Source organism: Erpetoichthys calabaricus, chromosome 1, assembly GCF_900747795.2.
Source record: "Erpetoichthys calabaricus chromosome 1, fErpCal1.3, whole genome shotgun sequence".
NCBI lineage: Eukaryota > Metazoa > Chordata > Cladistia > Polypteriformes > Polypteridae > Erpetoichthys > Erpetoichthys calabaricus.
The window spans coordinates 213,656,986-213,778,881 of record NC_041394.2 but is presented as its reverse complement, the minus strand read 5'-3'; the positions used below and the strand labels follow the sequence as shown (position 1 = coordinate 213,778,881).

The 121,896-nt window shown below is 37.4% G+C and overlaps 1 protein-coding gene and 1 long non-coding RNA gene across 2 annotated transcripts; one reads left to right on the top strand and one right to left on the bottom strand.

Annotated features, from left to right (window-relative positions):
• Nucleotides 1–1,486: 1,486 nt before the first annotated feature.
• Nucleotides 1,487–92,366, top strand: ube2h (ubiquitin-conjugating enzyme E2H (UBC8 homolog, yeast)). Its single transcript, XM_028811381.2, has 7 exons — nt 1,487–1,756; nt 66,889–66,965; nt 70,227–70,301; nt 84,240–84,279; nt 84,942–84,994; nt 85,341–85,469; nt 88,339–92,366. Exons 1-7 carry the CDS (start codon nt 1,704–1,706, stop codon nt 88,461–88,463), a joined length of 552 nt encoding a protein of 183 aa, XP_028667214.1. The 5' UTR covers nt 1,487–1,703; the 3' UTR covers nt 88,464–92,366.
• Nucleotides 82,630–84,233, bottom strand: LOC127526867 (uncharacterized). The gene is made up of 3 exons (XR_007934296.1): nt 83,944–84,233; nt 83,683–83,913; nt 82,630–82,756 (listed from the first exon to the last, which is right to left on the bottom strand). It is a non-coding gene; the product is annotated as an uncharacterized LOC127526867 (long non-coding RNA).
• Nucleotides 92,367–121,896: the final 29,530 nt, after the last annotated feature.

Genomic DNA, 121,896 nt, shown 5'->3' with positions numbered 1-121,896 from the left:
AAATTCTCTTTATTAGCTGAAAGGATATTTGCACCATTTTTAACATCATCACCTGAGCAAAGACAGACAGCATTGAAGCAACAACCCTGAATAACCAATTCTGCTGGACAGGCCACTGGATCAAAATACTGCACTCTTACCTAATCAGTTATGACCTCTGCAGAACCACCCTCAAGCCTTGTCTTGAAAAGGATGGATCTACACTACATCACCAGCTGGGAAATGCTTCACATGGAACACGATGTCACATGATTCATCATCAGGAGATGGACAAAGAATGGTAATGAATACATGGGTAATGCATAGGTTGGAGAACCCATGACTTGCAGATACTGTTTCTAAATCGAACCCCTACCCTCTCTTTGTAAATCTGTTTCCTCAAATATTATTCTCCTCAGCTCCTTAAGTTCACGTTCACATAATAACCTTGCCAAGTGTCATTCTTGAATGACTGCCAAATATGACTTTCGATAATACTTTTTATTTCACCATTGTGGATATCTCCATAAGACTAGGGCACTAAGTCACCTCCACATTGCTATGCTTTCTCTTTGGACTATGCATATTCTATATCTACACAAGCTGGCTCCTGCAGTCAAAAGGTATGCAATTAGCAGACTAATACTGAGCTGGTATCTGGGCTGATTGCACTCTGCAGTGAATTATTTCCCTTCCAAAGATGGTTCTTATCAGTACCAGAGAAATATCGTTCTATTATGGAAAATAATGACACTAATGATGGAATAGAGTCCAAGTGTTCTGAAGCACTATACTGGGAATCAATCCCTAATTTAATACACTAATAATCGAAAACTTGACTCAGCTGACAACGTTTGGAATCAGGTTGTTTATTCTCACTAAATATCGTGGAAAACACACATTCTAGTAAGATCCTGTAAACTGTGAGACTTCATTTAATCTTACCTTTATATGTTACATGCTGTGTTGAAGACAACAATAAAAGAAGTTTTTTGGACAACTTCTGCTTATTAGAAATTTTCAGCTTTCTGAAAGGAATATTAGCCACGTATTTGTGGTGTAAATAGGACGAGTGGTTTCGTGAAGAATTCAGCTAAAAAATCTTCCCTTTGTTCGTACCAGTTTATAATCACACCGAAAGGCTTACAGAACAAAGCACGCCTGTAAAAGACTACAACTCCCAGTAACGAGCCTCATGACAGCCACACGCTTGCTTCTGGCGTTGGTGGTCACAGGGTAATGACGTAACAAGGCCACGCTTTAAGGTAGACAGGGGAATATATGTTTTGAGGGAACATTCTGGATAATTTTTAATTTTAGAAAATAATAAATGCATTATATAACACTATATATTTTGATTAATAACTGTAAAAACACAATTTTGAAGAATTATACCTTGTTTATAAAAGACTACAACTCCCAGCAAGCGTCGTGACCTCTTAAATCCCTCCCACCAGTTTACTTTAGTTGTCACCGGGCAATGACGTAATTGGCGGAGGGATAGAAGCTTTAGGACAGGCAGAGAGCGAGAGAGAGCTACAGAGAGGTACCGAGGTGTAGAGGAATAGCTGCGGAGAAAAAGTGGGGAGGGGACTCCATAGATCTAATATAGTCCAGGAAATTATAGAAACAGGTTTAACATAAACGTTACGGTCACTGACAAGCCCCTAGGTTTCTGGCTGAGAGGATTTTTACAGTGTTAACTCTGCAAAGGGATATAAAAAATGTCGTCTCCGAGTCCGGGTAAAAGGCGAATGGATACCGACGTGGTGAAACTGTATCCTTTTCAGAACATAAACAACAGGAGCAGAAGAAAAGATTTACCTTTTTTGTTTTTCCCGTGCAGTATCGTCTTTGACAGCCAGCGGATTCCCTCGAAGACAGATGTTTGGGGGTCTTGTGTTTACAAAGGTCAGCCCGAAAGAGCCTCTTTGGCAGTTCCCAGCTGTCTGTGTGTTTTTCAAGGTAACAACAAAAGTGAGAAATAGAGCTTTAATGATCTGTTGAATTAGCTGAAGGTGGCAGTGTACCCCCCCTCCCCCTAGTGATTGCAGTTTTGTGGAGGTTTATTCAGACAACCTTGCCAGGCTTTCTTTTTTTTTAAGTACCCATATAATTTACTTGTGTACTGGGCATTCTGTTGAAAAGATTAAAATATTGTATCTACCATTGTTGTGTGATCCATGGACCTGGTTTGCCAAGTATGTTTTAAAAGTAACGTTAAAGAAACAGCTCACATATGCAGCTTTAAACAATGGGGGGGAGGGGGTGGGGGTGCATTGAGATTTATGTGTGCTTCACATTAACATCCGTTTTAAAGTGTTTCATGTATAAAAACACTGTTGTGTTCAGGGTTGGCAGTGACAGCACTGTGAAATGTTGAATGTTGTTTTAAACAGATGCGTTTAACAGGCTGCTGTTTGTTTACCAGGAAAAAAATAAACACCTTGTTTATTTGTGTTTTGTAATTTTTACATTCATGTATAGCTAGATTAATTGCTTTTGGGTTGAAAGGAAGTTGTGTATTCTTTTTCAGATATTTTTCTTTCTTTAATCATTTGTATTTACAAATGAATAATAAAATAACCTATCTGTTTAATCAACCGTAGTATTTTTGGTGAAGTGTAGTAGTAAAGGCGAAAGAGCAGGAAATTGCGGAAAGATCATAAGCCCTTGTTTGTTTCATGGCATTTTGAAAACATATTTTTTTGCCCCCTTTGATCTGGGGAAAAATAACCCATATGACAACTCCTTTATTGTCGTTATTACGGATTTCTTCGTGCGTTACTGTACCGAAGTGGCTCAGAGGCCCTGATGATGACTGCATTTTGGAAAGTTTCCTCCTCATTCGGATCACTTTGTTCCGCAAACAAAATTAAAGAGTGTGGCGAGCGGTTAGCTCCGAACATCATGTGATGAGACGTGAAAAGGTTAAAACTTAAGCTGGTGCAGGGGTCCTCAAAAATGGGATTGGGGCACAAAGTTTAGGGGGGGGGGCGGGCAGTTAAAGTCGATTTTAAGAAAATGCACCCCCTCCCCCACCCAAAATCGTACCCCCTCTTCTTAGACCTAACTGTAAAAAATATTTAATTGACAGTATTGTGTCTTTTGACTCTAATATTAAAGAGATAAAGGGGTGACGTGTTGGGCCTGCACTGCGTTAAAGGAGAAATGGGGGTTGGGGGTGATTGATCTGGTTTTATAAGGCATTATCAGCACGGGACACCTTAATGTGTAATACCGGCCAAGTTTATATTCACTGTCAAGTTAATAAACATGCTGGTGTTAACTGTAATTGTACACTTGATCTGGGCCAGAGTTATGCTCGCTTTTCACATTGTATTTCCCACTTAAGTTTTTTCGGTGTCTGTTCATTTTATATATTTTTAAATGCATAACGATCATTCTTGTGGATACTCGCGAGTTTTTATCGAGCCGTTTAAACTTTTAAATGAGTTGGCAGGCTTAGCCGCGTGTCTCTATTTGACTTTGGTCACTTTTTGTGGCAAATGGGGCCTAGACAAGTCCCGAGGCAGCGATTGATGTAGTAAACAAAGATTTTTTTTTTCTTTCTGCTTTCTTTTTTTAAATCGTGATTCACCTCTGTGGTGTTAACAATATTATTTAGGCCATATTGAACTTCAATGTGATTGGTAACCTCCGTTTATTTTTAGCTTGATACTCAATTCACTTGTGAATATATTGCAAGATAAATGTGTAATTGTTTTGTTGCTGTCGCCTTGTATGGAAGGTTTGTTGGCTTTTCATTGGCCGAGTTGTTACTACCCGGAAATATCGAGGGGGCGGGCCTTAGAACAGCTGATGAAGTGACAACAAAAGCGGGCTGAGATCCTACTAGGGGCTGGACATGGCTGATGTTAACTTAGGGTTCCTGTCAGCTGCTGGGTGTCAGTTTGCGAAGTGCAAGACTGTAGCTCAAAATTATATATACATGGTACAGGCTTAAAGAGTTGTTTTAACATTTCCATAACAAAATTATCCTTTTTTTTTTTTATATTGTTGTGTGGATTCATGGCTGTATTCTACTACCCGTTTTAATCAGGGTCTTGTTTACTCTGTTTTTTTGTAAAAGGCAAATAAGAGGTAGGTTTCAGACCTTAAACATCTATTTAAGTACACTAAAGATTAAGTCTGGGGGCAGCTGAATACCTAGTAAATTTTCAAACATCTGCACAGCGAAGTTTGCCTAATAAAAGATGGCCATGCAAAAAGTATGGCTCGTTAACTCTAATTTACCTTTTCTTGTTTTTTTAATCTTTACAGTAATGTTATGTACCTTTCAGTTGTTTGTTTTTTTAATATGATGACATATATTTTCTAGCAATCATCTTGTCATTTTCAATTAAATAAATCTAACCTCAATCACAAACACCATCTGACATGATTTTACTTTGTCATTTCTTTATTCAGCAAAAAAGAAGGAAGTTTGGACAAGCTGTCCGCGAAACCCAAGGATACCTCATAGTTAAGCACAACTAGTGGAACCACTAATAGTTGCAATAACTTTTTAAGTAATCATTTCCTTTACATGTTTATAAGCCTCGTTCATCATTTTGGAGAAATTTTCACCCACTTCTCCGTACAGCACTAGTTCACCTAATTGTTTTTGAAGGCATCTGTTTATGTTTATCTTTGTTAAACCAATGACACATTACACAACTTGTAGTCGTGGACAGTTTCATATTTGCCGACCACAGTTGCTGATTTCCAACGTAGTTGTGCTTGTCCTTTTTTTGACAGCCAACAGTATGCTGCCTGTCATACCCAGCACTGTGTGAAGGGTTAATAGGTATGTTATCCCTTTGAATTGCAGTCTCTGCCCTTTTTTCCTTTCTGTTTTAGTATGTAAAATATGATACATCAGAAAGATGGGCTTATCTTTTGTTTCCAAGGTACACATGCTCCTAATTCCTCATTACTACGTTCTTTGCATTGTACTTCCTGATGAGTATTCATTGGTTGTCCGCTTTCCTGCACACACTGTCTGCCCTTACAACTAAAGAGATAATCAATCTTGTTTGATTTTTATGGGAGCGAGTGGCAGACTAAGTTGTTGGGTCTGTCATATTACATGATCGGCAGAGTTCTCTCAGTTGCTAAGATTATGTAAATGAAGGCTACAAATGAAAATTGCTGGAAAAGTCGTATAATGTGGCATAGCCTTTAGATAACGACTGACCACTGTGTCCTAATGGAGCAGAGGCCTGGACTTTGAATTGTTTGTAGATTTGGTATTGTGCTTAGACATATTGCATGATTGAATTTTGGAATGAACTTTGGCTTCCTTCCTTTTCAAGTCTTTTCCTAGTGGTGGAATAATGAACTTTAACATACTTACCATGTGAACAAAGGCATGTGTATCAATTGATGTACCTGTTGTGTGTGAATTTTTTTTTTTTTTTTGTGTGCATCATACTGTCATATGTTTAGGTACAATTGCTGGAATACCCATTTGTGGGATGATGCGAAACTGCTTTAGGTGTTCTCCATTTGTAAGTAATCCTCAATGTAGAATACTGGATTTCAAATTTTTTGGAAATATCCTTGTGGTCCTCCTTACACAGATGAGCAGCATCAATTGATTTTTCTGAGGTCAATGCAGATGTCTTTTTTTACATTTTCCTCCCCATGGCATGGTGTTAACCACAGAATTTAATGCTCCACAGTGCCTATGGTTCCGATTTTCATATAGAGTTGATCATCATCTAACTGCCTTCTTTTAATTGATACAAAAGCAGTAAATGTGAACTTTTCCTTTCCATACATTGTGTCTACATGCCATTTTATATTTGTACTATGAAATATTGAGAAATACTTTGTAATATTGATAATTGAATACTGCATAGGTACATGAATTTGAAATATTGTTTATGGGCAGTTTACTCATTTTTTTTCCAGATTTCTCTGAAATGTTCACTGGTGGCATTGTGTGTAATGATTCTGTTCAACGTTACTTCCTGGTGCAAACCTGTGTCTCTCTATTGCGTGGGTGTTTACATTGAGCTTTTTTTTTTTATTATGAACATTAGAAAAATTTAGATGAGAACAAGCAATTCAGCCCAACAAAGCTCACCATTTCTATCCACTTAATTCCAAAATAACACCAGCTCAAGTTTTGAAGGTCCCTAATGTTCTTCTGTCTACCACACTACTTGGTAGCTTATTCCTTATGTTTATCATTCTCTGTATGAAGAAAAAGTCCTGCTGTCTGTTCAAAATGTACCCTTAACAAGTTTCTGTTTCCACATGTTCTTGATGAATTCATTTTAAAATAAGTCTTAATCCAATGCAATAATTACCTTCACAATTTTAAAACAGTTCAGTCATATTACCCCTTAATCTCCTTTTTAATCTTTCCTCATAATCTCATCCTTTGTAGTGCTGAAAGCAGTCTAGTCTCTCTTCTCTGGACTTTTTCTAGTGCTGCTATGTTTCTAGAGCTGTGTAGTCCAGAGACCAAAACTTTAATTCTTTTCATAATTTTAAACACCTCTGTCATATTTTATCTTAGTTGCTGCTTAGGCAGTATAAATTTAATTCCTCCAATATCAAACTGTTTTTTTCCCTGCAGTACTGGAATACATGTTGGGTCATCTTTGGATTTCCTATAATGATACATGCAGTTTTTAACATTTGGAGAAAAATACTACACATAATATACCAGATATGGAAGATATATGCAATTTCTGAACTGGCATAGGCTGAGTATCAGTAGGTATGGGTGTATGTTCTTACAACCTAGTAACTGAAAAAAGTGAGCCCAGAATGAGTGAGTTTAGAGTAGTATTGTAGTGAGGCAGTGTGAGCACAATTCATGATTGTTATGTTTGGATAGCTGAAATGAAGACATTCCAGTTTATACTAGTGCCCTCCATAATGTTTGGGACAAATACACATTTTTTTCATTGATTTATCCCTCTGCTACACAGTTTAAAATTACAATTAAAACATGATTAAAGTGAACATTATAGACTAGGGCTTTTGCAGACATTTCGTTCTCGCCATGTAGATATTGTAGCACTTTTTATAAATGTGCCTTCATTTCAGGGCACCATAATGTTTAAGACATTTATGTTTACTCGGGTGTGTTGCATTGCTTCATTAGTGCAGGTATAAGACACGTAGGCTTGCTTCTACTTACAGACTATCTTTGGAGTCTACCATTGTTCAACATGAGAACAGGATCTGTGCCTATGAAAGTCACAGAAACCATCACAAGACTGAAAAACAAGAATAAAACCATTAGAGGCAATGGTTAAACCTTATGATTACCTAAATTATCTGTCTGGAGTATCATTAAGAAGAAAGAACAAACTGGTGAGCTCAGTTATCTCAATGGGATTTGTAGGTCAAGGAAGACCTCCACTACTGATGAAGGAAGAATCCTCACTTTGGTAAAGAAAAAGCCTTAAATGCCTATCCGACAGATCAGAAACAGTCTTCATGAAGCAGATGTGTATCTGTTGGAGACTACTATCCACAGAAGACCTCATGAACAGAAATACAAAGGCTAATATTGCAAGATGTATAACACTAGGACAGATGAGACAAAAATTATCCAGTATCAGAGTGATGGCAAGAGCGAAGTGTGGAGACGAAAGGTGGGGTTGTTATGGATTGGGCATGTATGGCTGCCACAGGTACTTCTCATCATCTGTTCAAGTTTCAGTAAAGGCCTCCAAACTCTTTGGATGGTGCTGTCCTACTAAAGGACAATTATCCCAAACATCCAACTGTGCAACACAAGTGTTTTGCAAAGCTAAAAAATGGAAAATTCTTGAATGGCAAAGCCAGTCACCTGAATTAAATCCAATTGAGCGTGTATTCCATATGCTGAAGAGAAAACTTAAGGAGACAAGCCCCTGAAACAAGCAGGAGCTGATGATAGCTGCAATAAAAACTTGACAGAGCATCACCAGAGAAAATAGTTGGCACCAGGTGATGTCTGTGAATAGCAGACTTTCATTACATGCAAGGGGTATACAGCAACATCCTAAATGTGGCTACTTTAATAAACCTACCATTGCTATGTCCCAAACATTATGGTGCCCTGAAACGGGAGGACCATGTATAAAAAGTGTTGGTGATATCTATATTGTGTAATATGTATGCAAATACCCATAAATGAAAGTCTGCAAAGTTCACTTGAATCATGTCTGAATTGTTTGATTTTCAATTTAACTATGGAACAGTGGGTCAAAGTAAAGAAAAATTTGTGTTTGTTCCTAACATTATGGAGGGTACATTGTACATGCCTGAATTTGAGGGTGATGATATAAAGCATTCTCTGTGTTTCTGGACAAATTTATTTAATTAGTAATAGTTCTTTGACATTTGTTTATTAAACTGCAGTTGCTTTGTTGGCTTCATCAGCAAGAAATTCTTGTTTTTATGCCATTTATTTGTCTCTGTCAATTCAGTGTGACATCAGGAACTAGGGTTTTTGCAATGAAATGGGCACTACTGTGGTCTTGATTTTCTGTGCAATAATCTTGTTTTGCAGGTCCTTTATTGCATGCGTTTACCTTCCCTATTAAGAAAGAGGTATATTTCAGAAAGTTATGTATGGTGTTGATGCAACAATGGACTCTATAAAGGGGCCTTTATAGAGTCATTATTATCATGTATACAAAATAACATATTTAGTTGCGTGTACTAATTAACTTGCTGCACACTGCCACTCTCCAGCATCATGATTAGTGAGTATAACTACCTTACCTTGAAACTTCTGCTATTGTCTGTTTTTGGTAATGGTTAAATGCAAGTGATGTCACTACAGCATAAATAGGTTTAAATCAAAGTTTCTTAATATTCAGTCCTCGGGGTGGGCGCTGGTGACTGCAGGTGTTTGCTTCTACAACTTTCTCAATCAGTCAGTCATTGTTACCTTTATCTGATGCCATTGTTAATTTAGCTCACTCTTTTTTTTACTTTTATTTTGCATTTAGAAAAGTGCAGTGGTGTTTGTCATCTTTATTATATCTGAATGCAGACAATTCGTGATGAGCAGAGCAGACACCAGCATAAACGACCCTGAAAGGAGCAGCTAATTCAGTAATGGTGTCTTAGTTCTACATAGAAAGTGAATTAAAAAAAACCAAGGACAACAACAAAGTAAACATTTAAAGAAACAGATCACACACGTTTTGTAAATCTGACACTACTGTGGTTTTGTAAATGCTAAAAAAAGGAAAAAACAGTTCATCTAATTAAACAATGAGATCAATTGATGGTAGAAATTCCGCTTACTAATTTATTTTGTGAATCTAAACTGTTGAAGCAGATTTATATCGAGCCTTAAATAATATGTGTTATTTCAAGCCTCATGAAGTTTTAAATACTATAACATTATATATTCAAACCTGTTTTAAACAGCAGGCTTTTAACAAATCAGTTTGTACACATAGTTGTTTCTGCTTAAAACCTTTGCAGAAATCTGGTGTGTAAAATTGTCTTTGCTCTCTCTTGCACAAAGCTGGCTTTCCTTTCAATGTAGTAGTACATTATGGGATCATGATGAAAGCCAAAAATTAATATCCAGAAAACATAGTCTGGATAATTTATCATTTTGCATTATAGGTCACCAAGAGTGAGTTTTAATCACCGCCATTTCGTTTGGAATTTGTGTGGATTTTTCTCGAGGTACGATGGTTTTCTTCTGATATCTCAAAGACAGAAGAGAGAGGTCAATTATTGACAAATAATTGCCCTTTTCTTGTGTGTTTTTGTGTGCTCTGCATTGGACTGTTGTCCCATCCAGAGCTGGTTTCTCCCATGTTCTTGATACTATTGGATTAGGCACAAGCCTCCATCTCTCAGATTTCATTGGCAGGTACTAGGCCTGGCTAAAAATAATGATTTTTCAATTAATCATTATTTTTCGTTTAAACATTAAGATAGCGATCCTTAAAGACTCAAGATCGATCTCATGAATCTTTATCCTGCTCAATTACTATATGTAGATTTTTGCTTATCTTTGTTTTTGGCGGCCGATCCAGTAGGTGTTGCTAATGCTTCTCTTAAGGCTTTCTACGGTAAAAGCACTTTATTACCTCAAACAATATGGTGTGTCCTCTAACTGAAATCGGCATCTTTAACACTTAAGATGTGTGGACAGCTGAACATCCAGGGCAGCAGATTTCTATGTGACAATTGTACATTCAAAATAACTGGGCACCTGCAGTGAATATGTTACAGATGAGCGTGCTGCATGCCAATCACACTGGGAGCAACCTCTCTGCCTATATGCAGAGCTGCTGTGATGACTCACTGTTGTTCCAAAAACCTTTCCAGCATTTCCAATGTGCTGCTTTATTGCCTGTACACATCAATCACAAGTTTGTGTGTTGGCAAGTCCAATAAACATTGTTTCTCTTTAAACATGTGGATAGCTAACTGTATATGTACCGTGCAAAAAGTTTGCAACGCGCCTCACCCGGCAAAGCAACTGGGTAATTGTTGGAATTTTCAGAGCAACATGCAATACCAAAGTGAGCATGTGCACAAAGCAGCTGACTAGTAGTAGCAGTGGTGTTATCAGTCACGATGGGTGGTTCTGTTTCTTTTATGGCTAACAGTTTAGTTGAAAGATGTCTACATTAAGATCACACACAAATAGGTTATTCAGTAACATAATTTAAGAAGTAATATTTGATTACTTTAGTGTAATATTTGCAAGATGTGATATAGATGTTTTATAAAGTAGATGCATTGTATTAAAATAAGGAGCTCCTCCATATGATGTTTGGACACCCTTCAAATAAAGTGTTACTGAAATTTGACACATTATATTAATGTTCTCTATGCACTGTCAAGTAATTTCTAAAAAAGCCACCACCTCTCCAAATATATCAGTGCACATTAATTCAGTCAAGATAAAATCAATATCAAATTGAATTGGGGCATTGTGAGTCAGAATCGAATTAAATTAGGACATTAGTGCTGATACCTAGCCCATCAGGTACTATTGCTTTTTATTTATCAGGTCAATAGAATTCAATTATGACATTAAGAGATGCTGTGAGTGATCAGCCTTCCATTTAAATTGGCTGATTTGAATTAGAGGAATCATCCTGTACAATTAGACAAACGTCAAGAAAAGCTTTAAATTAAGATAGACATTACAGTGGTGACTTGGTTTGCGGGCATAATTCGTTCCGGAAACATGCTTGTAATTCAAAGCACTCGTATATCAAAGCGAATTTCCCCATAAGAAATGATGGAAACTCAGATGATTTGTTCCACAACCCAAAAATATTCATATAAAAATGATTAATACAAAATATAAAGTAAAAATACATAAAACAAATTAACCTGCACTTTACCTTTGAAAAGAATCATGGCTGGTGTGAGGGAGACGAGGAGAGGAGCAGGGTTATTGTGTGGGACGACTTTCACTCTAAATAACGGAATCACTGCTATCTGTCAGCTCACTGGAATCTTTCTTTTAAGCGACTTCAACAAGGAACCTATCTAATGACAGTTGCTTTTGCCTGAAGAGTCACTACACTTGGACACAAAATAAAAAAAAATACTTTATGCACTGTAAGGTTTCTAAACTCTTTTGGGATTCCCCCCAACGGGACAACACGTGGAAGAGTGCTCCCAGCGCTATAGCAGTTTGCCGCAAAAGTGAATCCAAAAAGATTGCGGTCATGCTATAAGCGCCTGTCGTTGATGGGTGATGCATGAACATTATAAATGCAAAAGCACAGTATAACTTGGCCATTAACCTGGACCCCCGACCCTGCCTGATTGCTGTTGTCTGGGTATAGGAAAGTGGCAGATCCTGCTACAATAAATAACCGTGCTATTCCTGTTTCACACTGAATAAAGCTGGTTTTTGCTAAAGTACTGAAACTCAGCTTCGTGTTTTGGGATGCAGGACAGGGACTCACGTGTCACAGCACACACACACGTGGTCACAATGCTATAGTACACAGTATATGAATGTTGACTAAATGAATGAGGCACAGCGACTGAGACCGAGCATGGGAGATGATTACCCACAATCCTGCAGACAGAGACAGAGAGAGAACCACCATCGGCTCAGTTGTGATCACGTGACGCTCGGCAGACAAACGTATACATACTTCACAACACGTTTGTGGAAGTGTATCATGGCACGAACAAAGGAGATTTCTGAGGACCTTAGAAAAAGAGTTGCTGAAGCTCATCAGGCTGGAAAAGGTTACAAAACCATCTCTAAAGAGTTTGGACCAATCCACAGTCAGACAGATTGTGTACAAATGGAGGAAATTCAAGACCATTGTTACAATCCCCAGGAGTGGTCGACCAACAAAGATCACTCCAAGAGCAAGGCGTGTAATAGTCGTCGAGGTCACAAAGGACCCCAGGGTAACTTCTAAGCAACTGAAGGCCTCTCTCACATTGGCTAATGTTCATGTTCATGAGTCCACCATCAGGAGAACACTGAACAAGAATGGTGTGCATGGCAGGGTTGCAAGGAGAAAGCCACTGCTCTTCAAAAAAAACTTTGCTTCTCATCTGCAGTTTGCTAAAGATCACGTGGACAAACCAGAAGGCTATTGGAAGAATGTTTTGTGAACGGATGAGACCAAAATAGAACTTTTTGGTTTAAATGAAAAGCTTTATGTTTGGAGAAAGGAAAACACTGCATTCCAGCATAAGAACCTTATCCCATCTGTGAAACATGGTGGTGGTAGTATCATGGTTTGGGCCTGTTTTGCTGTATCTGGGCCAGGACAGCTTGTCTTCATTGATGGAACAATGAATTCTGAATTATATCAGAGAATTCTAAAGGAAAATGTCAGGACATCTGTCCATGAACTGAATCTCGAGAGAAGGTGGGTCATGCAGCAACACAATGACCCTAAGCACACAAGTCGTTCTACCAAAGAATGGTTAAAGAAGAATAAAGTTAATGTTTTGGAATGGCCAAGTCAAAGTTCTGACCTTAATCCAATCGAAATGTTGTGGAAGGGCCTGAAGCGAGCAGTTAATGTGAGGAAACCCACCAACATCCCAGAGTTTAAGCTGTTCTGTATGGAGGAATGGGCTAAAATTCCTCCAAGCCGCTGTGCAGGACTGATCAACAGTTACTGGAAATGTTTAGTTGCAGTTATTGCTGCAAAGGGAGGTCACACCAGATACTGAATGCAAAGGTTCACATACTTTTGCCACTCACAAATATGTAATACAGTAATCCCTCGCTATATCGCGCTTCGACTTTCGCGGCTTCACTCTATCGCGGATTTTATATGTAAGCATATCTAAATATATAACGCGGATTTTTCGCTGCTTTGCGGGTTTCTGCGGACAATGGGTCTTTTTACTTCTGGTACATGCTTCCTCAGTTGGTTTGCCCAGTTGATTTCATACAAGGGACGCTATTGGCGGATGACTGAGAAGCTACCTAATCAGAGCACACAGTTAAGTTCCTGTTTGCTGATTGGCTCAGTGACGGAGTGCTGCATTAACCAGGAAGTCTCATCTCACTCATTCAGCATTAACGTGCTCCTGCTACTGCTGCAGGGGCCGTGTCCAAGCGCCAGCAGAAGATGTAAATGATTGCAGAAAAGGTAAAAGTTTTGGATATGTTGAAGGAAAGGAACAGCTACACCGCTGCAGGACACCATTATGGCATCAATGAGTCCACGATTCTTTTTATTTAAAAAGGAGGAAAAGCATATAAGATCTACGGCCGCAGTGTCCTTTAACCAGGGCGCAAAACGAGTTGCAAGTGGACGTGATAAGGCAGTAGTCTGGATGGAATCTGCTTTAGGGATTTGGATTGAAGATTTGGAAGAAGAACAACGGCGGTGCTACACAGTTGCCTGAAGAGGCTCCTTTAGAAGAGCTGTAACGCTATCCTTTGTTGTCCGATAACGATGAGTTTAATTTTACTGCACAAGTCGTCGTGTCATTGTTGGTGAGTAACCATAATTAATTATCTACGTTCAGTACTTATTACATGTACATAGTTTAGTGTCACTGTACACACATTTTACTGTATACAATTTTTCTTGCATTGTACGTATTTATTGCTGGTGGCCTGTCTGTCGTAATGGCTGTAACATGTGATATCGGAGACGCTCGATATCTTTAAAATAATATTTAGGTTTTACTGTATATAAACTGTGTTTACATTCATAATTTCAACGAATCTTACCTAATATCTAAGAGAATACAAAGGGTTTATGCTGTATAATTGTGCGGGAAATGTTTATAATAGTGTGGGAGAGTTTATAAGGGCTTAAAATATATAAAAAGAACCATATGAACATATGGTTTCTACTTAGCGGATTTTCACCTTTCGCGGGGGGTTCTGGAACGCAACCCCCGCGATAGAGGAGGGATTACTGTATTCGATCATTTTCCTTAATAAATAAATGACCAAGTATAATATTTTTGTGTCATTCGTTTAACTGGTTTCTCTCTATCTACTTTTAGGACTTGAGTGAAAATCTGATGATGTTTTAGGTCATATTTATGCAGAAATAAAGAAAATTCTAAAGGTTTCACAAACTTTCAAGCACAACTGTATATCTATATATGCTATATATCTGTGTGTGTATATAAACTGCTCAAAAAAATTGAAGGAACATTTTGAAAACGCATCAGATCTCAATGGGGAAAAAAATCATTCTAGATATCTATACTGATATGGACTTGGTAATGCGTTAGGAACGAAAGGATGCCACATCGTTTGATGGAAATGAAAATTATCAACCAACAGAGGGCTAAATTCAAAGACCCCCCCCCGAAAATCAAAGTGAAAAAATAATGCAGCAGGCTAATCCATTGTGCCAAAATTTAATTGCAGCAACTCAAAATTGTACTCGGTAGTTTGTATGGCTTCCACATGCTTGTATGCATGCTTGACAATATTGGGCCATTCTCCTAATGAGACGACGGATGGTGTCCTGGGGGTCTCCTCCCAGATCTGGACCAGGGCATCACTGAGCTCCTGCACAGTCTGAGGTGCAACCTGACAGCGTCAGATGGACCGAAACATAATGTCCCAGAGGTGTTCTATTGGATTTAGGTCAGGCAAGCGTGGGGGCCAGTCAATGGTATCGATTCCTTCATCCTCCAGGAACTGCCTGCATACACTCGCCACATGAGGCCGGACATTGTCATGCACCAGGAGAAACCCAGGACCCACTGCACCAGCATAGGGTCTGACAGTGGGTCCAAGGATTTCATCCTGATACCTAATGACAGTCAAGGTGCCGTTGTCTAGCCTGTAGAGGTCTTTGCATCCCTCCATGGATATGTCTCCTCAGACCATCACTGACCCACCACTAAACCGGTCATGCTGAACGATGTTATAGGCAGCATAACGTTCTCCACGGCTTCTCCAGATGGGTTAAGGACCTTCTACGGCCCTGTCCAGCTCTTCTAGAGTAACTACTTGTCTGATGGAATCTCCTTGATTCCTTCTGGTAATGGCACGTATTGATGTGCCATCCTGAAGAAGTTGGACTACCTTTTGGAACCTTTGTAGGGTCCAGGTATGGCCTCATGCTACCAGTAATGACACTGACTGTAGCCAAATACAAAACTAGTGAAAAAACAGTCAGAAAAGATGAGGAGGGAGAAATGTCAGTGGCCTCCACCTGTTAAGCCATTCCTGTTTTGGGGGTTGTCTCATTGTTGCTCCTCTAGTGCACCTGTTGTTAATTTCATTAACACTACAGCAGCTGAAACTGACTAACAACCCCTTCTGTTACTTAACTGTTACCTGTGTGGATAGTGCTTTGAGTACTGAGAAAAGCGCTGTATAAATGTAATGAATTATTATTATTAACTGACCAGATCAATATCCCAGAAGTTGTATTGACTTGATGCTATACAGTGTTCCTTTAATTTTTTTGAGCAGTATATATATATAATAATATATATATATAATATATTATATATATATATATAAATGTGTGTGTGTGTGTGTGTGTATACTGTATATACACATACAGTAGGGGGCTTCGCCCCCTGCTCACTTTGCTCGCCAACCCCTGTGCCTGCTCTACGCGCTTGCCTCTTTGCGATTCCGCTGCTCGTGTACAGTGAACCCTCGTTTCACGGTTAATCCGTTCCAGACGATAAATGAATTTTTACGAAGTAGGATTCTTTATTTATAAATCAAATATTTTCACAGTTAGAGTATAGAAAACCTGTTTACGACCTTCTAAGTACGTTTTTTAACATTATTAGAGCCCTCTAGACATGAAATAAACCCTTTAGTCACCATTACACTTGTATTACCCAATATATTAGACAAAATAAGAGAAAATGACATATTAGACGTTACAAATATATTATTATTATTATTATTATTGTACTGTACATTTAATTACACACACACACACACACACAGTTCTTACACACAACCACTAATCTATGAAGGCACGAGCTCAGTAGGAGAGTCTTCGGGTTATAAGCTGGAGCGCTGATCGCACCCTCAGAGGACACAGACTCCCCTGGGGAAAACCCCTGAAACAGCTGACAGTCTATCTTCACATTGCTCCTTACCCTTCTTACGTGCGATAAACCTCTCACGCGGTACTCCGCTTACTTAAAAGTATTGTGCAGCGCCTCTCAGCTTTGGAATTGGTTGTTTTGTTTCTCTCTCTCTCTCTGTCTCTCAGACATTCTCTGCTCCTGGCGGAACTGTCATCTCTGACTTGTCATGGAGCACGTTTAAACTTTTGAAAAGAGACAAATGTTTGTTTGCAGTGCTTTGAATAAAGTTCTTTTTTTTCTACAACCTCCTGTGTCTCTGTGCAAATCTGTGACCCAAGCGTGACAAGGTGGTGCAGTATCTTCAGCAGGTGCGTCGTTGTCTTCTTTTGCTGAAGGAGTACTAGGAGTAGGCAGTGGGTGTCTGGGTGCGCGGCTGAAGAACATCTTGATAGGCAGTTGCTGGCGCTGTCTTTTCATATGCGTAAGGAGGGTTTTGTAGGGTATTGCCATCTTTGATCATATCCAAGAGTTTCACCTTCTCCTGGATGGTAAGCATTATCCTCCGGCGCTTAGTTTCATTGTCAGAAGGCTTAGAAAAAGCAGCATGTTTAGGAGCCATCGTGGGGCTTAGATAAAAGTTCTCAGAAAGCGCATGCGTAGTGACGTAAGCGTGTATGAGAAAAAATCGCGATAGAGTTAAGCCGAGAAAGTCGAAGCGTGATATAGCAAGGGATCACTGTATTGGGATGCAGATATACGATTTAAACAGATTTTTATTTTCATGGGAATTGTTATATATGCATCAACGCAACATATAACTGCCCATGATTGAATTTCATTTCTTTCTCTCTATTAAATAAAGCAACTTTTTCGAATGTTTGGTTCTGAGATTTGTTGTCTTTGCAAAAGCTATTCTAACCAGAAACTGTTAACGTTTTAGTATGAATGGCAAATTAAGATCTCCTTTGTTGTCTACTGTTAACATTTTAGTATGAATGGCATATTAAGATCTCCTTTGTTGTCTAATGTTATCCGCAGAAGATGTACTACATTACCTTTCTTGGATACATATTTCTTTGTACAGTAATTTGTGAGTTGTAAGACCATACGTTGTTAATGGTTGTAGATATTCTTTGGGATATTGCAAGTTGTTGTTTTCATCTTCCGCATGATCACCACCAACTGTTTCAGCATAGTCTATTGATACACATTTAACCAATTTGCCGTGTAACCGTTCAACATTTTTAGATGCATTTAACCAATGTAATGTGTAACTGATCAACATTTTTGCCGTTAATTCGTTTGACTCTCGTTTCTCAGTGCTAGGATTGCGCGTGTATTCATTTTTTATGTTGATAAGCCTTCGTGATGAAAGTCTTCAATAAGATTTGGACATAATACAGTGCATCCGGAAAGTATTCACAGCGCATCACTTTTTCCACATTTTGTTATGTTACAGCCTTATTCCAAAATGGATTAAATTCATTTTTTTCCTCAGAATTCTACACACAACACCCCATAATGACAATGTGAAAAAAGTTTACGTGAGATTTTTGCAAATTTATTAAAAATAAAAAAATTGAGAAAGCACATGTACATAAGTATTCACAGCCTTTGCTATGAAGCTCAAAATTGAGCTCAGGTACGTCCTGTTTCCCCTGATCATCCTTGAAATGTTTGTGTAGCTTAATTGGAGTCCACCTGTGGTAAATTCCGTTCATTGGACATGATTTGGAAAGGCACACACCTGTCTGTATAAGGTCCCACAGTTGACAGTTCATGTCAGAGCACAAACCAAGCATGAAGTCAAAGGAATTGTCTGTAGACCTCCAAGAGAGGATTGTCTCGAGGCACAAATCTGGGGAAGGTTACAGAAAAATTTCTGCTTCTTTTGAAGGTCCCAATGAGCACAGTTGCCTCCATCATCCATAAGTGGAAGAAGTTCGAAACCACCAGGACTCTTCCTAGAGCTGGCTGGCTATCTAAACTGAGCGATCAGTGAAGAAGGGCCTTAGTCAGGGAGGTGACCAAGAACCTGATGGTCACTGTCAGAGCTCCAGAGGTCCTCTGTGGAGAGAGGAGAACCTTACAGAAGGACAACCATCTCTGCAGCAATCTACCAATGAGGCCTGTATGGTAGAGTGGCCAGACGGAAGCCACTCCTTAGTAAAAGGCACATGGCAGCCCGCCTGGAGTTTGCCAAAAGGCAACTGAAGGACTCTCAGACCATGAGAGAAAATTCTCTGGTCTGATGAGATTGAACTCTTTGGTGTGAATGCCAGGCATCACGTTTGGAGGAAACCAGGCACCGCTCATCACCAGGCCAATACCATCCCTACAGTGAAGCATGGTGGTGGCAACATCATGCTGTGGGGATGTTTTTCAGTGACAGGGACTGGGAGACTAGTCAGGATAAAGGGAAAGATGACTGCAGCAATGTACAGAGACATCCTGGATGAAAACCTGCTCCAGAGCGCTCTTGACCTCAGACTGGGGCGACGGTTCATCTTTCAGTAGGACAATGACCTTAAGCACACAGCCAAAATATCAAAGGAGTGGCTTCAGGACAACTCTGTGAATGTCCTTGAGTGGCCCAGACTTGAATCCGATTGAACATCTCTGGAGAGATCTTAAAATGGTTGTGCACCGACGCTTCCCATCCAACCTGATGGAGCTTGAGAGGTGCTGCAAAGAGGAATGGGCGAAACTGTCCAAGGATAGGTGTGCCAAGCTTGTGGCATCATATTCAAAAAGACTTGAGGCTGTAATTGCTGCCAAAGGTGCATCAACAAAGTATTGAGCAAAGGCTGTGAATACTTAGGTACATGTGACTTCTCAGTTTTTTTATTTTTAATAAATTTGCAAAAACCTCAAGTAAACTTTTTTCACGTTGTCATTATGGGGTGTTGTGTGTAGAATTCTGAGGAAAGAAATGAATTTAATCCATTTTGGAATAAGGCTGTAACATAACAAAATGTGGAAAAAGTGATGCGCTCTGAATACTTTCCGGATGCACTGTATATTGGAATATTTTGAAATAAAAAGAGAAGCTTAGGAAGGATATTCATCTTAACAATGTTAATTCTTCCAGCTAGAGTAAGATGAAGGGTTGACCATCTATGTAAGTCTTATTAAATTTTTTTTATATAGACGGTGAAATTTTGTTGATAAAGAGCTTTATGTTTACTTGTGATATTTACCCCTAGGTATTTAAACTGATCTGTGATGATAAAAGGGAAGGTGTCCAATCTAATATTATATGCTTGCCAGTGCCAATTAACTGTCTGAAAAAATATATAGAGTGTGAAATGGTGAAAATTACTTTTTTTAAATTAAGCTTTGCTTCAGACAGGTACATTACATTAAAATGTTTTTTTTTTTTGACCGTTTATAATCAATGAGAAGTATTTTATTTTCTTTTATGTCATATGCATTATGGATACATATTATTGTACATATTTTAAGGAAAGTTTATTTTAGTAATTAAACTACTATATATATGTGTGTGTGTGTGTGTGTGTGTATGTGTGTATGTATATATGTATATATATGTATATATATACACACACACACACACATATACACTAGGGGGCTTCGCGTCTTTAACACTCGTGTTTTGAAGAGGTTACTGAACGCACCCCAAGGAGACGTGGTCGCTCCTCTGAAAACCCCTCTTAAATGGTGATACAATGGGAAACAAATACATTATTATTATTTATTTTTTTTATATATAAAACACCTCCTCTTTGCTCGATCAGCTGTTGGCTTGCTGCTGCCTTGCCTTGCGATATGCATCTCGCGCGGTGCTTCGAACATTTAGAAGCTGTACAGCAGCTGTCCTTTTGTCTCGCTGCCTTGTCTCTCTTCTCCTCCAGACATCCTCTGCTCCTGTTGGGAGTACCCCTCCTGAGGCACACCCCTATGAAGAGGAAGATTTTCTATTCTTTTTCTTTGAAATACTACTGTCCTGAGTTTTCTTGTCATTCCCTTTAGAGGAGAATTGTTGGGCCTAGAAAGATAATATCCCAATATCCCCTGTAGAATTAGTTTTGGTTGATTGCTGTCTTATTCTTGATTAGGGCTGTCTCTGTTGTTGTGTGATTGACTGTAGGTTGTCATTAAATCTAATCTCTCAATAAATGGTATGTTTGTCTCTAACTAAACATTTTGCTTAATTAAATACATTTATTTTATCTTAGATTTTGAATTACAATTTTTTTTTTTTTTAAAGAAAAGTGTGTGCAGATCTGTATTGCTTTGTTCCTTTTTAACATTTTAATGTTTTGATCCCATATATTTTTTTGAGGTTGATAGGTTTAGATTTTTGTGATGAAGAGCCACAGGTGAAAGTCACTTTTGTGTGTACTGTTACTAATAATAGTATATTGCTATTACATTGAAGTTTTTTGGACAACATAATTCATTTTTAGACAGAAATGAGTGAACACTCTAAAAGTGGTGCGGTAGTATAATTATTAAAATAATGAAAATGAGAAAATGAGTTTCATTGGATCAGTGCTGATCCAAATTAAAAGAATTAAACTGGTATTTTACACTAGAAGGGTATCTAGGGAAAGAGCTAAATTTTTGTAAATAGAGTTTTTCACCAAACAAACTCTGATCGGGCATATTGAAACATCTATCACCAGCTTTACTTTTTTTTTTAAATGCTAAATCGAAAACATTGGCACTTAACGCTAGTTGTCGGCCTGGTCAGTAGCCCTCTTGAAGCTTTTCCCTTACTGAAATGCCACTGACTAGCTGTTGTAGCAATATCTGTGTTTGTAATTTATATATAGAGCAAGAGCACAACAACATGATTCTTCAAAATTTAGAGGGAAAATGTTAAGCACTATAAGTAATTTGGCATGTTCAATCTCATATTAAGGTCCTTTGATAACATGTTGTGAATGTATTCTTTTGTATTATGTAGCTAAACACAGTTACTGCACTTAAGTGCACATTATGATAGTACCAATTTTCCAGTGTGTTTGCTCAGACTGTGTTTGTGTATTTAACACTGCTGTGGCTTTTCTTTAAATATATCATTCAGAATTTCATATAAATTAAAAGTAGGGGTTTTCTGGGCCATAAAGTACTTTTATGGGGATAATGGATTATTTTTTTCTGTGCACTTGTTTATTTATATTCTTATCACAATATTTTGCCATTGTTGACTTTTAATCTAGACCATCCATTTGTTAGTACTGATTGATGTGCTTGTCTCTTTGGTAGCCAATATGAAAAAACACAGGTTGGAGACACCAGTCCTTTCCCGAGCACACTCACGCTAACACACACTCACTGAAACTTTTTATATCATAATTTCACTTAACTACACACAGTAATCTATTATTTGTCTGAATGAAAAAATGTGACATAATGATTTAATTATAGTAGCTTTTATTTTAGGTTTCCCTGTTAAATATATAAACTATATTTTTTAATAGTTAATTAATTTTGTGTATTTGTTATGACCATATTTTTGTCTTATTCTTATCCTAAATGGGAGTGGCATATCACTTTATTGGCCTAGAATCGGGGAGAATGATACACCAGAAAAAAGAAAGACTTATAGGGTATTGAACATGCCCCCTTCAAAGTGGGCTCCTATTTCAGAAAACATGCCTTCTGTATTTCAGAGTTAGGTTTATAGCAACAGAAAGAAATTGAAAGTAATTAATTTTCTACTCTGGGTTTTTGCAGTAACTTTTTCTTTGTTCAAACCAAATAGCAGGTCTGGAGTTTCTATGTAATCATGGGCCTATGTAAGTAAAATTACCAGGCAAATTGGATGTGCAAGTGAAGAAGCTCACAAAGTAAAGCATACATCTCTGCCAATGTAACACAATACTTCTTTTTAGATAAAAAGGTTAAACATATATGTTGTACATGTGCTGTGAATATACAAATGGAAATAATGGAGTTTGGTAAGTTTCCATCAACTCCCTTTCAGTAATATTTAAACTTGTGACTAGCATCTGGGTTGGAAGCATCAGTGCTAAGCAAAAAAAAATTATACACCAACTTTCTGTAGAACCTGTTTTCTGTTTGCTCCTTCTCAGTTCAATCCCATCTATCAATTTAATTTTGGAAAAATGTCTCCAGAATGCTATCGAATGATGAAGACTGGAAAAAACATCAGTAAAAGAGATGAAAACTTTGCATGACAATCTGGACACGTCATCCAGGTTTTCTAGTGGTCTTAGCACCAAGTCCCATTCTCTGCAAAGACATTTGTCTTTAGTAGGAAATATTTTTCATTGTACACACATGCATCATCAGTTTCCAGTTCTCTAGATCCTAACCGTGTAGCTACAGGCCATACTATTTGCACTTTCTCTTCAATACTGGCAAGTCTCAATTTTTTCAATACATATTGTACCAGTGACAGTTTTTTTTTTTTTTTTTTTTTGCATATTACTACAGGCTTCACTTCCTTGTTTTTAATGTCTTCATCTCCTCAGAGTCCTCATCAATATGTAAAATATCTTCTTCAAAGTATTTCTTTTGGCAAGAGCAGTGTACCATATTTGATTCAATGTTGTAAGGAGAATGGATGCTTGAAGTACAAGAGAGTCCGTTTGTTTAGGTGTTTTCTGCTGTAGGTGAATACATGTATTTTATTTTTAAAAATGTATTTATAATAATGCTTCACTTAAATGCACACATTTTGGCAAAATGCTTCCCCTGCTTGTATAAAAATAACAACTTTGACTTCAAAATTCTAAACTTATCCTTAAGTAGTTCTATGAAAATTCCCATGTTGCTGTTAGTATCAAATTCTCCTTAGGGAATCAGATCATTAAAATAGGTGGCATGAGAAAAGCAATAGAAGCATGTAAGAAAGGGAATGAGACTGGAACGTGCAAGTACGCCCTAAGTTGCAATATGCAGCTGTCTCGTAGTTTTAATCTGATACTACTGCGATAAATATTTGTCTTTGAAAGCCATTTTTAATATATCAATGGTTGTAGCCAGTGGCTCCTCTTCACTTGCATTGCTTTCTGATTCTTCTGTAATCTCTGAACTATTCCTGTTTTATGGTTGATTCATTTTACAATACCATTATACAGTATATCGACTAGACATACTCATGCGTTTTTGTCTTTGAAGAACTCTGGGCTGGGGTGCTTTGTTTTTATATTTTATAATTTCAGGAAGACTGATTTTTTTTATGTTTTTTCATGTTCAAGCTCTAGGATGGCAAAAAAATGTTGAGGTGCATTTAATTTTGCCATTGTTAGTCTATTGTTATGCTCCCCAAGGACTGTCATTTGTGCAATTTTTTTTTTTGCTACCACTGTGGATATCGTGGCATTGTCTTTGTTTTTTTTTAGTTGTTGCTGGTGTGCATTGCAGACCACTTTTAACATCAATTAGTGTAGTTGAATTCTACATATCTAAAGCATGTGTTTTATTAATGAATGTGAATTAGGTATCGGTGATATGCTTTGTGATATTTACAGCGGAGTGACTTTTCTCATTGATTTTGATGAAACTTTAAATTGGAATTATTCAGTTATATTTTTACTATAAAAATTCCAATTTCAGATATCTATAATTGATATTACCTGTAAAATTCAGGTATTAGACATCAGATTTTGAAATTGGAGATATTTAAAATGCTTTTTGACTAGTTAAAATAGCATTCTGGATATTACAAATAATTTATAAGGCATCTTTAATTCAAACAGTTAAAATGCAGGTAGTGAATAAAATAGAATTGCTTTTTGGAAAAAAATAGATTGAATTAGAAATAATTAAATCACGATTACTAAATGCATCTGTAAAGGTGAGTCATATTAGAGTGATTAACAGTTAAACACTACTTGTCAGTAATCATGTAATAAGCAAGCAGCAGAGTTCTGCAGAGGCCAAATGGTAGTGCCCAAATTAGAAGTGCACCAGCCATAAAGGCTGCAAATTATTTCATATATTGAATGGAACAGTGACAAAAATTATAACATTTTTAAAACAGACTGTGTCAGCAAAGAGAAACAGGTGTTACAATGCAACGCCTATTGAAAGAGATACCCAGACACACAGAACTGTCGCCAAAAGCCACATACTTCCTCAAAAACTACCACATAATTGAATGTCCACAGTGGTTATTAAGTATCCACAAAAACCATATTTTGTGAGCTTCATAAACCTGGAATTTATAACAGGGATGCTATTTGGTAGCCACTTATGTCCAAAGCACAAATACACATTACCTGGACACTGATGAATGTGGAAAAAAGTAGCTTGATCTGATGAATCATCACTTTGCATTCTGCACCTAGAGGGGATAAATCCAAAGGATGCCTTTAATTTACAGCGTATGTTCCCAGCTGTTAAGCATAATAGGGAAACCGTAATGGAATACGCAGCCATCTTGTTGCAGCCGTTAGATCCAGTGATTGCTCTGCATGGCTGTGTAAAGGCAATAGAATATTAAATCCATTTTACAGGTTTAGGTGTATCAGAACTTGCGTGGCCACTTTCCAAGAAGAACTAAAGCGGTTTTGGGTGGCACATCTTATTATTTTGTCCATCCCTTGTATATATTATTACAAGACATTAAATGTTTAAAACAGCATTCCATGCACAAGTTCAGGTGTGATCAGTTTAAACTTAATTCAGTTCAAGGAATATATCTGGATTTTATTAAATGGCAGCATTGTTAAAGCTGAGCCTATAGCAGATGTGATGCAAGCTACAGAATACGGTTTTTGTTTTTTGATTTGTCCAGTGTATTGTATAGAATGAACTAGCTATTATAGATTTGAAAGGACTAGAACATTTGTGTTACATTCTATCCCTGGACTGGTGTATTAAATTTTCAAGTGTTACCGACCCATCATACCAGAAATTCCATCAAAGTGTGTATGCAGTATGTAGGTACAGACTATATTTGTGCTTGGCATATGTGAATTTTATGAGAGTTAAATGTTTAAATGTGTATTCTTCCATTGAAGCAGAAGCCAAATGCTCATGAGGTTGCAAATTTCTTTGGTCATCCATTGCTTTACCAGCACCCATGTCTACATTACAAGCATTAACTTTTGTGACAGTGTTTTAGAACAATACAGGATTTATTTGTAACGAAGAGTCCATATTCTGTTTAATCAAATGCAGTACTTGCTAATTTCTTTAGTAATCAGCCAAGCTCCTTAACCAGTCTGTATTTATGGTATTCATATTCCCATTTAGAGAAAGTACACATGCTTTTCATTATTTAAACTCTTTCTGACCTGGAGTATGCTGAGGCATAGGTCTTTTGTTTTGGATTGTGTTGAGAGTTTTAATTTTTTTTTTTTTTTTTTTTTTTTTTTTACTGGACTGGGTGGCATTTTTGTAGCTGAACATTAATGTGATGCGAGGGCAAAGTCCACAGAATCTGTTGAATTCATGTTATGCTCCACAGAAATTCATATTTCCCTGCTCGTTTGTGCAGAAATGGCCAGGAATGTAAAAAGCCCCAGAAGGTAGGCTTAGTAAGGGAGTGTCATTTTGTATGCAAGACCTTCAAGAAGGCATAATGTCTTTTGGTATTGGAACAAGCGAAGGTGTGCCTTGAGTATGAATAGAATTTTCTTCTTTTTAGCTTTGTTTTTCATGGTGTTTCTGTTTGATCTCGTTCCCTCATATAGCACAATCCAAATAAGACACCCTGTCGTTCTGGAAATGTCCTCATTGTTTTGTTTATGTTATAGAGAATAATTGTTTTAAAGGGTTGGGATTTAGTCATGGCTGTTTATTTGATATTGGTGTCCAGGGAAAAATAGGCATGTCTTTAGGTTTCAAATTCTGCTCATTGAATGAGAGTTACTTTAAACAAAATATTTTATATTTTTAACATAAATTTCAATTATGTTGTATAACAAAAATGAGGTTGTTGCTTATTTGTAGTTTCTTGAGGTGTTAATATGATTTTTTACCTTTTAGCAATAACCTTTATATGATTATTCTTTATTTGTTTCTTTTGAGAGCGGCACGGTGGCGCAGTGGGTAGCGCTGCTGCCTCGCAGTTGGGAGACCTGAGGACCTGGGTTCGCTTCCCGGGTCCCCCCTGCGTGGAGCTTGCATGTTCTCCCCGTGTCTGCGTGGGTTTCCTCCGGGCGCTCCGGTTTCCTCCCACAGTCCAAAGACATGCAGGTTAGGTGGATTGGAGATTCTAAATTGGCCCTAGTGTGTGCTTGGTGTGTGGGTGTGTTTGTGTGTGTCCTGCGGTGGGTTGACACCCTGCCCGGGATTGGTTCCTGCCTTGTGCCCTGTGTTGGCTGGGATTGGCTCCAGCAGACCCCCGTGACCCTGTGTTCGGATTCAGCGGGTTGGGAAATGGATGGATGGATGTTTCTTTTGAAAATGCAGAAGGATTTTATGATAAAAAATTAGTTTAGGATCATATTGGAGTCTGTTCAAGTGTTTTCCAGGCCCAAAGAGCAATAATGTATTTCCAGTGTCTTGTATATGTTTAGAATTTTATATTTTAAATGACCAGTAAAGCAATTGCTAGTTTGTTCCAGTAAGCACCTATTAGATCCAATTGTGTGCAACATTTTATCTTTTTTTTGCTTTTAAGCTGTTGCTTCCAGTTACCCAAACCAGTTGCAGCCAACTATTAGTAGGAAGCGAACTTAATAAAACATTCAACACAATTTACATAAGAAGAATTTTACTGTAAAATGGAGAGAAATATTGCCAGCTCAGAAAAATTTGAAATCGATTACTTTTCGTTATTGAATATTTTGATATTTTTCCCATGTTTCTGCATAAAGCCCTAGTTTTGTTGGTCTTAAAGGAACTGAAAAGATTATGGAAATGATTATCCTTCTTGTTGTTAACTCTGAGCATCTCTAGGGCTAAGAATTGAATGTACAAATAGGTAAACCTGAGTAGATGTCAGGTTAACCTGTTTTCTCCACAAGTACAGTGTTCAGTTAAGTAATGCTCAGGTTATAGTGCAAAAAAAAAAAAAAAAAAACACAAAAAAAATTATGAATTACCTCTGTGGTAGCTTGTCAATATTCATGAGTGGGATGGGTCTTCAACAAAATAAACACTATGCTGTATAAATGAAAAGCTATTATCCAGTCTTAGAATACACTGAAACTGAGCCATAATTTTAAATGAAGTGTTAGTGATGACGATGTGAACTGCTCATCAGACTTTGACACGTTAAAGGATAGTGTACACGATACATATGGCATTGTGAGCTGTTATTTTTGTATTTTTTGTTTTACCATTCATACTTGTCTTTCTTTGAGACTTGTGATAATAAAAATAATGCAGGTATATATAGTTGGTGAAATTATTAACTAAGCAAGATTGTAAAGATAGCCAGGAAAAATATTTGTACTTTTAAATATGAAACCTGCCTATTGAATAGGTGAAAATTTACACAACATTTGTAATGTATAAAAGGTGCAGGTAATTTTGTTATAGTACTGCTTATTAGAGAACAAGAAGAAGAACATACATAAAATAAGATGCAGAAGAGTTCATTTAAAAAAATCTCCGAGAAATAGATAACAGTGTGAATTTTAAGCAGTGATTGGTGAGCTCCTGGGGATGTACTTTAAACTAAACTACAGGAAATATAGGAGAATGCAAACTAGCACCATTATGCTAACTCTCATTACCCATTTTGCTATAGCAGAAAATATTACCATTTGCAGTGCCTACAAAAAGTATTTACCCCCTAGCAAGTTTTCATATTTTATTGTTATGAAGCATTAAATCACATTGGATTTAATTTGGCTTTCATGATGCTGATCAGCAGAAAAAGACCCTTCAATGTCAAAGTAAAAACAGACCTAACCCACTGAAAATTAAGGATGCCAAAACATATTGCTATACCTAAAATATCCAGATTTGTGTCATTACTTTGAACCATTCCAGACTATGTTTCAAACACCTGAAGGTTACATATGTATTTTCTACCTTAAACTTTCTGGGGAACTTTTCCAGAAACTATCATGCAGATTCAATTAGACAGTTTTAAAAAGAAAAGCACGACGGTGGAGATGTTTGGAAATGTACCCTTTTCGTAATAATTGTTCACCACTTATGGCGCACATGAATTTATACAGAAGGCAGCATAGTTTTTGTAATTTATGTTTCAGTTTTGCTTAAACAAGATTATTTATTTTGTTGCATGTAGAGCTATCCACTTGAGCATTTAAAAAAAAAAAAAAAAAAAAAACTAATTCTCTTCTAAAAAAAGTGTGGAACACTCATGATTTATTGAACAGTTACTTGTGCTTTACTAATGGCATATTTTCATTAATATGGCTACTGTCTATACTAACATGTAAACCTGTGATTGCTCCCACCAGTTTATGTACCCAACTGGGCTTTTGTTTTTATATACCTAATTGTTCTTATGTAACACCCTCTTCATTGCACCAGCTTAGAGAATGGCACATTTTCTGTATTTAGTAAAATATGGCTAGGATTTTTCCCTGCATTGCATTTGTTAAGGTTTTATTTGTTGTTGCAACTATTATACTATAATTGCATCCAATGTGGAGTTTGCATGCTTCATGTGGTTCTGCATGCTTTTTACCAGGGTGCTTTCTTTAATTTTCCCATCTATTTTAGTTTAACTGAAAATAATAGTTTAACTTAAAATTCACCCTTTATGAATGAATACAGGAGTACTGTGTACACTGTGATAGACAGGTGCTCCATTAAGGTTAGTTTCTTTCTTACACAAGATTCTGCTGAGGTAGTGTCGGGCTCCTCAGTATTCATGAACTGGATTAATCAGAACCAGAGACTCGTGCACAGGGATTACTCAAACATGGATGGAATTTGACCCTCTGTATAACACACTTCACTGTTACTGATTGGTGCTGGGTTAGGATTTGGGGGAGAAAAATGAACACATAACACACAAAAAGGAAAATCAGTATAATTATAGGCTTTTTTGTATTATAATTTTCTGTAAATTGTTTTATATATCCTTTTGTCTATAGCTCTTCCAAGATAAATGAAATGACTGAAACAGTTTGAATATATGTGGTTCTAAATTCTCTCTTGTCTGTAATGAAACCTTTTATTCTGCTAAATTATGGTTCATGACTCACACGTAACCAAAACTTGACTCAGTGGAAACATCTGGTCCAAGAGAGTGGCTTGATTTGTTTTTTAGGAAGTTTCCTCTAAAGTTAAGGAACACCCAACACAGTTCTCAAAACACAGACCTTTTTTAATCACACATGGACAGCATCCGTTTAGGGAATGTTTGGTACTAAGCAGACATAGTCATGCAGCTATATATTGTCTTAAATACTACTTCCATTTACTCTTTTAAATGCTACTTTCATTTTCTTTTTGATGTCATTTAATTGTTCTTATTTATTTTCCAAAACCTTTTCTAAATTAGAAAATGTTGTCTTTTCAGAATGCTTATGATTACTTTTTCATTTCCTGTCTATATCTTGTATTGAAGCACTATCTCCTTTTTATTAACTCTGTGTCACCTGACAGCATTTTTCAGCAATTTCTGCCTGAGAGGAGAACACCACAATAAAGCCTTATTATTATACAATACATAAAAGGACAGTCATCTTTTCACTAAAGCTTGACATATAACTTCTCAAATGTGATACAAATTGTGTTTGTGTCATATTTTAAACATTTCTTTACTCAAAAAAACATTGGTGGTCCCTGTAATTTTTCCAAATGTTTGTTACAGGCTAAAGCAATGCCAGATTAGTTTTTTTCACCTCGAGTTGCTCCCAGACGTGTCATCTGTTCTTGTAAAAAATGTAATGTTGATAACACAAAGGAATAAATGGTACAGCATTTGGCACCATGAGCTCCCCCCCACCTCTAGAACCTTTCCAGGCAGGTATGCCAAAAAATAAATAATGTTTATATAAAATAATATGAAATATTTATATAAAACCTAAATAATTTCTCACGTACATGTGTGTGCACACACACACACACACACACACCCATTTATCATATATGTACACGCGCACACACAAAAAGAAAATCTTACATTTGCGTCTATTTTCCTAATATTTGGCATGATCCTTTTTTCAAACGTGGGCATTTTATATATATTGACGGAAACTTCTAAGTCTTCTAAAATGGTATAAAGCTTGTGATGGCACAACCCACTGAGACAGAGCCACCTAACTAGAACCGCCAGATTGCTATTACCAGCTTGTCATACCCACCTGGAGATGTTTCGCTAAAGCTTTCTCGTATGGTGACGAGCTTGGACTTGTTTTATTCAGCAGAGGTTGCTGTCAATTTTGATATATAACATACCTATATCAACTGCTGCTTTCTAAAGTTATATATACGCACAAAAATCACGCTTGAACTTCCAGCTCATTAAGTCATTCTGCAAAGGCAGGGCAAGTCCATATTTGGTGTCACTGGAAATGTCACAGTCTCAGTTACACAATGGTGTGAGTTATACCCACAGTGCATTAAGCTGGTCTGAAAATTAGACTCAAGTGATTTTTTCACATTTGAGAGGTCTGCTGGTCAAACCTTGATACAGTTGCTTGTTTGTTTATAACCTTTTAAAACGCCCTGTGTAGTTATCTAAACATGGAGTAAATTTTGGCAGGCCAAATCAGTTAGAAGTATGCTTTCTGAAAGCCTAAACATGGCAAAGCCAAAGATGCAAAAAATTTTTTCCATTTAAGTCTGTGTCAAATTTGACACCCCTCTCCCCTCACAAAATTGGATGCATCTTGGAAGGTACAGATCTTACATCAAAATAATTGTACAGGTGTCTCTTGGATAACATGGGTATACCTGGTACTTTTTTTCAGAATTTGTTGAGACCGCTGTGTGTGGTTTTTCTGGAAAATTGGTTGATTTGACATGGAATGACCCAAGGGTCCAAAAAAAAAAAAAGGGTAAAGTTGTTATGCAGCTATTGTACAATGATAGGAAAGCTGAGGTAATTGAAGTAGTTTGCAAAGACAGTTTTGCTGGAATACAACATTTTTCAATATTGCATACATATGTAGTCTTGGCTTATTTGTTTTTCATTCTAATATATATTTCCATTTTGTTTTTCTCATAGACAGTGTTATGTGTTGAAGTGTTGTTTTTGCTGTTAAGAAGTTTGCTTTAGATTGCTTATTAGGTCATTAGCTTTTTCGACTACCACCTCTCACTGTTCTATAAATTCAGACTGACCCCCACAACCCCTGCCTCTCTCCTGTTCTCTTTTTTTCTCTCTGTGCCTGTTTAGGCCAAAAGTATGACAGTATCAAGAGATTTGTGGTGCAGTATGCAAACCTAATTAAGAAAATGTCTCATCTGCCTTATTTGAAATGTTTCCTTCTGTTTTGCAGCTTAACTGCCTGGTAATGTTCTTTTATCTTCCTGCTCTTATGTGATTCACTCGTGAAAAAGTTAGCAAGGAGCTGCAACTTCAGATAAGGGTGTGCTAGTGCTTGGGTGTGACTTTCAAAGATAGAAGCTAATTGTTTGTTTAATAATATTTTTGCTACACAGAATATTTAATAACTAATTTCGGATGTTTTTCCTGATGCTGTAGAGGCTACATTTAAAATAAGATTGCATTGGTTGAGAAAATATTAAAAACTACAACTTCTTCTTTCATTCCATTGTTTACTTTAGTTTTTTAAAATGTAACAAGGATTAAAAAAACACATAATTTAACTTAGATCATTGAATGGCATTGACATGTCATTTTGATTTTAATAAAATTTTTGAAATGGTTCTGCCATATAGCACTTGTGTTCAGACCTGGGCTGTGGTACATAGGTCATGGTGAGTGCACTTTTCTGACTTTTGGCAAGTTTCTTTACAAAGTTTAATGATATATTAAGTGTTTGTGGAATCACTACTCTTGAAGGATATTCATTCAGCTGTTTCACTTTGTTGCAATAAAACAAATCACAGATATGACACAACTATTTTATTTAACAGTTAAACATTCTGGTACTGTAAAACATACTTCAAAAAATTAATGAAATTGTTGTAATTAATGGCACATTTTTGTTCAGACCAAGTAGAACGAAAAAATTAAGGAATTTTCTGAAGCTAGGGGTTGTAACAGAATGTGAAATAAAAGAACAAAAGTTGAATATTCTGGCAGCATGGGGTGCAAGACAGATATTGACCCTGAATAGTGTGCAGGTCCATAGCATAAACACTTATTCAACATAGCCCAATTCTGAATCTTTGGCATGTGGGGGGGAAACTTAATTATCTGAAGGAAACCCACACAGGGTCAATGAAAAGTTGCAAACTGCACATAACGATTTTGAACCCAATATTTTGTGCTTGTTATTTGTGCTGTTCTAATCTCTGTACCACCAGGTTACCCTTGTGTATTCTTTTGAAAAATTTTAATTGTCTGGGAGAAATTGTTCACCTTCATGTTTCATTGATATCTCCAGTTTTCCAAGCCATGATTGACAAAGCTGATCTCCACTTGATTAAATTTGTACTAATTAAGATAAAACTATAAATCCTTCAACTTTCAAGTAGGGTATATTTAATAGATGTTTGTTGTGCTTTTTTTTTTTTGCTTTTTTCTTTCTTCAAAGGAAGAAATGAGGTTTTAAATTACATTTTTAGTGTAGTAGTCAGTTTTTATCAAGGTAGACTGCATTATTTGGCTTTAATTTTGGATGATGAAATTTAATTCCACACAAAAGGGTTTTCAGTCTTTTTTATCCATATTTGCTAAGTTGGAATTTGTACTGCAACAATTTAGCATTACAGGCAAACCTTGAAGAGTCTTAAGTGACCAGCGTTTATCAGTTTAAAAGTCTTGGTTTAAATATATATACTGCAAATTATGCAGCTATGGTTTTAGCATTCCTTTAAAGAAAGTGCTGTGGGTGTTTAGGAAATGAAGACATTGCAGCTGAATTTTATTTAGGAGAAGACTTATTTTCCGTGAGCAGAGGTTAGAAATATTTTTAAGCTTTTAGTAAGTTATATTTAATTTGATTCACAAAAATATCTGTTAATTTCAATGTGAAGTTACATGCACTTATTTTAGATACTTAAAGTTGTGGGGGCTATGCTATATAGCTAATTTCTTACTAAATAGCAGATTTGCTGTATTATCACCTGTGGCCAAGCACTACATGAGGTCAGAATTTAGAAGAAGAAAATTCAGAAGCTCATGTTTCTGTACTCTGGGTGCTCAACAGTAGAACTCTTTATTTATTCACTCTACTAGCAGATGTTTTAAAGGACAAAGATTGGTGTGTTCAGGTTCTCTAAGGAGCAAAATAAATGTACAGTATTTTCACTTCCTCTCCACGTTACTAAATTAGTTTGCCATTTGTGGTTCCAGGACAGTGACTCCTTTTCTAGGACCTTATACTGTCTCATAAGACAGGTGGAGACAACATGCTTGTTAATTTGGTATTTGTTTTTAACTGGTATTTCTCATTAAAATATTTTTAGTTCTGTGAATAATTGAAGAATGCTGTCTATATTATTCCATGATGTTATACAAAAAACTTTGGAATTGTTTCCATCCATCCATCCATCCATCCATCCATTTTCCAACCCGCTGAATCCGAACAGGGTCACGGGGGTCTGCTGGAGCCAATCCCAGCCAACACAGGGCACAAGGCAGGAAACAATCCCGGGCAGGGTGCCAACCCACCGCAGGACACACACAAACACACCCACACACCAAGCACACACTAGGGCCAATTTAGAATCGCCAATCCACCTAACCTGCATGTCTTTGGACTGTGGGAGGAAACCGGAGCCCCCGGAGGAAACCCACGCAGACACGGGGAGAACATGCAAACTCCACGCAGGGAGGACCCGGGAATCGAACCCAGGTCCCCAGATCTCCCAACTGCGAGGCAGCAGCGCTACCCACTGCGCCACCGTGCCGCCCGAAGTGTTTCCATCTTATCTATATTGTACTGTGCATTTTTTATGATGAGTAGCTCTTACAAATACAATCAGTAGAATGAGAATGGTGGAATGTGTACATGAATTGTAATGCTATTTATTAAAAAAGTTTGTGTGCATATATCTGTATGTATGTATGTATGTATACTCTTTTTGTGTGTGTGTGTGTGTGTGTGTGTGTATTTAACATGTATGTATGAATTTGTTTGGAAGTAGATTTATCCACTATTCATACAATCCTTTGTTGCAGTCTTCCATCAATATTTCTCTTGTGAGGTTAGCAACTGTGCCATGGGCTGTAAACATCTTAATGATGTTGGACCCAGGAAGCCTTGATATTGTCCTTGCTTTTACAAAAATCCTCAAATAATTCTTTGCTGATATACTTATTCTAAGATTTGATTACATCATGCCATATTTTAAATAAGTTTTAAACATATCCTCTAAGTGAGAATTTAATTTTTTTCAATTTCTGATAGTATATAACATCAGTTACCCACTACTTATAAAAGGCGGGCAGGGATTGTTCCAGTTGAGCAAGATAAGTCTATGTGCTAGTACTTTGGTATGAGCAATTACAATCAGTTTGTCCTTCACTTTAAGCCCATCAGGGAGTACATAAAACACAGCTGTTAATGGGTTAGGAGTGATTGTAACACCGAGGCTGCCTGATGTGAAGTGCAAGGGTGCCAATATTTGTGTGTGTGTGTTTATGTATGTATATTGTGATATTGGTGCTTGGTTGGCGCCGACCTGACACCAGAGGCACGGGCAAAATAAACAAAAAGTCTTTATTTTCTTCAGCAGAGGGATGCGTCTTCCCCGTGTCCCACTGGCCCTACACAGTCCCAAAACACAAATAAAACACCCCAAATCACACTCTTCTTTCCTCCAGTCCTCCCAGGGCAGCTTCGTTCTCCTCCTCCTGACTCTGGCACCCTGAGTAGTGGCTGCAGACTCCCTTTATAGCCCACCCGGAAGTGCAGCTGCGTTGCTGTCCACATGGGCTCAGAAAGCCTTGCAGCTCCTCCTGGTGGTGGCCAAGGAGCCCAACCAGGATGAGCTCTGGTGTTCCATATTATCAGCCCCGATGCAACCCAGGGGGGCTGCCACCAAATGTTCCGGGGGACGTAGCGTGCATCTCATGGCTGCTCCCCCGGATCCAGTGTTGAAGTGGTGTCCCCCACATTTTGTGTATTAGAGATGGTCCGATCAGGTTTTTTAAGACCAATACCCATCACCAATTTCATTTTATTTGATTGACCCGTTCTGATTTTATTTTTATTTTTTCCTGTATCCTTTTGAAAAACTATTTGCACTAAGCTCTTGCATACATAGAGGCATAAAAACCTTGTGTGCTATATTAATGTGTATTTTTATAATTAAACTATAGACCCCAGGTGTTAACTCTTCATTTTTTATTAAATTATTATTATTCAGACAACATAAAATTACTAAAATAAACTTTCCTTAAAATATGTACAATAATATGTATCCATAATGCATATGGCATGAAAGAAGATAAAATACTTCTCATTAATTATAAACTGTCAAAAAAAAAAAACATTTTAATGTAATGTACCTGTCTGAAGCAAAACTTAATTTAAAAAAAAGTCATTTTCACCATTTCACACTTCATATATTTTTTCAGACAGTTAATTGGCATTGGCAAGCATATAATATTAGATTTGACACCTTCCCTTTTATCATCACAGATCAGTTTAAATACCTAGGGGTAAATATCACAAGTAAACATAAAGCTCTTTATCAACAAAATTTCACCGTCTGTATAAAAAAAATTAAGTAAGACTTACATAGATGGTCAACCCTTCATCTTACTCTAGCTGGAAGAATTAACATTGTTAAGATGAATATCCTTCCTGAGCTTCTCTTTTTATTTCAAAACATTCCAATATACAGTGCATCCAGAAAGTATTCACAGCGCATCACTTTTTCCACATTTTGTTATGTTACAGCCTTATTCCAAAATGGATTAAATTCATTTTTTTCCTCAGAATTCTACACACAACACCCCATAATGACAACGTGAAAAAAGTTTACTTGAGGTTTTTGCAAATTTATTAAAAATAAAAAAATTGAGAAGTCACAATTCTTTAAGCAATTAGATTCAACCATAACCTCATTTATTTGGAACCTTAAACATCCACGTATCCAAAGAGTGACTCTACAAAGACCTAAGACAGAAGGTGGCATGGCTCTACTTAACTTTCTGTTTTACTACTGGGCAGCAAACATACAAGCTATAAAAACCTGGACACAAATAGATGAACATACATAGGCTTGGTCCGCAATAGAAATAAAATCCTACAGTACTTCTCTGTATTCCCTGCTTTGTGCCCCTATAAATGCAAGTTATCGCCAATATACTAATAATCCAATTGTGCTTCACTCACTCAGAATATGGAACCAATGTAGAAAGCATTTTAAGATGGAGAATCTTTTATCTGTGGCACCACTGCATGAGAACCACCTTTTTCAACCCTCACAAACATATGCAGTTTTTAATATCTGGAAAACATTTGGGATTAAATTGCTCAGAGATCTTTTATATAGACAACACCTTTGCATCCTATGAATGATTACATTCCAAATTTTATATTCCAGCACCACATTTATTTCACTATCTTCAAATTAGAAACTTTGTCAAACAGAACCTGCCCGATTTTCCCCATCTCCAACCTTCCTCTATGATAGAAAAAATATTGCTCAGTCTCCAGGACTCAGACAGCATTTCTGCAATATATAAAATTTTTTTACAGTCCCTCCCTTTCAAAGATCCAAGAGGACAATGGGAAAAGGATCTCTCACTCAACATAATCAGAAAAGGAGTGGAAGGTAGCAATGCAGAGAATTCATTCGAGTTCCATATGCACAAAGCATACAATTATTCAGCTCAAAATTATATATCGAGCACATCTGTCTGGCTTGAAATTGTCCAAAATGTTTCCAAGGCAAGATCCAACCTGTGAATGCTGCAGTTAAGCTCCAGCCTCACTGGGTCACATGTTCTGGGCCTGCACCAAATTAACGTCATTCTGGACAAAAAGTTTTAAGTGCCTTTCAGACAGCCTTGGTGTCACAATCCCTCCTAATCCACTAACAGCTGTGTTTGGTGTTCTTCCAGATGGGGTTAAAGTGGAGAAGGACAAACAAACTGTGATTGCCTTCACTACACTATTGGCATGCAGACTTATTTTGCTAAACTGGAAGAATCCCAACTCTCCTCTTTTAAGTCAGCGGGTAACTGATGTTTTATATTATTTGAATTTGGAAAAAATCAGATTCTCACTTAGAGGATCTGTGCAGAACTTTTTCAAAACCTGGCAGGATCTAATCAATAATATTTTAGAATAAACTCTTAAAGCACTGAGGAAGTTGATTCTCTCCCCATTTCTTTTTCTTCTCCATTTATCTGTGTCCACCTATTAAACTCATCAATATATTTATTTTTACTATTTTTAAGTTTTAGTCCATTGGCCATGCTCTCTTTCTCAGGGGTGGGGGTTAATTTGTTTTCAATCCTATTTTTTTGTAAAAATTGATCTATTTGTATGGAATGATTACAATAAAATTAAAAAAAAAAAAGATATTGTCAAGTAAAATATACATTTATTATATTTCTAGATGTTTTTTCCTTCAGTGTCTCAGCTTGATATTTGTAATTATTGACGTTATAAATATGGATTTGCATTTTAATTATGTAGTACCTGTTTGTTACTACTACCATAATACCTTGTTTAATGGTGCAAATTAATTACAGTAGAGCTTAGAAAAGCAGGGGCTGAAATGATCTGTTTTTTTGATTAGCCAATTTACTAATAACCAATCGAGTCTCTTTTAGTGAAAAATGGCCAATTTACATAAATGGCCAATCGATCAGAGCATCCATATACATAAAATAAAAAATATAAAGTGTGTGTATATCCATCTGCCTTTTATTAACAATAAATGTCTGTGTGTCTGTCTTTGTTTCTTTCTAGTTGCTATGCTTCTGTCATTCCAAAAGAAGGCACATCATAAAACATTAACACTGCTTTTATGAATTCCATACAAAATGGCATATAACAGAGACGTATGCATTACATGGTGTACTGCAAACGTTAACGCTACATTGATTACTTAGATTTTAACTTGTATATATACACACAGATTTTAACCCATATTTGTGTGTGTGCCTATGTATATAACTTTGTGTTTTGAGGACCCTGTCCTTTTGAAATGTAAATTACTTTTCCCATTTCCAATCTTTTGTAGACTGTACAAGGGCTTGCCCAGTTATTTTACACCATCCGTTTTACACAGTATTTTGACAGGCATACCTGTCTTTGTCAATGACAAGAGCAACTTGTCTTTTTTTGCCACGCATTCCCCTTGGTATTAATGCAAAATACCTCATTTTTTTTCTTACCAGAGTACAGATCTCTTTCACTTTATTTTAGAGATTCTTGCGTGCCTTTTGGCAGTTTCATGAAAGGACATCATGCAGGCATTTTTACTTATGGACTGCTCATTCCCATTCTTTGATACAGTTTAGATTGGTGGAATACCAGAGTAACTGTTGTCTCCCTCACAGTTTCTTCCTTCTAATTTGTGACCTGCTGAAAATCCTTAGAGTTGGTTTTGACCTCTTCACTTTTTCTGTTTTTTGAAAATTTTGGGCAATTGTAATTTGTCCTCCATTTCTTGGTAACTGATATAACAATTCTCCTTGAGATTGTCAGTATATTTAACACTTGTCTCCTTGGGAAGTTTCTTTGAGTTCTGCTGAAATTTTGTAGTGCACAATATTAAATTCCTATCAACAGATTTTTTTAAAATTTGAATGATATTAAGTTGACGCTGTGCTTTTTGATTATAGTAAATGAGAAGGTAAATTTTCAGTTTTGTATGTTTTATTTACCTCTAAGGTATATTGGCCAATCAAAATTTTCAATCAAACATTTTAACCATACCGTTAACTTTCAGTTTTAGCACAGTAAGATATGGTATCAGTTTGGATTAAGTTATAGGTAGTAGAACATTTTTGATTTTGTGCTCAGAGTTGACGTTTTGTGGAGGGTGTCTTTCAAAAATACAATATTCTTTTCAATTTGTGTATAGTACATTCCAGGTCCTGTGTTTTAGTTTGGGAAAATGGTTCCAAGGTTTTAACAGAAAATAAGCAGGCAAGAATCAGAGAGGAAAGGTCCAATACTTCAATTGTTTACTTGTTCAAATATAATATCAGTTACATACAATATAATAGCAATATACATGCAGATATAAGAATTGTACTATTGACTTACAGTAATATAAAGATATATGATTTATACTATTGACTTACAGTAATACAGATATGTGAATTATACTATTGACTTACAGTAATACAGATATGTGAATTATACTATACTTACAGTAATATCAAAAGACCCAGAGCCATCATCCTAGACCAATAGACTGAGGGAGCCCGCGTGTCAGTCTCGTCAGAGGATCAACTCGTGAGCCTGGTCCAATACCGGGCGGTGTGCACGTTCCCCACGGTTGAGCTTCCGAAGAAACTGAGGGCGGAACCTTCCCTTATATACTAATTGAGTGTCCTTACCCAAAATGGCTTACGTGTAAGCAGTGTATACAGAAGTGATCAGTTTCTGCACACCTTCTTCCCACGGGACATCTTATTGTTTTTCTTCTACTTGGCCCTCACTGAGATGGTGCCTAGTATCAGAAGACACACAATAACAAGCGTTGCTTGCAATGAAGCCCCTCGAAGTGAAAAACAAGTACATGGCCTTGACTGTATTCCCATAACATTCTGAAACTCTTTATGAGAAGCAAGTTTTTGCACATTCTTTCGCTATCATCCCAAACATTCCAATCTTTGTAGCTGGTTTTGCACTGAAGCGACCAATCCCCCCCCTCTTACTCCTTTATTTCATCCCTTCTCCTGTTACAGAGAAAACCTTTTTTATTACATCCTGTAAAATATACTAATTTATAAATAACAAAGTTAAAACAGTAAACCCGAAATAACACACAAAGAGTACAATTCAGTTTACAGTATATAGTCTTGATTTTAAACTCTTGAGACTAACATGACATCTGTAACAGGTGAAACGTTCCAGAGTTTGTTGAGCCTATAGCTAACGGCTGTCTCTTCTACTATGTATTTATTTATATAATTTATTTTAATTTATTCTGAAACATGTAACTGCTGTCAGTGCTCCAAAGAATAGGCATTATAATTTCTTTCACAGTCATTGATGGTAAGGAGGAGATGAGAAATTTGTGCCCTTGTATGCTGTATATAAAAAAGAGGATTTTAAAAACCAGTGTTATTTTTCCAACCTCAGGTTATGATTTTTTTGCTCTCATATTTAGAATTAACTTTGGAGTAGTAAGCCAGTAATTTTGATCTTTGTGACAATATAGTAAACACTTAAAACCGTAATTTGTGCTTGTTCCAAATGTATGAGCTAACATTTCATGATCATGCACATTAAGAACCTACGTATACTTTAAAATATTTTAAAGTCAAAGAAAGCAGGAAGTAAATTAGAAAGCAATATAGTTATTTTTTGTTAACTTGATCCATACCCTTGTTTTTTTATTTTCATTCAAACGTCTTAGTATTAAAAGCAGTATCCTATATATACAGTGAAAATAATTTTGTTATTGGAATAAGTTGTCTGTTTTTATCTTTTTTATCATGGGCCTCCATCTCTTGGTTTATTGCATTTTTCTTTAGTATGCCTTTAGTTTTATTTTTGTTGTATATTTTTTTTTATATGCCTTTCTTCTACATAATTGTCACTGGTGAAGGATTGCTGTAGGTGTATCTCCCACTCTCTAGTTGATCTCTCTGAAACAGCAAAGTTGTAACATGAACCTAGATATCTTGAATCAGAGCTTTCTGCTGCTCAAGTTAAGAAAATATCTGTCAGCCAGTTGCAGATCTTTCTGTTGTAGCAGTGAGACGAGGCTTTCTTGTGCAGCATCTCTGTCTGTCTGGCTGCCTGTGGTTTTGGTTAGTTTTGCTGTTGACCTGAGCAATCCCATAACAAGCCCCCAATTGTCACCTGCAAGAGTTGATAAGAGCAGTGTTTCCACTCTGTCCTTCATTGTCCTCCCTGAAATTGTAAAGGGGGAGATAAGAGCACAGAGCACTGGAATCAGAGTCTTCAGATCTAGTACTTAGCTAAAGGAAATCTCCATCAGCCTACAGCAAATTTGGGCACTTAGCCTATGACTCGACACTCCTGTTCAGCTGTTCTGTCCTCTAGTCTGGTGCTGGTAATACTAAATTGTACTTTTTCTGAAAACCTGTGTACTCGCTTTTTAGCTCTTTGTAATTTCTGTCTTCTGCTGTGTCTGGTGGTTTATTAATTATATTTGTCACTGTTCTCAGTATTGATTTACATGTTTATGCATTGCTTTTACAAGTTATCTGTGGTGGAGTCAAGGTATGATTTCTGCATAACATAAAATATAGTCAATCGGTATACTTTATGCCACACAAATCTGTTCATGCATGCCTTAAGAAATAGTGCTGTTCAAAATATTGTGTGTTTTGTAAGGGTGAGAGTTATTGCCAATTACAATTCAGTGCTTCATGAAGTTAAAGGTTCATTATGCTTATAAATTAATATAAGAAATGTCTCGCACAGTTTTTACCTTATAATTCCGAGTTAATTACATGAACAGCATTGTTTTACTACCAAATTTTATGGGGCTACTGATTTTCACAGCTGTACCACCCATTTCGAAATTTGTTTCTCACACAGGTTTATGCTTTAATGCAACAAAATCCTTGTGCTTCATCTGTCACATTATTTATTCATCGCAAATTAAGTAAATAGGCAAATTTTTCTATCAAATTTGCTTTGAACGTTTTGTATTTGTTATGCACAAAATACAGTATATTTACAATGCCTCCAAGAAATAAAACTGTGGTTGTTAGATGCAATAACTGTAAAACAAACAATAGGCACTAATTTATACAAATAAGAGAATATGTCAATATTAGTGAAGTAACCTTATATTGCTTAAGGAATTTGCTTACTTCCCTTAAGTACTTTTTAAAAACAATAAAGAGGCACTTACTAAAAAAGCCACTAAGTAAAAGGCTAAGAAATATTAGCTTTTATTTTTTAATTAAGTCTCTGCCCTTTTTTTTTCTTTTCAAAAACCTCTGGCATAAGTTTTTCTCTTTTTACAGTTGAAAGAAAGTAAATCATTCAGATTAAAAAGCTTCTGGGTTATCATTTATTTTCTATAATCCAATCTTCTGTCAACACAAAGTGCTCAGCTCTGTTACTTCCATAAGTTGATTTTATTGAAATGCAGATACATCATCTATTAACTCTTCTTATGACGGCTTATACAGTCATTGTGCTGTGATTATCATCAGTTTCATAATTTAATAATAATGTACTGGTAATTCATTAATTTTCTTGAAAGAATTATGTTCTGTGACGGTTTTATTATTTGAGTCCTAATTTCTTTTTGTACTCTAGGAGGCTATAGTAACTATAATATACAGTAGTTAATGTAAACTGTTTCTTGATTTACTGGTTTTGACTTTGTCAAAAATGATGCTGACTGGGAAACTAACCTAATCAGTAATTCTACTACCGAAGTAACACAATTAGCTTCTTGTCCAGGTTTGGTTATTGCCTTGTACTTAAGGTTTTAGTTTATATGGCAACTTTAAATTGGCCCAGACTGAGTAAATAAGGCACATGTGCATTAAATGTGTTCCGCAGTGTAGTTGTAGGTACTAGTACCCTTTTCAGGTTTTGTTGTAATCTGCAGTAGGAATGTATCCCTGGGTGGATGGAATAAATGCATGGGTTCGGAATAAATATACAAAGAAACTGCAGGTCACTAGGCTCCCTATTTTTAAGCTGTTCAATCTGTTTAAACTGCTGGTATTATTGTAGTATTATGCAATTTATCTTGGGGTATATCAGATTCACCAAACACAGTTGATCACTGGACCATGTGAATTTATAAAAGTGAAAATCGCTGGCCATGTCACATTTACTGATTGTGAGCTGATTTTCCAGCATAGTGTTGCTCTCTTTTTTTGACAGCCAGTAATCTGCTACCTGATGGAGTTTGCTGTATAAAGGGGTAACAGGTATGGCAAGTTGGGCAGCCACAATCTCAGCCTTTTTTTCTGTTATGGCAAGCAATACACAGAACATCAGATGGACAAGCTAATATTCTGTTTGATTTTGTTGGAGCAAGTCATGAACTATTTTATTGTCATGGGGCATGTCACATTACAATACTGGTGTCACAGGAGCATTGCCTAAGATTATGTAAATGAAGGCTATAACTGAAAATTGCTAGAAAGGTTACATAATGTTACATGGCCTTAATGAACAGTCTATAGTATTTCCAATAATATGCTCAACTGCAGAAATCCTACTGCATTCACAATAAGAATAGGATAGCCCAATTTACTTAAAATATGAGAAAAAAATGAATTGATTGAAGAAAGGAACTGGTAGGTGTTTATTGCTATTTTAGATTTAATTAAGCATACTGAACCTCTACTAACCTTTTTGGATGCCTCAATATATTTGAGCAATATTTCCCAATTAACTCGTGTCTATTTTATTTATTTTATTTTTTTATTTATTTTTCTTGCTTTCTGGATTGGTAAGGGAAGTGTATCCAATCAGATTGAAATAATCTGAAATAATAGAGATGTCTACCATTATATGGCTGACTGATTTATAGCTTGCTCACTTTAATGCAAAGTCAATTAAATTAAAAAGGTAGCAAACTAGTAAAATTACATTTTCATGTATCAACCCAACAATGAACAAAGCCTGATATGTTATGCTAACATTTGTCTTTTAGCTATTTTATTCTTTTGGCTTTGTTCTTGATTAGTGGTTCTCAAAGTGTTGTCATTGGACCACTGATGGTCTGTGGGTTAACCTAGACTTCTACACTACTTCTTGTTGCTTTGATTGTGTACTTTGAACCAGCATGGTAGCAGAGTATCAGTGCAAGAATTAGATTGCAACACAGAAAGAGACTGAGGAGCAGTGCAAGTTCTGTTTGTGACATTTTTTTTTCTTTTTTTCTGTTGCCTTTCTTAGGGTATCTTCCTAGGGCACAATAGTATGAATAACACAGGCACTTAAATTAAGAAGGTGCATTCTAATAAACAGCCCTGTAACTTGGTATTGGATAATGGAATGTGCATAAAAAATGAAACTGCTGCCAAAAAGTTTACCTTCACATCGACATATTCCAACGTCCAATTGATGTTCTCAGTCTTGTGAAAAAGAAAATAATGTTGAAGAAGTTGTCTTTGGAAGAGGCAGACCGTATTTTATACAGAAACATCTTGAAATAATGTTGAAGAGCAAGTAGCTTTCAAGATTAATGGTTGTGTTTTCAGTAGACACTGCTGCAGAATAGGAGCCCTGTGTTTGGTGGTAAAAAATAAATCCAGCTTCTTTCTGCCTGTGTTCCCTCAGAGGGCATTCTTGGCAAGAAGTGGAATTATTTCAGCATTAGCATCAGTGGGAATTTTTGAAGTACATTTTTTAAATTTTAAGTTAATGCATGAGCAAAGTGCATGTTAGATTATTTAAGAGGATGTAGTGTTAGTCAGAAAGGTTTAAGCTTTAACAATAAGGCAGAAGCATAAACCAGATAAGTAGTGTTTTTGTTTTTTATTAAAAAAACATTTAGGAAAATTGCTCATTAGAAGTCAAATTTGTTATATAGTTATATGATCCATCACAGAGTCATATCTGTATTTTCCAGTAATTATTTATTTTCTTCGTTTAAATTTCACTTTAGGAGTCTTCTACTAAACCAACAGACAGATTAAAATTTTTACCTTTCCCTAATAAATATTCTTTGCTAATGAGATTTGTATTATTCTGAGAAACTCTGAATATATAAAATAATTAGAAGGCTTTCTACTTTAGCTTTTTTGAACATACAGTATTTAATGGATATCTGTCAGTGCTGGTGACATTTCTTTCTGTAAAGATGCAAAAGTTTTGTCAACTTCAGAAATCCTCTGTGCTCTATTCAAGTCGACTAAACACAGTACTCTGAGCTTTGGCATTTCTAGTGAGGTAATGTTTAACTTAAAATGCATTTGGATTTGTGGAACATCTTTCAGTAACCCTTAAATTTCTTATTACTGGTTTTATTCTTGCTGAACAATAAATTAATAGCAGTCTATACAGGACAGAGACTACTTTTAAGCCACTACTATTTTGTAACAGATGTGGGACATTTTATTTTGTGCTAAATAAGATGCCTGCAATTATTTTTAAACACTTTTTGAAATTAATTTTGATGTAGGAATGTTACATACTGGAGCAAGATTGTTTTCTTCTCACTTACAATGAAAATCAACATCTGTGTCAGAGTAGCACATTTCAGGTAATTATTAGAATTTTGTTAATTACAATTTGAAAGTGTATTACTTTGGAAAACTTCAGCAGACGCAAATGGCTGATAGTAAGGAATCACAGCATCATCTCACATATGCACATAGTGTTTCACAGTACCAGAAGAGAATAGCTGCGAACATATCTGGATTGAAAAAATAATCAAATCTGTCACTATAGGAAAATAACTGCCGGAGTAAAAAGCAACATCCGAGGAGGAAAAGGAACCAACAATGCTATGTTGATCTCCCTGTGGGTAGTGAAAGCTTGAACACGAGGGTCTACCAGCGAATTGGCTGAACTCAGGAAATCGCCAGAGTTATTGCAGACAAAGATATGCAAATTCCATCTGCTCTCTGGCTGCTGAAGCACATTGATATGTTGCGTGTCCTGTAATATATGTAAAAGGGGGTTTTCCGGCCAACAATACAGACAACTTCACCTGCCAAAATGCATAGTTAATTAAGAGTTGGTTGGTAAAATATGTGCTTTGTAGTGCTGCATTGGAAATCTAATAGTGATTAGGCAAACTGAAAATTGGATTAACACCAGTGTGTTTAGACAATTCAGCTACTTCTGATTCTGCTTCAGTCTTTCCAGGACTTTACCACTTCAACCAAATAGTGAGTGGATAACCGTGAGACCGAGGTCTAAGAAATCAAAATTTAGTCCCTCTGCACCCAGGTCAACAATTTAAACCCAGAAACGTACTTAGCAACGCATTTGTTGAATAAAGTGCTCATAATTGGAGATTACTTAGTGGTACCTGACACCAATCATATCTATTTACAGCAATCTGAGGTATTAAGGAGGATCGTCATATCTTTATTCTTCAAAGCTAAAAGAAAAGGTCAGAATATAGTTGTGTCTGGTCTACCTTACCAAGAATATATAGAGGGAATGTGATTTATGGAAGATTGCATTCCCTTCACTACTGGTTAGACACCTAGGGTGTAAATAACAGGCCTTAAGAACTCAAGGACTGACTCCATTTGGTCCCACAGCTTTTCCTGTTTGTAGCATCCTCAGCTGTCTCCTCACTTGGTCTTCAGTTATGGACAGTCCACACTGATGGTTAGAGGTCGACTTGTCACTGGCCATTCCAGTTGACGTGGTAGGAGTTGTTGACTCAGTAAGAATGGTGTGGTGAGACTGACCATTGGAAGAAAGTGGCAAAGGCAGGGAAAATCTATTTATATAAAAAAAAAAGGTTCAGGGTTTTGTAGAGTCCAGTAATAATGCCCAATCCATTCCAGACATCCTTCTGGATTCTGAGTGATTTTTTTTCTGTTTTAGCTTTTTAAGCATCCTTTCCTTCACTCAGCTTTTTCTGGAGCACACGAGGTATGTCCTTAAGTCACTGGATTTGAATGCTCTTTTTTTTTTTTCATTTGGGAGACTTTTTAGTTTTTAAGTAAACCAGGGCTTGTTGTTTGGAAAGCAACATACTGTCTTTTAGAGTACCACTATGTCAACACAGAAGTTAATTTAGTCTGTAATGCAATGACTGAATCCCTCGATATTGTCCCCATGTTACTTGCACGTCATTTCAGTCTGTCATTTGGAAGCAGGCTCCACTTTCTCACTATTCTGGTGGTAGCAGGATGCTGTCTAAGAACAAGCTTGTAGCTGGGAATAAGATGAATCAGGTTGTGTTCAGATTTGCCTAAAGGTGCCAGTAGTTTATATTTAAAGGCATCTTTAACATTTGAATATGCTTAATTCTAATTATAGACCAATTTCAAATGTATCCTTTCTCTTTAAAATACTGGAAAAAATAGGAAATTCCACAGCATTTATGTTAGATGTATGTGTAGCATTTGACACCACTGACCATTCCATTTTACTACATGGGCTGGAAAATGACATTGGTCTCGCAGGCCTTGCCTAGTTTAGTTCTTATTTGTCAAATCAATTCCAGTATTTACAGAAATGTGCTGCCAGTACTCCATTATATTCTGAAGTTGTATATAATGTCTTGTGTGGCTCAGTAATGGGACCTTTACTGTTTTCTCTTTGTATGCTTTCAGTGGGAATTATTAGAAAACATAACATTAATTTTCACTGTTATACAGACTGTTACTGTACCCACTCGTGTGCAAGCAACAGAAAAATACAAGAAAAGTATGCAAAGAAGCACGCTTATGTTGAAGTTTTGATATTTACATGTTTCTGTTCAGCATATCAGCAGTATTGAATCAAGGCAAAGATTGATACTAGAGACTTACAAAAATCAACAATTTTTTTTTTATGATGCTATACACAAACTCAGTAAAGTCACAAAGCATGCTAAAGTAGGGAACCTTGGTGTACACACTTGAAAGTCATCATAATTTTTTGCATGGATATGTATCCTTATTTATCCATTCAGTATTTTAAATGTGAACTCTTCTGCTGTAACGATATTCAAAAGATATATTTTCCTAAGTATTCAAGCTCCACACTTTGTCGAGGCCCCTTTTGCTACAATAACAGTCTTAATTCTTTTGGGGCAAGTATGTATCCGTTTTGCACATTATTCAGGAGTGATTCTTTCCCATTCTTCTTGGCAGAATTTATAGAGATCCTCTAGCTTGAATGGATGGTGCCTCTGGACCGCAGCTGTCAGATAGTGCTGCAGATTCTCAATATGGTTAACATCAGGGCTTTGACTTGGCCATTCCTAAACATTCACCTTTCTGTTCCTGGGCCATTCCAGTGTCGCTTTGGCCTTATGCTTAGGGTCATTGCCCTGTTGAAAGATGAATCTTCTCCCTAGCCATAGGTTCAAAGTAGAGTGAAACAAGTTCTCCTGCAATATTGTGTGATATTTGTGTCCATCCATTATCCCTTCAACTCTACTAAGATTCCCAGTCCTAGCACATGAAAAGCTTCCGTATAGCATGTTATTGCCACCACCATATTTTACCATAGGTATGGTGTTTCTTGAGGTATGGATAGTGTTAGTTTTATGCCGCACGTACCTCTTTGAAGTCTGACTAAAAAGTTCTATTTTGATCTCGTTGACCATAAACCCTTCTTCTCACATCTTAACTGGGATTTTCTCATGCTATGTAACAAATTCCATACGTGTTTTTTTGTGGACCACCTTAAGGAATGGCTTCTTTCTTTATAACCTCCGTAGAGGCTTTTTTTCTGGACATCTCTTGAAATTGTGGACCCATGCACCATTCACTCTAATTTCAGCCAAAGAGCATTGCAGACTTCTGAGAGTGATGGCTGGATTTTTAGAAGTCTCTTTCAACAGTCAATACAGTGGAACCTCGGGTCACAACCGTAATTCGTTCCAAAACTCTGGTCGCAACCCGATTTGGTCGTGACCCAAAGCAATTTCCCCCCATAGGATTGTACAGTGCATCCGGAAAGTATTCACAGCGCATCACTTTTTCCACATTTTGTTATGTTACAGCCTTATTCCAAAATGGATTAAATTCATTTTTTTCCTCAGAATTCACACAACACCCCATAATGACAATGTGAAAAAAGTTTACTTGAGGTTTTTGCAAATTTATTTTAAAAAATTGAGAAAACACATGTACATAAGTATTCACAGCCTTTGCCATGAAACTCAAAATTGAGCTCAGGTGCATCGTGTTTCCCCTGATCATCCTTGAGATGTTTCTGCAGCTTAATTGGAGTCCACCTGTGGTAAATTCAGTTGATTGGACATGATTTGGAAAGGCACACACCTGTCTATATAAGGTCCCATAGTTGACAGTTCATGTCGGAGCACAAACCAAGCATGAAGTCAAAGGAATTGTCTATAGACCTCCGAGACAGCATTGTCTCGAGGCACAAATCTGGGGAAGGTTACAGAAAAATTTCTGCTGCTTTGAAGGTCCCAATGAGCACAGTGGCCTCCATCATCCGTAAGTGGAAGAAGATCGAAACCACCAGGACTCTTCCTAGAGCTAGCCAGCCATCTAAACTGAGCAATTGGGGGAGAAGGGCCTTAGTCAGGGAGGTGGCCAAGAACCTGATGCTCACTCTGTCAGAGCTCCAGAGGTCCTTCCAGAAGGACAACCATCTCTGCAGCAATCCACCAATGAGGCCTGTATGGTAGAGTGGCCAGACGGAAGCCACTCCTTAGTAAAAGGCACATGGCAGCCCGCCTGGAGTTTGCCAAAAGGCAACTGAAGGACTCTCAGACCATGAGAAAGAAAATTCTCTGGTCTGATGAGACAAAGATTGAACTCTTTGGTGTGAATGCCAGGCGTCACCTTTGGAGGAAACCAGGCACCGCTCATCACCAGGCCAATACCATCCCTACAGTGAAGCATGGTGGTGGCAGCATCATGCTGTGGGGATGTTTTTCAGTGACAGGGACTGGGAGACTAGTCAGGATAAAGGGAAAGATGACTGCAGCAATGTACAGAGACATCCTGGATGAAAACCTGCTCCAGAGCGCTCTTGACCTCAGACTGGGGCGATGGTTCATCTTTCAGCAGGACAACGACCCTAAGCACACAGCCAAGATATCAAAGGAGTGGCTTCAGGACAACTCTGTGAATGTCCTTGAGTGGCCCAGCCAGAGCCCAGACTTGAATCTGATTGAACATCTCTGGAGAGATCTTAAAATGGCTGTGCACCGACGCTTCCCATCCAACCTGATGGAGCTTGAGAGGTGCTGCAAAGAGAAATAGGCGAAACTGGCTAAGGATAGGTGTGCCAAGCTTGTGGCATCATATTCAAAAAGACTTGAGGCTGTAATTGCTGCCAAAGGTGCATCGACAAAGTATTGAGGAAAGGCTGTGAATACTTACGTACATATGTGATTTCTCAGTTTTTTTATTTTTAATTTGCAAAAACCTCAAACTTTTTTCATGTTGTCATTAATGGGGTGTTGTGTGTAGAATTCTGAGGAAAGAAATGAATTTAATCCATTTTGGAATAAGGCTGTAAAATGTGGAAAAAGTGATGCGCTGTGAATACTTTCCGGATGCACTGTATGTAAATACAATTAATCCGTTCCGGACCGTACGAGCTGAATGTAAATATATTTTTTTAAAGATTTTTAAGCACAAAAATAGTTAATTATACCATAGAATGCACAGTGTAATAGTAAACTAAATGTAAAAACATTCAGTAACACTAAGAAAACCTTTAACAGAGAAAACTAACATTTCCAGAGTTCACACTAATAGCCTTACGAACTGATCGCTGTAAACACTTTTTTTTTTAATGAGTTTTAAACACAGGGAAAAAAAACGAACATTTGAACAAATCCAAACTTTGTTAAAAAGCAACCATAAACAACCAAGAAAGTAACATTGCAGGAGTTCACGCTAATAGCCTTACGAACCGATCACTGTAAACACTTTTTTTAATGAGTTTTAAGCACAGGGAAAAAAAATTAACATTTGAAAAATTCGTAATTTATACAAAAACTAACCTTGCATGAGTCGAGTTCTGGCATGAAGGAAGTGAGGAGGAACTGGGTGGAGAGGAGATTACAGTTTTGAGGTAAAGTCCCTCTGCGCGATGCACGTCTGACAATGTACTGTACAGGTACAGGGAAAGACTGAACACGTGCATAAATCACCGGTGCGTACGAACCGGAAGAGAAACGAAGTAGAGCACAAAGAGTTCACAGCGAATGCACAGGGAGAGACTGAACATCATCGGCACATAAGAACCGGAAGGGAAACTGGCTTATTCATCACCCAAGTGTGTGGTCGTGAACAGATGCAAAAGTTTGGTGAAATTTTTGGTTGTAACCCGATTTGTATGTGTTCAGAGACGTTCGTGACCCAAGGTTCCACTGTATATTGCTCTGATGTTTAGTTTTGAGGTATGGCCTGTTCTAGTAAGAGTCTGAGTACTGTGATGAACCTTTCAGTTTCCTTTGACGGATCCAACTCTGCTCAACAGGACTTTCAAACTCTTCTATCTTTTTTTGTAGCCATTTTCCTGCCTTATGCATTTCAATGACTTTGTTTCCCACATCAGATGAATGCTCCTTTGTCTTCATTTTTAAAGTTGTTTTCTAACAGAGACTATGGCCTTTACAAAGGGTGCTTAGTAGTACCTAACTATGTTTAATTATGGTCAAATGACAGTCACATTGTGCCATTTGTGATTAATTTGCCCTTTGTGTAAACCTGGAGCTTCCAAAGCACAGTGGTTTAAATGCTTATGCAAATACTAACTTTTGTGTTTTTCTTTAGTTAAATATCTACAGAAATTAGTTTATTTTGACTTTGGAAATGTATGGTTACAGCATAAGAGTTCACATTAAAAATACTAAATTGCTAAATATGTGTGCAGATCTTTTGTCATGCAGAAAATTATGATGACTTTCAAGGGGATTGAATACTTTTGCACCTCACTTTATACATTTTTTCTGTTTACAAATGTGAAATTTTGGAGCTAAAAATAATTTACTGGAAATGATTGGTCTGTAGCATTTGCATTTACACTTGGTCCAACCAGTGATTAGGTTTTACAAGCAAAAAACATACAATGAATAGTATTCACAATAAAGCATTGTGCAGAATAATCCTTGTTTGACACAAACAAATAAGAAACAGCAAGCATTGCACTTTTTTTTTTTGCTCTGGGAGAACTGAAACCTAACGCTAGCACTTGCTTATTCAATTCATTACTGCAGATCTGTTAAATAAAATAACCCAAGTAAAATGCAAAATCCTGACCAGTGTTGTTGCAGTACACAAAAATGATTTGCTTTTTTCATTTGTCTCTACTCCTTTCTAATTTGATTCTTGGAATAACAAGTGCATTCTCACAAATACATTTATCTTATAATGTATACTGTACATACTGTATATGTGAATGTTGTGGTGGAAGCAGAGAACATTCTTCTCCATATTTGTCTTACTTCAATAGCTAACCATTAAAAGTGTTTTTAGGAAAAAATAAAGTAGTTGTGTGCCTCAAAAATGCATCACATTAACATTTCATTAAAAATCTCTTTATAAGAACTTCTAATACTTAAAAAATTTTCTTCTGTCTTCCACGATCACACTCAGTTTTGTATAAGACTTCTTTAGCAAACGATTTATTGAGTACTGTTAAGGGATAAACTGAGACTTTTTACAGCCCAGCCATTTAAAAAAAAAAAAAAAAAAAGCATTCAGAAAATTGAAAAAAAGTCTTTTTCACTGTGTTTTCATATATATATATATATATATATATATATATATACAGTGTATATATTTATATATATATATATATAATATAAATAAAATCTCATGTTTTCTCAGTTGGATTTGTATTACTGTCTTTGTTTTCTTAGTATTTATAACTTTCTCTTTCCCAACGTCTGTATTTAGTGTTTTAAACAATTACATTTTGTAGAATATTTGTAGATTAAGGAATTTGTACACAAATGTTTTTTAAACAAATACATTAATTTGCTAATGTAAAAAATATCATTTTTTGCCTTATATTTAAACATTGACATGATAGTTTATTGCACTGTATTAGCATTGCAGCATTCCCTCCTCTTTGACTACTTTTACACTTAACACTGCTGCCTGGCTCTGGGTCAAGCTAAATTTGCTTTCTTATTCTGAAAACCTGTAGAAACTCCATCATGTATCAGGGTAACCAAGTTGATTGCTGTTTACATGAATATAATAACTTTTCTGCCAATCCTGGAAATGTCCTTTAATATTGACTGCTTAATGTGTCAACTATTTTGCTGTCGCAGCAAGGGGGTCCCAGGTGTTCCCTGCCTTGAATTTGCATGTTTTTCTGGTGGGTTTACTCGACGTGTTTGTTTTTTTCAGTCATGTAGGATGTGGGGTTTTGTTATGCTATATTGACCCTGCTAGTGTATGTGTTGCTCGTATTCACCCTGCGATGTGCTGGCGCCCTCTTCAGGATTTGCTTCTGCCTCGCACATAATGCTTGCTGGGATGGGTACAACCTTGAATGGATGGCATAATTAAACATGAATAACAAAGCTTTTTTTAAAGTTCTGAACACTCAATGGTCTAAGTTTATAACTAGTTTTAATTTCACAAAGACGTTTATTGTGTGGTGATTGGTTTTATGGAGAAAGAAAAAGGAAAGATAGGAACTGGGGGTTTGGTACGTCAGACAGAGACAGCACACATGCAATAAAGAAAGCCCGCTAAGAAGAACATCAGTTGAATTCTGTGCAGGTAGGGCGACTCCCCTGTTGCAAAGCCCAATGGGAGAAGCAGGGGAGCCGCCAGGTAGAAAGAAGAAGGCACCGTGGAAAATTCATAAAGGAATATGTAAACGGAAATCACTCTGAAAGTAGGAGCCCTCTCACCTTCCAGGAAAGAAGGAAGTGCATACATATAATATAAAGAAGAACTTAGGATTAAAAAAATTTTTTTTAAATTTTATTTTAACAGGCCGGTTAATGTGAGGCCAGTTAAGACGGATTTGCTGTGTGTATGTATATATGTGTGTGTATATATATATATATATATATATATATATATATATATATATATATATATATATATATATATATATATATATAATATTATATATATAATATTATATATATATATATATAATATTATATATATATTATATATATATATATATATAATATATATATATATAATATATACACACACACACAGGTCCATAAATATTTGGATAGAGACAACTTTTTTCTAATTTTGGTTCTGTACATTACCACAATGAATTTTAAATGAAACAACTCAGATGCAGTTGAAGTGCAGACTTTCAGCTTTAATTCAGTGGGGTGAACAACGATTGCATAAAAATGTGAGGCAACTAAACCATTTTTTTTAACACAATCCCTTCATTTCAGGGGCTCAAAAGTAATTGGACAAATTAAATAACTGGAAATAAAATGTTCGTTTCTAATACTTGGTTGAAAACCCTTTGCTGGCAATGACAGACTGATGTCTTGAACTCATGGACATCACCAGATGCTGGGTTTCCTCCTTTTTAATGCTCTGCCAGGCCTTTACTGCAGCGGCTTTCGGTTGCTGTTTGTTTGTGGGCCTTTCTGTCCGAAGTTTAGTCTTCAACAAGTGAAATGCATGCTCAATTGGGTTAAGATCAGGTGACTGACTTGGCCATTCAAGAATTTTCCACTTCTTTGCTTTAATAAACTCCTGGGTTGCTTTGGCTGTATGTTTTGGGTCATTGACCATCTGTATCATGAAACGCCGCCCAATCAATTTGACTGCATTTAGCTGGATTTGAGCAGACAGTGTCTCTGAACACCTGAGAATTCATTTGGCTGCTTCTGTCCTGTGTCACATCATCAATAAACACTAGTGTCCCAGTGCCACTGGCAGCCATGCACGCCCAAGCCATCACACTGCCTCCACCGTGTTTTACAGATGATGTGGTAAGCTTTGAATAATGAGCTGTTCCACGCCTTCTCCATACTTTTTTTTTGCCATTATTCTGGTAGAGGTTGATCTTGGTTTCATCTGTCCAAAGGCTTTTAGATGGCTTTTTTAGATGTTCTTTAGCAAAGTCCAATCTAGCCTTTTTATTCTTGAGGCTTATGAGTGGCTTGCACCTTGCAGTGCACCCTCTGTATTTACTTTCATGCAGTCTTCTCTTTATGGTAGACTTGGATATCGATACGCCTACCCCCTGGAGAGTGTTGTTCACTTGGTTGGCAGTTGTGAAGGGGTTTCTCTTCACCATGGAAATGATTCTGTGATCATCCACCACTGTTGTCTTCCGTGAACATCCAGGTCTTTTTGCGTTGCTGAGTTCACCAGTGCTTGCTTTCTTTCTCAGGATGTACCAAACTGTAGATTTTGCCACTCGTAATATTGTAGCAATTTCTCTGATGGGTTTTTTCTGTTTTCACAGCTTAAGGATGGCTTCTTTCACCTGCATGGAGACCTCCTTTAACCGCATGTTGTCTGTTCACAGCAAAATCTTCCACATGCAAGCGCCACACCTCAAATCAACTCCAGGCCTTTTATCTGCTTAATTGATAATGACATAACGATGGACTTGTCCACACCTGCCCATGAAATAGCCTTTGAGTCAATTGTCCAATTACTTTTGAGCCCCTGAAATGAAGGGATTGTGTTAAAAAATGCTTCAGTTGCCTCACATTTTTATGCAATCATTTTGTTCACCCCACTGAATTTAAGCTGAAAGTCTGCACTTCAACTGCATCTGAGTTGTTTCATTTAAAATTCATTGTGGTAATGTACAGAACCAAAATTAGAAAAAACTTCTCTCTGTCCAAATATTTATGGACCTGTGTGTATATACAGTATATAGTAAGAAAAAGGCCCTATATTGCGCCCGACACAGAGGCACGTGTAAAACAAATATTTTTCTTCAGCTGGAGGGCATGTCTTCCCCGTAATCCCTCCAGCCACAACACAGTCCCAAGCACAGTCCACAAGTAACACCAAGCACTCTTCTCTCTTCCACCACCACTCCTCCTCAGCAAGCTTTGTCCTCCACCTACCGACTCTGGCCGCTGAGTGGTGGTCGCTGGCTCCCTTTTATTGGGTACTCGGAAGTGCTCCAGGTGGTTGATTGCTGACATCTGGCTGCACATCTGGGTAAGGCGAAACCAGTGGGCAAAAGGGGCCAGCAGCTTCTGTTGCAGCACCCCCTGGCGGCGCCTGCGAAACCCCGCAGAGCTGCCCAGAACTCCAACCCCCATGAAGCCCTGGGGGTGTCCAAGGCACTGCTGTAACCCAGGGAGGCTGCCATCTAGCATCCAGGGGAGATACTGGGGTCACCCACCCTTGTCCCCCTGGTATATACGGTGCATTAGCGTCCTGGCCAGGCATGGGCCCTGGCTATCCATCACAGTATACAGTGGGGCAAAAAAGTATTTAGTCAGCCACCAATTGTGCAAGTTCTCCCACTTAAAAAGATGAGAGAGGCCTGTAATTTTCATCATAGGTATACCTCAACTAAGAGAAAAAAAATCCAGAAAACCACATTGTCTGATTTTTAAAGAATTTATTTGCAAATTATAGCAGAAAAAAAGTATTTGGTCAATAACAAAAGTTCATCTCAATACTTTGTTATATACCCTTTGTTGGCAATGACAGAGGTCAAACGTTTTCTGTAAGTCTTCACAAGGTTTTCACACACTGTTGCTGGTATTTTGGCCCATTCCTCCATGCAGATCTCCTCTAGAGCAGTGATGTTTTGGGGCTGCCGCTGAGCAACATGGACTTTCAACTCCCTTAAAAGATTTTCTATGGGGTTGAGATCTGGAGACTGGCTAGGCCACTCCAGGACCTTGCAATGCTTCTTACGAAGCCACCCACTCCTTCGTTACCCGGGCGGTGTGTTTGGGATCATTGTCATGCTGAAAGACCCAGCCACGTTTCATCTTCAATGCCCTTGCTGATGGAAGGAGGTTTTCACTCAAAATCTGACGATACATGGCCCCATTCATTCATTCCTTTACACGGATCAGTCGTCCTGGTCCCTTTGCAGGAAACAACCCCAAAGCATGATGTTTCCACCCCCATGCTTTACAGTAGGTATAGTGTTCTTTGGATGCAACTCTGCATTCTTTCTCCTCCAAACACGACGAGTAGAGTTTTTTCATCTGACCATATGACATTCTCCCAATCCACTTCTGGATCATCCAAATGCTCTCTAGCAAACTTCAGATAGGCCTGCACATGTACTGGCTTAAGCAGGGAGACACGTCTGGCACTGCAGGATTTGAGTCCCTGGCGGCGTAGTGTGTTACTGATGGTAGTCTTTGTTACTTTGGTCCCAGCTCTCTGCAGGTCATTCACTAGGTCCCCCCGTGTGGTTCTGAGATTTTTGCTCACAGTTCTTGTGATCATTTTGACCCCACGGGGTGAGATCTTGCGTGGAGCCCCAGATCGAGGGAGATTATCAGTGGTCTTGTATGTCTTCCATTTTCTAATAATTGCTCCCACAGTTGATTTCAAGCTGCTTACCTATTGCAGAGTCAGTCTTCCCAGCCTGGTGCAGGTCTACAATTTTGTTTCTGGTGTCCTTTGACAGCTCTTTGGTCTTGGCCATAGTGGAGTTTGGAGTGTGACTGTTTGAGGTTGTGGACAGGTGTCTTTTATATTGATAATGAGTTCAAACAGGTGCCATTAATATAGGTAACGAGTTGAGGACAGAGGAGCCTCTTACAGAAGAAGTTACAGGTCTGTGAGAGCCAGAAATCTTGCTTGTTTGTAGGTGACCAAATACTTATTTTCCACCATAATTTGCAAATAAATTCTTTAAAAATCAGACAATGTGATTTTCTGGATTTTTTTTCTCATTTTTTTCTCTTAGTTGAGGTATACCTATGATGAAAATTACAGGCCTCTCTCATCTTTTTAAGTGGGAGAACTTGCACAATTGGTGGCTGACTAAATACTTTTTTGCCCCACTGTATATGTGTATGTGTATATATGTATTTATATATTTATATATTTATTCATGGCATTCGTAGTCTGAATCACAATCTGATTGTATGGGTGGTTACCTACCAGGTAACGCTTGTGGTTGGTCTGCAAGTCGGCAAACATCCGCCACGGTGCCCTCTTTCAGTTGCGAGAAGCAGATCATAGAATGGTTGAATAGTTTACTGTCAAATAATGCAAAGAGTATGCGACACGTGTTTCGCCCTAATTCTGGGCTCATCAGGCATACACACTCGCTGCACCCCCATCTCGGGGAATCGAACCTCAGACGTCAGACTACGAATGTCATGAATGTAATTACCCCGATCTACATGCTGTCAAATAAACGAACCACACGCCGTGGCGCAACGTAAGAGGCTTTGCCTCTAATGATGACGTCCGAGGTTCGATTCCCCGAGAGGGGGGCGCAGTGAGTGTTTACGCCTGATGAGTCCAGTATTAGGGTGAAACACATGTCATGTACTTTTTGCATTATTTGACAGTAAACTATTCAACCATATATATATATATATATATATATATATATATATATATATACACACACACACACACACACTGCCTGGCCAAAAAAAAAGTCGCCACCAAAAAAAAAGGTCACACACTCTAATATTTCGTTGGACCACCTTTAGCTTTGATTACAGCACGCATTCGCTGTGGCATTGTTTCGATAAGCTTCTGCAATGTCACAAGATTTAGTTCCATCCAGTGTTCCATTCATTTTTCACCAAGATCTTGCATTGATGATGGTAGAGTCTGACCGCTGCGCAAAGCCTTCTCCAGCACATCCCAAAGATTCTCAATGGGGTTAAGGTCTGGACTCTGTGGTGGCCAATCCATGTGTGAAAATGATGTCTCATGCTCCCTGAACCAATCTTTCACAATTTGAGCCCGATGAATCCTGGCATTGTCATCTTGGAATATGCCCGTGCCATCAGGGAAGAAAAAATCCATTGATGGAATAACCTGGTCATTCAGTATATTCAGGTAGTCAGCTGACCTCATTCTTGGAGCACATACTGTTGCTGAACCTAGACCTGAGTTCTACTGTTGTTTTTCTTCGATTCGATTTCACCAAACGTTTAATCATTCAGGATTTTTTTCCGGCCACATTTCTTCCTCGAAGACGATGGGTTCCCACTATCCTTCCAGTTTTTAATAATGCGTTGGACAGTTCTTAACCCAATTTTAGTAGTTTATGCAATCTCCTTAGATGTTTTCTCTGCTTGATGCATGCCAATGATTTGACCCTTCTCAAACAGACTAACATCTTTTCCACGTTCACGAGATGTGTCTTTCAACATGGTTGTTTAAGAAATGAGAAGCAACTCATTGCACCAGTTTGGGTTAAATAACTTGTTGCCAGCTGAAAGATAATCGCCCATGCAGTAAGTTGCCAGCTGAAAGATAATCGCCCATGCAGTAATTACCCAATAGGAGGCTCGTACCTATTTGCTTAGTTAAATCCAGGTTGCGACTTTTTTTTTGGCCAGGCAGTGTGAAATACAGTATATCCATCCATTATCCAACCCGCTGAATCCGAACACAGGGTCATGGGGGTCTGCTGGAGCCAATCCCAGCCAACACAGGGCACAAGGCAGGGAACCAATCCTGGGCAAGGTGCCAACCAACCGCAGGACACACACAAACACACCAAGCACACACTAGGGCCAATTTAGAATCGCCAATCCACCTAACCTGCATGTCTTTGGACTGTGGGAAGAAACCGGAGCACCCGGAGGAAACCCACGCAGACACGGGGAGAACATGCAAACTCCACGCAGGGAGGACCTGGGAAGCGAACCCAGGTCCCCAGGTGTCCCAACTGCGAGGCAGCAGCGCTACCCACTGCGCCACCGTGCCGCCCAATACAGTATATATTATATATAATTTTATATATAACAGTATACAGTGTGTGTATATATATATATTAAATTTTATATATATATATTATATATATATATATATATTATATATAATTTTATATAATATACAGTATACTACTAGCTGAAAAAAACAAGGTAGCAAGGGTTTGAATTTAAATGTTTCTAATTACTAGCTTCTTACTAGATGAACACATTTTGCCATTCATTTCACGAATACTTTAAACCTATCCCTGCACTAGTCAAAAACAGTGACCTCAAGTCAGGCGGAACAATGTTTTCCTTGGCATGGGTGGACTTCAGCTTACTAATTTAAAAATCTGTTCTCTTTCCAGAATTTTCAAAGAGATAAACAAGCAAAACAAACTTCCATGCAACTATTAAGCTAATCATTAAACTTCTAGATGTCATCATCCAAGTCTCTTATTAGTTCATTCGCATTTTCTGCGTGTTTTGTGTGTGTTGTGCTTGACTCAACACTTTTCCTGAGGAAACTAACAAAACTGTTTGTAATTGTAATAGTAATAAATATAAACTCAGAATTTGCTGGATCATGTTTACATGGGTAACTTTAATCCACCATTAGTAAGGAAAGTTTGCTAGGTTCTTTAGCCTAGATTTGAATGCTAGAACAAAAAAGCTCCACAGTCAGAAGCTGGAGAAGGCAGCAGGCATCAGACTTGAATGGGTAAATAGTGTGATAACATTTTTGTAAAATAAAGAAGGTCAGTTTAGAAACATTTAGCTTGCTTGATATTGTCAGTTTTATATTATTATTTTAATAGCGTTAAAAAGGATGTTATTTCTTAAAATGTTAAATATGAGTTCTGAACCTATACTTTGTGTCTAGTAACCCCTACATTTTAAAAGGATGAGTGCTGTGAACATTTGTGAGTAATTAAATTACTCATGTAATGACGAGTGATGATAAATCTGTTCAGTGAATGGTATGAAGTCTTTAACAGAATGGAACGTTTATAATTATCAATAACTTCCTTAGAAGTGACTATCTTGGGGAGTGTAAGATTCCAATAAAGTGTATGTATACATCAATTTTAACTAGCCCAATACCAGTAAGCCCATTTTCACATTCATAGTCATTATTGGGACAGCAATTTACAAACCTACACCCTTTGTTGTTACTGTAATGCAGCTCTATCTATCTATCTATCTATGGAGGAAAAAAAGGAAAACCCTATCTGTTGGATTGAAATAATTCTAAGCTTAATTTCTGAAATAATAATACACAAAATAGAATTATGGGAACACAATGTAATACAACATCAAAAATAACAGGAAAACAATAACTATGAGCTTTAGAAACAGTTGTCTTACATTTATTCAGTATCTTGTGTGATGGATCTTTTGTAGATAGCACTCTTTGGCCCTCTGGCACACACAACCAATGAGCCTCTAAATCTGCACTTGTGGGATATTGTCCGATTCCTTGAAAAGAGCCTGATTAAATTACTGGTCCATTGTCACAATGAGAATTATGTCTGCATAAGTGGGTGATGTGATCTGGAGCATTCCAAAGATGGTGCATGAGGTTAAGATCAGGAAAGAAGACAAACCTAAAGATGCTCTGTGTAGCAGCATCCGCTGCTTGGGAATGTTGTGACCCCAGTATTTGTGTGTGGCCTGGTATTGACTTATTGTAGTGTCTTATTTTGGACAGGGGTTCCCAAATTCTATCTTGGTGTACCTCTGTGGCTACAGGCTTTCCAGTTTCATAAATTGTTTAGTTGGCCTTTTTTGTTTGCTTATCGCGCATTTAGAAAAGTGCTTTAATATGATACTTGCATTTAGAATAAATTCAGAAATGTGTTTGTCATAGTTTTAAGCACTTAATTTTCTTTTATGATTTTTTTCATTCATCTTATTTCTGTGGAGTTTGCTCCTTTAATCCAAATACTGACAATTAGTGATGAGCAGTGCTGACACAGGTGCAAGTGACACTAAATTTTAGAGCAGAGCCACTATTTCAGTGTTACATTCATTTGTGGTATAGATAGTAATTAAAGATTTAACTAAGTGGTCCTCAATTTCATCCTGTAGACCAGTTTAACTAGCTCCTAATTGTGTCAATCCAAAAAGTACAAAATGGGTTTGTTAAATTTTGTGTGTATGTGACATTAGGTATTGCTATTTTTCTTACTTTTTAAGATTTTGCTCTTTTTTTATGTTCTAGTCATTTAAGCCGTTTCTGATTAAATAGCTCACAAGTAAATTTTATACTGAAGTAGCTGCTTCCCTTTAATATTCAGTGTTATTTACATCTGTGCCTGTAGTGCTCATCACTAATCATCAGTACTAGGATACAGTTAAGGAAGTAAACACCACTGGTAAAGCTGAATTAAAAGAATATGATAAAAAAAATGTAACATTTCAACTTATAACAAAAAAGGAAAATTTCTGAATTTTGTTTACATGTAAATATAATAGCACATATTTCTGAATACAAAATAACAAAAAGACTAATTCAGCAATTGGATCATTTAGAAGTGAGACTGACCTGTCTATTTGTGATACAGGTTGGAATGAAAACCTGCATCCAAACTGTACACCAGGACTGAACTGGGGTGTGTGACAGGTCACCTTGCCCTAAGGCCAACAACACTGGGCTTGTTTCTTACTGCGTGGTTATTGATTTTGGCAGTTTGAGCAGAAGTACAGGTGGCAGATCTGAAGTGACCTCTCACATGGACAAGTTGATGTGTCCTATACTGGTGTCATCACTTGGTTGAACAGATCTTGGTCGGTCCTCTGTCTTGCCACTCTGTTAAAACCTTACTGGCAATCAGGACACCATGGTATGACTTACAGAATGCAAATGGCTCTCTCCATTGATTCTCGTGACATTCAAGGCATCATGGAATGCACAAGAAACTGACTAAGTGTGGTGACCTTAACAAAGGTTCTTTTAAAGGTGCATTTAGATAGCTTTTGTGTGTTTCACAAATTACAGTGCCTCACTGCAGAAGCTGATCGGAAGGTTTAAAACGAATTGATGAGACTTTTTTTGAAACTGGCTGTAATAATAGGTTTCACATTCCAAAAAATGTTTTTTCCCCATCTGTGTTGAACATTTGTGACCTGTTTATCTTCTGCTTTTTCTGTTTGCATCCCAAGTTGCCTTCAGATACTTGAAAATTAACTTATGCACACATTCCTGGCAGTGATGGGTAATACACTATCATCTCAATAAAAGCACAAGTATCTGTGTGTCTATTTGGTTGCTATGTCTGTGTCATTTCAACAGATTGTGCCTCATTAACACTAACACTGCTATTATGAATCTCATACCAAATGGCATATAGCCGAGACGTGTGCATTGTATTTGATATTCCAACAAATGATTCATCACAAGCATTTGTAGTAATATAAGTGCTTTGCACTTGTATTCCAACAGATGGTGCATTACAAACATTTATAGCAATGCATTTTATTAAATGTTTATGGTGCTCCATCTTTTGAAATGACAAATTCAATTTCAATAAACGGTGCACTGTAAACATTAACTCTAAAGTTTACGTTTACTTAGATTTCAACTCCTTTTATATAGGCAGCACAGCTAGTTGTTTTATAATGGGACATTTTGCAGAAATAATTGATAATGTTAGTTTAGTTCCACATTTTGCAGATTTGCCATGTTTAGTTTAATTTCAGCACTTGTTGGAGCTGAATGCTTTTCTCATTTCTCATCGTCCACACCACGGAAATATTCACTTTAAACATGCCACCAATGGCAATATTCCTTCCTACAAGAATGAAGATTTAAGGAGTTATTTTTATCCAAAAAGAGTAAAGTCATTACACAATTGAGAAGTGGATGATTGAAGATGGTGATTTCACAGTATACACTCTCCAACACACTTAAGCCACAATTACTTCATATCTTATTACCACATTTGTTCTTTTATTATTCCCCATATAATAACTACTATTTTGGGCAGCTGAGGCTGCTCCTAGATAAAATTGCCAGGAGATATTAACATGTGTGCATTATAGTACTGAGAGGATGTGAGAAGTGCCAGTATGGAGTACTGAAAGAAAATATGAATATGGCCATATGCCAAAGAGTAAAAAAATTAGAAGTGCCATAACTGCTTACTAGTAAGTACCATCTGATTTCTAACACTGCAAGTATTCTGGAAAACTCCCAGTATTCCAAACAGAAAACTCAGAAGTGCCATTTCTGAGTACTGATGAGTCCTAGCCCACTTCAAGCAATGACCATGGTAGATACTGTTGTCACTCTTAAATTTTGAACTTGTATATATCTAGCTTAAAAAAAACAAAACAAATCTAAGCCAATGACACAAAAAGCTATCTAGCTGTTTGTCGCAATTGTGTGCTGTTGATGCATGTTATGATATTATTTGAAAGACAGTTATCCAGTCAGCTGTTATCAAGTTTGTGATACATATTTCAGAAAGTGTTGCTTTGCACAGGCAATTGCTTGTGTAGATGCAAGGCATCTTGTCTGCTTTGAATGCCAGAAACTTTGTCTTTTAAAAACACCATCCTAAAATGCTGACCTCTTGCTTGACTTCTCATTGCTGTGATTATAACTCACTCAGAAACTTCACTTTATTTAGTGCTGTTCACTCAGTTTCAACATCACTTGTGTTTTGCCCTGTTAGCAATATATCAAGTAAAATCATTGACTTAAATTTAAGAGTATAAATAAGTTGACAGTTTACATTTATGGCAACTTTGACAGTGACGGACTATCATTTGTGACACTGAAGCTGTCAAAAATATTTGAATACACCTTTTGTGAGTTTGCATTTTACAACAGAAATGTATGTCTGGCATTAAATGCTTTTATAGAGATATGCATATTTGTTTCTCCTTTACTTGTCTTTTGCAGCATAAGATTTGATGGGAGAGTAGGAGCCTTTCAAAAATGATTCACTTTAAAGTAAGGATGTTGAGTACACTTTTCTTCACTTTGGCTTTTTCCAAAAATTGCTAAAGCATAACTGATGGAATATTGCTCTACATCATCTCAGGGAAAAAAAGTTCTGTGTCTGTTTAATTTTAGTGCCTGTGGTACCAGGTATCTAAGGACATTCTCTACAGCTATTTAGAGACCAAATCAGAGTATCTTGTGCTGTGTTTTGTTGCTCAATAAAACAGCATGTGTGTCTTAAATCTGAAGCAGCCTTGGACATCTCATTTTTTAATACCAGTAAAATAAGGAAGTAATAAAATTGCAAATCTGATCTGTGATGGTGGTTCTTGATCCTGGTCCTGTAAGCCCACAGAAATTAAAGGTGTTGTTTCCATCCAGTTTCATCCATCCATTTTCCAACCCACTGAATCCGAACACAGGGTCACGGGGGTCTGCTGGAGCCAATCCCAGCCAACACAGGGCACAAGGCAGGAAACAATCCAGGGCAGGGTGCCAACCCACCGCAGTCCAGTTTCATTGTTGACTTAATTTTTTGCTTTTCATAGAATAAAATGGATGGTTACTGCTCTCATTCCACTCTTTCATTTATTTGATAGAATTAAGCAAATGTTTTAGAAACCAGTGTTTAGTTACATCTCCTAGATTTCAACTTCTTTTTTTTTCTCATTTCTTAGCCTCTATGATTCAAAGGTGCATATATTACATATTTTTTTTTAATTATGCCCAATTCTTGGTTGGAGTTATTAGTTTATTTAATTATCTGTAGGATAGTGAAGAATAATAACGTGATTTACACACCAGTATGGGGGGTACTTGTCCTTTTTGGTTACTTATCTGATTGTAGTCATTATTTTATAAGGGGGGCAAGTGTGATTTAATGGACTTGCATCAGCCATCAGCTTTTTCTCAAGACATTGTTTGGTTAGAACAAAAACCAGCATATACTACTGACCAGTATAACACTGGCTAAGAATGCCCTGTTCTTGAAGCAGCTATACGGTTGATGGTGCTCTGATCATTTCAGTGTTCATTTAAAGAAAGTTTACATTTCTGTTTGAGTAAATTACATTTCAGCCTAATTAATGGTAGTAATCAATACTTTTTATACAGTATAACACTGGTTTCTACCATGGTGGTCTTAATGCTGTATTTGTTTTATTTCTCCAGTCTTACCCAGTAATATCAATCTGTTGTAATTTACATTACAGGTGTATACTGAATGCATTTTTAAGGTACACTGTGCATTTAAAAGATAAATCTGAAATAAAGAAAACCATAATGATTGATTAATTTTATTCACTTCATGATAAAAAGTTTGCATCCCTTAAAGGCTGTTGGCTTTCCAATGATACAAATCTTGATGTACTGTAGTTACAATACGATTACCAAATAAGAACACAACTCTCAGGAATTCTTAGAATAATTAAACATTTTTTGATGTCATTTATAAAAGGTTTTATTTGAAAAATTGAAATGAATGTAGTTTCTGTTTATTAGAATGAGATTTAGCACTGTATTGGCAGTTTATGTACACAATGTAATATTTTATTTTGTATTAGTTGTCATCTTGTTGCATTTTTCCCCACCTGTAAACAAAAAAAAATATACCCAGATGCTTTCAGTGTGGTTGTCAGTGTTTAAAACTTAACCAATTGTTTATTTTGACCGCTGTTAGTAGAAATTTTTAAATGCAATCTAATTCAACTTAGTGCAGTGCTATGAATGATTTCTTCAATTTAAATGAAGCTAAGCCTTCTGAATCATTTACTGTTTATGTCTTCCTCTTCCATATTGGACTAGAGTAAGGACCCTAATTTTTCATATTGACCTAATTTCTTTTAAACCCCTAGTCCAGTACTGAACAGGCATCTAATAGTATATATTAGCTTTTAAAAACAGAACTTTAAAATTTGACACTTTGCAAAGCTATTTCCTTAATTCAAATGTAGTATTGAAAGTAAACATGAAGTTACAATCCTAGGAGGACTCAATGAATTTGTAGTGAAGTTTTATGGACCACAAGGAAGTAAGTATACATTGTTTCTCAATTATTTTTACTATATACCTTTAAAGTTAAGTAAGAGTTGTAATCTAAATCTTTGTAGATAACAAATATGCATAGTTTATAGAAGTGCATGGTAGTTGCTATGTTTGTGATTATAGCTAAGAATTTTTTTTCTTTCCAACAGTTAATGCATGTTGCAAACATTTGAAAGCAGGTGCTTCCGAGGAGCCTTGATTAGCCTGCTGCCTCCCAAATCTAATGTACTGGATTAGTCCCCACGCCCCAAAAACATTTGAATGGAGCTTTTCCATTTTCCTTGCATCTGCATGGGTTTTTCTCCAGTTCCCCAAACAATCATTGACACCTTAATTGACCATTCTTAATAGGCTTCATGTGAGTAGCACTTGTGACTGGCAGCCCCTCCAGAGTTCTTCCTTTACTTCATTTCATGAATTTGTATGGCTTTCATAACAGCTAGTTTAGGCTAGCATGACATGAAACAATTGGTAATTGTTGACAGTGATAAGTTTAGTTTGGGGAAAGATAAAACCAATTATATAACATTTCATTAGTGAACACACATGCACTGGTCTTGGTGCACATGATTTTCTCTCATCTTAAAGACATTTAAATTAAGACTGATTTGAAGCTTCTCAAACTTACACTGAGCCAATTAAAATTTGTCTTGTTATGGCTTGACTTTCCATCTGGAGTTCTGGAAATTTTTAAAGGTGTTTTAATAGTTGATGCAGACAGTGGATTGAGATAATTCTAGTCTTTACTGCTCTTTAAAATTAGAACAATATAAACATTCCTAAAAGTGTTATACATTCTTCCCAAGTGGACAAACTAACGTTGCTCAGTGTTTATATTAAAGACTAGCTGATTACCCAGTGGCTTCGCTCACTGAGTGCAAGGGAAAAAAATAAAATGTAGTATTTATAAAATAATTTTGTTAATTGCCAATTTTATTTTTCAACAAATAAAGAGCACTTACAGTAACATAGAAATTAATATAAACAACATTAACATCATTATCATATGAGAATATGAAGTAATATATAAGAAGCACATTGCATATAAATATAAATTATTAAACAGTAAAATCTTCTTCTATAATACGCTACCGTGGCTGTTCGTTTGTCTGTCCAGGATTTTAAATCACCTGTAGCTTGCAAACCGTTCCACCTATTGACTTGAAATTTGGTACACATATACTGCGTGACGTCTACTATCCGTTTTCGGGGTGATGATTGTATTATTCTTTTTATCTTTATTTTATTGTAGAATCAACTCTCGGCAGCGCGCAGCAGGGCGGCCGTGCGCGGATGTGTATGGGCGCCGTTCTCATTCCCTACCACCTTCGCTAATCATGTTTGAGGCAGATTGAAGACTTAAGTGCCAGATTAAGTGAAAGGTTAAAGAAAACGTACTAACACAAAAACTAACTTAATCAGTTTTAACGTGAAAAGATGCCGACGAAAGAGAAGCAGCGGGCCGCTAGGGTGGAGTAAAGAAGAGCTGCTCAGGAAGCAGCAAGCGCATCAACCTCTGAGCAAACGAATGCTAAACGTACAGAGAAAGAGGATGAAAACTATGAATGCTCAAGTCAAGTGGATTCACTGCATAACATGCAGTGCGCTGTTGCTGGTATTTTGATAAAAGAATATAAACAACATATAAGAAGCGTATAAATTATTAAACAGCAAAACATTAACATTTAAGAAGTAAAGATACATTGAGTGAGTACTACTTCAGTGCTGTTGTGTATACTACATTTTTTGTTTGCCCATTACATGCATAAATGTATAAATTTTTTGGTGTACCTACCCGAGAACACGGGACATATAACTGACCATGGGAGAAGCATGGATTTTAAACACACGTTGAGTTCATCTGCTGGTGTCCCTCGTGGAATAACTGGTAATGTTTGACGAAAATCTCCTGCGAGTAAAACGACAGTACCTCCCATTATTTTGGTAGGATCTCTGAGATCTTGCATTGTTCGGTTCAAGGCTTCATAAGCACTTTTATGTGCCATGGTGCACTCATCCCAAACTATTACCTTTGAATGTTGCAAGACTTTTGCCTTTCCAGAGCCCTTGCATATGTTGCAAATTGGATTTTCGTCGTGAGCGAGGTTTAATGGTAATTGAAATGCCGAATGTGCTGTACGGCCTCCATCTAATAATGTAGAAGCGATTCCCCATGACGCTAGCCAGAGCTATGTCACCATTCACTCTCTCAGCAAGAATCAGGTTTATTAAGAATGTTTTTCCTGTTCCTCTGTGGTCATATGTAATTTCCGTTTCAAACGCTCATACATAATTTCCGTTTCAAACGTGAAAAGAATTTTATATATATATATATATATATATATATATATATATATATAGGTAGTCCTATTGAAACATTTAATTGTGATTAGGCATTTGTTTAAAATGTTAGTAATTGTACGTATCTCACTTTGAATCATTTGGAAATTGACTGCACTATTATGGTGCTATTCATAAAATCATCTTCGTACCAATAATGAAATTATATTTAATATATTTAAAGATTTTATCTTACTCTCTGAGCAACTTGGCTCTACCAGCATTTTAGATTGTATGATGGTTTAATCACTTTAATACCTCCAGAAACCATGATCCCCTTCATTGCTGAGAGAGCAAACAGGAGGAGCAATGACAGTGTAAAGGAAGAAGATGATGGCTTCTTGACACATGGATTCCACATTGTTAGACATTGCAGCTAACTTCTTTAACATACTGCCAACTTTGATTTAGATTAATTGCAATGCAGATTAGCGAGGCGGTCTTGTACCTAGGATGTTCAGGCTTATGTAGATCTTCTGATATGTGAATTGTGTGTGCCATTGTTTTTAATTTTCATAAATTAATCTCACTGACATAGAAAGTTCTCAGTTATTATTATTATTATTATAACAGTATTTTTACCAAAGTGCTTGTTATATTTGAGTTAATCTGGGAGCTTGCTGCTTTTTTGTTCTTAAGAATTTCTGTGAGACCTGCTTATTAATTTAGAAATAGATTTATTAGTCTGAAGTATTAATTGCTGTTTATAATGAAAACTGCTCATATCACTCACTTGATTTTACAGTTAACATTTTTGTAGAACAGAGTGTTAACTCTATCTTGGTAACATTACCGTAAATAAACCACATCTTTATTTTTATCATTTTTTTTTTGTTTTGTTTTTTACTTCACATTATTTTGGTAGGACTAAATTTCTGCTTTTCTGTACCTTTTTTTTTTCCTAAAGCACCATATGAAGGAGGTGTGTGGAAAGTTCGAGTAGACCTGCCTGACAAATATCCTTTCAAATCACCCTCTATAGGTATGTATTTTTAGTTCACACTGACAGCTGGAAAAACGAATATGAACTGGACGTTTATGATAGGCTGTTCTACTTTGCCAATGTTACATATTTTATTTAAAAAAAAAAAAAAACTCATTTCATCTGGGCACTTTGACCATCATGTGAAAGACCATAAAATTTTGAACTAGATGGGTTATTGCGAAGAAATGCCTTTTGCTATTTTTGTATACAGTGTGTAAGAGAAGAAACTGACAACAGTAAAGTTTTGGGGCACCGGATGGTAAACCCCGTATAATTTGTTACTATAATGTCAGCCAGCACTGCTAGGGATTCATCTTCTCGGATGTAAATCAAAACAACGAAGTCTTCTGTTGGCAATGTCCTCTTGTGTTGGCCCCAGAAAAAAAGGTGGGCTGAAACTGCTGGAAGCAGAAGTGAAGTCAGTGTTTTTCATGCTGTTGATCTTTTGCTCTGAGAGCAAAATAAATGAAGAGGCATTAAACTACATCACTGACCCTCAACTACGGGGTGGTATTATATCTGACAAGCCCTAAAGTTATCTCCCAATTACATTTGACAAGCGTTACTCCTAATAAATTGTTTTTTTTTTATTTCACCAAAGGTTATGAACAAAAATAAATCGAGAGAGAGATGGTGAAGGGAAGAGATGTCAGAATTGACATCAATTCCTGGTCACTAGAAGGTACAGAGTCTCAGAAGACAATATGTGGAACTGTGTTGTCCCTCAAATATAGCATGCAACAGAGGAGGCTCCTCTTGGATGCCAAACCCATTAAAGGAATCTGAATACTTTGAAGTGTAGGGGATATCAGAAGTAGTTGGAGAAAGTTATACTCTGGTGTTCCCAGAATAAATGGAAAGTTAATCCAGACCCCCAAATTAATTACAAGGTTTGGTTGGAAGTGACCCTCTGTTGCGGTTTAAAGTACCCTCTCCACTGTGCTGTTATGAAATGTAGGCACCCTGTGATCAAGACCTGTGTAAATTAGCCAAATGCTGAAATGAAAGGCAAAAAGAGAGGCCAGGACCTAAGAAGAGTATATAGTTTGAAAGAAAGTTAGCTCCTGTTTAAGTAGACCCAGAGGTTCTGAGTTTGTTTTTCTGTGTTTTATGTTGAGGTCTCATATCACCACTCCTCAGTTTCTTTTATTTTTTTATTTAATAAATGCATTGTTTTAGTTCATTTGTGCTTCCCTGGTGATGTTTCTGGATATGGATGGAAGCCATGATGGTTACCTCTTATCATAAAAGGAAAATGTAAAGGCAACAAAACCAAATGTAAGGAAGAATACAAGATAACCCTTGGGATTAGATGGTAAGCTGTCAGGAAAAGAAAAATATAGGTAGTTCATAGATGACAGGACCTGTTCTGCTCTTTTCATATCCAGGAGGGCCTTGAGGTGCTTTGTGAAGAGAGAACCAGTTAAATATGTTCAGTTTTAAATAAGGAAATAATTTATACACTAGCACGTATATCAAGGATGATGCGTCGTTACTGATCAAAACCTGGCAGACTAGCTGACTCAGCACTTTTTCAGTGTAAATTTAATTTAGCATAAAATCTTTAGACATTTTATCTATTTGGGCAATATGTGTGAATTTGAATTCCGAAAATTTTCCTGATTTTTGTTTTCTGAGCCTTTATATAGAGTTCCATCTAAAATTAAATGCTAGAAACTTTTGTAAATGTATTGTATGTATAATGGCAGTCATACTGAGCTGGTTTTAAGTAAAACAGACAATGTATTTTTTTGATTTTTTTTAACATGATCAGTGTGCCATGGAAAATAAATTAGTTACAAATTAAACTGATAGTATGAATATAACTAGTGCAATATGGTAAACATTCAGATGGACAAACATGTTTTTTTTATGAATAATAAGTAAAGGTAAAATAATTGAAATTTAAACTTTATAAGGAGAATGTTCTTTTGAATTTTAATACTTTCGGATAGATGTAAAACAGACAGACATTTTTAATGAATCCTGCAGTTATGAAATGTCTTCAAAGATGACTTAGCATACTATTCTAAAATGATTTGTAATACTCCAAGATTAATTAGTTTTTATTCAATTTATTAACTTTGCCAGTCATAAGGCTGGGGTGATGTTGGCCTAAGCAGTCACACTCCCATTCCTATGCATACTGTGCCATAACATACATTATTATTACAAAAATAAAATCAGAAATTTAGTGCACAAGTTTTAATTCTTGGTTTTCTAAAACCATCACAGGGTCCACATTATGCGTACAGGATCAAAAATATATAAAGAACACACCTAATATTTGATTAATTGTCCTTTAGCGCATTTCACCTCAACCATACACTTCTGGTAGCCATCCAAAAGCTTCTGGCAGAATTCTGATTGAACATTTGGCCCATCTTCTTAGCAGAATTGGTAGGTTTCAACCAAATGTTTTGGTTTCCTGGCGTAGACCTGACCTTTATGCACAATCCACATATTTTCATTAGGGTTGAGGCCAGGACTTAAGGAAGACAGTTTTAAATGTTTAATGTTGGCTTGATTTAGCCATTCCAAAACCAGCCTGGATGTATGTTTAGGGTCATTTTCCTGTTGGAGAGCACCTAGTTGTGTCTGATTTTCAACCTTGTATCTAATGGTTTGAGGTTAAGCTGAAAAGTTCTGAGGTAATCCTCCTATTTTATTATTCCATCCACTTTGTACAATGCACCAGTTCCACTGGCAGCCAAAAGCATAATGCAACCACCGTGCTTAACATTTGGCACAGTATTCTGGGGGTTAAATGCCTCACCTTTTCTCTTCCAAACATACCTCTGGTCATTGTCTCCAAACATCTCAGTCTTTGTTTCATCAGACCATAAAAATCCAGGATTTTTCATTGTCTATCTGATAAGCCTTTATTCGAGCATAAAGGTATTGATTTTGGGGCGCGGGTTTCTTTATTAGACAGCAGCCTCTCAGCCCATATTGATGTACTACTGACTTGACTGTGGACAGTGACAACGGTTTTCAGCAGCTTCCGGTTCATGGCAAACCTGTTTCTTGGTGGGTCTTGGATTTTATCTGACCATCCAGACCAATTACTCCTCAGCATAGGGTGACATTTTGGGTTTTCTTGCACACCTTCATAAAATGACTACAGTTCCAAATAACTTGTACTTACAAGCAACTGTTAGATCTGATGCTTTTGGATCTGTCCTCCAAGACAACTTAATGGGTATTCATTGCCTTTGAATCACAGGGCTAACCTGTGCTGTTTAGTGGATGAATCATAGTGTACTATAAACGTGATTTTTTTTTTTTTTTTACAAGGACTCACCAAGAATTGACAACTTGCCCTTAGCTTCCCCATCCTGTGGCTGCTCATTTCCATTTGTTAACTAGGAGGTCCTGCTACAATTTGTCATCCTTTTCTGATGTTTATTTTTTATATAATGTTAGGCTAGTTTGTCATTTAGTGTCCTTTGGAGTATGGCATGCATCTGCTGTAGGCTTTGGTTCTGTCTCTGTCTCATATTCTGGTGCCTCTGCCTATTGTCCTGTTTGTATAGCAAGAATAAATTTAAGCCACACTGCTCCTATTCACCTTACCTTTCCCACACTGGTTTGCATGGATTCTTTTCTGCTGTAATTTACTCTACACCTTGTCTGTGTTCTGGTGACTTTTTTGTGTGGATTTAATCCTGCACTGTGCTCTTCTTCCAGGGACCATTTCCCATTCAGTCTGTTCTCAGTACCTCCTCACAAGTGTATGCCAAAATGTTCCGTATAGCATGCCAGTGCTGCATCAGAGGTTATGCCTGCTTAGTGCATGCATTTCTCACTTTCCCGGATGCTTAAGAATGCTGCATTAGAATAAGACACATTAGAATGCAGTAAATTTAAGCTTCAAACCACAAGTTCTGGTTCTGCTGCATCTCATGGAGAATGCAGTGTTTTCTTGGGCCGCCAAATGTAGCTTGGAGGCAATTTCACCTATAAACACCACCCACTACGGATGTAAATTTCATATTGATAAATTACATCACAATAAAAAAAAGTTATGTTTGTTTAAGCATGATCAAACTGTAGGCTTCTCTTAGATTCTGAAGGCAGCCAGTGTCATTCTTGAACAGCCAAGGTCTATACTGCCTTAATAGTGCTATCAAGACACAGTGCCTTTCCACAGTGAATATGATCCCAAGGCACTTTACATATATATTTTTATCAGTTGAAACATAAGCAGGTATAATTGCTGTGGGACAGCCAGTGACTCATTAGTGGAGATTGAATTGGAAACCTTCTGACTTATAAACCACACTGATGCCAATTTTCCAAAGCTAGTTTCATAAAGTCTTGGCCTGCTTTCCCTGTGTGTGCTCCCAAGTTAGCAGAATGAATGTAGATGAAATTAAATTGTCTTTATTGAGAGTGGTAGTACTCACTTTTAAACTATTGAATTTTCTTTATTCTTTCTGCTCCACAAGGCTTATTTCCATATGGATAAAGCTGGCGACAATGTGAAGAATATGTTTTTGACTTGTGCAGTGCCTTCAATACCATACAGCCATCCATGTTAAAGGGGTAGACTCTGGGAAATGCAGGTGGATGAGCCTATCGTGTCCTGGGTAATGAACTATCTGCCCGACAGACCGCAGTTTTGAGGCTCAAGGACCGTCTCTCTGGTGTGAATGTGAGCAAAACTGGAGTACCACAAGGAACAGACCTTTCTTCTTTTCTATTCATGCTGCACACCTTGGACTGTAAATGTAAGACTTAAATCGTATCACCTGCATAAACATTCTGATGATTCTGCACCAAGGGTTAGGGGAGTGAGAGTATAGGACTCGGGTGGAGACATGTGTTTCTTCGTGTAGAGAATTGTGTGCAATTTGACAGTGGCAACACCAAGAAACTGGCTATTGACTTTCACAACACCAAAGTGCCTCTACACCTGGTCACTATTCAAGGAGTGGATGTGAACATGGATGTACTTCGTTTTTCCAAATTAATCACAGGCCAGACTGGCTTAGCAGCACAGAGGAAATATTTTAGTATATTTAATAACCATATGCACTTAATTTCTTTAATGTTGATACTGACATCCTCTACATGTTCTCCAACTCTGTGACGCCCAGTGTAATTTTTCTATGCTGTATGTAGAATGCTGCGCCAGTAACAAAAGAGGCCCATTTAATGAATAAATTATTTAAGAAGGCAGGCTCAATTAAGGGATGAACTCTTGACTTGTTGAAGGAAGTAGTGCCGGAGAGAATATAAAGATAAACTGAGGGACATTTTAAACAATGCTGCACTCTTAACACACTATCATTAAGTACTTTCAGCCAACTAATATTTCAGCAGAAGTGGGTCAAGAAATGCTTCTGTGATTCCTTTATACAAGTTTCCTATGGCAATATACAGTGGTGTGAAAAACTATTTGCCCCCTTCCTGATTTCTTATTCTTTTGCATGTTTGTCACACAAAATGTTTCTGATCATCAAACACATTTAACCATTAGTCAAATATAACACAAGTAAACACAATATGCAGTTTTTAAATGATGGTTTTTATTATTTAGGGAGAAAAAAAATCCAAACCTACATGGCCCTGTGTGAAAAAGTAATTGCCCCCTTGTTAAAAAATAACCTAACTGTGGTGTATCACACCTGAGTTCAATTTCCGTAGCCACCCCCAGGCCTGATTACTGCCACACCTGTTTCAATCAAGAAATCACTTAAATAGGAGCTGCCTGACACAGAGAAGTAGACCAAAAGCACCTCAAAAGCTAGACATCATGCCAAGATCCGAAGAAATTCAGGAACAAATGAGAACAGAAGTAATTGAGATCTATCAGTCTGGTAAAGGTTATAAAGCCATTTCTAAAGCTTTGGGACTCCAGCGAACCACAGTGAGAGCCATTATCCACAAATGGCAAAAACATGGAACAGTGGTGAACCTTCCCAGGAGTGCCGGCCGACCAAAATTACCCCAAAGAGCGCAGAGACGACTCATCCGAGAGGTCACAAAAGACCCCAGGACAACGTCTAAAGAACTGCAGGCCTCACTTGCCTCAATTAAGGTCAGTGTTCACGACTCCACCATAAGAAAGAGACTGGGGCAAAAACGGCCTGCATGGCAGATTTCCAAGACACAAACCACCATTAAGCAAAAAGAACATTAGGGCTCGTCTCAATTTTGCTAAGAAACATCTCAATAATTGCCAAGACTTTTGGGAAAATACCTTGTGGACTGATGAGACAAAAGTTGAACTTTTTGGAAGGCAAATGTCCCGTTACATCTGGCGTAAAAGGAACACAGCATTTCAGAAAAAGAACATCATACCACAGTAAAATATGGTGGTGGTAGTGTGATGGTCTGGGGTTGTTTTGCTGCTTCAGGACCTGGAAGGCTTGCTGTGATAGATGGAACCATGAATTCTACTGTCTACCAAAAAAATCCTGAAGGAGAATGTCCGGCCATCTGTTCGTCAACTCAAGCTGAAGCGATCTTGGGTGCTGCAACAGGACAATGACCCCAAAACACACCAGCAAATCCACCTCTGAATGGCTGAAGAAAAACAAAATGAAGACTTTGGAGTGGCCTAGTCAAAGTCCTGACCTGAATCCAATTGAGATGCTATGGCATGACCTTAAAAAGGCGGTTCATGCTAGAAAACCCTCAAATAAAGCTGAATTACAACAATTTTGCAAAGATGAGTGGGCCAAAATTCCTCAGAGCGCTGTAATAGACTCATTGCAAGTTATCGCAAACACTTGATTGCAGTTATTGCTGCTAAGGGTGGCCCAACCAGTTATTAGGTTCAGGGGGCAATTACTTTTTCACACAGGGCCATGTAGGTTTGGATTTTTTTTTCTCCCTAAATAATAAAAACCACCATTTACAAACTGCATTTTGGTGTTTACTTGTGTTATATTTGACTAATGGTTAAATGTGTTTGATGATCAGAAACATTTTGTGTGACAAACATGCAAAAGAATAAGAAAATCAGGAAGGGGGCAAATAGTTTTTCACACCACTGTACCTTAAAATGCCTCACTGTGACTGCTCTCTTCATTTTTTAATTGTTATTTATTTATTTTTGTAATTCTTATTTGTGTTTGAGGTGAGCTGTTGTTATTTGTTAAAATTTTTCTTGAGCTTCGTTTAAAACATAAATATTCCCTTGGGACAACGTTCTATCGATTTAAAGTGTGCAGTCCATAAATATTTGGACAGTGACACAGTTATTTGCGTGATTTTTCTAACCAAACATACTGGTATTGAAATTAAGCAAAGATCATGAGCTTTTATTGTAGACATTCAGCATTAAACTGAGGGTATTTAAATAAAAAACAGTGAATGGTGTAGGAATTGCAGCACTACTTATATGTTGCCTTCTATTTTAAGGAACCAAAAGTAATTGAATGAATTACAACAAAATAAAATTGTCATACTTAATAGTGGGTTGCAAATTAACTATATGCATGTCTGTGACTAGAAATCAAGACACAGAAATTCTTCACTGGGGATGCTCTACCAGGCCTGTACTGTAGCCATCTTTCGCACAAGTTCCTGCTTATTTCAGAGACTTGTTGCCTTAGTTTTGTGTTCAGCAAGTGAAATGCATGTTGGATTGGATTTAGGTTGAGGTAATTGATTTGACCATTCAAGAACTTTTTGGCCATGAAGAACTCTTTAGTTGCTTTAGCTATGCTTTTAGTAATTGTCCCGCTGCAGTGTCTAATGAGTTTTGAAGCGTAGTGGATGCCCCTGCATGGAGGCAATGGCTCCAGACCCCACATCAAACTTCCACCAGGTCAGCGACAAAAAATGTAATTATTGCAAAAAAAAAACATATATTTTCTGCATTTTTAGGCTAAAGAAAACCGTTGTGTTGCATAGCATAATGCTACAAGGAATAGATAGGTGAATGTGAGAAAATCTATACACGTTAGCTAGTAGACAACAAAGAGATTGACCTTGTTAAGTAAAGGAAAATAACTAAGCACTGCCCGCATCGAGCAACTGGCTTAACAAGCCATTGCCAAGTTACCAAAGATAACATTTATACTTAAAGAATGAGGAGAAGAGGTGATTGGTAAAATGCTGGCCGTATCATAAACTGAGCCAATTTACATTACGTAGGTGAATTGAGTATGACAGCAAATGAGACAGGAAAAGTTTCTTATACATGTCCTCCTCATTCCCATTGCAAATTACCCCATGCTAATTTATAACTATGTTCTAAGCAACCTGATAGCTCCATACCCAGGTAGAAAGAAGGATATGCAGTATTTGAATAGAAAACTGTAAATAATAACATTGGGGTCAGAAAATGTTTCATTATTATATTATTGCTACAGCAGTTATCCTCCAAACTGCAACAAATTAGTCAGGCACAGTGCAGGTTTAATTTAGACACTTACCTTGTTTGTTTGGATAGTTTTCTGACTTAAGTGAAGAGGCAAACAAGTTAGAAGTACAGGAATATAACTATGTAGTGTTTTTCTAGGGACTGACAGAAGTATTAAATGCAGGAAATTGACAGGGATTTCTTAGGATCCCGTTAGTACCATTCTGGGTTCTCGTGGTCAGGGGTTTTTTTTTTGTATATATTTTCACTGCAGTTATTTTTAGGATTAATAGTTTTCATCCAGTTTCAAATGTCTTGATTTGGTCTTTTTAATCTGTTGAATTATTTATTGTATTTTGTTTTTGGTTTTTTTTTTGTTATTCCTTTTCATGAATGACGCTTGTATAGTTGTCATTTTTCAGAAAGTATTCATAGTGCCCTCATAATGACCGTTTTGCATCCAAAGTGTCCACGTCACTCTTAGCAGTCCTGTCTCCTGTCCTTTGGGCCACTTGTTTCTATGTACAGTACAGCAGCAGGGTTAAATGTGCTGAAATCATCAGCTTTGTTTCTTGAGTCTCTTCTTTGCCCTAGTGATCTGACGAATTTGCGGATGTCCTAAACTTAAATGATTTGAAGTAGAGCAGCAACCAGCATGTTTTCATTTGCATCTCTCTGACAAAATTGTGTTATTCATTTTGTTCATGCAGGGCACATTCAGGATAAACTAATTTGGATCAGTTAGAAAATTTATCTGAGCAATCAAAAAAACAGATACTAAGCAAATATCAGGATAGAGTCACACTTAGCTACTGTGCCCAGCCTTTAAAGACTCCAAAAAGCAAGAGCTTTTTATGTCAACAACAGCATCCAAAAATATTAATTGTGTAAAAATTTTTGGTAGGCACCCTAACCTCCGTTATTAGGGGTTGGGTGGCACGCAGGGAACATAAATTCTGTGCTATGCCACGGCTATAATACTACCTCCACCATGTTTCACAGAAGATGTGATATTCTTAGGATAATGTCTCTCCCTTTCTTTCTCTTTCCATCACTGATACAGAAAATATTCATCTTTCTGCAGGATGGTGTTCAGAACTTGTACAGGTTTTTTGATTTACATCTTAGCAAAGTGTAACCTGGCAATTCTGTTCTTAAGGTTTACCAGTGTTTTGCATCTTGTGGTGAACCTTCTAAATTTATGCTTGTGCGATCAAACACATCTACATTCAGGAGAGTGTTTTTGGTTTGGTTCATAGTTGAAAAAGGTAGTTTCTTCACATGTGAAAGTATCATGTCATCCACTGCAGTAGTCTTCCTCGGTCTACCAGGCTTTCCTGAGCTCATCAATATGTTCTTTCTTTTTAATAATGTACCAAGCAGTTGGTTTGACAAACCTAAAGTTTTTAGCTATGTCTTGGATTGTTCTCTTTTTATTTTTCAGCCTCATGATGGCCTGCTTTACTGGCGTGGACATCTCTTTGGTCCTCATGTTTAGTGACAACAGATTCCAGATGAAAATACTAAATTTGCAGGCATTTCATCGGATTAATTGTGCCTGACTTGGCAATGTAGTAACACAAACCTGGCCAAACAACAGCTAAGCCACCATTTGTCAGATTACTTTTTGTTCCTTTAAAAAGAGGAATACATATAATAGGTGCTGCAATTTCTATTCCATTTGCCTGTTGTTTATGTAAGCACCCTCAATTTAATGTTAAAAGTCTACACTAAAAGTAATAGTCCTTATTTCATTTTAATACTAGTATGCTTGGGTAGAGAGTCGCAGTAAAAACTATTGTCACTGTCTAAATAATTATTGACTGCAGTGGTATAATCTTACTGTTTTAATAATTTTAATTTTTGTTTCTCAGACGTGTGATTAAAGTGCTGTGTAACATTATACAAGTAATTTACAGGTTAAGAGAAATTAGAACTTGAATTATGGAGGACAAAATATGATGCAGGTTCCTCAAGGAGAGTGGGGGGTGCATATATATGCTACCAAAGCACATTTATTTGTTTTTATTTAACTTATTTAATAAAATTTAACAATTGTTAAATAAAAAAACAGAAATAACCAGTTACAGTATAATACAAAAAATGTTTGGTTTTTTTTTTTTTTTTGCAATTTAAATAAGTTCTAGAGCCATTTAAAAATAATAGTTTCAGGTAGAACATGGGAGAAGATGCAAGGGAGACTTGCAAGAAACTCTGGGAAATTACAAAATAATGCTTAACACTTTGGAATAATGTGAGTTGCTCCAGCCTGAGGAAAAAATAATACTAATTTAAAGATAAACAACTCAGTTTAATTTGGCAATAGAAAATATGTAATGGAAATGAGCATTATCATGATTATTCAATTTTGATACAATTTACTACTTTCAAAGTTAATTGTTATTTGCTCAAAGACATCCAAGCAACAGAGGAAAAATATAAGAAAGATTTACAATGGAATCTAAGCAAATAATTAAGGAGAATAACATTTGTTTTGCACGAAATGACAGCTGAGGATGAAGATTAGAGTAGAATACATGGATTATATATATAAAACTACATCATCAAAGGTGGGGGCATGGTGGTGCAATGTTAGCGCTGCTGCTTCACAGTATGGAGACCAGGATTCACGTCCTGGGTACTCCCTGCATGGGGTTTGCATGTTTGCCCTGTGTCAGTGTGGGTTTCCTCCAGGTGCTCTGGTTTTCTCCCACAGTCCAAAGATATGCAATTTAGGCAGATTGGCAATATTATATTGGCCGTAGTGTGTGGTTGGAGTGTGTGTGTGTGTGTGTGTTCATTCAGTCGCCCTATGATGGACTAGTGCCCTGTACATGGTTTTGTTCCTGCCTCGCACCCCATGGTAGCTGAGATAGGTTCCAGCATCCCCATAACCCTGTTCAGGACAAAGCAGTTTAGAAAATGACTGACATCATCATGATTGTTGTGTTAAAGGAACTTTCATTTGAGGAGATTAGATTTTTCTGCATGTAAGGATAAATATAAAAGGATTTAACATTATGAGCAGCATTACTTAGAAGTAACCAATTATAGATCAACAACAGATCCAGTTAGGTTAGAGCGGACAATTTTTTGACTTACTGGGCTTAGTCAGTGAGTGAAAAGTTGCTAATTCATAGTGCAGTATTGTTTTCAATTAAAAAAAATGTATATATAATAAATGCAGAAATGTTAAATCTTATAACAAAGGGGAATGTAATAAAATAAGAATATAGGTAACGGATCACCATGCTTAAAACCTTGTATGTCTTCATTGAGCTGAGAGTTCTTATATGTACAATAATACAGAATCCCAACAAGAAGTATCTTTTACATTAATCTTGGAATGCTTGTAATAAAAAAGAAATGATTTTATTTATACATATGTGATTTCACCTGGAATATTTTGAACTTAAGTTGAAGATTAAATGAATTGTGTAATATGGTCAACAAAAATACAATTATGTCTCTGACTAACAACTTGGGTGTATTAAGTAATAATCATCCTTTGTGTTATAGATGGAGAATAAAGTTGTGACTTGATGTTGTAGTATTATTTCAAGTGCATTACAAGGGGTGAGCAAAAGTTTGGAGCTTGAATTTTTAATATAAACACTAGTAAAAACAAGCATGTTTTCCACATTGGCTTAGCATGTTCCACAGATGTAGTACTTTAAACCACTGGTGGTATTCATGGGTGGTTGTGGCATCGTCTTCATTCAGTGTTTTGCTGAGCAGCTTTTGCAACCCTTGTAGTGTGAGCAAGGGGCATTGTTGTGAAACAGAAAGGTGATAATCAACTGATTCAGCTTTTTCAACTTGTGATCACATAACTTGTCAGCCCCGTAATCAGGTTTGGTGAACTATCAATTCAGAATGAATTAAAGAAAGTGCATTTTGTAATACAAATGTTTATTACAATTCAAGACTGCAGTTTGTGTGTTATCTGCAAAAAAAATACCATTGCTACTAGATTTGGAGTATGTCGGTTGTAAGAGGTGCCCAAAAATCTCAAACGTTTTTGAAGGTGCAACTATAGATGCTCAAAAATAGCTAAATTCTTTTTAAAATTAATTTAACAGTGGGACCTGAAGCTAAAGGAATCAAGATAATGAGGGCATACAGAAGTTAACTGTCTGATAGATAGATAGATAGAGTAGATAGATAGATAGATAGATAGATACTTTAATTAATCCCAATGGGAAATTATGTGGTGCCCCTTGGCACACATTCATGATTTAAGCCAAACAAAGTGTGGTAAATGTGATTGTAATAATAATTAAGTTTTTCTTTTAAACTTATTTAAAATTGCTGAAGTACTAAATTGAATTATCCAAATTAACATTTTGGTTATTGTATTGTGCAACCAAAAAATATAGGTGCTGGTGAGCAAGTGAAAGCAACAATTTTAAATCTTTACTAGCCAGGCTGTTAGGGATGTACATTTAAAATACAAAAATTCCAGAGAATACCTAAACACCAAATGTCAATGTCTATATCTATATCTGTTATTTATTTATTATATTACATATTTTACACATCAATATTGCTGCTACTTCTTTGTCTTCTCTTTGCACAATGCCTTGTCTTGTTTGTGTTTTAATTTTAAATTTAAAATTTAATTCTATTTTTTAATTTATTATTTGCACGTCCTGTTGTTACACTGTGGACCCTGAGCTTCGCAATTTCGTCTATCTGTATACTTGTATATGGTTGAGATGACAATAAAGTTCACTTTGACTTTGACAATGGTTTCTGTAAGGCAGCTTGAAACCACAAGATTACAAAACATTGACCTTTAAAGTATAGGGTGGTCCAGATCTAATTATGCAAATGCAATGCAGGAAAACAATGCAAGACAAAAGAATTGTTCGAAATATCTTGTAATAACCGAATGCAGGGCAGGTGCTGCCATCTATCGGTAACAAAAAGAATTTTTGTGAATTCTCTATGTAATAAACTTAAGTTATAGAAATGAAAATTGCATAATTAGATCTGGACCACCCTGTACATTCTATATTAGAGAATATAGCAAATATCAAATATTTTATTTTAGACCTGTCAGTTGTGTTTTTATTCCGGCAAAATTGATTGAAGCAAAGTCTCGCTTGGGCTATTAAGATGACCAGTCCAGATATTTTGTGTATCAGGTACATTACTAATAATGGCTTAGTCTGGATATGATTCAAATTGTTTACCTTTTGCATCTTTTGCTCAGAATCAAGAGTCCTTCCTTATGAGTTGCAAAGTGTCTTAAGACAAACTTTATTATTACTACTACTTCTATTACTATTATTATTTTTATTTAAACAAATTAACTTTTTTGATGCTCACTTTAAACAGTGTGTCACTGTGTGGCATGCAGTAGATAATGGTAAAGTAATATTTTGATTATGTAAACCTTATGTTTTCAGTTTCTGACTAAATATGTTGTTAACAGGTTGCTGACAAAATAGAGGAAAAATTGAGCTGGGTGTTGTTAGTTATATTGATGATTTGTTATACCAAGAACAAAAAATAAATCTATTTTATTGCATTTAAAAAAAGGTAAAAAAAATGTATTTGGATATCAGGTGGTTAGCTCTTTTTAACCGTCTATATTTTGTTTTATGTAGGCTTCATGAATAAAATTTTCCACCCCAACATTGATGAAGCGTAAGTGTAACGCAGTATATTTTACTGCTTTTTATTTCAGAGGTAATATTGTAAATTGTTGTTATGCAAAAATAAATGGGTATGTTTTCTTATGAAGATAAATATCTGATGAAGTTCATAATTCTGTACTGTATCTGTAAAATGTAGTTGTAGATTTTTCTTTCAATAGAAGACAGGCAGGTTAAGTTGGTTTGTTCATGGTAATAGCAATGAGAGGAGAATTGAACAAGCATCCATATTGTTTACTTGTCCATACTGAATAATTACATAGGATTAAAATAACTTGCTGTTACTGATAAAATGTAAAAGATTTCAGCCGTTTTATTCCATTAAGAGCTTAATTTTTATGTATAAGAATCTTATTTTGACAACTTTTATTTGTGCCAAATCACAGTAAAAATCGATTGTCAAAACTACATTTTAACTTTATAGTCTAGTCAGTTTGTGTAATAGTAATTTCAGTAGTTCTTAAATTTGATTTATGTTTATCCTTATGTAACAAATACCAAAGGAAGTCTCCTTTTTGGATGAACATATAGTATAGGTAGCCAGTCTAAGAAGACTTGTTCAGATTAATGAAAATAATCAACTTTATTGACCCTGTTAAAGGCAATAAATACATTTACAGCTTTTTTTTTTTTTTTGCCTTATTTATTTCTTAGGTCAGGAACAGTTTGTTTAGATGTAATTAATCAGACATGGACAGCACTCTACGGTAAGTAAAATCTGATTTAAAAAATGTAAAGCCTAGTTTGAGACCACTGATAGTCTTGCCTAAGTCATGTTTGGAGTTAATCCCAAGGAGGTTAAACTGGTACGTGTTGAAAATATTTGTTTAGTCAGGATATTTTCTGTCACAATGTGCTTTTTCTAACAAGTATATTTTATGTTTGTGCAGACTTTTAAATGTAAAAATGGTATTTTCTTTATAAATATATACACAGAAAGGACTTGTTTACACTGTTTAATAGATTTCCTATGTTTTCCTGTTTTTTGTTTTTATTTTTTACACATTTGAGGTTGAATCTACATAAAATAATGTAAACTTTCTTTACTTTTAGATCTTACCAATATTTTTGAATCGTTCCTGCCCCAGCTGCTTGCATACCCTAATCCTATAGACCCTCTCAATGGAGATGCTGCTGCCATGTATCTTCATCGACCAGAAGAGTACAAACAGAAAATTAAAGGTTGGTATTAATTTGTTAATCACATTTCAGCCTGTCATAAATTACATGAATTTTGTTGACACTCCTTAAATATGGTTCCACTTTGCCGTAAGAATTTTGTCAGACATCAATTCAAAGTGAATTTAGAGGCCGTGAAAGTATATATTATTAGTTTTTTAAATTTTACTTCAATTGATAAGCCATAAATGCTAATAATTAATCATTGTGAATTTTTGTCTTTGGTCTATATTTGCATCATTTTGTTTTAAATTTGTATTTTTTTTTTTACTTCTTGTATCACTAATAGCCTCCTATGTTTACGCCTGAAAAACGAGTCAAAAATGTCAATTTTTTCAAAATTATAAAAATAAATAGCAAAATGTCAACACAAATACAGTAGGAAAGGCATGTCTAATGTCCATTGCTGTACCGATGCAGATATAGTACTATTCCTTTGTGTAATATTTTTGAAAAACACCAAACACACGGCCCAATATCGCAAATGGGACAGTGGAAGCATTTTTCTTATATTATTTTGAGAATATCAGCGCCTGATCCACACAAGCAATGCAGCCCATTGTGCTTTTTGTAGGCTACCAAGTGTAATGCTTAGTGACTTCCACATTTCTCCTGACACTAATATTGACAGTTGCTGCATTGTGAACCGCGCATGGGAGGCTAACATCTTTCTTGTATTTACACTTGATAATGATGATTTTACTTTGTTGCCACACAATGTATTCTGAAGCTTAGCTTTATCATCAATATTCAACCCACTCATGCAAAATATATATAAATATGCATGATTTTTTTTGCAGCATTATGTTAGATTAACTACTAGATAGCAATAGAATGCTATCCAAAGTATTGTTCGGGCTTTCTGGTTCTATCTGATTATAACAGCCTAACTTAAGAGACATTCGGGCATAACCATATTTACATAGAATTCCGAGCTTGAGAGATGCTTAGAGTTAACACCAAGGAGATTAGATGTTAAGTTTTTGCTTTTGCTGTGTTATTTGCTTCTAATTCTCTATAAAGCACTTTGTGCTGCTTTGTGTATAAAAAATGTTATGTAAATATATTTTTTGTTTTGTTACTATTGTTATTAAGATTAATCTGCTTGTTTTCATTAAAACAGTATATTGCATAATTTATATCCATAAATATCACGTGTACTGGCTTTTGCTCAGGGTCCTTCTTGTTGATCTATGCATCACTACTCCAGGGACAACTAGAGAGACTTGAAGATTTCTGGATGTTATTTTAGCATTGCCTTTTAAACAGCCTCCTTTATTTTTCTCCTTGTGGTCCTGGGTGAAATGTTAGGTAGATGTTTACTTATTGTCAAGGTTGTGCTTGTTTTAAATGCCTTCTGTTTTTATACTGTTTGCCTAACAGATAATTTGTGTAGTCAGAGTTTATTTGAAATGGTTTGTTCCCTTTTTTGATGTTTTCTTCATTTGAGGCAGAATGGTGGATTTGTGTGAAGAGTAACTGACCTACTTTCTTAGAGGTATTTGTTGGAAAATCTGAACCAATGTGCTACAGAGGAGCAATTGCATTCATTAGCTCAGTTAATTATTTAACACATTGAGTCGCCTAAGCATTACCTTGATGTATTCATAGAATTAACTAGTAAATAATTATATGCAGTGGTTTCACAAACTTTTAAGCAAGACTGTTAATGTAGCAAAGAATATGGAATATATGTATTGGGAGAGAGTTTAAAAAGAAAATGTACAAATGTTCAGTTTGCAGCCAGTGGCTAAGGTGGCGTTGACATGGAGGTAAGACAGACCAACAATTCTACTGTAGATCACTGGATACAAATAACAGTTGGAGGTGGGAACAAAAAGTTTAATCAAGAACAATCCATCAAGAACTTCAAAGAAGGGGATACAGATATGGTCAAGTTGCCACGTATAAATCCCATACTACATCTATAATTAGACTATTGTAAGTGAGGAGGTGCAAAGCTCTACTAAATCAACTGGTGGGATATGGCATCTGATGATATAAATTTTCAAGATGACAATAATGCCAGTTGGGGTCCATGAGCAGTTTTATGGAGCATGGCAAAGATTACTGATGTATGATGTGACTGTCCTAGTCACCAAATCTCAGCCCAGTTGGACACATTTAGACCATTACCTGTATAGTCGCCATAGATTCCGTTTTTCCTGTTTACTGTGGTCCAGTGCTCTAGTAAGGCAATTTATATAAATGTTTCCTTTAGAATGTGTTTGTGTGTGTGTGGCTCCATTTTCCTGGTACAGACTGGTCTGTACATAATAAGCATGGGTACTTTCAAAGTGATAGGCCTCAAGGAGTAACATATGCTGCTTTTATCATGAATGAAGTTGAGAAGCACTTCAGCTTGCCTTAAATATTTCCTTGTGCTCACTATATTCAAGTAGGTGATGTGCCAGTGATTTCTTTCTTTTCCAGTGATAAGCCATCAAAACACATGCCTGCTGCTTGATTGTTTCTTGCAAAGTTTTAAACAATTAGAAATGCACCCAATAAAGGTCTTGGTTTATTGACTGAAGTCCTTGCATGTGGTCTGGACAGGCTTGTCAGTGTAAAGTGTTTTGTGCAGCTGCCCTTTCTCATCATCATACAAGCTCATGTGGCATCACCTACAAATGCTATGTAAAATACTAACCTAAATCTATAATTTTGCCCATTCTGCATCAGGATTGCACATATATGCAAGATTACATTTATCAGTGTGCTTGCACTTAACTATTGGTTATATGCTCACTCATATAATCAGAGTGTTATGTGGTTTAAGCTACTTGCTTTATTGATTTGGTACTGTATCTGATCTTTCTTTAGTTTTAAAGCTTCTCAACCTGTGATTTTTTTTTGTTTATTTCCTGTTTAGAATACATCCAGAAATATGCAACAGAGGAAGCCCTAAAAGAACAAGAGGAAGGTGCAGGGGACAGTTCTTCTGAGAGCTCAATGTCTGATTTTTCGGAAGATGAGGCACAGGATATGGAATTGTAGTAAACAGTGGCACCCCTAACAGACTATAATTTCCTAACCATGAGCAGCAGACTATAATATTCATATTTAAACAAGGCAATTTTTTTTATTACTAAACAAGGATTTTTATGGATATAGCGTTGGTGTATCTCACCTTCTAGATGTTCTTTATATCTTGGTCATTTCTCAGCCCAAGGTCCATAGCATTCTCACATTCCACTTTGGTAGCTGCATAGCCTGAATGCATGTGATCACTAAATCTTTTTTGACTGAACTCTTTAGGACAAAATGGATGCTTCAGTAGACAAGCCAAGGGATCAAGTCTCCCTTCTGTTTGACCAGCAAAGTGCATCAAGAGAAATTCAGAATTTGTTACCAGTAGTTTCATTATGGCTACTGCTATATGAAGTCTTTTTTTTCTTACCATTTTATAACTGAAATTAATTTATGTAATGAAAATTGGAAAATAGTTTTTTTTTCTTCCCTGAAATATGCTGTTTCATGCCTAACAGTTGGAGCCTGTTCGCTTCACACACGCAAAATCTTTTATCTTTGCAGTTATTTCTATTAAAATATTTGCCTTGCATTAATCCGAGGTTAAGAAAAATGTTGTCATAAATGTTGTTTATTTTACACTTGGGTCTAGCAGACTTTAAAAACTTCTTCCTATAAAGCCTTAGGTTTAAAAAATATATATATGCTTCTAAAAATTAAAGGGGCTAGCAACTGCCCAAACAAAAGTGTTCAAAACGGAAATACAGTGTTGTGTCTGCGGAGGTGCAGATTTCTTCGGTGATTATAGGTACCAGGCTTTGCTTCATAACATGTAGCCTATTCTGCCCTTTTTTTAATTTTTAAATATATACACATCTTAGTAAAGCCAGTGGTGTTCCTTAAACTGTTGCACACACTGACGTTTAAGCACTGTTTAAAGATACTTAAATAGAGGGCAAATGCAAATTGTTGCTCCTATACACATCGAGGTAATTTACATAGTCAATATTTTTATATACTGTTATCTAAGACTACGAACATGTTTTCTCTGTTTCACTAGTCTCAGTCTGCTGAAGGTTTGAGGAGGTGTGGGGGGTAGGGGGAGGATCATCTTTGGGCAGTAGCAAAATTAATGTCTTTCTTTTGTTCGTAGTAAATGCATAAAAACCTAATGTCTTGTGTACCGTTACACTTGCAGGAGAGAGGCTCTTTGAGCCTTTAGTGTGCAAAACGTTGGACCAGTTGCAGTTACAGAAATGGCCGTACCAAAGATATATGACAATTTAATGATCTATGTGGAAAAATTAAAAAGGTGTGCCCCCAATTGCGTATGCTTATTTGTTTATCACAAACAATGTAAGGAAGAGTGTGTTCTTTTTTTTTTTTTTTTTTAAAGTTTGTTTTTACTATTTATTAATCTGCCCCAGACCTTGTTGGATAGAGGAAATGTATATAATAAACTAGTGAATACATTATCTGTTTGTTTATCTAGTGTCCCTTGACTTTTTTTTTTATGTTGGATTAATATGCATAGATATCTCCAACTCACATTTTATCTTTTGATAGTTTTGTTGTTGTTTTTTTTTTTTGTTTTTTTTTTTTGGGAAAGTCATTTCAATGCGTGGAGATCAGATGGTGTTTCCATGGCCTTTTAAGCAACAGCCTTTGATTTATATGTGGGTTTTAAAGATCAACTTAAAAGTATTTGGTAAAACAAATACTGCTCATTGGCCACGAGCCATAAAGAGAGCTGAGGGCATTTGTGTTGAATTATGTGCAGTTGCTGAGAAATGCATTTTAAATATGAGGTCAGGATTTAATTATCTGGATCAGTTAAGGCCACAAAGAGATATAAAGAAAACAAAATGTAGTATTTTCCTTAAATACCATTGGTTCTATATATACATATATAACTTACACACATTGTATGCACACATACAGTATAGTGTGTGATATATAATATATACTAACTATATGTTTATGCATATATGTGTAGAATAAACAGGTAAGAGAGACAGATGGTAGTTTGTTTTGCTTTTGCATGTTTTTACCCCCATAACCCTTTCCCCTTTTTGATATTATCTATTCTTACTTGTGGCATGACACAGAACTAATGTCGTGTAAAGCTTGTCTACTGAATTAACACTATCTTGTGGCTTTACTGGAAAGATAGTTAAGTTCTTACAATGTAGTGGTCAACTTGATTACTGTTACCTAGCATGTGGTGTTCTGTATGTTGGGGAGAATCCTGCTGGTCTTTTTAACTTGCTGACCTTGTCAACCTGCCTAATGTTAATGCTTACTTTTGGTGTATGGCACATTTTGGGATAGTTAATATACTGGTGGTGCTTTAAAAGAAATGCTCCTTTTTCTTTGGTATGATAATATTTTGAAGAGATAAGTATATATTCCAAAGATGTATCCACCCCTTTCAATGTGCCCTGGAACTGCTACAGTTTAAAATAAGTTTGTAGTAGTGGTAGCCAGTTCCCTCATAATTAAATTTTATCGTATGTATAGTTTAAGCAATGAATATAAACATAAAGTGGCAATGTCTAAATGACTGGGCTTCTTTTTTTACCTTTTAATGTTTATAATTATTAAACATGATTTATTCTCTCTCCGTAGTTCATGCTAAAGAATATGTTCATGTCTGTATTTCTGCTTGTGGATTACATTTTAGCAGAATGAAAATTAATTGATAAAACATGTCACATTTAACTCACTATCTAAATGTGTTTTTAACATTTTTGATAAGTGGTATGTTTCAGAACAGTATGCAATATGCTGTAATTGCCATTAAAATTGGATATATGCAATATAGTATTCAAAATGAGAGTAAATGCACAGTCCTTCAGTGTGGGGGCTTAATGAAGTTTTGATCTGGTGACTTTACAATGCAGAGTTTCATTCAAGAATAACTTCATGTTTTGTCATTGAGTGTTTTTTTTTTTTTTTTTGGTCTATCTGATGTCTAATAAATTTCAAAACAAGACAAAAAAAGGAAACTAAGTGTGATATGTGCTTTAAGCCATGTTAATATTTTTAGTTTTTGCTCTACACAGGACGGAGTATTGCTATGCTGGCAGAGGTGCCGTACTTCATCCCACAGTGATTAGTTACAAAAGCAGCTTTTCTGTTGGAAGCAGAAGCACATCCAATACTACGTCATTACTCTGTCGGTTCAGCTCTGTTTTCCTAAACCGACTTGAGAAGTAAATAAGTCTGCTGATTTTTGCTTTCTTTTCTGGTCTTGTAGAAGAGGTTTCCCAAATTATTACTGAGGTTTGTGCTTCCCTGAATCCAATAAAATTCAGTTAAGTCTTTTTCCATTTTGTTCTTCTCACACCTCTGCTATTGTAGTAGCTATTTGTTACCACTCTGTCCTTTTTACACTGTGACGTTATTACCAAAAAACAGCCCCAGCTATAAACTAGAGTCTTTATAAAAAGCGGAGACACCACACAGCAGTGAAACTGTATTTGTTCTCTCTGTCTTGGCCACATTGTTAATACACGTTTGCATGTGGTAAGAGGGGCTGGGATGTGACAGCTTTCATTTTTCTTTCTTGCTTTGAAGTTTCTGTTGTGCTTTTTCAGAGTTAAGATGACACTGTAGCAGAAGTGAATACCGCATGGGAAATGGCCGTTATTTTACTAGCAAAACTGTATTTGGTACCTAGTGTGTAATACTTGAAAAGTCAAAGGACGTTAAACCAGTCCTGTGTCTAGCTGATTATTCACCACCCCTTGGCCCTTCCTTTTTACCTTCTCCTTTGCATTGTGATTATGTAGTGGGCATGCTAGTCACAAAGACAAATGCCTTCCATTTATAGGATTATAACCTCTTAAATAGTTGTGTATAAATAAAAAAAAAAAAAAAAAAAAACTGTAATAACTTTTTTTAATAAAAAATATAAATGTATAAATATCTTCAGTCTGAGTTGTTTGGTTTTCTAGGCTCGAAAGGATGAAATTGTGCATCATTTAATCTGGAGTGTATGAAAGTGCAGAAAACCGTTAAGTTGTACAGAATCAAGGCGGTCAGTTTGAAGAAATAAACAGCAAAACATTCATTGAGTGTAGCTGGATTGAGACCTGAGTTTGGAAATATCACAATTGCTTCATTTATAAAGCTTGATAAATGCATATCGTATTTCATTATACTGTATGATCATGTAAATAATTGGAACAAACCTGAAACTGCTGATATCCTAAAAATTAACATTGTTGCCGTCATCCTTACAATGAAATGTGTTTGCTTTGAAATGGCAAATCCTGGGTTTAGTTTTGATGCTTCCCGATTTTTCATAGTGGTTTTAAAGTTATCTTTCATGTTTTAACGGTCACTGGGAGACACAAGGAGAGGAGCTCAAAAGACTTGGCATTTGCTCTCACCTCATGATGTACTTCAGTAGCAGGGGGTTCCCATCTTTAGCCCTGTGACTGCTGGTTTTCATTCCAAACCATCTGTTTATTAGATGCCATTCATTGCTGAAAACCGAACACATTTAATTTTGTAGCTTATTAGTGTTTTTGTTCTCACAATAGTTCTCTATTATAATTTTCGCTTTTATTTCTTCACAACGATGTTTATCAAAACTGATACTTCACAATGAACACGCACAGAAAGGCAAATGGGACCAAAGAAGAAGCAGGTAAAGGTTGAGAATTAACAAGGCAACTGAAATGAACCCCAAAGATTTTACTCCAGCAACCACTGGCTTCTGATTAAGATACTGGATTGGAATAAAAACTGGCAGTCATTGTGGACATCTAGTGCAGTCCTGAATTAAGGAACTCCTGCCTTGCAGTCACATAGACTAATATTTATTTCACCTCCACAGTTTACAAAGTAGTAATAAGTAGTATAATCAATTTCAAGTACAATGTCTTCCCAAGTTAGAAGTAATTTCCGTATACCTCACAGCACTTCCTTTTCCAGACGGTGATAAGCCTAATGCAGAGCATGATGGTATCACAGAGGCCTGCACTGTTGGCTCACACCTCCATTCTCACTATATGAATAGAATTGCTTTCTGCTTGCATTTCCTTTGAACATGCGACTGATGTTCTGCATCCCAAAGACATTTTTTGTTAGGTAGGTTAGGGCAAGTGTGCATGTATCCCAAAATTCACTGTCATCCCATTCAGGATTGGCTCCTGTTTTGGAACAAGTTTGGTTCTGGTGTCTATCCTGGCAGCATTGGGTCCAAGATGAGCACCAACTCTGGACTGGGCAGCAATGCATCACTGGGCCTACCCAATCACGCACCTACACTTGGGCTAATTTGAAATAGCCAGTTAACCTAACCTGCGTGTTTTTAGAGATGTAGGTTCAAATCTTGAGCACCTTGGTCAAAAACCCAATGTACACATGGGAAAGACATGAAAAATCTGCACATCACAAGGTGACTCAAGATCATTGAGAAGTAATGCTACCCTCTGAATTTCTGTTACATAAAATAACAAAGCTTAAAGCTATAAATTATAAAATGGCAGTAAGTGAAGTTATCCTATGTAAGCTGTTTAGTAGTTTTTGTAAGCATTGTGGACACTAAGGGGCTGTTACAGAGCCCATTTCTAGACCATAACCACACAGACCCAAGCCCTTGGTTTAAATAAGGTTTTTTTTTTTTTATTATTATTTAACAAAAATACCTCCTCATGGGCTCTGGGTCAATAATCTTTACAAATAATTAACTTCCCTCTCCTCCGCCTTCACACATGCTTAGTATTGTCCTACTCTGCTCTCCATTCTGACTCGGATGAGGCAAAGTGGCTTCTTTTATGCAACATCTGGAAGTACTTCTGGTGCCACAATATTTCCCCGGAAAGTGCTTTTGAGTTAAGTGGCACCTCATAGGTGGAGAACTGCTCTCCCTGGCACCACTCAGCAGGACTGCCAATCAAAGCTATAACTCCCAGGCAGTCCTGCTGGTGTGTATAACGGAGACCCAGCAGAGGGATACTGCCATTTGGCATACTGAGTGGAATCAAGTGTCCCTTTAAGGCAGTCTCCTCCTATCGTCCTGCTATACTGGCCTACCAAATGGGAAAGGAAACGACAACCATCCATCCAGCTGAACATTCTTTATGGGCTCTGCTAATCGATCCGTGCCTTCCATTATAGCGGTTATTAAAACTTGCACAAGACTGACAAAAGGTAAGAATAAAAGAAACAGCTGTGGAAGTTTCTCATTTTCAATTGTGTTTTGAATTTGAGTGAAGATTTTTCACTGTTTTGAGGATGTACAGTGGGTACGGAAAGTATTCAGACCCCCTTCAATTTTTCACTCTTTGTCATATTGCAGCCATTTGCTAAAATCACTTAAATTAATTTTTTCCCTCATTAATGTACACACAGCACCCCATATTGACAGACAAAAAAAAGAATTTTTGAAATTGTTGCAGATTTATTAAAAAAGAAAAACTGAAATATCACATGGTCCTAAGTATTCAGACCCTTTGCTCAGTATTTAGTAGAAGCACCCTTTTGAGCTAATACAGCCACGAGTCTTCTTGGGAAAGATGCAACAAGTTTTTCACACCTGGATTTGGGGATCCTCTGCCATTCCTCCTTGCAGATCCTCTCCAGTTCTGTCAGGTTGGATGGTAAACGTTGGTGGACAGCCATTTTTAGGTCTCTCCAGAGATGCTCAATTGGGTTTAAGTCAGGGCTCTGGCTGGGCCATTCAAGAACAGTCACAGAGTTGTTGTGAAGCCACTCCTTCGTTATTTTAGCTGTGTGCTTAGGGTCATTGTCTTGTTGGAAGGCAAACCTTCGGCCCAGTCTGAGGTCCTTAGCACTCTGGAGAAGGTTTTTGTCCAGGATATCCCTGTACTTGGCCGCATTCATCTTTCCCTCGATTGCAACCAGTCGTCCTGTCCCTGCAGCTGAAAAACACCCCCACAGCATGATGCTGCCACCGCCATGCTTCACTGTGGGGACTGTATTGGACAAGTGATGAGCAGTGCCTGGTTGTCTCCACACATACCTCAGTGCAAGACACATGACAGCCCGCATGGAGTTTGCTAAAAGACACCTGAAGGACTCGGAGATGGTGAGAAATAAGATTCTCTGGTCTGATGAGACCAAGATAGAACTTTTTGGCCTTAATTCTAAGCGGTATGTGTGGAGACAACCAAAAGGGTGCTTCTACTAAATTTTGAGCAAAGGGTCTGAATACTTAGGACCATGTGATATTTCAGTTTTTCTTTTTTAATAAATCTGCAACAATTTCAAAAATTCTTTTTTTTGTCTGTCAATATGGGGTGCTGTGTGTACATTAATGAGGGAGAAAATTAATTTAAATGATTTTAGCAAATGGCTGCAATATGACAAAGAGTGAAAAATTGAAGGGGGTCTGAATACTTTCCGTACCCACTGTACATGGTAGTCTCCCATCTCCAGAGGTGTGAACTAAAGCCCAATAGAAGAGTTGATTATCCATCCATTATCCAACCCGCTGAATCCAAACACAGGGTCACAGGGTTCTGCTGGAGCCAATCCCAGCCAACACAGGGCACAAGGCAGGAACCAATCCTGGGCAGGGTGCCAACCCACCGCAGAGGGTTGATTAGTGTTGGTCATTTGACTAGTTTGGCTAACATTTAGCTCTAATCAAGATAAATGTGACTAACCCGGACCCTTCCCTAGGACATAGGTCCTAGAGGGGTGTTATGCAATAATTTAAAGAAATTCCTGTTAACCTTTGTGCTGTATGTGTACATCAATATGACATGGATTACAAAGCCTTTTCCAGGACACTGGCGCTCCATCAAGCAAAATTCAATCCATACTGCCCAGGCCTGCTGAAATCATTCAAGACTTCAAAACACTGCAGGTCCTCTTGTTTCTGCTAGGAATTAGTGACTTCACCATCAGAAGACTTTGGACCTTAGTCTGAGTAGCATGAAGCTTCCTGGTTCCTCCCTGTGAAGATAGCGCTTTGAGTACTGAGAAAAGCGCTACATAAATGTAATGAATTATTTATTATTATTATTTATTATTATGATGGAAGCTGATGGGCTGTAATAACAGGTAGTTCTCAAGTCAAGATTACCGAAGGGCATTTGAGGTATCCTTGAGTTCTGAGACTTATGAGATTACTCAGACACTGAAGGTTTCAGCCAATCTGGAGTTACCACTAGGCTTCACAACTTTATGCTGGTGATCAAGAGTGGTAGGTCATGACTTGGTGAAGATATGCAGCACCTGAACCTGAACAACTTACTGTCATTGAAAGAAGAATGGAAAATGTGGTGGCATCCATCTGCAAATAGAAGCTGAAGCACAGTTTCATTATGCAGTAAGACATTGATCAAAAACACACAGGCTACAGTAGCTACTGGGAATGGTCAACATACAGGCCCAAACCCCATGAAGGAGATTGGAGAGAATCTGAATGGATGTGGAAATCCACTAGTGGTGCTGAGCTGAACTGAAGAGGACGAGGAGGAAACCACAATGCCTCCATAGCAGTGTGAGGGACAGATGAGTAACCACAGCAAACGTTTAGTCTTGGTTATTGTGGCTGTCTCACATGACACATTGGCGATTGCAGAATTTTTTCAGTTTTTAACAAGTAAAAGAGTTTTATAACTTGGTCAATCAGCTTTTAGTTTATGTAATAGGATGTTATGCAAAACTATTGTATTCTGGAACTGTGCATCATAATTGGTGACATTTTCTTGCATTTTCCACAAGGAAAATTCTGTTCACGTAGTCATAATGGTAGTAGTCACGTGTACCATAAAATTCTCGCTTGCATGGCTGGCCAATATATGACACTCCTCCATTCTCCAGCACCATGAGTCCATTTTATTTAATAAAACAAAATTATGAAAGAACTTCACTGATGGATTCCTAAAGGCCTTCACAGAGTTTCTCATTTTATGTGCTAAGCCTGTGTGGCAAAACTGAGTATTGCAAATGTAAAATGTTCACTAAAATTTGGAATTATTAGGCTGTTAAAGAAAGAAAAAAAAACAAACTGTGCACTCTAATCCAGTCCTTAATGTGCACCGTGGTGTCGCTTGTTGGACATCTGAAAATGTGACCTTACAACTTAAGGTTTGGTGGACCCCAACGATTTGTCTGACTCTCTTCCTCCACATCTAATTTCAGCAACCATAAGTTTGAAGCAAAAAAAAAAAAGTATTATATTTCATGTCTGTGACTGAGCTATTTTTAACATTTTTATAAGCCGACATGTGGTCTGCTGTTCACAGCTAGGGGAGTTCAGGAAAATCAAAACAATCAGCACCGCCATCTAGTGGACATGTGCTGTCATTTATTGGATTAATGACTTACATTGTTAGCTTCTGTATAAATCTGCTCCAAACATTGCATGGATGACAAACTAAAAATAGAATAAAGGAGAAAATTAATATATAATAACTGATCACTTGCATAAATTAGTCACAAATCAGTGGAAGTAGAAGGGGGTGGTGCAGGCAGAGCATAAAATTCATCAGAAAATAAACTTCTGAAAAGAGTCCAAAGGAGACATTGGTAAATCTTGTCTAGTTATATGCCTTAATTCAGCATATATCAACATTTCTGTTATTGTGACACTTTTTCTTCTTCATATACGTGTCTTCCTTGGTGACTCTAGCACGATACATGGTGGGCGTCTAGTCATGGCCCATTTGTTTAGAAACACTATCCTAAACAACCTGCAGTGGCCAGTCAAAAGCTAATGCACACCATAGTGGCATTGAAGGGATGCTGTATGGTAGCTCTGACAACAACACCATTTCTTCCATCACCTGTGGATCATATACAGCCAGGAATGTGTATAAAGGATCTTAGAGGTATGAACCAAGAGAATGAAATGATAATATGTTAGCAATGCTGCCAGTCTAGAGTAAAACAAATAAATTCCAGTAGGACTTTACATCAGGTATAAAACAGGGGTTAATCCCGAAGAGGGCACCAGCCCATCATTGGTGGTCACACACCAACACCATCTAGTTATGATTCTGACCTCAATGTAAAGAGCACAAAACACATCAGATCTTAATGGGGAAAAAAATCATGTTTGATGTCTATACTGACTGGGTAATGTGTTAGGAACGAAAGGATGCCACATCGTTTGATAGAAATGAAAATTATTAGCCAACAGAGGGCTGAATTCAAAGACACCTCAAAAATCAGAGTGAAAAACTGATGTGTCAGGTTAGTCCATTGTGCCGAAATTTCATAGCAGCAACTCAAAATCCTACTCAGTAGTTTGTATGGCCCCCACGTGCTTTTTGCATGCTCCTAATGAGACGACGGATGGTGTCCTTGGGGATCTCTTTCCAGATCTGGACCAGGGCATCACTGACCTCCTGGACAGTCTGAGGTGCAACCTGGTGGCATTGTATCAACCAAAACATAATGTCCCAGAGGTGTTCTGGTGGATTGAGGTCAGGCGCGCACGGGGGCCACTCAATGGTATCAATTCCTTCATCCTCCAGGAACTGTCTGCATACTCTCGTCCCATGAGGCCGGCCATTGTAGTGTACCAGAAGGAACCCAGGACCCATTGCACCAGCATGGGGTCTGACAATGTGTCCAAGGACTTCATCCCGATACCTAATGGCAATCAAGGCACTGTTGTCTAGCCTGTACAGGTCTGTACGTCCCTCCATGGATATGCCTCCCCAGATCATGCTGAATGATGTTACAGGCAGCATAATGTTCTCCACGGCTTCTCCAGACCCTTTCACGTCTGTCACATGTGCTCAGGGTGAACCTGCTCACATCTGTAAAAAGCACAGGACGCCAGTGGTGGACCTGCCAATTCTGGTGTTCTATAGCAAATGCCAATCGAGCTCTGTGGTGCTGGGCACTGAGCAGAGGGCCCACTAGAGGACATCGGGCCCTCAGACCACCCTCATGAAGTCTGTTTCTGATTGTTTGGTCAGAGACATTCACACCAGTGGCCTGCTGGATGTCATTTTGTAGAGCTCTGGCAGTGCTCATTCTGTTCCTCTTTGCCCAAAGGAGCAGATACCAGTTCTGCTGATGGGTTAAGGACCTTCTTCGGCCCTGTTCAGCTCTTCCAGAGTAACTGCCTGTCTCCTGGAATCTCCTCCATGCCCTTGAGATTGTGCTGGGAGACACAGCACACCTTCTGGCAATGGCACATATCTATGTGCCTTCCTGGAGGAGTTGGACTACCTGTGCAACATCTGTAGGGTCCAGGTATCGTCTTATGCTACTAGTAGTGACACTGACCATAGCAAATGCAAAACTAGTGAAAAAACAGTCAGAAAAGATGAGGAGGAACAAATGTCAGTGGCCTCCACTTGTTAAACCATTCCTGTTTTTGGGGTCATCTCTTTGTTGCTCCTCTAGTGTACCTGTTGTTAATTTCATTAACACCAAAGCAGCTGAAACTGATTAACAACCCCCTCTGCTGCTGAACTGACCAGATCAATATCCCAAAAGTTTCATTGACTTGATGCTATACTCTGATTAAAGTGTTCCTTTATTTTTTTGAGCAGTATATATTGAATATATATAATATATATATTTATTGTATGTATATATATATATATATATATATATATATATATATATATATATATATATATATAGACGGATGGCCAGGACGCTTCCTCAATGGAAAGAATGGGGGAGCCAACTTATCCAGAGAGTTACCTCTCCCGGAGTGCTAGATGGCAGCCTGCCTGGGTTGCAGCAGTGCCTCGGACTCCCGTAGGACTTCATGGGAGTTGGAGTTGGATACTGCCCTGTGGGGATCTTGTGGCACCACCCGGGGGTGCTGCAATGGCTGCTGAGCCCTGGAGAACAGCTCTTTTGCCACACCCGGAAGTACTGCTGGAAGTAGGGTAACGAGCACCTGGGGCACTTCCGGATGCCTTATAAAAGGAGCCAGCAGACACCACTCCGGGAGCCAGAGTCAGGAGGTAGAGGACAGAGCTTGCGGAAGAGGAGTGAAGGCGGCAGGAGAAGACAAAAGAAAGGAAAGAGAAAAGGACAGAGCATTCTTGGTGATTTGTGCGCTGTGTGTGCTGTGTAAAGAAACAGAAAACTTGGGTGTCCTGTGACTGTCTGTAGCTGGGCTAATTCCACAATAAATATATATTATATATAAATATAAATAAATAAATATATATATATATATATATATATATATATATATACGAGGGGGGACCCAAAAATAACCGGAATTTTGTTGTTGTTAGGTTGGTACTTGTAGTATGTGGTTGGGCCGCTAGGGCGATCTAGTTACACTCCTCACAAGTCAGTCTGCCAAGTGCCATCAGTCTGGAAGGTTGTGCTTGTGTTCAGTGAATTTTTTTGTAAAAGTAGGTTGCGTAACAGTGTGAGAAGGAAACGCCCTGATTTGTGGGAGTCGGGCGATTGGTTCTTTCATCATGACAACACTCCATCTCACACTGCTCTCAGCATTCGCCAATTTTTGGCAAGAAACGGTATGACAACCCTGAACCACCCACCCTACTCACCGGATTTAGCTCCGTGTGATTTCTTTTTGTTTCCTCGGATGAAAAAAGACTTGAAAGGAAGGCATTTTGCTGACGTTGAAGAGGTAAAACAAGAAACGACCAGAGCATTAATGGGCATTACTTCAGACGAATTTAAAAAATGTTTCGAACAATGGAACAAACGGTTAGATAAGTGTATTTCCGCCAGATGGAGAGTACTTTGAAGGAGACTAATTGTAGTTTGTACAGAAAATTAAATTAAAGACGTTTTAAAAATATTTTCGGTTATTTTTGTGTCCCCCCTCGTATATATATATATATATATATATATATATATATATATATATATATATATAAATAAAAATATGCATTTTTGCAACCCACTTATCCAGGGTAGGTTTTTGTGTGAGATAAACTCCATTCCCAAAGTCACTCCAGAAGGCACAGAAGATTCCCTGGGAAGGCAGCAAGCACTGTCCATCCAAACTTATTGCCCCTTAGCCCTGCAGGTGTTTTTGGTATTATCTGTTTACAGATGGAGGATAGAGACCTTAGAGTTATCGACTTGTTTGCTGTCTTCTTCCCAGCAGTGTATAAATGTGTGTATGTACTGTCAAGCACACATGCTTCAGGGACATCTGCAATGCTCTAGTAGTGAAAGCAATACTACACCAAATAGAGAGGGGGTGCTGTCATTAGTTCTGTCTCCTTTTCTATCCACAGTTCAGAAACTCACTGTCCAGATGACGAGTGACCCAGTTCCTGCTTCTGCTGAGAAGGCCCATCCCATCTGGGAAGGTGATAGAAAAATCTGAATGCTACCGGAAGTATGCATTCAGTAAGAGACCAGACTTGGAGGAGAACAGAATGATTTGCCTGCTCTTATTTTCTTTGAAACAGCTGATGCTAACCTTTTTGCGCCTGTGCATGCGTTTTTGTTTCACTTTGATTTTCACATATACTAGGGGGCTTAGCCAATCCCCCCGGCCTGCGCTATGCGCCAGCCACTTCACATCTCTGTCACTTGCGTATTTGGATTTCACTTTCACCAAACAACAAATCTTTTATTTCTTGCGGATAGGCCTCTTCATTGGGAAGAAACACTACTTTTCCCTGATGGCAACATGAATTAAACAATCTACAAGTCTCCAACTTAAAGTTTAAATCCGAACAATATATTCGATCTCTTTTTGCTGTTCTTTTATTTCACTGAGTAATAATTTCCATTTGTTTGCGCTAATGCGATGTTTACTATCATATTTTTGAGACTTTAGAATTTTAGTACTTTCATTATCTCTAACCTGCTCTGCATATGTATCGCGCTAACATTTTTTAATACTTTACGATGTTTTATTTTGTCATCTACTCTTTGTCTTTTATTTCCGGCCCCGGGCGTGGTTAAACTTCTTGGCAAAAAGTCTTGTCTCGTGGGACATGACACATGAAAGTGTCTCTCTGAGAAAGTCTTGTCTCATCCCAGGATTTTTTTATATATAATTATATATATATATATATATATATATATATATATATATCTCCATCCATCCATTATCCAACCTGCTATATCCTAACTACAGGGTCACAGGGGTCTGCTGGAGCCAATCCCAGCCAACACAGGGCGCAAGGCAGGAAACAAACCCCGGGCAGGGCACCAGTCCACCGCAGGGTGTGTGTGTGTGTGTATATATATATATATATATATGAGTAGATCATTGTGTGCTCATAGTATGAAAGAGTGTTGTATAACTGTGTATATTTATGCTCCTTTTATTTATCATTAGAGTGATGGCCTGGTCTTTAATGTGTTCAAATGTGTGCGTCTGTGGCATCAGCACATTCTTAAAGTTTCTACATAGTTTTCCATCCAAATCCCACAGATGTCTGTTGAGTTAACTTTTTGAGTTGGCCGTGTGTTGGACTGGCCTCCCACCCAGGGTTGGTGATAAAGGCTCAGGTCCCTGTGACTTTGCAGTGGACTAAGCAGGTCTGTGAATGTTACAATTATGTATATCAGCAAACAGTCAGGTTGTGTTTTTGTGGCCCTGTAACTCCAATACTGCAGTTTTTTTTAATCTATTATATATAGCAGGTCTTGATGACTCCTCATTGACTTCTGCACCTCTTCTTCTTTTTGTATTTGTGAGTAATTTCAGGACTTTTGTAGACTCTTCCCAACATTCCCTGTGTGGTTTATCTCAGCTGTTGCATGCCTGATATTTTGCACATTTGGCTGACGCCATTATCCAAGGAGACTTACAACATCTGAGACACATTTGGTTACATTTCTTTTATTTTTCCCAAAGGAGCACAGTCAGGTGAAATGTCTTTCTCAGGGTCACACAGTTTCAATAGTGGGACTTGAACCCACAACCTCAGGGTTTGAAGTTCAAAGCACTAACCATTCTGGTGCACAACCTGCCTTTCCTTTATTAATTTTGTTGATCTGAATTCATAATTCACAGGTGCTTGTTTAATCACATTTTACCAAAAAAAAAAATACTGAACATACCTTGACAAATGCACCTAACCTAACACAGAATAATTTTCAAGTCTCTCCTGGATGTGGACACGTGGCAGGGATCAACCCCAGATGGGATGCCAGCATCAAAAGGTTAGCTGGCCACTTGGCCTTAAGTGTAAAGTCTTTTGGCACAGTTTGGACTTTTTGGGCAAATTCACCTTAGGGTTCTTTACTGCAGACCCTTTGTGGACAGGTGCCCCCCCCCCCCCCCCCCCCCATTTCATATGCAGTAGGCTCCTGACATTTTCTACTTTGTTCAGTGTTGCTCAACAGCAGTGCTAGAGCACAGAACTCCAGGCCTTGCTCATTAGCGGTCTCCGAGGGCCCCTTCCTCTTGAAAACAAACCTTTCATTCCAAACTTCAAGCCCCCCACCTCCCAGTGTGACATGGGTAATCATTACCCTTTCCCCCAGTGCTCACCAAGGTCCAGAGCACCTTAGCTGCTTGCATTCATGTTTCCTTTAGGGATCCCCATCCATGAGCCAGGTTCAGTTCTCTTCCCTACTGGGCTACCAGGACTCCAACGTGCCCTTCCTCGCGAATCGGCCTGACAGCGAGGACGTCCCCTTCACTCCATTTGAGCCTTCTTGTTTATTTGCAGGGCTGCCGTGTTACACCTTCAGTCAGATGTGTCTTGTCCGAACTCTACCTCTGTCAACTTCGTGGATATAGCTTTCCTCCGATGTCATCTCAGGTTCCATGTGGCTCCAAATCGGTCTACTGTATGTATTCACATGCTCATTATTGTGTCCGAAGTCTTCGCGAAACTTTACAGTGAAATAAGGGTAGGGCGGAAATTGCCCGACTTATTATGAATTTAGCTCTAGATTCGCCCTGCATTACAAAGTAATACCGGGAGAGGGCGCTACTGTCTCGGGCAAAGGAATCGCCTGCTGCCGAAAGAGACGAAAGAGATTTAAACCCCACAGGTGATCGATGGTGCGGCGCACAGGCAGCATTATGGTGCATTAAGGCTGCCTGCCTGGTTTCCTTTCGTTTTTTGCATGAAAAGAACACTTAGTAGGACTGCTTTAGATAAGAGTCGGCGGAATTAATCGTAGTACCGTTTACACGCCCTGCCGTTCTTTCCCGCTGATGTTTCACTCAGATCAGAAGTTATGCTGTTATTATTTGGCGGCTTGTCCAGGGATTGTTCCTGCCATGCGCGTGCGTCATTTTTAATCCGGCTTTCCTGCCACACCACTCAGGATGAAGCGGGTTTAGAATATGCATGGATTGGTAAATATTTTAAATTGTCGGGTAAAACTTCTAAACGTGTACTTTTTAACAATCGCTCATTTCATACTTCACTCTTCGCAGTGTAATAAAGGCCCCGCCTAATCTACGGATCCCGTGAAGCCATAACTCATCTTTTGTGGTAGCAAATACTGGACGCCTCGCCAGTCAATCGCAGGACATAAAAAGGCTCACAAATTCACAATCTCCTGAAAAGACAACCTGCTATAGGGAAATTTAACGAGCAAAACCGGAGAACATGCGGACATCCTCACGGACAGAGCTCAGGCCGCCAGCGCTAAGAGCCCTGGGGCAGCGGCGTTAAGTACCAAGGCAGGATCTCATTCGAAAGAAAGAAAAAAGTTAGAATAGAACGAGGAGTGAGAAGGGCCTCACCACGCCCCATGTCAGAGCCTTTAAGCAAAGGATAAATCGAGGTGGACGGCAGGGTGGCGCAGTGCTTGGCGCTGCCGCTTCACGGTTCAGATCGATGTCCGTTTGGCGTTCTTTAGTCTTCATCGCACATCGACAAAAACGTGCGAATTAAGTTCATCGATTTTAATTGCCCCGGCGGCAGGGTGTACTTGAGTGGGCCCTGTAGGGACGGGCGCCATAAGTTTACCCCGATCAGCATTAAGCGAATGTGAGGACGCGATGTTACTTTACGAAGAAAAAAACGTGTTTAAGGTATCAAAGGGGGCTTTGCATAAGTAGCGCATTTCTTCGTGTACACCACCACAACGCAGTGAATATAATTAAAATACTGTAATAATTAAGTGAATATTATTATAGCTCAAAGTGCAGCATTCTGTATTATATATTTGACTCTAATACTGTATCCAACATTTTTTCCTGCCTTAGGTGTCCAAAGCCGCGGAAGCAACAAGGGACAAATCCGGTTGATCAGATTATGGTGCTTTCACAGACGGTAATTGAAAAAAGCAAGAAATAATAACAGAAAATACGAATGTGTTTATTTCAAAACAAGATGTGGAATGAACACCTGTTAAAACAAACACTTAAAATGACATTTCGGGTCTGTGACCCAGACTTCCACCATCTTGAACTGGAGCACTGCCTTTTAAAAGTAATGAATGGAATGAGGAATGACAACAGTAGACTGGTGTTCTACCTGGGATTTCAGTTCAGTCAATGGACCAGTCTGTGCAACCAACAAAATTCACATTAATAAAAATGCTATGTGTTATTTTGTACATGTTTGTTTATTTTAAGTAATATGAGGAGGCAGATTCTGAAAGGTCCCCCTCTTACTTGGCCTTTCAAGCAGATGGTTGAGTTTGACATCCCTGTAGTGATATAAGTAGAATTTGATGGGACTTTGTGCAAAAAAAAAAAAAAAATAAATAAAAGTTATCTGCCCTATGTGAAATTAAATGAAATCCAATTTTAAAATGACCACCATCATTTAGGCACATCAGGCATCTTCTTCTGAAGCTTGGGTTGCTCTGTTGGACTGGCCTCCTCCATTCAAGTCTGTTGTACACTTTGTCACCTTTGATTCTTCTTCAAGCAGTCTATTCACCTTCTTTTTTGGTCGTCGTCTTCTCCATCCCGACACCTCCATATCAATGATTCTTCTCCCCACATTGTTTAGCTCTCATGACGTGCCTATACCACTTTAACCTTCTTTCCAGTATTTTCTTTGAGATTTCCCTAAATTTATCTCTGATTCTCTGATTCCTCATCTTATCAAGTGTTGTTACTCCACAAGTCCATCACGACATCCTCATTTCTGAAACATCCAGTTTCCTTCCATGCACCTTTATACCTCCCCCCTCACACTTTATCCTTTACTTTTGCACTGATTCACCGGTCGCATAGCAATTCCAATCCCTTTCTCCAATTTTTCCAATCTGATTACATTCTGTCATTTTCAATTTTAAGGTTGGTAGTGATCATGTGGGTTTGAAAGTGGGGCCTTTATGGATTTGGAGAAAGAAATCCAAATAGAGAAAACCTGGTAGACTTTTGCAGGCAACACTGTGACCAACAGTTTCAACAGAGAGAGGAAGCCAGATAAAGAGACCAAAAACCAAATAGATTATATACCGAGAGACACTCCATATTGAGACCAGGAGCAGACTGTGGCTCGGATCATAATCCAGTAGTAGCTACTGTGAAGATGAAAAGGAAGAGAAGTAAAAAGAACAGCAACACACTGCAATAAGCAGAATGGTCCAGAGAGAAGAAGGAACAAATTCACAGTGACAACTGAGGAAAAACTGAATGAAGATAAAAGTCACCAAGCAGCAGAAGATAGGACACAGCTGTGGCCACAGTTTAAGAACTGCATATCAGAAGTGGCTGACACGCAGTACACAAACAGAGGAATGGGAATGAAACAACAGTCACAAGAAATTCTGAACACAACAAGAGAAAGGAAGAAGTTGAAAAATTCCAAGAAGGATGAACAAAAGTATAAGGAGCTACACTGACAAGTGTGGAAGAAATACAGGGAGGCGCAACGCTGAAAACTTTCAGTCAAAATGGCAAGAAGTTCACGAGCAAGATGGGAAACATTGTCCTTTCGCACAAAAAAGTCAAAGAATCAATTCAAAAAAGAATGGCACATGTGGAATGAAGGACAAAGAGTTCAAGTGATTAACAGCTGGTGGAAAAATATGAAGAAATACTCGATAGGTGGGTGAAATATGTAGAGAATCTACACAAGGACTCTGTATCTGTATGGAATATTATGATGCCTAAAAATGATATCAGTGTAGAAGAAGTTACAGAAATTAACCTTTGGGCTTTTCCACCTTTTTAAGCCTTTCTCCCTGGAGGTTAACTTCTCTATCTTGTTCACATAATCTTAGATATTCTTTTTCTTTCTAATCTTAAGGCCTCTGTCCTCCTTAGCTCTTCCCCACTGTTCCAGTTTCCTTTCTACAATATTCTTAGTTGTGCCACATTACTCAATGTCATCTGGAAATAGAATGCACTATGGGGTCTGATCTACTGTTCATCTGGCACTAAAGCATCAAGCGCATAAGTGAACTGGAATGCTATATTTAGGAGTTATAGGAATTATTCCACCACTAACCTTTTCATTCCGACATGAAGTAGGCAAGCGTGTTAATGATAAAGCCTTGTTAAACAACAATCATGGGTCCCTCAGATCAACGGGGTCCACCTGCATTGCCTAGAGTTACATTACTATGTTCCTGTCTTAGATGAACATGATAATGTGGAAGTTTCTTGCACTCCAGAACTTTCTGAATCATACTGGGGTGTCACACTCAGTTCCCTGGAGATCTTATTGAGTAATCATTTACCACTGCTAATGGAACAACACCCTTTTTAGGCCTTAAAGTGAAATGACTTGCTTTTCTAGATTCACAGTTGTTATGTTTTTTCCAACTGCTGTAGGTGAGCTCATTCATGCCAGTTATTGTGTTAGAGTAACAACAAAGTGGCCATTCAAGTGATGTCAGTTGATATTTTCAACACACATCTGAGGGTGAAGTTTCATAGTTGAGAGCAGATCTGCTCTTCTGCTTGTCATGCATCAAGTGAAGCCTGATGAAATTTGTCAAATCCTGACATTTAAACTTTGACTAGCAGGCCTTCCCAGTTCTGGTTGTCCCCTACCCTTTATTTATGTTCTGTCTTTTTCTTTCTCGTATACGAAGTATCATCTAAAGATTCAATGTCGAGATTTTGATGAATGTCAACGTTTTAGACCTCCCTGAGTCTGAAAATACCATTTTTGGAATTATGTCTGTGTGTCTATCTGTCGATAACTTCAGTACACTTTCATTTAGATCAACCAAATTTTGCATACAAGTATTAGGTACAAAACATAGATTTCTATCAACTTTTGGGCTATTTCCGTTAACTGGAAGTGGTACTTTACCTTTTATTCATGCAGCTGCAGAGTCCGATGTATTCAACTTTACTTTTATGATAAGTGTTCAATATATTAATAATTTGATTTCATTTGTTGATGATGGTTCTTTAATGTACATAATATAAAAATACAATCATTGTCTTGCAGTTTACTCCTCAAATATCCATCTCATATCAGAGTATATGAGAAAGTCTAGGAGTCTAAGTCACTCCCGATTTTTTCATTTATTCTGATAGAGCACACACTCATCCATCCATTTTGAAATTTGTGTAAACCAGTGGATCTGAAGCCTTTTGTGGCATGGACCAGTCTGGATGAGGTGCCAGTTCATCACAGGGCCCACTCTCACACGAGATTTCGATTAATCAGCTAACCTCACATTCACAAGTCTTTGCAATGTTGGAGAAAACACAGAGTCCCATAAAGATATCCTGCACAGACACATGGAGAATGTGTACATTTCACATTGGCATGGGCTTCAAATCTAGGACACTGGGTCCACTGTGTGCGGCAACTCTCTGTTTCTTCTTTCATTCACCAAATTTACTTAAGAGACAAACTGTAATTAACTGCATGCTTCTATGCGTTCATTTTTTAGCATTTCCTGAAATGAGTAGTGCTCACACAGATCATGGAGTAATGATGTACAGTTTAACCACTCACCATGCAGACATTTTCTTCTATTTACAGTATATAGTTTATAAAAATTGAAAATATTGCTTTAAATGTCATCCTTCTCCGAGCAGAGTTTAGTATTAGATATGGTACTAGTTATTTGGATGTTTGGAGTTTGAGAATGACAAGCTGCATCAGGACTTGGACACCGTTTGGAGCTTCAGTCGTAAGGCAAGTCCTCTGGTGGGCTTGTCAAGTTTAATATTGTAGCTGTCTCAGATGCTAGATGTTCTCCAAACCAAACTATTTTTATCATTCATTTACCGGGGTCACCTCCAAAGTTGATTTCCAGGGCTACCGGTAATGTCTCCCCAATAATGGAAAATGTGAGGAAGCAAAAACAGATGAACAGATGGATGAATGGGTGGTTAGGTGTTTCGTTACTGTCAGGTGTACTTAGCAAACTCTAGCTTGCAAAAATTGTTGGAGACAAAGGGCAGCCTGTCAATAAAATATTAAAAGACTGTTTATCTGCATTGCGTTGATCAGCTGGGCTCTGCAGGGGCTGACACGACTGCAGGCCGGGATGATGTAATGTGAGTGTCGAGATACTCGCCCTAATTGGATAAGATAGCGCTTGGCAAGAATGTGATCCACCTCACAGGGAGATCAATTCAGGGAGACGGCTTTAATATTAGTGTGGGGTTTTCGGTTACTTTCTGTAATGGTCCTGAAACATCTGCACTCTTCGCAGACCTTAATAGGTCAGGGTGAAACCGCTCCACATGCTTTTGATGGCCGCTGATTATTTAATGTCGTCCTAAAAGAAAGAAATTAATACTGTTTCTTGTAACATTTTTTTTTTTTTTAATGAAACATTTTAAATATAATGTCAATACATCTAACAGGACCCAATTCTTTAAAGTATGAAATCTGTGGGCTTTGAAGTTTTTTCACTGAGTTTCAGTGCATGCTAAAAAAAATGGCTATGTTAATGCTGCTTCCATTAGCTCCAAAGTTTTGGTTTAAAATCTGTGTGGAGCCTTCATGTTCTCCCCTGTGTCAGATATTCTGTTTTTTCTTCCACAACACAAAAGTATTGAACGTGAGATATATCAGCCCCTTTTGTGACAGAGTGTGTCCAGCAAGGCTTTATTCCTGCCCAACTCTGACCCTGAGCAGGACTGAAAAGGTTTGACCAAAGATAATTGTGTTTTTAGTTTTTTTTATAATGCATCATTTGACTAAATGCATCTGAGATGTTCACTGGCTTAAACATGAAAAAAAATCAATTTTATTCATCCATCCTTTTCCAGGGGACATTTTTCTTATTGCAGAGCCAGCCTTACCAGCATCAGGGATAAGGTAGGAACAAATCACAGATTCCTCTGTCTCACGTTGCATATTGTGTTATCAAAATAACTAAATAAAGAAATAATCAACATACATGAAGAAATAACTACCAAAGTACATGTAATCTTTTGTGTTGTTTTGTCTGTCTTTTCACCATTGATATCCATTCTAACCAATCACCTCCAGTCGTTCATTACATGCCTTTAGCTGTCTTCCATCTACAGTATATACCCACTGAAATGCTGTCTTGGCCAGTGACAATGGGAGTGGGGGGCATCAGAGAATTTTAGCCTCTGGTCTACTACACCCAGCCCTGGGAATAATTCTCAGTAAGCCCCTCATCTTTTTGTCTACCCTATTTGAATCAGCCCCTGATCATTGCACAAAAGCCCAAGGGGTACCCCTTCCAAAGCTGTTTGATGTTTATATATCAAATAACTAGATAGATGATCACAAAACTTCAAGGGGGAAATTCAAAAGCTCTTTGATTTTTTTATCCAAATAAGATTGAATGTGAAAATTACAGAGGGGGCTAAGACCTTAATATCTACAAATCCTAATGATGTCGCTGGTCTTGAGTGTCTTCAAAATGCTTCTTGATTTTCCTTTGCTTGCTGGCACTTTATCATCAGTTATTTGGAGGATCTGAGGGATCACCTAAATACTCTAACATCACCTTTCAGTGCTGCATGCTTGGGACCCCAGGCTTTACTACAGACATGACAACAACAACAGCAACATTTACTTCTATTGACATTTTCATATAAAGGTAAGTGTTTCACAAGATGTCAAAAAATAGTTACTTGCAATGAGAAAGCAAATTAAAATCAGATAACAATAATAGTGAGTAAATAGTTTACAAAAACAAATAATACACACTTGCATAAAATAGATATATAATTAAAAGACGTAGAGCCCTTACATATAGAATTTGTTTTTTAAGTGTCTAATTCTGAGTTCGGTTTTAAGATCATTTGACCAGGGTGGACAGAAAAAAATAAAGAAACTCCAGTAAAATTTGTAGGAGTTCCAGCCTAAAAGACTGCCTAGCCTCCACTGGGTATTTTACCTAACATACTGTAAATGTTCTTAAGTAGTTCTTTATTGTTTTTTCAGGTTTCTTAGGTCTTGTGGTAAGTTGGGGTATCCACTTTCATTCAAACATTCAAACATCAGAGTTGGCTGCACAGGACTTTGATCAGGTGGCGGTGCCACAGAATGCCAGCACAATTGAGCCAGAAAAGAAAACAGAGAAAAGTTGAGATTAACAAAGATAGCAGATTTTTTCAAAAGGATGGTAATTCTTTGCATATATAGTTTATTAAGGGCAAATTTAAACTGTATTTACAAAAAAGTCAAATAACAAAAGTGTGTTTTTAGGAGTTTTTGGTTTAGTGATCTATTGTCCTCTGGGTGCTCCGGTTTCTTCCCACAGTCCAAACACAGGCAGGTTAGGTGCATTGGTGAACCTAAATTATCCCTGGTGTGTGTGTGTGTGTGTGTGTGTGTGTGTGTGTGTGTGTGTGTGTGACCTGTGGTGGGCTGGCACCTTGCCTGGGGATTTGTTCCTGCTTTGCGCACACTGTTGGCTGGGATTGGCTCCAGCAGACCCCCATGACCCTGTGTTAGGATATAGCAGGTTGGGAAATGACTGACTGACTGACTGACTGACTGACTGATCTATTGTGCTAGCTTGGCATATGTCTATTGGTACAGTATTCCAGGTTTTTGGTGCATAATAGAAAAGGCCGCCTCACCACTTGGAATAATAAGCAGGCAGCTATTAGAAAATGAAAGGTTACAACTTGGAATGTGTTGGACAGGCACTTCAAAATATAGGAGTGAGTAAGATCATTTAAGGCTGTATACACCATTAGCAGTGTTTTAAAGTCAGTTCTAAAGGACACAGATAACCAATGTAACAACGCTAAAACTGATGAGATGTGTGCAGATTTTCTTTATCTGGTTAAGATTCTTGGTGCTGCTTTCTGCAATAACTGCAAATGATTGATGAATTTATTTGAGGTTGATGTGTGAATTAATTTGTCAGCATCTTGCAATGTTACAAGAGGTCTAACTTTTGAAATGTTCCTTAAATGGAAAAATGCATTCTTAGTAGTATGATTAAGGCGTGATTTAAAGTTTAGGTCAGAGTCCATTACACCTAAATTCTTTACTTTTGCCTTAACTTTTAATGCTAAGGGATCAAGTTTATTTCTAATACCCTCATTGTTTTCATTTTTACTAATAACTAAGGTTTCTATTTTTTCCTTATTTAGCTTGATGAAATTACTACTCATCCATACAGAAAAATACGAAACAGACATTGGGTCAGAAAGATCAGAGCATCAGGGTCATCAGGTGCTATAGATATGTAAAGCTGCATGTCAACTGCATAGCTGTCGTAGTCCACCTTGTGTTTTAAGATATTCTGGCCTAATGTGAGCATATACAGTATACTAAAAATAACAGCAGGCCCAAAATAGATCCTCGCTATATGCTGTATACAATATCATGGACCTCCAAACTACAATCACTGCAACTAACAAAGAATTTTCTACCTGTTAAATAAGACTGAAACCAATTTAAGACAAGAGCAGAGATGCCCACCCATTGAATAAGGCTATTTAGTAAAATACAGGGGTCTATGTGTCAAATGCTGTGCTCAGGCCTAGTAGATCTAGATCAGATATGTCTGCATTAACTCATAAGTCATTTATAAGAAGGCAGGAGTAGTTTAGGTTCATGGGTCTGGCAGTTATTGCTGTTGTCTTTGTAGCCTAATTCAATGAAGCAGGTCTGCCATTTGGATTGTTTTGAATTTTAGGTTCACTCCAATACTGCTTCTTCAGATGTAGTTACAAGTCCATTGGACACCAATGACTTTATTTATTTCTCATTGTGCCACAGTTTGCATTAAATTGTGGGTTTCTCTACCCTGCTTACTGGGTAAAGGTTAACATTCAATAATTTACTGATTTCTTGTATTTCCCTGCTGCAGTTTGAGTTGAGGGCAGCATAGTGAGATAGTAGTTAACACTTTTGCCTCACAGCTTCATGAGACTGTGATTGAATCCTGGTCTTTTTGCCGCCCGTATGGAGTTTGAATGCTTTCATTCTCTGTCTCTGTCTATATTTGTGTGCACATGGGTTTTCACTCTTTCCTTCCACATCTCAAAGAAATGTGGGTCAGTATGATGGACTGGAATCCTATTTGGTTTCTAATTTGCTCCGAGTCTATCCCAGATGGCAACAGTAGTAGCAGTACTGTTTTCATGTTTACAGAGTACAGTGAAATTCTTACTTGCATTTTCAATCAGTAAGAAACACATCAACACTCTCCAGCACCATAATACACAATAATGTATACAGATACAGAACTTCATTTTAATTAATAGAAAACACAAATCAGTAAACAGCTAAATACTGTAAATGGCAAACAAGAAATTGTTTCCTAGAAATTCATATAATGTATGTTGTAATTTAGCACCTCTCATGGCAAAGGCTTTAGAGATCCGTATTCTGATTTACACACCATAGGGCCCCATCTTATAATTAGACTATGGAGATTGAAGACATTGATGTGGATAGATATCAGCTGAACTCATGTGCATTTCTACTTATCTCACCAGAACTGGTCATTGCTAGCTGCCACTGGTATGCATCATCATTACTAGACATGGACTCCCCAATCCAAGTTGTCAATAGCCAACCATAGATTCCAATTAAAAATATGACTACAGCATCACTGAGTTCATCCTTGGGACTAGTAGGTTTTGTTCCTAGGATATAGAGTTGTCACACATGACACACAATTGGATTAGTGAACTAAACGTTGTTTGATGTTGTTACATATCCAGAACGGTAGTGCCCAATGTCCAGATCAGAGCTTCTTGTGGGTACTGATATTAGTTTGGATGGTTTAGGAGATGAGATGCTGACCAATAGTGGCCCACTCACAATCCTAAAGGGGTCGATTGTGCAGTTTACCAAACATCACCAGCTGGTTGAGTTTTCTTCTTCTTACCAAACTGGTGTATAGTTAAGTCTAACCTAAAGAATTCTTCTTGATACTCCTTGTGTTCTTCTCGTTGTGTAGACCTGGCTTTCAGCCTATTACCCTCATACACACTCACTAGTCACCCTTCAGCCTATCAGTATTGGCAGAATGTGGAAGTTGAAGAAGATTAGGTGGAAGAAGTCCACAAAACCCTGGACAAAACTTAGATATTTGTCACCCACAAAAGTCAAATTGGGGGCTCTAAAACTGTAAGAATGTTGTAATAACCTCTAGATATTAATGTTTTGGTGTCTTTCCCAATTATTGTACGTATAGGTTTTCCATTACTGGCATTTCAGCTTCAGGAGGGTAGAGTAATAAAATGCAAGATAAAATGTTGGTGATGGATAGACTACAGTGTGAGAGCCATCTGCATATGGGGGGAGATATTATTGAGTGGGTCAAGGAAGAAAACCCCCTCAAGCAGCCTGATTTTACTTTATCACTGAACATTTAATGTCTGTTAATCCAGCTTTTGTGAGAAGATGAAAAACTGCTACTGGAGTAAAAAGGGCCCTCAAACGGCTTGCAGAAACCACAACAAACAGATCTGTGCAAGGCAGACCGGGGTGAGTCATACATGGAAAACGTGCATCTGGCTGGGCAGGGTTCAGGCACATAAATACGGCTTTTATGCTCTGCCATTCTTCTTCAGATGCTACTAAACATTAATAATATTTTGCTTAGGAAATGTTTAAAGAGTGTTTCTCTCTTAAAAAAAATCACATGAATGGGAGTAAGCTTTTCAATAGAAAAAAGACAGTCATTTGTGTTTTTTTAACCAGGTGAAGGAAGAATATGTCCGACAAGTCACTCCATGCCCATTTGGGAAGTGCAGAAGCTGCCTTATTTGCATCTACAAAGCCGTGTTTGGATTTGTTATTTAAATTTAACAGTCAAATAACTCCCTGAGAACTCTTTAACTTTTGCTTTTTTGTCTTTCAAATCTGTGCAGATCAGATGCCATTGTATTGCTTTATTATTTTACTACTTTTGCAGTCAGTTACCTTAAACCAACTGCAACATTACACATCTACTAGAAATGCCTAAAAAACATCCTAACATCCATCTATGTTTATCTTTCTTTCACTACAGCTCCATTCAAATGCACTTCACATGAACAATTCACATTTTTATTTTGAGGTGGTGACAGTGGGTCACATTGTGTCGATGCTAGGATATGAATCCTTGACATTCAATTGAATTAATTTGTTTTGAGTTGAGATGGGTGAACAGAAGGGAACTGTCATTTTCAGTCCAATGCTGTTACAATGCAATGTCTGATGGCCCTTATTCATATTTTGCCTGGGGTCTACTGTTTAATAGAACAAGACACAAAAATCAAAACTGAGTAAATATTTTTATTTAAATCCCAGAATGATTATGCAGATCAAAGAAGAGACATCCACATATGGTCAACACAAGTAACTTCTGTATGGCAAAGCAATGGATGGAATTCATCAGACTGAAAGAAGAAGAGAGAGAGGAATAAAGACAGTGACCCAGTTCCTGAATGCATCCTAATGTTGTCATCACATAGGTAAGATACGATAACAGGCCAGCAGAAAGGCACTGAAATAGCCCTTGGGACTGTTAGGTTTTGTTCCTGGGGCCTATACTTGACACAGATGTCATGCAATCAGACACATTGGATTAGAGCCCTAAAGGTTGCATGATGTTCTAAAGTCTGAAGACAAATTTATTGATTAATCCAGAAGCTAACAAGTTTATCTGCCTAGTATAACAGAGTTATTGTGTCACAACATAGATATTGCCCAGGTAAGGCACTCATTTTCCTTATTTATTATTATGTAAAAGGTTTTGATATATGGAAATTCATAAAATGACCTGTCCTCCAATGACTAGTTTTCTTATTTTATAAAATCATCATTAACATCAGTTGGCTAAGGAAATGTTTATAAGTGAGTTTTTTTCCTTAAATCATCCAAAGCATTCCATCATCCCTTTAACTAATCAAAATATAATATAATGAGACATAACGTGATATCATCAGCTGAAAGACTGTAACCAACTTGGGCAGGGTACCAATTCACATTATTTGTTCACAATTACTTCATTAATTTGTTTGTGAGATAGTTAAAAGTCTTCCTTTCTATTTTCTATTTTTAAAACAAACAGTATAATAGTTATGGATAATTCATCCATCCATCCATTATCCAAATTGCTATATCCTAACTACAGGAACACAGGGGTCTGCTGGAGCCAATCCCAGCCAACACAGTGCACAAAGCAGGAAACAAACCCTGGGCAGGGCACACACACACACACACACCAAGCACACACTAGGGACAATTTAGGATCGGCGATGCACCTAACCTGCATGTCTTTGGACTGTGGGAGGAAACTGGAGCACCCAGAGGAAACCCACGCAGACATGGGGAGAACATGCAAACTCCACGCAGGGAGGACCCGGGGAGCGAACACAGGTCTCCTTACTGCGAGGCAGCAGCGCTACCCACTGCGCCACCGTGCCGCACTGGATAATTCATTTGCACCAAAATGTCACACTTATTTAAATAATAACCAAAGTGTCGTACAGCTTCCATAAATACACCAATACATATACAGTATATACAGTAAATAAATACAACAGAAATAAATGCACACATACAAGTTTTAAAAGCTAAGGCAAAAAGATAGGTTTTGAAATGGGATTTAAAAGTGTCCAAAGTTGGTCAGAAAGGGTTTGACCTTAGCCAATAAACTGAGCTGATAGAAACAGGCTTTAACAATGGAGTTAATTCCATCCATCCATCCATTATCCAACCCACTACATCCTAACTACAGGGTCACGGGGGTCTGCTGGAGCCAATCCCAGCCAACACAGGGCGCAAGGCAGGAAACAAACCCCGGGCAGGGCGCCAGCCCACTGCAGTGGAGTTAATTTGTTTATCAAATTTGAGGGCATTATCACAAATCACACCAAGATTTTTTAAGAAGGGTTTACAGTAGATTGTCAAAGGGCCAGGATTAATTTCTGGAGCACAAGTAAGATCAGAAGGTCCAAAACACACAATCTCTGTTTTTTTGTCATATAGATACAGAAAATTTAGTGACATCCATGATTTAACGTCTTCCAGACATTTCAATAAAGGCTTAAGAGAATTTGTTTTTATCTGTTTTAGTTGAAAATATACCTGTGCATCATCTGCATAGCAGTGGAAAGAAATATTGTGTTTTTTTTAAAAATGAATCTTAAGGGCAACATGTACAGTGAAGAAAGAATAGGCCCCAGAATAGATCCTTGTGGGACCCCACAGGTGGTAGGGGACGAGGATGAGGAGAAATTTCCCAGGCTGAGTGAAAAGCTTCTGCTTGTGAAGTATGACCTGAACCATTTCAAAGCAGTTCCTTGTATACCCACATACTGCTCAAGATGGCCGTCGGAGCTGCTTTGTCTTCTGCTGTTTCTTTCTTAATTCTTAACTCATCCACTGAGGAGTTCTTTTAAATTTGCTACTGTTTCTTCATTTTAGAATGCACTTGTCTTACATTGTAGAAATCTGAAACTTTAATCCTCCCCACCTCTCCTTAGCTGACTCCAGGCCTAAAATTTTATCTCAAATTGTTTCTTTAAGACTTTGTTACATTTGCTCAAAATTTGCTTATTAAAATAAAACAATGTTTTAAAAGTAAACATATACTAAAATGGGTAGAAACTAATGGCTAGTTGAGTTGCCAATAAACATTAGTCAGGGAACAACCCCTGGCTGTTGCATAACATCTTCACTGGCTATTTAAGGCTGTTCTTCATTAACCCTTGTGCTGCCCATTAGTTTTCCCACTTTCAAATATAAAAGGCACCCCAATATCTCCTAAATACTCCTTCATACCACAACAAAATTTATATCACACTTTAAATATTCTGATACCCGCAATCATCTTCCTCAAGACACAGGCAGAACCGGAGACTACCTGATCAATTCTCTTCCTAAGCATATCACCAAGTTCTTAGTATCTGTCTTGCAGAACCTTGGGCCTGCTTTGAAATAATCAAAAACCTTGGTGGACAATACGAAACAAATCCACACTAACCATGAACTTACCCACATGCCCATGGAGGTTGCTAACCTTTGTACCAGAAATGCAACAGACAGTGTGAGACTCCATGTGGCAGGAATTCATTTCTTTTCCAGAGCTAGTTTAGCGGTAGCGTGACGGAGGCTCCTTAGTCATGCCTCCTTCTGCATCACATCTAGACAAATGCTCTAGGACAATCCTTGCTACATAGTTTCTCTTCTAGTGCAGCACCCCTGAACTTGTGATGTGGGATTAGATGACATGTCAACCAGATGAAGCCCTCCTGAAGGACAAAAAAAATCAAACAAGATTGACATCGTGTTGGTCTCAGTTTTACAAATGGTTGGGCTAAATTTGTTTAACCACAATTTTTTTGGGATATTTTCTTAAACTAGTAGATGTTGAATGTTACTTTTCCATTATGCTAAGTAACTCACACTTATCTACTATTACTTTTGTGATTTAAAGGCTTGTAACTGCATAGAATTCATTAGTATCAGTGATTTGTGACAATCTTCACCATTTTGGACATGGTAATGATTTCTATTGTTAGTTTCTTTGATTTTTGCATCAGCCTTTTGTTTTTGTGGTCCTACAATTTTCGGAGTTGGACATACTGTTGGCAACTATGCTTCTTTACCATCATGTGACCACCAGAAGTTACATCATGTGATGTCATTGCATAGGCAGTATTTAAGATGGAATTTTGGTGTTTAAGAGTTGGGATTCTGGGGGAAATCTTTATTACACCTTTAGCTAGTCTAAATTGCCTTTGGGAGTCAAGCCTTTGCATGTTTGTTGAAGAGAAGTTTGGGTTTACATGTTGGGCTTTGTTATTTAGGTTTTAACTACTACCTGGCTAAGACCTTTGCCTGCATACTGGCAAAACCAGTAAGTTACCTTCAGCCCGCTTCTTCATTTTACAGAATAATTGCAGATTGCCAAGTGTTCATCAGTAGGGAATAAAACCATCACTTGCCTTTAACTGTCAGCTAGAGTTTGCCTGGTTGTTGCTTCTTTATGTTCACATATCTTTAACAATATTTAACCACTTCTTCATACGTAAGTAAAGAAAAGTAACTAAATAGTCCAGAAGGTTCTTTTGTAACCCTTGAAAATAAAAAAAACTCTTACTTTGCCTAGTTTCGTTTTAAAAATGGATTCTCTGTTAGACTTGCACTCTGCTGTCTGGCCTGTTGTCAGCATTAACAGTCCATGCTGTGCACGTAAGACTTCCAGAGCAGAAGGATAAGTACATGAAACAGAATCCAAAAATGGACAGATGTACATACAAAAAAGAGGAGAACATTCTGCAGGAAATGGCACATTTCCATTAACATCTTATTTTATTTTATTTTTAAAAACCTGAATGTTACAATGGCATGCTACTTAATCAAATAAGTGACAGTAACTTAAAAGATTCAGCCCTTTTATTTAAAATGAATACAAAGTAGGAAAAAAAGCAAAATATCCAAAATTCATTTCCCAAACAAGAGAAAGAGAAAAAGAAGAGAGACACAAGCAAAAAATGAAAAAAAAATCTGAAAAATATTTGATAGTTGATCATAGGCTCAGCATGCTTATACTAAAGTAATGTTAATGAATTCTTGCCATATTTTAAAAAGCATTTTCCATTACCTTTTTAAATATTATCTACTGAAATAAATATGAAGACAAATTTCTGCATTGTTATTGAAACTGTTCACAAAAAACAAAAACATACAGTAAGATCATACATTTGACAAAGGAGAAGAGACCATTCAGTCCATCCAGCTTGTTTGCTGAGCTAATAGCTAAGCTGTCCCAATATCTCATCCAGATTCTTCTTAATGGCTACCAAGGTTTCAGCTTCATCTGCATGCTTTGGTCATTTTTTGTAGATATTCACAACTCTTCTCATAACAAAGTGCTTTCTGGCTTCAGTGCTAAACACACTTCCTCTCAGTTTCTTCTGGTGTCCTCAATATTCACAGTTTAATCTAAAGGCTTCTTCTTCTTCAGCTTTATTGAAGCCCTTGAGAGGTTTGCAAACCTGGATTAAGTTCCCACACAGTCTGCTCTGCTCGAGACTAAACAGATTTAATCCTGTCTGTTGGAGTACGACATGTCCTTAAGTCCTGGGATGAACTTGGTTGCCCACCTCTGCACAGCTTCAAGTACTGCTATGTCTTTTTTGTAGCGTGGCGAATAGAACAGCACATAATACTCTAGCTGTGATCTCACTAGTGCATTATACTCTAGGCATAAAGTCCCTTGATTTATATTCAGTGTTTTTTTACAAGATTACCTGACGTTTTACTTGTCTTTCTAACTAGTTTTGTACATTGCTTAGATAATAAGAATGCTGCTTCAGCATAATCCTCTAAATCCTTGCGAGAGGCTCTTTCTGTACATTAGAACATTAGAACACTCTAGACGAGAGCAGGCTATTCAGCCCAACAAAGCTCGCCAGTCCTATTCACTTCTTTCTTCCAAAAAAACATCAAGCCGAGTTCTGAAAGACCCTAACGTCTTACTGTCTACCACACTACTTGGTAGCTTATTCCAAGTGTCTATCGTTCTTTGTGTAAAGAAAAACTTCTTAATGTTTGTGCGAAATTTACCCTTAACAAGTTTCCAACTGTGTCCCCGTGTTCTTGATGAACTCATTTTAAAATAACAGTCTCGATCCACTGTACTAATTCCCTTCATAATTTTAAACACTTCAATCATGTCACCTCTTAATCTTCTTTTGCTTAAACTGTAAAGGCTCAGTTCTTTTAATCTTTCCTCATAATTCAACCCCTGTAGCCCTGGAATCAGCCTAGTTGCTCTTCTCTGGACCTTTTCTAGTGCTGCTATGTCCTTTTTGTAGCCTGGAGACCAAAACTGCACACAGTTTTCCAGATGAGGCCTCACCAGTGCATTATTAAGGTTGAGCAGAACCTCCTTGGACTTGTACTCCACACATCGTGTTATATAACCTAACATTCTGTTAGCCTTCTTAATGGCTTCTGAACACTGTCGGGAAGTCGATAGCTTAGAGTCCACTATGACCCCTAAATCCTTCTCATAAGGTGTACTCTCAATTTTCCGACCGCCCATTGTGTATTCAAACCTAACATTTTTACTTCCTATGTGTAATACTTTACATTTACTGACATTAAATTTCATCTGCCACAAATCTGCCCAAGCCTGTATGCTATCCAAGACCTTTTTTAATGATATAATGGATTCCAAATTATCTGCTAATCCACCTATATTGGTATCACCTGCAAACTTAACCAGCTTGTTATTTATATTCGTATCTAAATCATTT

Coding starts and splice junctions, on each gene's coding strand:
- ube2h (XM_028811381.2), top strand. CDS start 1,704: ATGTCGTCTCCGAGTCCGGGTAAAAGGCGAATGGATACCGACGTGGTG. Junction 66,966..70,226: donor GTTTTATGGACCACAAGGAA/GTAAGTATACAT, acceptor TTTTTCCTAAAG/CACCATATGAAGGAGGTGTG. Junction 70,302..84,239: donor TTTCAAATCACCCTCTATAG/GTATGTATTTTT, acceptor TGTTTTATGTAG/GCTTCATGAATAAAATTTTC.